The sequence below is a fragment of the Haliotis rubra genome, unplaced genomic scaffold, assembly GCF_003918875.1.
Source record: "Haliotis rubra isolate DU_JTF1 unplaced genomic scaffold, ASM391887v1 Scf266, whole genome shotgun sequence".
Taxonomy (NCBI): domain Eukaryota; kingdom Metazoa; phylum Mollusca; class Gastropoda; order Lepetellida; family Haliotidae; genus Haliotis; species Haliotis rubra.
In genome coordinates this window covers 156,631-300,809 of record NW_025766736.1, presented here as the reverse complement: position 1 = coordinate 300,809, position 144,179 = coordinate 156,631, and the positions used below count along the sequence as shown (strand labels likewise).

The window sequence follows — 144,179 nt, the reverse complement described above, 5'->3', positions numbered from 1 at the left end:
ATATTTTATTTAATTTTATTATGAACTGTTTTCTCTGTAAAATATGTTCATTTCAAATATTAGTTGTTAGTCTATGTAAAACCATACTCACTCATCTGCGTTGTCATGATCCCCATTGAATATATACTGGACAAAAATAGTTAGGGATATGTGCAAAGTTTAAAATTATGAATAATGATCTATTTATTCATTGTCACACTGATAAAATATCAATAATAAAAATACCAATATCCCTAACTTATTTTGCCCAGCATATAACCATAAATTCAACCTGGTTTATTCATACGGTGCCATTATTACAGAAGGAAATACACGTATCAGCACTTTTGTATGCATCTTATCGTACAGCAGTGTGTCGATAATAAAGAATCTGGGTGTTCGATAGAAATATACATATTTGTATTAATCAATCACAGATTCCTTATGAGTCTTATTGACAAGTCCACCTCGGCACACTGCCCTACTTCAGTCGACACAACGCTTTTGTTTGCTGGTGCTTGAAATAGACAAACACATAAAACAAATTAGTGCAAATAATACCTTCTGTTCCGAGTTTAGAACACAACGCTAAACAGTTATGAAAGGGTAGTGGACCGAAAATATGCAATCTGTAATCTTTTTCTGAAGCTGTAATCCACAACAGATATCTTTACCCTCAATTCATTATTATTCTATACACTACCAGATTATTAATCAAATTAATGTTTGCCAAAGTTAATTAGAAATAGTGTTGGGTTATGTTGAGAATTAAATATTGAACTGAATCAGATGGGATCGTTCTTAAAGAGGAGTTTACCTTCTTGTTTCCATTGCAAACTGACTCCATTATGTTTTGTTTGAAGCTGGTGGCGTGCATATTTCCCTTCCATGCTCAAAATGGATATACTGAGGTATGGGGTACAAGTTAAGGCATCACACTTGGAAGCAATATTCCAGCTATACGGCAGCGGTCTGTAAATAATCGAATCTGGACCAGACAATCCAGTGATCAACAGCATGGGCATACATCTACACAGCTTGGATACGATGACATGTGTCAACCAAGTCAGCGAGTCTGACCACCCGATCCCGTTAGTTGCCTCTTACGACAAGCATGGGGGTCTGGAGACCAATTATAACCCGGATCTTCACAGGTTAACTTTGTAGGGAAGAATGCCATATGTGTTAACTGGTTTTAACTTTGATATAGCTAACTGAAGTTTCTGACAAAGGATTAATACAGTTTCTCATGCAAGTTGGCCAATCTGCATATAAAGCACCAGTGTTAGATCTGAACAAGTGTGCAGTTATGTTGCATAAACGTCTACTCAGAGTAAGTAGTTCCTGGAATGTAGATATCAACTTGTGTGAATACGTTTCTTGTTTTGATAAAAAAAGCCTAGATGATTAATAAAATACAGAAACAAGATAACTTGATTTTGAAAGTGGAGATGTTATTTTGACAAACAGGCTGCCAGGCTTTAAGAAAACATACACTCGCGTGTGATGGTGGCTGAAAATAAGGTAAACAAAGGGGGGTATTCCATGGTGACGTATCATAGGTGATATTACGTGCATCATATGAATGAATGTTTCGCTCAGGTGACGTGGGCATGACGTCACAAGGACACTGGACCCACGTCACAGAACAGAAATATGTTTGGTAAAGTGTGAATTGTCACGTGTATACCTTCCTTGGCCTGGTAGTTTACACCAACTACCTCTATCGTAAGATTCATCATCATCATCAGAGTTGACGATATGTACATAAAAAGTTAAAAACAAGTGTCTCATATTTTTGTAGCCTAAAGGGTCAAAGACTGTTATTAAATAAATGCATGATAAAAACTGAATATGGTAAATACATCCCCGGTTTAGTCTGGAATCTACAATAGTCAACATTTAATATACTGGACAAAATAAGTTAGGGATATTGGTATTTTTATGATTGATATTTTATCAGTGTGTCAATGAATAAATAGATCATAATTCATAATTTCAAAATGTACATATATCCCTAACTATTTTTGTCCTGTATAAAATCTATGCTAGTCAACGTTTGAAAAAAAAATCTAGACTCCTCAACCTTTCATACAATATATACTAGTCAACTACTGATAATATCTATACTAGTCAATATTTGATAAAGTCTATACAAGTTAACGTTTAATATAATCTATACAAGTTAACGTTTGATACAATGTATTATAGTCAACTACTGATAAAGTCTATACTCGTCAACATTTTATACAATATTTACTAGTCAACTACTGACAGTATCTATACTAGTCAACGTTTAATATGCTCTAAACAAGTCAACGTTTGATACAATCTATACAGGTCTGCCTTTGATACAATCTATACTAATCAACTGCTGATTATATCGATCTACACTGGTCAACATTTTATTCAATCTAAACAGGTAAACGTTAAACATAATCTATATAAGTCAACGTTTAATATGCTCTATACAAGTCAACGTTTGATACAATCCATACTAATGTACCGCTGATTCAGTCCAGTCTATCAACTACTGACAATATATATATATCAGTCAACGTTTAATACTATTTAGCCTTTCTGGGACTGTTCTTCGAGATCAGGTTGTACATGTACATCGCTGAACAGTTAAAAACTACCAATCAATATTCAAATGAAATGGCATTTTGCAGAAAGACATGCGGTGGCTACAAACACCGAAATGTGATAATTAATGAACTAGTTTGTATATTGAACCGGACCGAGTCTTCAACTAAAAGCCCTGTATGCTTAATTACTTGCCACCTATTGTTCATGTGAGTTACCTGGCGTTGATTGAAACAATTCACCAACTTGCGTGTGAACCCTTCATCATTCTTGTGTTTCATGTAAGCAAGTTATTTAATTATCTCTGTCTGGGTTTTGCTAAATTCAATTATTTGGTGGACGGTCTTTATAAAATATTAACAAGGACACACAAATTGAAAAGAAGGTATTTTTCTTATAAGTATGCTGCGATGTTGAGTCTACACCGAAAGCAATGGTAAATTAAATAACAGATGATGTCAATGGATATCTTCTGACAGGCATAAATATTAATTTCTCCCCAGTGTGTAAACTAGCATTTACAAAGGTTCCAATTAAGCTTATTTTCGTAACAATGTTTTAACACAATGCATTCATGATCTTTAGGGAAGTGAGTGGTGTACTTGCCGAAAAGTATCTTTGCCGGGAAGAGGAAGCGGGTCCAGTTTCATTTAATTCTCCTTGGGCATCCTGTATTCCTCGCAAACGTTTTCTTCAATACTTATAACGCATTGAATGTATGTGAGTGAATGACTTTAGTTTTACGCCGAACTCAGCAATATTCCATATATATGGCGGCGGTCTGTAAATAATCCAGTCTGGACCAGACAATCCAGTGATCAACAGCACGAACATCGATCTACGCAACTTGGATACGATGACATGTCTCAACCAAGTCAGCGAACCTGACCATCCGATCCCGTTAGTCACCTCTTACGACAAGCATGGGTTGCTGAAGACCCATTCTAACCGGATCTTCACGGGTCTCATTGTATGTACCCCGTGATAGGTCCGGCTTATAATTGATAGCCAGCATCATATACTGTTTTTGAAAAGTAAAAACGAAAGCTTCAAGACTGCAAGACTAACGAGGATGTCGTTGATGCAGATGTTGCATCTGCGTCGTTACTAACCGTGAAGATCCTCATTAGAATTGGTCTTCAGCAACCCATGCCTGTCTCTCCCATGAAGATCCGGGTTAGAATTGGTCTTCAGCAACCAATGCTTGTCGTAAGAGGCGACTAACGGGATCGGATGGTCAGGCTCGCTGACTTCGTTGACACATATCATCGTATCCCAATAGCGTAGATCGATGCTCATGCTGTTGATCGCTGGATTGTCTGGTCCAGACTCGATTATGTACAGACTCGCCGCCATATAGCTGGAATATTGCTGAGTGCGGCGTAAAACAACAAACAAACTGAACCAAATTCATCGTTACAGTAGGTACAATGCAATTGAAACCTCCTGTGGTATATTCTTGTGATCAGGAGTGTATCTACCCATGGGGACACCGACAGAAACAGGTTGATCACATCACGCACTCTTGATCACATCACGAGATCATTCCGATTATTTGAACGGCATTCTAACAGTTTGTTTTTTTTATTTATATTTTCATTCATTTCAGATAGGTATACAAACACAGGGAGTGCACAACTCCATGTTAGGGCTGGTTACATATTGGCAACAAAGAGTTACAAATTTTCAAAGTAAGAAAATATAGTTACTAGTAAACAAAGTCAGGGAGTGCACGACTCCAGCAGCAAACTTCATGGGTTACAGGCATTCTCGAGCTAGTTATACCTCAGCAACAAAGATTTACCAATTTCAAAGTGTGGAAACATAGACCTGTACACAAAGAGTACCACACTTTGTGTGGGCATTCTAACACTGTTAGTGAGTCAAAAATGAAGCATGACACTTTATGGGTGACTTCTTGTTTATCATAATATGGATGACAACTTCTTGTTTATCATAATATGGATGACAACTTCTTGTTTATCATAATATGGATGACAACTTCTTGTTTATCATAATATGGATGACAACTTCTTGTTTATCATAATATGGATGACAACTTCTTGTTTATCATAATATGGATGACAACTTCTTGTTTATCATAATATGGATGACAACTTTTTGTTTATTATTGAATTTGTATGCTTCATTTTTGGCTCACTAGCTTCTAAAATGCCGTTTTGTCATCTATAAAGTTGTATGCTTCATTTTTAGACCTTTCCGTCAGTTCAGAGGAAAACTCTTCACATTATTCCAACAGGAGAGGTATGTAGCACACAAACCTTCACACGTGTATTATAAGAATATGATTTAATAACCTTTCATCCACTTGCAGTAACCCTGCATTAATGCCGGTTTTACAGTGCCGGTATACTAGGCCGCGACACCATACCGCGGATGCCCCCTTAGGAACAGTATACTGAGTCTTTGTTTTATCCCTTTAATGACGTACACCAGGCAGGGAAGCAACAAGAACCATCTTTTAACATTTTAGGCATGATGCCCACGGGATCGAACCATCGACCTTCCGTTTTCTGGTCAGACGCTCTATCCACTACACCAAAGGGGCGGTCCCAGGGAACTTTAGTTCCTAGTACCACTTTGACTCTTGCAGCTACTGAAACGGTAATCGAAAGGTCTTGAAGGTTACATGGAATTAGTATCTGAGAACCACTTAGGAACCTTTGCGCTCAGCTGTGACCTTATAATTAGTGCGCAATTGTCGTTGCTCACAATATCGATCACTAGTTTGTGTGGTCAGTCCTCGCCATGTGACATGACATTGGACTATTCAGTAATATGTTTACATAGTAAAGAAGACCTGGTTAAATGCAGTTTGTAGGTCGCCTTGTCCAAACACCACGCATGCAGACATAACAGCAGGGTTATAGACACATGCTTACATTCTTTCTCAAATACCTGTGTACGAAACGCTCGACAAACAATGATAAAGATCAGGTATTGGTCATACACTTAGAGTACCACTGTCAAATATCGACTCATCAGAAGAGTAAATACATGTACACTATTCAACACCTAGGTTAGGATTTATCGATAGGAGTGTTTGTTAATCCAACAACAGTGTAATTGCAAACACTTGACTCCTACGCAAACAATATCAGGGTTGGGCATTATTCACAAAGCGATATTACGGTGGTGTTTGACGATCGTAACAATCCCGTATTTTAGACAGGGTTACGACTGTTGTAGTGCTTAGTTCGCTTTGTGGATATGGACCATATCTGGACGAGTTGTAAAGAAGGATAACGATAGATGGATGAACAACTCCTTTATTACCGTGAGAGCGACATTTCGGTGTAGGCTGCTTACTATCGGTGTTAGAGCCTCTAGACGAGTTGTAAAGAAGGGTAACGATAGATGGATGAACAACTCCTTTATTACCGTGAGAGCGACATTTCGGTGTAGGCTGCTTACTATCGGTGTTAGAGCCTCTAGACGAGTTGTAAAGAAGGGTAACGATAGATGGATGAACAACTCCTTTATTACCGTGAGAGCGACATTTCGGTGTAGGCTGCTTACTATCGGTGTTAGAGCCTCTAGACGAGTTGTAAAGAAGGGTAACGATAGATGGATGAACAACTTCTTTATTACCGTGAGAGCGACATTTCGGTGTAGGCTGCTTACTATCGGTGTTAGAGCCTCTAGACGAGTTGTAAAGAAGGGTAACGATAGATGGATGAACAACTCCTTTATTACCGTGAGAGCGACATTTCGGTGTAGGCTGCTTACTATCGGTGTTAGAGCCTCTAGTCGAGTTGTAAAGAAGGATAACGATAGATGGATGAACAACTCCTTTATTACCGTGAGAGCGACATTTCGGTGTAGGCTGCTTACTATCGGTGTTAGAGCCTCTAGACGAGTTGTAAAGAAGGATAACGATAGATGGATGAACAACTCCTTTATTACCGTGAGAGCGACATTTCGGTGTAGGCTGCTTACTATCGGTGTTAGAGCCTCTAGACGAGTTGTAAAGAAGGGTAACGATAGGTGGATGAACAACTCCTTTATTACCGTGAGAGCGACATTTCGGTGTAGGCTGCTTACTATCGGTGTTAGAGCCTCTAGACGAGTTGTAAAGAAGGATAAACGATAGGTGGATGAACAACTCCTTTATTACCGTGAGAGCGACATTTCGGTGTAGGCTGCTTACTATCGGTGTTAGAGCCTCTAGACGAGTTGTAAAGAAGGGTAACGATAGGTGGATGAACAACTCCTTTATTACCGTGAGAGCGACATTTCGGTGTAGGCTGCTTACTATCGGTGTTAGAGCCTCTAGACGAGTTGTAAAGAAGGGTAACGATAGATGGATGAACAACTTCTTTATTACCGTGAGAGCGACATTTCGGTGTAGGCTGGTTACTATCGGTGTTAGGGCCTCTAGACGAGTTGTAAAGAAGGGTAACGATAGGTGGATGAACAACTCCTTTATTACCGTGAGAGCGACATTTCGGTGTAGGCTGCTTACTATCGGTGTTAGAGCCTCTAGACGAGTTGTAAAGAAGGGTAACGATAGGTGGATGAACAACTCCTTTATTACCGTGAGAGCGACATTTCGGTGTAGGCTGCTTACTATCGGTGTTAGAGCCTCTAGACGAGTTGTAAAGAAGGGTAACGATAGATGGATGAACAACTTCTTTATTACCGTGAGAGCGACATTTCGGTGTAGGCTGCTTACTATCGGTGTTAGAGCCTCTAGACGAGTTGTAAAGAAGGGTAACGATAGATGGATGAACAACTCCTTTATTAGCGTGAGAGCGCCATTTCGGTGTAGGCTGGTTACTATCGGTGTTAGAGCCTCTAGACGAGTTGTAAAGAAGGGTAACGATAGATGGATGAACAACTTCTTTATTACCGTGAGAGCGACATTTCGGTATAGGCTGCTTACTATCGGTGTTAGAGCCTCTAGACGAGTTGTAAAGAAGGATAACGATAGATGGATGAACAACTTCTTTATTAGCGTGAGAGCGCCGTTTCGGTGTAGGCTGCTTACTATCGGTGTTAGAGCCTCTAGACGAGTTGTAAGGAAGGGTAACGATAGATGGATGAACAACTTCTTTATTACCGTGAGAGCGACATTTCGGTGTAGGCTGCTTACTATCGGTGTTAGAGCCTCTAGACGAGTTGTAAAGAAGGGTAACGATAGATGGATGAACAACTTCTTTATTACCGTGAGAGCGACATTTCGGCGTAGGCTGCTTACTATCGGTGTTAGAGCCTCTAGACGAGTTGTAAAGAAGGATAACGATAGATGGATGAACAACTCCTTTATTAGCGTGAGAGCGACATTTCGGTGTAAGCTGCTTACTATCGGTGTTAGAGCCTCTAGACGAGTTGTAAAGAAGGGTAACGATAGATGGATGAACAACTCCTTTATTAGCGTGAGAGCGACATTTCGGTGTAGGCTGCTTACTATCGGTGTTAGAGCCTCTAGACGAGTTGTAAGGAAGGATAACAAAAGATGGATGAACAACTTCTATATTACCGTGAGAGCGACATTTCGGTGTAGCTTATCGGTGTTAGAGCCTCTAGACGAGTTATAGGAAGGATAACAAAAGATGGATGAACAACTTCTATATTACCGTGAGAGCGACATTTCGGTGTAGGCTGCTTACTATCGGTGTTAGAGCCTCTAGACGAGTTGTAAAGAAGGATAACAATAGATGGATGAACAACTTCTTTATTACCGTGAGAGCGACATTTCGGTGTAGGCTGCTTACTATCGGTGTTAGAGCCTCTAGACGAGTTGTAAAGAAGGATAACGATAGATGGATGAACAACTTCTTTATTACAAATGAAGGCGTGAGAGCGACATTTCGGTGTAGGCTTACTATCGGTGTTAGAGCCTCTAGACGAGTTGTTAAGAAGGATAACGATAGATGGATGAGAGAGACTTTGGTGTAGGATGCTTACTAACGGTGTTAGAGCCTCTAGACGAGTTGTAGAAGAAGGATAACGATAGATGGATGCACAACTTCTTTATTACCGCGAAAGAGACGTTGTAGGCTGTTTAGTAACGGTGTTAGAGCCTCCAGATCAGATTGTAAGGAAGGATAACAATCTATGGATGAACAACTTCTTTATTACCGTGAGAGCGACGTTTTGGTGTAGGCTGTTTAATAGCGGTGTTAGAGCCTCTAGTCGAGTTATAAAGAAGGATAACAAAATATGGATGAACAACTCCTTTATTACCGTGAGGGCGACATTTCGGTGTAGGCTGCTTAATAACAATGTTAGAGCCTACACCGAAACTCACACTCTCACTGTAATAAAGAAGTTGTCCGTACATATATTGTTATCCTTCCTTACTGTTCCAACTTCTAAATGCCTCTCAAAGGAGTTTTCTAGACGAATATACGTTTTAGACGTGTAAAGTTTTCAACCGTATGACACTTTTGCAATTCCAGGCTATTCAGGTATTAAGGCCCGTTTATAATCATCTACTATGCATGTATGTGCATGCATATAGCTTTCATTATGATTCATATGCAGTGATTATTAAATATTATATTTGCCTTGAATGGGGATTCACTGAGCGTATGCAGGCTATTGTGTCCGCATGATTTTAAATCGACATGTTTCGTTTTTCTGTCTGATAATTCACGTTTTCGATCGCACATTTTCTCCTTATCGACAGTTTAGGGTGACATGTACATACTGGCGGATTTGATATATGACAGTGTTTGGAATGAATTATAACAAATGTGTATTTACAGCTGCATCTTACTGCATAATCGATCAAAATGATCATCATTCAAACGATGATTGATTCCGCTCTGCTGCATCATTTACGAGCTTTGTCTGGGATGACAGATAATAAAACAAATTCACGACTATCCGGTCCTGGAAAGACATTAATATTGGCCAGCAGTAGAATGCGATATGTATAGGATGATGCTGAACGGTAGCTGCGAAATAATCTGACAAAGGTGATGCAAATAGCAAAGCTAACGATAATCGAAATTGATATAGCATAGTCCACTCTGCGATTAAGGTTTCAATATAAAAAGAAAAAAAGGAAAAAAAAGGTTTCAATATAAGCATTTGGTTTTGAATCACTGTTAAATAGTGATGATACGTGGTGCTCCCTAAATGGAGAACGTGTCCTGTACCACCGGCGACGCCAATCACAAACACTTGCAAAGGCATGTCAAGAAAAACGTGAAGTTATGGTACACATTCAAAGATGAATTGTATCGGATTCATTAACATCTGATGTCAAAATGTCAACTTTGAGAACCGTAAGTCATTCGCAGTTTAGACCGTCGGTTCTGATTAAGAAATTAATATTAATACATCTTAAAAGTGATTGTTTTGCGGAACGAATTTAAATTTTGCCTATACCAGTGTATGAAATAAGCCAAAAACCCAGCCAGACATCAGGGCTGGTAACTTCAAAATGTTACCATCCCAGATCTAGACACCAAGATAAGGTGAATTTACTCTATGTATGGAACATATAAAATTTGTACCATACCATCGGACTGGCTAGCTGTAAATCTAGACCGTCCGTAAGAAATTTAGCCCGTCTCGGACGGTCGGACGGGCCTTATTTCCTACACTGCTAATGGCCTATACCTTATTTGGAGGAGGCCAGGGTTGAAACAAAAATACTAAAATATTCTTTTGCAGCTTTTATCCAAACATTCGTGAAAGAATATTAAAGAATAAAACAAACTGGATAACCGCTGTAAGAAATAGTTTATGTTCTGACGGATTCATGTTCATATAGTTGAATAAGGGTGTTGAAAATAATGATTTATTTTTATACCAATTTTCACAAAGGATAAGAGATGTATTTATCTCAGAATCGTACGCAGGACTCGAATCGTCATCAAAACTTTCTACTTTAAAAACAATTTTTGAACCAGAGAGATATTTGAAAGCTGTGACTATTCCAAAATCAGGCATATACTGGCTAACTTTAGATGTGGTGTAGTACCACTGGAAATTGAAAAGGGAAGGGAATTAGGAATCTGTAGAGAAGACGGATATTGTAAGCTTTGTAAATATGGACGTGTTGAGGATGAATTTCATTTCATTTATAGATTTGAGGCAAACTTATACCCCCAAAAGTTCTTAGAAACCCATTGTTTCGTAATTTCATTCTGTTTACCACTAACAATGATGATATAATTCAGAACACAGCTCGGTATATTTATCATGCATCAATGCTTAGAGCATCTTGTTAAAATGACTCGTGTTACCTGCTCACTGTTATGTACACATATTTTCCTTACGTAATGTGTTGTTATAGGCCGGGGGCCTAAAGCAATGATAAATGATGGTGGTAAAAGAATATTATCATGTTATACGGCCTGTTATTATTCTTAAACACATGAGATACAGAAAAGCAAAATCTAATCTAAACACATTCGTGTATTTTTCCCGACTGACGAATCATTTAGCATGTGACAAAATATTTTCTGCGCATATTCCAGGATAACTAGCAATATTTGCTTAACGTTTTTGTGTGATGAAAACACATTTTCGACAACATAATTTTAAAAGGATATTACTTGATAAAGAGGTCATAACAATTGTGTACTTTGTGGTGCCAAATATCCCGTATTAGCAATACATGCTTAAAACAATTACTATTTCTGATATTTAGTTTAACTCAGCTGGACAGGGTGCATGCTGGTCACCAATCTCAGATAATTATCAACAATACCCACATTATTAAATCTATTATTAGGTGCTTCATTATATGAAAATATCACGTGCAAGCATATGTGTTCCTGCAGATAATCACATTACCTTCCGCAGATGGATCATTAACACCAATACAGATGAAAATAATCTGTAAATATGCTAAAGGCGTGACATGGAGATATTAAACCAGCTTTTGGCGCTGATTGTCAATAATATGCTACAAATTACGCTAGCCTAGCTATTCAAAACCCGATTTTTCATTATGAATTACATAACTGTTTGCATAAATACAACAGAACGTGTTCCGATTATTTAACCGCCTTTGGTATTTTGACCAAAGTCTGATCCTCACTAGTTCATTATTGCAAAACACTCGAGACGCATTTCCAAATTTCCTTTTAGCAAGTCGGATTTGAAACTATTCGTTCTGCGCAATACGGCTTAATGAGGGAAAGCTTGAATCGATAAGCAAGTCTATTTTAAACATATCCATTTTCATGATAAGGATTAAGGACAAGTTTTCACTTATGACTTAGAGCACTCTGTTCCTACAGCTCTACAAGAGGGTTATTTTCAATAATTTCATTGAGTGACAAAGAAAGAAATTCAACAGAAATAAAGAAACATAGACACAAGCATTGCTCACTCAATATATATTCTTTACATTCGGAAAAATGTTTTTGTTTATTTGATTAGGAAACTCTTCCTTGCCATCTAGGATCAAATCAGTATCAACATCACAGATCATCTTTCATTGGTAACCATAGAGGGTGCAGTTTGATACCAGCCAATTAGAACCATGGACATTAAATGAAAAATAATGTGACTTTTCACATGGGCTGCCTCATCGGTGTTATGGATACTCGTTTAAGCCATTTCTAAATAAACACTCCTTAGTGCACTATCATCATGGCACACTTTTGTTTGTATTATATTGATTTTTCTTGGGCCATATGGGAAACATGCTTGAACAGAATATTTACCTGTTCGTAACCTGTATCTAGATCAAGGGGAGGTTTCAATATCCCTGTGATGAATGGGTAATGTTTTCTATAACGTGATAGAGGGTATAAGTGAGGATTCAGACATCTTTGTACATAATCATGTCTTGATTTGGATAGAACTGCTCAATTAACAGGCTCAGTATATTAAGGCATAACGAATTCAAAGGGACAATGAATTTTAGTTCGTATTAACAGTAGTTCGTTATATGCATTTCGTCTAAAATATACAGTAACTGCGCGGAACCGGTTCGGTATATGTGTTAGTTCGTTAGTGTACATGCAAACAACCAAACAAGTACACACAGACAACAAACAGAAGATCCGGGTTAGAACTGGTCTTCAGTAACCCATGCTTGTCGTAAGACTAATGGGGTCGGGTGATCAGACTGATTTGGTTTACCGATGCTTATGCTGTTGATCCTTGGGTTGTCTGCGGGATTAAACAACAAACAAAAACAGAACATGTAGCAATCATACATACTAACATAACATATTTGTATAGCGCCGATATCCAGCTCAGCTCAGCTGCTCAAAAGCGCTTAGTTTTTCCCTCGTTCACTGGATGTCAACGGCACACCGTATTGTCAATCTCAACTCCCTGGGGATCATACAACTCTTGCAGCCAATAGGCGCACTGAGTTATTGTGGCATTCCCATCCTTACGAGGTATCCATTCACAGCAGGGTGGACTGGGACACATAGTCACAGTACTTTGTCCATGTTCACTGCACGTTGCTATACCCGCAACTAGGTGTTTGCACGTATTCATGTGGCCACCATCTGGTCATATACCAACGGATTCGTGGGTTCTTTTAAGTGCACAGGGTTGTGTACTGTACACTACACACGCTACATACACCATTATAATGTAGGTAATATTCCATTTTTGAGTACCTCCGTCAGTAGAACATAGCCATGGTTAACACTCAGTCCAGACAAATTGAACATTTTTGGGATATCCTTGGACGTCACAGTCAACAACTACCGACAATTCTCAACGAAGTTGACGCTGCCCCGCATGAATAATGGAATGGAATGAACCAAGTTAACATTGGATGTTTGATTAGGAGTATGCCTCGTCGAATCCAGGATTGTCTTGAGAGTACAGATTAAAGCGATAATACAGATTGAAGCGATAATGATGACTTTTCATGGACAGTTGGGTGCGTTGGTCAATCATCTAACAACATCTATGGTCATCTAACGTTCAGCAATTAATACAAAACTAATTGAAAATTATCTGTCTCGATGTTAAACTATCGATCTCAATATTGATAAAAATATCAATAGCTTAACACCTTTTTATTGAATATTTAGTTTGTATAGCAACCAAACGTGATACAACAGAACATACAAACGAGATGAACATGTAAGCACAACCTTGATAATGCATAGAAGCAAATTAGAAATCAGAGCATGCAGACATGATACATCAGTGTAAAGTACTGCTAAAGACGACCTACGTTGAGTACTAATGCTTTCATTCTGAAAACGGAAAGTGATCCTAACGTGTTCTATTTACCGACGTTATTGGTTGTCAGGCAGAATCTTCAACTGCCTCATACTCCTAACCCACTTAAACAATGTGACTGTACAGTTCTATTCCTGTGCGGTAGTTGGCAGGCAGGTTCATCCCTGCGGAAGACGTGATACAAATGCGAAGCTGGTGGCACAGATCTGTCACGGTTAAAGTAAGACTGTCTATTTGGTAACAAGGAACAGAGGGAATCATTTGTCATGGCCTATGCAAGAACTACTTCTGTCAGAGGATCATTTCTCATGACATCTGCTGGACCAGGTCTAGCTACTACTGACCAAGAACTGTCAGGATCTACGTCTGTTACGATCCATGGAAGACACAGATTTTGACCAGAATCTGTCAGAATAGAGAATAATTTGCCATGGCCTATGCAATGGTGGAACCACTTCTGTCAGAGAATTATTTTTCATGACATCTGCTGGACCAGGTCCAGCCACTACTGACCATGCAAGAACTGTCATGAGGTTGTCTGTTAAGATCTATTGAAGGAAGACATAGATTGTGACCAGAATCTGCCAGAATAGAGAGTCATTTGTCACGGTCGTATGCAAGACGAGAGGGAACAGTGACCAAAACCACGAATAGAACACGAGAACTATCAAAGGAACATTTTGAACATTTCGATGGAAGACAAAGATTATGACCAGAATCTGTCAGAACATAGAAATTCAATCATTTGTCACTGCATATGATAAATGAGAGCCCCCAAACCTGTCCAATCAGGAACTGTTTCTCACAACGAATAGAGGTTCGAGATATACTATTGATACAGAACTCTCAAGTCAAAGGATCACCTGTTACGATTTATGGAAGACAAGACATATGACCAGAATCTGTCAGAATAGAGAATCAGTTGTCATGGTCGTATTCTCAATGACAGGGACAAGTGATCAAAACCTGTTGAGGAACGATTTGTCACAAGGAATTGAAGACAAGATCTACTACTGACACAGAACTGTCGAGTCAAAGGATCACCTGTTACGATCTATAGAACACAAGTCATATGACCAGAATCCGAGTATAAAACATATTTCACGGTGCATTCAAGACGTGAGGTATGAGTGACCAAAATCAGATAAGAGAAATTATTGTTTTAAGTAAGCATGTGTCAGGATAGCTATTGTAACGCAGTCATGAATGAACCGCTGACTTTTTAATGCAAAGCAAGCGTGCACAGAGACCATTAAGACCTGTTTGCGATGGCCATGTACAAGGGCCACACGGGTCTACCATAAATGCGTTCAGAAACGCCAAAATGTAATTACGACACAGTAAAAGTATACACATTTTAAGTGGTGCTGCCAATGCTCATGTATAAAGACAAAAACTATCAAGAACGTGTTTCTGCAGGGGGTCAGTGGGTCACAACAACCGGTTCTCTTATCCAACACAGCGTTAAGTGGAAAATGTTGACCATCCTCTGAGCTGAGAGCCTTCCTGCCCTTCGGCCGCTGTAGCCACTCACCGACCTCCTACTTCAAAACAGCTCTGCTTCCAGTGTCATTCGACTTCTATAGCTCGATGTCATATCAATCGCCCAATTTTGCTAATTTGATGCCAAACTTTTGGTCTCTTATTGATCAAATGGTTTCACAATGAAATTCATCTGCCTTATAACTTGCAGATATCGAGCGTTTTGATTGATTGGTACATGCAGTCTGGGTCACGTGACCTCCATCGACCCCGCGTCCTTTCATGCCCTCCGTGTGTAATTAGTTCTACAAATTGTACAAACCTTGACTCGGCATTTTCGGGTCAGCAGAACTCCAGGAACCTCCTTCAGAAGGCATGACCCACATCAAGACGAATGGACTGACGTCCACGTGCTTCTATGTCTGGACGTCCTTGACCCTTAAATTTTGTGCAAATAGGGCAAGGCAACTCTTTCATCCAGATTACTCAGATGAAATTTGTATGTTTAAATGGGTTGCAGTTTCAAGGTGTGAGAACAGGAATTTCTTTGCTTCAAATTGAAAAATCAACAGTTCATCAGCAGACTGTAGTTATGTTTGGGTATACCCAAATGCAAAATCTCTGAACAGGTCGGTATAGAACCTACTCTGTTACATGAAAATGTAAGAATCTTTAAAAAGATTCAGACACGTTTCTCGTTCAGCTCCATTACAGCATTGTAATCCCAGGAACATCAAACCCTGCTTATTATTAGATCAAGCGTTTGATTGATTGTATTACCCTTTTGCTTGATATCAGTATCAAATCTAACCCGGTGTTTGACGAGGCAACACTTTGACCACTAGGTTACACCACCGACCCCGATTCATATATTCCACCTCCTGTCTGCTGATCAGAGCATTGGTTCGTCCAACTCTAGTGGCGTGTCTTTAATGCATCGAGCTAAATATGCATCTTAACACCAGAGTTATTACGCATCCAGCGTTTCCAATCTCTGAACCCAACTCCAACGAACTCTTTACTCACTTAACTTCTTCCCGACAAGGTGTAGGGTCCACGGTATCTTCATATCTATCTGGTTACGACGAAAAGGGTCGAAGACATGCATGGAAGCGTTGCCGATGATAAATACGTTCAAGTTTTCAGCATGACGTAGCATGTCAGGTGAAGCTCTAAAGCAATTATGAGCTCATATTTTTCTTCCTTCCGGGAATTTAAAAAGTTAGACGTGCATGCATTCCCTCCATCACTCACACCTGACATGGAACTGCGAATACGTAAAATGCAGGGGCCAAAATAATATGCTTGTACCTCAAGTTCTGACGTCTCAGGATTTATGACTCTTTTCACTGACAGACTGACAACGTAATAGGAGTTCTATGACTACTGTAGGCACGAGTGGCCCAGTCGTCTAAGTCGCCGCTTACCGCAGTGCCGTAACCTATGATTGTTGGTTCGATGCCGGTTCCTTCTTTGAATCGTAAGTTCGAATCCAAAACAAAAGATTGCTAGAATCTGCAGTTCACAGAGAAAATTGTAATCCCAAATGTAACATATGTAACAAATGTTACGATTCTTCCTGATTACATGTCTAGGCTTCTCAGGACCGTAACAATGATCATGTGTGTCAAGGGGTGTCTCATATTGTCAAACGTTCAAGACCTGTTTCATTTCCGGATTTCATCCAATATGAAATCACACGACGTGATATGACTTTAATATTTTAGTTAAAGTCGCGTCCTGCTAAACCACCTCACTAACTGCTACGTAATAGTGATATAATTTAAAATCCAGATTTGTCAGGTGTCGATGGACAATAATATAATTGCTCTAAATGTAACAGCATTCACAGATCGTTAACAACCATTGGCATACTGTTATCGCATGTGCCTGCAGAGCAAACTTTGACTTTAAATAGGCATAAAGATAAGAAGAAGCAATCTCCGTGTACTTGATGCCACACGCGTTTTTCTAGATCGTCTTTTGGAAGAAATGCGCATTTTCTTTGAAAGAGGCAAATGAAATTGGAATGGATTGTTCTCCTATTCCAATAGTGATTCAATGGCTAAACTCCCATCTCAGGCCGGCTTAACTGGTTCATTGTTTGTCCTCGCTCCCTCTTGGCCCGACTTCTTGGAATACGAAAGCACCGTGTAAAACGCCATTCACTCAATGCCGAGGAAACGAGCCGTGTGTTGTGCGAAAGAGTTCAAGGACTCGAGAATCCAGTATTTCTTTTACCATACCGCTGATGTTACCTTTTAAATTAAAGTGTTTGTGTGACAAAACGTCTGCAATGTGGATTGCACTTGTTGATTTATCCATCAACACAAACACGCTTTACAGAATCAAGCCAGGATGAAATGGGAAAGAAACCTATGAAATTTAATTGGAATGCTTCTCCAATTTTCAGATGGGATATCCAGAATCATAAATCAATGGATGTCACGTGATATGATTTCGAAATGCTCGTGCAACCTTTTGCGCAAATAATCTCCAGCAATGTACAAGACTCAGCGGGCGACCTCCTTATTCCTAATAGGTTCTCTAAATGTGGATTCGAAAGACGATGGTTGTAATTGTATGACTCTGCAGGCGGGAGTTCTGATACTCAACATAACACTGTTTCAACTACGGTTCCCCAAAACTATCACCTTTGGAATGTCAGACATGCAACCGCTAGGTTTAAATTACCTGCAGGAAAGTGCTATCCTATTGACGTGGGTTTGGGGAAAATCCTCGTTCTGTCTGTCGTGTTTAATGAAGACCCGTCGTTGTTGTGAAAATGTTCGCCTTCTGATAGCTTGCTCCTGAGAATGAATGTTATTTATAAATACACATAAGAATGGTACATTGGACATATGGTTCAAAAACAAAGATGTCGAACAAGAAATAGAAACCGCAACAGGGACAAAAATAGGTAGTCTGGCCAATTATATTTACGTTCAACAACAACGTTACAATCTATATGTTCAAGAACAACGGTTTCCAAAATCAGTAAGAGATGCCAGACACCAGAAACAAAATGAAAGTAGTTGTTGGTTTCTAAACCAAGATTACCCAGCAATCATGATTTTCAAATGACAGCAAAAAACAACTTTGGGTTTTCATTATTTCATTCTGTTTTCAAGTAATGACGAGAATAGTTAAGAAAATTACGAAACTTAGCAGAACAATGTTAAGCAAGATAGACAACCTTAAATGTGTTCACTTGTTGTTTAACGCCGCGCTGAGCAATATTTCAGCTATATGAGGGCGGTCTGTAAATAATCGAGCCTGGATCAGAGAATCCAGTGATCAACATCATGAACATCGTTTTATGCAATTGGGATACAATGGCATGTGTCAACCAAGTCAGTGAGTCTGACCACCCGATCCCGTTAGTCTCCTCTTACGACAAGCATGGGTTACTGAAGAATAACCCCCAAGAATGTTGTGCTTTACTTCATAACACCATCTGTGATAGATTAACTAGGATATTGCTGATAACAACGCAATAGGAAGCAGTTTCATAATTAGCGATAAAGCATCACCATGGTGTGAAACGGTGTCCATATGACAAAAGCAGTGCAACTGTTACTGTGCAAATCAGGATACTTATGACAAAGAACTCAACTGTGTCAATAAGTAAATAAACTCTAAATGAGCGACAAATGACCTTGCCATTCTTTCTGTGATTAAAGGTAAGAGGATCGTTCTGATAACATCCCCAGCGGTGAAGCAGAAGCACTGACAAATGGTGAAACATAACCGTTTACTCCCAGTACCAAACTGAGACAATCTGTTCACTGATCACAATCCGTAAATCTATAACCCCACCTAATGTTATCAACAGCTTGAACCTCCATCAGTTCTCACTTGAAACACTTAGCTGTATGTCAACACTTGACACCTTTCTGCACGGATGGAATTAATCGAGCACCTCAATTGCCAGTAATGTAATATTTGTTTTCCAACCTGTACTTTCGATAAGTTTTGTTAAATCGTTCAGCAAAGAGCCTCTTCTTTACCTGTGAGTGATTTCATGTACCTAATCAATGAAGAAGGTGTGTTGAAGTAGTTCTGGGCCATCTAATGTCCAAAAACGAAAGATGCAACCAATTTTAATACGTTCATACGTTCATAAACAAAGACAACAATGTACCGGGTAGATAGAGTAAATGCACATTTTAGTAAGGTAAATATACTGTGTATTGTCTAATCTAGAAAAAGCATCCGCATTGACACTTCTAAAAGCCTGACAAGTTCGATCTGTTTTTACTATCGAACCACGCACAAGGGTCAGATCAGAACAGAGCCGTGGCTGAAAAAAGGTTTAAAGCGATAATTAGACAGTTCAAGCACCTGTTTCATCACGGTGAACAATAATACCAACTTCGTGAGAGACATGGCAGGCTCTCCCCAAAGCAACTATCGTCTATTTTCAGATCAAGGGGAGGGACGGGGGAACCAATGATTTATTTAATGAAGGAAAACATGCGAGTTTTCTGGCATGTATCCTAGACGTTTTAGACATGTATCCTAGACGTTTTAGACATGTATCCTAGACGTTTTAGACATGTATCAACCACATTAGTATACCTTTCACGTGTATCTTATACCTCTGCTTCCAGGGTTAAGTAAATCTTCTGCAAATTGGGAATCATTCATTGTGTTGAAAACTGCAAAAGGAAACACTGCGTTAAATATTAGCTGATGAGTTGAATTATATTCATTCCGTGACAGACAAGATAGAAATGGTGTGATTTTAGAAATTGTATATCGGATTGACATGCATTCATTTAAAGGAAGCACGGGTCTGGTTTTGCTTCTTTTACCAGTTTATACCACAATCCACTGATTTGGTTTTCTTGTGTTCTTTACTCTTGGGTCCGCGCCATCAGATTCGGTCTATATCAGTGTGTCATCTTAATGAACACCATTGGGACCAATTTGACACTTTGTATTTGGCGCCGCTCCATCCTGATATCTGAATCAACGCGTCTGTGCACTGGATTTGACATTTTGCCACATATACACCTTTCTCCAGACTATTTCGACATTGGTTCCATACCATGCAAGAACCTGTCTCCATGCACTATTCAGCTGATTGGCAGGCCATGGCTCTAGTGTCCAGCCTATCGGTTTTAGCTTTCCATAAGTTTACCTATCGGTATTTTTTTTATGCTTTAGGCTCCAGACGTTTGACTCCATTTCAACATTGTAGGGATCCTGTTTGGAAATGGTCATACGTATCCTCTGGTTGTCGCAGTGAAGACTTAATATTTTGGTGGTAAGGTTTCGGTTGATGTTTGGTTGTGTGTCAATAAATAATAACCATTTACCTATCAGCCATTCAAGCACTAGATGGTATGATATTCAGGCAGATCAATATAATGTCACATAGTTATCTGACTCATAGTTCGGTGTGATCTGGTAGTCCGACTTAAGGTCAACGATGTGATTGCTTCATGGTCAGTGTCATCTCACCCACGCCATCCAGATAAACGTTTCGGTGTCACCCAGTCATCTGATCACGCCATCCAGATGGATGTTTCAGTGTCACCCAGTCATCTGACCCACGCATTGTACATCATTAGACTCCATGTTGTCCAAGCTGTTTGATGGATTTTACTGACCAGGCACATGACATTCACAATTCTTTATTTGACATGACACAGATAGTTTGCTTACACCATCCATCAGTAGACACATGATTTATCGCCATCGAGTTGGCTTCGTGAAATAGTAGATTCAGTGACATGTCAACCAGACGATGGTGACGATCACTCCTACTAATAGATCGACATTAAGCTGTCTATCACATGGCATTCACAAGGTGTAAGTCTTTCGGTTACGAATCACATCGCGACAACCTAACGTGGGAAAAAGCCTGAGGGAGCGAAGAACATACAAGTTTACAAATCTGTTGAATTTATTGAGCACGTGTATGATGTTAATTAACCAAGGGTCACAATCAGAGGGAAGCGGGATTCGAATCTATTCTCACGAGATCCTGAATCCACTAAGGGATACAACTCTGCGTGTTATTTGAAGTGTCCCTAACCATTATTGGGTAGGCAGGCATAATCAATGTGCTCCTTGTAAATGGAATTATGATAAAGGATATGATAAAGAATTCAGACTGGTTGATGATAATAATGATGATGATGATGAAGATGGTGATTGGTGGTGGTGGCGATGGTGGTGATAGTGGTGGTGGTGATGGTGATTGGTGGTCGTGGTGATAATGGTGATGGTGATTGGTGGTGATGCTGGTGATTGGTGGTGGTGGTCATAGTGGTGGTGATTGATGGTGGTGAGTGGTGGTGGTGGTGGTGGTGATGGTGGTGGTGGTGGTGATGGTGTGGTGGTGAAGGTGTTTGTGATTGGTGGTGATGGTGGTGAAGGTGGTAGTGATAGGTGGTGATGATGGTGGTGGTGGTTATGATGGTGGTGATAATGGTGGTCGTGGTGATAATGGTGGTGGTGGTGATTGGTGGCTTTATGATGGAGGTGGCTTTGGTGGTGGTGGTGGTGGTGATGGTGGTGATGGTGGTGAAGTGGAGCAGCTTGGGATGTAAGAGTTATTGGGCTATCACTGTCAACCACTGTCTCATTTAATACATCTCCTTTGTCAGTGCAAGATGGCGACACTTCCGTCCACCACCACATTGATCAGGTTTGTCTACATCTCAGCCAGTCTCAGCTCAACGTGACTGGTCGCTTCAAGGAATAATTAATCGCAGTGATATCGCAACCTTCCAGCCACCCATATTTGTGGTGCAGAACGGTTGTACCAGGACCATTTTGACAATATGATTAGACATTAGTATGGGTGGTCATTATCTCGCTTAGTGATAGAAGTACTATAAATATAATAGACATTTAGACATTTAACCACGCAGTCTGTACTTATGCACTGCAATTATATACACTGTTTCTCTCTTCTCCTAAAATGCCATACACAGCGAATGGAAAACCAGAACTAATAGTCGCCATCAACTAATGCAATCAGAAACATGTTTCCTGATTGGTGTTCTAGCATCAAGGTTTGGTGGTGGGGTAGCCAAGCGGTTTAAACCGTTCGCACGTCACGCGGAAGACCCGGGTTCGATTCCCCGCATAAGCATGTGTGAAGACCATTTCTGGTGCCCCCATCGTGATATTGCTGGAATATTGCTAAAAGCGGCGTAAAGCCATACTCACTCACTTGTATATCAAAAATGATTGTTAAACCTTAAAATCACCTTACGTACTTAACTTCGTTCATATATGGTGTGTATTATGCTTTTATGTATCATGGTATATGGACACAAACGATGGAGTCAAAATTTCCCCTTGGAATATACCATATTTTCTTATCTTGTGTCGTTTCAAAGAGGCCGGAACAAGCCGTACATTTACATACCAATTTATCTTTGGAAATAACCATCAGAGTTCTGTTAAATAAATAAAAGTTTAACAAGCAGTCCAAACTTCATCATACCTGTAGAGTGAGTGAGTGATATAAATTGTACGCCGCTTTCAGCCATATTCCTGCAATACCAGGGAGGGGGACACCAGAAATGGGCTTCACACATTGTACCCATGTGTGGAATTGAACCCGGATCGTCGGTGTGACGAGCGAACGCTGTACCCACTTGGCTACCCCACCGCCCCCATACTTGCAGAAGCATATAACTGTCCAATTATATACATTACAGAGTTTAACTCGATACCTTCTGTAAGGTCGACATTCTGAACAAGTTGGACCGCTGACTATTTTGTCCTAACATTCAAGTAATAGTCCGCATAGTGGAATTTACATGTACATCAGAGTAACGGTAATTTTAACCACGCCGTTATGTCTAATAATTTGCTTAAGTTCCACTCTCTAAGCGTCCACTCTCATATGATATTTGTACATCACCGCATCCCAACGAGTTCCAGTGTCACTGCAGGAATGCCACACACACTAACAGTGTATCGTCCAATTAGCAGCCCAGCCTCCCCAGGAATAACGGAATCCGGGCACCGTACAGCACCATTACAGGTAAAGCAAACCAGAGCTAAATTCAATCTCCCGACAAATATGTTTCAGCCTCCTGCAATCAGTGTTGTTATTAACAAATATTGTAACCATTCGTATGAAACGAATGACACTACAGGGAGCCACTCTGGGAGTACCAGCCCTGAAATTGATCATGCTCATTTCACAGAGGGATAGACCCTCCGCTTTGTACATTAGCGGAGCATCACTGGTGTTTGAATGCTACGAATGAACACATGTTTACTTAAGTAAAGGCCGAGAACGTTTACTCGCAAAAACGTTGATGTAATTGTCGTTACAACTGACGTTACATTACTTGTGATGTTCATAAACTTGAGCACAGAAATGCTTTAGAAAAAGGGTAAATTTAACATGTTATGTCGTTCTGCGATTGTATATGGTGCAGCAAAAATTATTACCGGAGATTTAGACATTGTATTAATGATTGTACAAAACCATTCGTGTAGGTTCTTTATACATATATAAGTTGATATCGACCACAAGTTCAATATTAAGATATAGTGGCTGATATTGAAGAGTTTCTAGGATTGGACATAGTTTTAAATTAAAATTAAAATTAAAATTAAAATTAAAATTAAAATTAAAATTAAAATTAAAATTAAAAATTAAAAAAATTAAAATTAAAATTAAAATTAAAATTAAAATTAGTATGTATGTATGTATGTATGTATGTATGTATGTATGTATGTATGTATGTATGTATGTATGATGTATGTATGTGTGTGTGTGTGTGTGTATTGTGTGTGTATGTATGTATGTATGTATGTATGTATGTATGTATGTATGTATGTATGTATGTATGTATGTATGTATGTATGTATGTATGTATGCATGCATGCATGCATGCATGTATATGTATGTGTGTGTGTGGATAGATAGATGGATGTGTGTGTCTGTGTGTGTGTCTGTGTGTGCAAGCATGCATGTATGCCAAAGTGTAACAGTCCGATATCAATTATACTGTGTTTATGTTGATTTTATGATTTTAAAGTTCTAGACGCAAAGAACTTTGCTTGTAAGGAATATTTTCAGCAATGCTGAACTGAAGTTTGAAGTGTAAGTCATTAGACGACTGTTCAAATTCAGTGAGTCTTGGTTCAACGGTCACATCATTGAACAAGACTTCACCCAAAGAAACACGATTTGGCCCTCACCTTATCCAATCATCGTGCATTACGGGTGACCCTTGACCAATGAGATACTATTTTGCCCTGACACCGACCAATCATGACGCATTACCTACTAACATAGTTACCCATGGCCCAATGAAGGACTATTCGCGTTCCTAATGGTCGCTTAAGTTCAACTTCGATAGCTTCCATTTATGTGAAAGACACATACACGTCATAGCCAACACTGTTATAGAAAAGATATCACGTGATTTGTTGTATAAATGATATCACGTGATCGGAGAAATATTTTACCGATAACATTGACTTGGAACACCGGAGTGAAATGACTCAATTATAACGGTTTGTAATTAGTTTTCATTGAGTGGATGATTCTCGGATCAGTGTTTTTGTGGGTGGAAGTCAGAGCTAGTTAGCACCAATTAAGCAAGTCTCTTGATATTGAATGCCGCCATCTCCACTGATATTGACCACGTGTCAAATATTATTCATAGTTTCAGATCACGAGAAGCATTCATTTCCTGGCGTTGAAAGAACGGTCTCAGATTCTTCGAATCGATGAACACTTAAAATACTAGTATTCATTTATCTGATCTAGCGAATGAGACGGTAGTCTCGATGAATTTATATAATATGTTTTGAATGCATGTTTCAAGATAATATACGCGGATGAGGGTTTTATACAAGAAGAGGTACTTGGACTGATAATAGATATTTCCGCATTAAACGTGTAAGACACATAATGACTCACTATATTATATTTGATAATAAGATTTAAATGAATATACTGAATATTTCATAATGGGGAATAAAACGAAAGAGCTTTACCAACCGAACTATCAGAGAACAGATTTCTATCAGGTAAATTTAACGAGGGATATATAGCAAAATATTTAAAATATATCAGCAGCATATTCCCAGAATTACATCAGAACGCATTATATTCATTTGTTTGTTGTTTAACGCTGCACTCAGCAATATTCCAGCCATATGGTTGCAGTCTGTGAATAACCGAGTCTGGAGAGAGAGAGAGAGAGAGAGAGAGAGAGAGAGAGAGAGAGAGAGAGAGACAGAGAGAGAGAGAGAGAGAGAGAGAGAGAGAGTGGTGTGTGTGTGTCTGTGTGTCTGTGTGTGTGTGTGTGTGTGGTTTGTGAGATTATATTTATGACTCCAGAGTTTGTACTTTTGAATTTAGATTGAGACGCATGCGTTTTCTTCCAAACCTGGAGAAACAAAAGTTATTCCTAACTGACAGAAATGTGCATTAGGGTAACTCATTCATTACCAATGAAGAGTGATTCTTCCCTGTTATAATCTGGTGTTAGTTCTCAGCGCAGGAAAAAAGATGATGTAGGTCACTATTTCTGTCTTCCTCGCACCCAATGATTGATGTCTCTGGGGGACTACACCAGCACGTCTTAAGTGTCCAACACTCCTCGCCTATCCTCTAAGGTGTAGCGCTCTTCGCGTGCTGGGAGTGTTGTTTCTCCTATCAGGAGGTATAGTGTTGAATGATATGTACGTAAAAACTTGTCAAATGATGAATGATATTTTGATGCGGAATTTTAAAATGCCTGGAAGAAGCTGAAGGATTTCAAGATAACCGTAAATGTGTATATACTATTACACGATAACCCGCGGGTGATCCTACACGTGTCTTTCACATTTCTCATGAGCATCCTTGATAACGTGGAGTCTCCCAGATGCATAACGACTTTATCTTATCCAAAGCACAGCGTAATTTATGGCTATAGTTGAAGGCGAACAACAATTTATTGTGTAACATTGAAACCGCTCAAGCACTTACGAGCTAACTATACCGTCGATGCATTAGCAGTACAGGCTTTGGCACGTTCAGCCTTTTGCCACAAATACAGGTCCCGTCTTGAGTTTGAAACAACAACCTTCTTTCACAGGCAGAAAGGCGAGGTAGAGTATATCGGAAACAAATAAAAAGACATAGAACATTCCTGCCTACGACCATCGCTTTAAGTTTCAAGAAACCGGAAGTAGAGGTCAAATGTCGTAAAATCTGAAATGTAAACTCTTTGTAATGAACACCGTTACCGGTTCCAGTTAGGGCATTATATAAACACTGCACTTACAGCGCATTTTAACAAAGATGTAGGTCGCGTGTGGAGTTTGAAACACTTAACACCTCTTGTATAAGCAGCTGTAGCGTATAGAGAGATCGGTTTACATTACCGAGTGGCAGGTTCTTAAAGGTAGACAACATTTGCTTACAATACAGACAAGTCAAGCCTCTGATCAAGAAATACTTATTTATATTAGTGAAGGGCAACCTGTGATAGAGACAGGTTTGCTCACATTACTCACGAGTAAGCGCTATCATAAAGACATATTTGTTTACATCCGTGAAGGGCAAGCCCGTAATACAGGGGTGGAATATTTGCCTACATTACTGGGTGGCTCAAATCAAGCCATTGATAAAGAAATATTTAAGTGTGTTACTGAAGGCTAAGCCTGTGACAGATAGGCGACGTAACTGATCACATCACAAACGCGTTATCCCTATGAGAAAGAAACGTTGCGAACATTCGTAAAACGCAGTTGTCTTGTTCAGAGGCAACATTTGCTTACATTACTCACGAGTCAAGCCCGAAATAAAAACACAAAACAAAAACGTTTGTTTAGATTAGTGAAGGGCAAGCCTGTGAATGAGAAACATTTGCTTGGGTTATAAACACGTCAACCCTACTCTGAAGACACATTTGCTTACATTAGTGAAGGGCAAGCCTTCAATAGTGAGACGGCACATTCGCATATTTTCTGGGAACATTGAGACTCCAGCCGCTGGTAAAGAAACACTTCCTTAAAATTATATTAGTGAAGAGGGTTTGTGAAAGAGTGGTTGCCTATTCGCTTACATTACAAACATATCGTCCCTGTGATAAAATAACATTTGTATACTTCCGTGCTGGGTATGCCTCTGATAATAGGCTTTATATTTGCATATTTTACTAGGTAGATCAAGTCAACCCTCTGATATAGAGAGAGTCACTTTCAATACGGACGAGTCAGGGAATTGACAAGTTTCCGATATTCAGCTTTCCATATAAACCTTTTCTTTACAATGTCGAGGAGCACAAGTGTTCCGAGATACATCGTTTAATTACAGCAGCGAAGGGCAGGACGTTTCTGAAATACAGCATTTGAGTACGATAGTGGAGTTGAGGGGCATGAGGTTCTGGCATGCATCATTTGATTACAATATTGAGGGGCAAGAAGTTTCTTTCATACAGTGAGTGAGTATGGTTTTACGCTGCTTTTAGCAATATTCCAGCAAGATCACAGCAATATTCCAGCAATATTCCAGCAATATCACGGTGAGGGACAACAGAAATCGGCTTCACACATTGTACACATGCAGGGAATCAAACCGGGTGTTCAGCGTGACGAGCGGACGCATTTAACCATTAGCCTACCCCACCGTCCTTCTTATATACAGGGGGCGATGGGGTAGTCTAGTGGTTAAAGCGTTGGCTCGTCACGCCGAAGACCCGGGTTCGAATCCCCACATGGGTACAATGAGTGAAGCCCATTTCTGGTGTCCCCCGCAGTGATATTGCTGGAATATTGCTAAAAGCGGCGTAAAACCAAACTCGGTCAGTCTTATATACAGCATCTGAGTTCGATAATGTGTTTAACAATGGAGGCAACACGTTTCTGAGATACATCATTTGGTTACAGTAGCTAAGGGCAAGACGTTTCGGATGAACAGGATTTAAGTACGATAGTGATGTTGAGGAGCAAGAGGTTTCGAGCATACATAATTTCATTACAGTGGTGAAGGTTAGAACTCTTTCTGATAAAAAACATTTCTGACAATGGTGAGGACATACATAGCTTCATTACAATACTGAGCCGCAAGACGTTTCCGTGATATAAAATGTACCTACGATAGAGAGGCACGTAGCTTCCGCTGGATATTATATGCTATAATAGTGAGGGACAGGGCGTTGTTGTTTCACAGCATTTGCTTTCGATCGTGAGAGGCGAGAATCTCTCATTGCTTTCGATTGTGATCGTTTATTTGTTGTTTAACATCTCACTCAGCAATATTCAATCTATAGGGCGGCAATCTGTAAATAAGCGCGTCTGGACCAGGCGATCCAGTGGTCAACATCATGAGCATCGATCCACGCAATTGGGATACGATTTGTGTCAACCAAGTCAGCGAGCCTGACCACCAGATCCCGTTAGTCGCCTCTTGCGAAAAGCATGGCTTTCGATTGTTAGAGGCAAAGTTTCTTAAAGACAAGATTTGCTGCTTGGATTAGTGATCGGAAGCTCCTGTTTGTTACTATATATTACCCATCTTCTTGGTATGGTGTTGCTCGTTCCAGAATTACCAGCCACATGTCAATTATGAAATCTCTGCACGATGTGATCAGCCATGGAATTCCGGCATTCGACTATCACACACCTGCAACATGTCAACTATGACATAACTGCAAAATGCCCACTATAAAAACACTAGAAAATGACATCTATGAACTCTTTGTCAGCTGTGAAATCTCTGCACAATATCAACGATGGAACTCTGGCGTGCTTTATCATGAAAAAACCCGGTATCTTTTGAGAAAAAAGTATCTTTCAGCCGTTGAAGTTGCCTTGCACCAGTACAGAATTTTGTGAACCAGTATTGCACTATGATATCAAAGCAGGGATCGATTTAAGACATGTTTACCTACTTGCACCAGGTGCAACCTAAGACAAAAACCTAGTTGCACCAGCCAAATTCCAATTGCAACATAGTGTGTTAAAACATCAAAGATTTCGGTGCACATAAACATATTTCCGTGATGTAGTAGGGTACCCATGAAACCTTAGTACCGCAGCCACACAGCTGATACCTGTTTACAAGAGCTGTCATGGCCGAGACGTGTCTGTAAATAGCAATGTTTCAGTGCCATAGGTATTCAAAGTTTAGAAGAAAAATGAGCTGATATATTTATGCTTATAATGTCAGATATATTGTTGATTTATTTTTCAAAAAATTACTTGCACCTGAGATGCAAGTTAGACTAATAACTAGGTTGCACTTTGTAATGTTAGGTTGCACCAGTGCATGTAACGAAGCACTAAATCGAGCCCTGCAAAATCATTGACAACTCATTGATGACCATGTTTGCCCTCAGCATTGGTATCGGGCGGTGGTGTAGCCTAATGTTTAAAACGTTGGCTCTTCACGCCGAAGACCTGGGTTCGAATCCCCACATGGGCACAATGTGTGAAGCCCATTTCTGGTGTCCCCCGCCGTGATGTTGCTGGAATATTGCTAAAAGCGGCGTAAAACCAAACTCAGTCAGTCAGTCAGTCAGCATTGGTATCATAAACAGGTGTGTCAGTGTATGAGTTGTCACGTTGTACTATTGGAACCGACTACAACACCGCCATCTTGGAACACAACACAACGCAATCTTTGTAAATAGTGCATTTATTTCATCGACTCGCATACTGCATATAATGCCAATACATTTATGATATGCAAATGTGTTGCCCCGACTTACACGGCAGATTCTCACTAAAACAGGTGCGTGATCACACAACAAAACACCATAACATCTGCTGACACAGACCGGCGTTGACCAGGTCTATATTTAGACGTTCGTAAACAAGCGGACATTTTGACTGCATCGTACAATATGGTAAATATATCCCATTTGTAGAAATATAATGGAACAGGTGTTACACTGACATGTCAATATCGTCACAGAAATGTATTAATTACAAATCATAAACATCCGTTGGAGACGTACGTACTATTACTTCTCCAACAGACTAAAGTACAGGTACATATTGAAGTGAAGGGCCGTTACGCAGTGAAAGTGCATATATATTGATGCAGTTGTCTACCATAATGTGATATTGCTTTGGTAACGCTAATTTTGTGACACACTTAGTCATGGGATGTAATTACACACAAATAACATTAGCACTTATATTCCAGGCGGTGATGATGTCTCCAAGAATACTTGCTCGTTGACGACAAACAAATATTATACAGTATGGAAGGTTCTGCAACCAGTTTGTAGATGTACATATATTGTCAGTACAAACATTGCATGTGTAGTATCGGTAGATCTGTTATCTCTACCTGTGATCTGAGTGTATTAATAAACAAACAATGAATATAATATATCGCCGAACACCTCGGCAGTACAAACGCGAACGGGTAATATCTAGGGGAAATCAAACACTAAATACCATCGCAAACGCATTGTATGCTATTAGGACATGAAAATATCAAAGAAATGTTTGATCTGCATAGGGAACAGTATGTAGCTTCTGGTAATGACTGGATAAGTCAGTGGTATCCTGCTACGGTACAACCAAGCCCGTCTTGGTATATTTAGAAGTATCTAAAGACAGAAAACCCCAGTCGATCCTGGTATATTTAGAAGTATCTTCCTACAGAAACCCCCAATTGATCTTGGTATATTTAGAAGTATCTAACGACTATAAACCCCAGTCGATCCTGGTATATTTAGAAGTATCTTCCTACAGAAACCCCCATTGATCTTGGTATATTTAGAAATATCTAACGACTATAAACAATCGATCCTGGTATATTAATCTTCCTACAGAAAACCCCAATTGATCTTGGTTTATGTGGACTTATCTAACGAAAGAAAACCCCAGTCGATCTTGGTATATTTAGAAGTATCTAACGACTATAAACCCCAGTCGATCCTGGTATATTTAGAAGTATCTAACGACTATCAACCCCAGTCGATCCTGGTATATTTAGAAGTATCTAACGACTATCAACCCCAGTCGATCCTGGTATATTTTGAAGTATCTAACGACTATAAACCCCAGTCGATCCTGGTATATTTAGAAGTATCTAACGGCTATAAACCCCAGTCGATCCTGGTATATTTAGAATTATCTAACGACTATAAACCCCAATCGATCCTGGTATATTTAGAAGTATCTAACGACTATAAACCCCAGTCGATCCTGGTATATTTAGAAGTATCTGCGACTATAAACCCCAGTCGATCCTGGTATATTTAGAATTATCTAACGACTATAAACCCCAATCGATCCTGGTATATTTAGAAGTATCTAACGACTATAAACCCCAGTCGATCCTGGTATATTTAGAAGTATCTGCGACTATAAACCCCAGTCGATCCTGGTATATTTAGAAGTATCTAACGACTATAAACCCCAGTCGATCCTGGTATATTTTGAAGTATCCACGACTACAAACCCAAGTCGATCCTGGTATATTTAGAAGTATCTAACGACTATAAACCCCAGTCGATCCTGGTATATTTAGAAGTATCTACGACAATAAACCCCAGTCGATCCTGGTATATTTAGAAGTATCTATCGACTGTAAACCCCAGTCGATCCTGGTATATTTAGAAGTATCTAACGACTATAAACCTCAGTCGATCCTGGTATATTTAGAAGTATCTACGACTATAAACCCAAGTCGATCCTGGTATATTTAGAAGTATCTAACGACTATAAACCCCAGTCGATCCTGGTATATTTAGAAGTATCTACGACTATAAACCCCAGTCGATCCTGGTATATTCAGAAGTATCTATCGACTGTAAACCCCAATCGATCCTGGTATATTTAGAAGTATCAAACGACCGAAAACCCAAATTGATCTTGGTATATGTAGAAATATCTAACGACTATGAAACCCGGTCGATCCAGGTGTGTACCACGGAAGACCCAAGTCAATCATTGTATATTTAGTATCTTAGTACAGTGAAAGTACAGTCAAGGGCCCTTATTCTCGAAACGTTCGTAGCCCTAACAATCCTTAACTTTGATCGCAGCCAATGTGTTGAGAATGGGCTTAAGAAGTTCGTAGGGCTATGAACGTTTCGAGAATTGCTAGCCTGGTAAATCCTGACGTATCCCACGACAAAAACCTAGAGGCAATTCTGATATGACTGGAAGTGTCTAAAACCACAACAATCATGAAGTATCATCCAAGTCCAACCCAAGTCCCGGTAAACGAATCCAAGGAGAATTGAAAATACCTTTATATTCCTAACACCCACCATATAGTAATCATCAAGTAAAGGATGTTTCAATATCAATGGTGTCTGGGTTTATGTTGTGTTACACTTGCTAAGATGTAAATACATAACTATTCATGAAAATACCTGTATCGTGTAACATTTGTTATCAGTTGACGATGTGTAACGAATTTTGAAATGATTAAATCTGTTTGGAGTGATTGATTTATACATATATCAATGTGCATTAACGAGTGGAGGGACATAGAAATGATTTGGGTAGACTTGTTCAGACAGGCATAAAGGTGTCAAAATCTTTGCGGACTATATAAAGGAATGAGAAGCTGTGCAAGATTTGCGATGGAGTAGTGAGGATCTGGATGATGCTCGGCACAGACATCCATGACGCCTGGTTGATCGGTGCACTGTGTATGTTATTCTTGATAATGGTGGAGTATCTAATGACAATTTGAGGGCATCTTTCACCGAAAATCTCAAAGAGATACATCTTACAGTGTGACACATGGCATATTGGTGATACTTCAAAACAAACAATCATATTTTTAGATCATATACAAGTACAATACGCATATTGTTGCATCTGTGAACATAAAGTGAACATAAATATATTTTCACATTACATGGTAGAAAACAAAACAAGTTGATGCTTAACAGAAAAATGTAGAACAAGAAATCTCGATCGTGTTTCCAGCAGAGACATAGGTGTGTCTGCCACGATGCAGACTGAGTTATTTGTTGAGATCTTGTAAATATTGTATTCATTCAAGGTGTTTTTTCTAACATTATTTTATATTTATCACGATTCGGCAGCTTAACATGAGAAGAGATGTTTTCATTTGGGTAACATTCATAAGTTCCGGTTTGGTGTTGACAAACCAAGAAATCGTAGTCAGTGCGAATCCGGCATTCCAACTCATGTTTAGCGTATCCTTGGGTGTCCAAAGGTCTCAACTCGCATCACGACTTCTGGTAAACCATCCCTGTAATTTTGACATAAACAAATACAATGCGCTTTTACAGAAGAGTCTGCGGAGCTCGTTATAAGGACACCACTGAACATGTACCAGAACCGAACAAATTCCTGTTTTCCAGGAATTGTATGGAACCCTCTTACATGCTGGTGTGGCAGATACAACTAATACTCAAATGACATTCACATTTTGAAAAATGAGGCGTTATTTCTTCTAGTAAAAAGGGAAACCGAAAATTGTTGCTTTGATCAGAAAATTCTTTATTGATTAAGAGGGAGTTGCTGAAAAAGTCCACGTCCTCGTAAAAATTTCATTTTCGTTCAATTTAAGGGATATCTGACGAATAAAAACATCAAAAGGAATCTCGACGAGTGGAGCATAGGAATTCCTCAGTCAAGGGTCCAGTGTCTGACGATGCATAAGGGTGAGCATTTAAAACGGTGGCGTTACTATCCTTCTAGCCAACGTAATTATATCAAACGCTAAGTAATTATTTTAAAAAACCAACAGTTAAAATGTTACTGAAACGTACAAAACGGAAGCATGTACCACTAAGTATTGGATCAGTCACAAAATAGACAACTCGTTCTAAGCCTATGTTCACATTTCAATAAATAATGCGATTTCTATTTATAATTACTATTTATGTCTGTTTAAAACACACACGTGTACTAAACCATTTCATATTTACCTCACCGTGACTATTTACGACAGTGTTACAGAATGATGTGTTGTTAATATTTGTAAATCTGAATGAGCAATGTCCATTGAACAGTGGTCTTTGAACAGTTGCCATGACATCTAGCTGATGAAGATTCATGAAGATGTGCAAATGAATCCCTGTTTGCGGAACAAATCGATTAAAAGTCGAATAACTTCAAAAGCTGATTTTTTCATATCTGTAATGTGGCAAGTGTCAAAACAGAAAATCAAATCTCCAAGATCAGTGACAGAATTTCTACTCTGTTTCTAGTTTCCGACAATAACTAACAAAATCCGAAAATAATGTCACCAACAATTTTTCAGACAATGCCCAATGTACACTGCAGATCCACATCTAGACGTGATCAGTCTGTGATTGATACACTGACTCCGTGTAGTTAGTGAACTAATTAAATTAACATACACTCAATAAAATAAAATTAATTTGACAGGCATCAGTAGGCTCCAAATGATTTGAATTAAACGTGTTAGGGCTACCAATTAGCCCGGTTCTCGTTCTCATTAAAATGCAACAACCAACTGATTTATGTGCTATTATATCGCACGGCATTCGAGCAGTGATGCCATGAATCTTCCTCTGCAGTCATGTTCTATTTGCTGAACACTTTAAAACACGTATACAGTAATACAGCGTATTAAATATCAAGTTGTCGTTGAGAGTTCTTGGCATTATCATATGTCCAATTAGTTTTTCCTTGTATTTTGGCTTGTATCATTTGCTCTTGAAACATAGTCTGGTTTTACCAGTTTGTGAAAACATATGTCAATCTACGCTCAGGTTTGTGGATTCTTTGGTAAGGAAAACATATAGTTAAATCAATGGTATAAATACAAAGAAATAAATAGGGACGAATAAAATTAAACATCAAGGATTCGATATCACAGACTTCAGTGCCAAATGTTAAGCGATTTGGTCACTATATCCTAACACTTGTCGACTCTCTGTCAAAACTTGCCTGACAATTTGAAACTACCAAACCCGTTTGACACACTTTACATATGTTCTGATGAGATGAACAGGGGGACTATTTTCTCTCTAGCGGACTTATACACCTCTAAAATGATGCATATAGTCTGCTGCAAATGTATCACAATTCGCTCTGATAATTAAAATTAAATAATCCTGATAAATACATGTAATGATCATCTCTCGGCCGACAGGTCGATATGTTCAAGGGCTAGAGCGATGTGGTCAGTTGTCTCGATTTCCGACTCTGGAACGCCCGGATGTGTGTAGCTCTCCAGAAATAGCGGTACGCCTTCAACGTTTTCCGGAAATCCAGGTGGAAGGTCTTCGCGCGTGCGCGGTGTGAAGTTGAACCCTGGGGTATCCCGCAGTAAGCTGAAAAGGACAAAAATACAATTCATGAGTATACTGAGTTGACGCACCTTGGTATAACTGAATACTGATAAAAGATGCCTTAAACTAGTTCCCTCTAGGATCCACATAACGCCTGTTCTTAAGTCTCTTCACTGGCTACCAATCAGAGCCAGAATTGAATTCAAGGTCCTGAGTCTTGCCTACCAGTGTTACCATCTTACGGCTCCAGACTACCTTGTTGGGCTAAGTCACCAAGCACAATCCTTCCAGAATGTTAAGATCGGTAGATAGACACCTTCTCACCATTCCCAGACAGAAACTCCGGGCATTCGGGTTTCGCTCCTTCAGCTATGGTGCTCCACAGTTGTGGACTCAACTCAAAATGTCTCCCTCCATTGACTCATTTAAAAGTTCCCTGAAAACCCATCTTTTCAGAAAATTTTACAATCTTTCCAAAAATTTCACCCTCGTTCTAGCATAACCTTTGCTTTGTAAATACTTGTAAATATGTAGCGCTTTGAGCATGCCTTATGTGTGGAATTCAGCGCATTATAAATACACATATTATTATTATTTTTAAACTACAGCGTTAACTATCAGTGACAGTAACAGTAAGCGACAGGATCAGGAGAGGCCTTCAGCAACCCATGTTTATCGAAAGAGGCGACTCAATGGGTCGGGTGGTCAGGCTTGCTGACTTGGTTGATGCATGCCATATTATTTCGATTGCGAATGTCAGTGCTCATGATGTCAATCACTAGATTACCTGGCCCAGACTGGACTTTGATACAGATCGAGTTCATATAGCTGTGAAACTGCTGGATGCGGTGTTAAACAACATGTAACAAAACAAGTACACTCCCTCACTCACTCACTGTTCCCGTTAAGGTTAACGGTAATTATTGCATTTCATATAATATACCCACCCCAACCTCAAACCATTGTTAAACACTCCCATCGCTCTAGGTATCACTAACCAGCATACTTCTTTGGAAACAGGTGCGACATAATGAGGATCGGTTGGCGCTTGCAGTAATTGATAATAGAGATCACGCAGATAGGTGACAACTTATGCAATTATCAGCTTATGCTGAATCTGCTTTTTGCAGACTCTTTAACATCCGCTTTACCATGTTACTAGTTCATTACGCTGTATGCTTTGCTTCGTCCTGAAGTCATATTCACTCTTACAAGCTATTTTCTGTGTCAACAATACAAAGTGATTATTATCCCCTCGTACTACGTTTTGTATAATTTCTGACCTGTCTGGTTTCATTCATAGAATAAGGTTAAATGTATCCATTGCCACATATCTTGCGATCTGACCTCGTATATATAAATGCCTGCGTGTAAATATAAATAGTCAAGTTAAGTGGGAAATACGATACCTCTAAATCAACTTCTATTTACAGATACAGCGAAACTTCGGAGTATTAGATAAACAATATCAGTCAAATCCTTCCGATTATTTAGCAATAAGCATGCAGACTCTTGAGGTGGTACGAAACTACGGCGAGAAACCTGACAGGTGTTCGCTTTACTCAGTCAGCCATCTTATCTGAAGACGTGATGCACTCAGTAAGATTATTTCTCTTGCGCTGTGATTGGACGCGCCGATAACGCGGAGACGACAACAACAGGATGAACTATAAATATCATCATAATTACACATAATATGATGAATGTCTTCCGATTGGAAGTGGTTGTTATCAGATTGTGTTCGCCAGATTTGCCGGTCCGCTTGTAAAGGGCACGGTAGAATTATCACACAGCATACGTCTAGTTATTAGGCCCACTCGATGGTTCCGGACATTTTTCATGAATGACTGGTATGCTCCAAGTTAATCACTTCTTTTCACTTAATTGATTACTGATTCGATAACCTGCAGCAATGTGTGCCATCAACAACCCTTGTTTAGACGGACAGGCTCACTTCGACAGTTATGGATGATGCAGCTACCATGTTTTCCGACTTACCATCGTAAATGTTTCACCGTTTTTTTATCAGTTATTATCTTGAGTTTAGGGCCATAAAACATGACATTAAGTGGGAGCCGGAAAGGAAACAGAATAAAACCTTATCAATTATCATCTTGAGTTTAATGCTATAAATATGACATTAAACAAGAGCCGGAAACGAGAGACAATATAATTAGGGATACTTGTATAAATGATGACTTTTATCAAAAATAAAGCCAAAGAAATAGAAAACATGATATGGTGATAAAGTAGATCTGAGTAGCATTTATTTTAGCTTAACCGCAAATAACCTGAAGAGGAACGCATTGTATGGATTGACAACTTCGTTATAGCAATAGATGCATCGTTTCGGTGAGGATACACCGTTAGGAAGGAAGTAAATAATGTCCTTACTTGTAACTGATCGGGCTGACGTTAATCTTCAGGGCAACGCTGCCGGATTCAAACTTGTTGGTGATGGTGACGTTATTTCCAAACAGACAATATCTAGGCATCTTGGTGCCGACAACCCCAGCCAACACCGATCCTGTATGGATACCGATCCGCATCTGTGAGATGAAACGTGATACATACATGAAATATACATGTAATGTACATGAAATATGCATATTTTTAAACTGATAGAACCATTTACGTGTGTACATATGTGACATTTCATATCGAGTTTGAGATAATTCTTAAAATAACTTTCTACAGTTGTGAACTACAGTTTGCCCGTATTTATACTTAGTATATACGTATTTATACCCAGTCGCTTGAATAGATCGGGAAATACTTCTCCAAATCACCTACAATATGGTATCAGAATGAATATGCATAAAGGAAACCTACTGAATAGGTCAAATTCAATTGTAATGTCATACTGCTTACGCAAACGACTTAAAACATTCCCAATAGCAAAGATATATATGTTTCATTTTAATACTTTTCCTAAACTGTCTTTGCAAATAGTTGTAACGAAACTTTAAATGCCAGTAGAAACAGTTGTTAATTCGATGATTCAACGGATCACGATTCTCTCTATGAAAGTTACATATGAATAGTTAAACATATCACAAAATGGCGGTTTAGTGGCCTTTCACGTGTATTTGTCAATGACGTTATAACCTTTAACAGTAGATTGAAAGTAGTGTAATGAATCTATCATTTGCGCAAATATTTAAAAGTATTGACATGTGGAAGAATTCATCCCCGTACATAGATATACCATCACAGCTAATTATGACCTTGAAGGAACTGTAGGTTTATTTTTAAAAATTACCTGCAGAAATGTTTACTGAATATCCTCGACTCCTATATCTCTTAGATTATGTTGAACAATAGCAATGTGTTTATTTGTTATTTAGCGCTACACTCAGCAGTATTTCAGCTATATGGCGTTGGTCTATAAATAATCGAGTCTGTGCCAGACAATCCAGTGATCAACATCATGAGCATAGATCTATGCAACTGGGATAAGATGATATGTGTAAGCTAAGTCAGCGAGCTGACCATGGGTTGCTGAAGGCTTTTTTTATTTTAAAAACAAACAAAAATAGTGAGTGACAATTGAGCTACATTAACAGGTTTGTATCATTACGGTCCATGGGAGATGAGGGTTAGAATAGTTGCCAAGGAATCTATGAAAGGTTTAACAAGGTGTACCAAGTGGATCGAACTGGTTAGACTCGGGGACGTAGTTTAATGCATTATTACCCCAACCACGAATCGTTTCTCACCATATAACTCACTGGATTGTCGGGTCCAAACTCAATTATTTACAGCCACCATCATAAAGCTTGAGTATTGTCATAGTTGTATATAACAATAAGCAAACAAACAGTGTATCATTACAGTCTCAATACATATAATTCCTAAGTCTGTACAATTGGCCCAATGGTCAATAGCACGAGCACCTACACACGCCGTGGGAACAAATTTTAACAGGTGATTGCAGCCATCCTAGGTGTAATCTGCTCTAACTGCATGCTTTGGGTATGGATACAATCTGCCCTGAAATTTCACAAGGTACCGAAAAGAACAAAACAATCCGTGTAACAGACTCAAACAGTTCACGACGTCAGAAAACCCACACAAGACAGAGCTGCCACCGATTTAGCCGTACTCTGTTGCCAGCGATTCAACTTTATCGTCTTCCATATACTTTTGTAACACTTTTTATGATGACACTCTCTGCGAAAAACACACAGTAAGTGGTGAGTGAACTGCTCCAGAAATAATCCTGTCGGAATAAACTTGCAACAGACACTACCATGAAAACAAACTAACCCTGAAAATACTTTATAGGATTGAAAAAGTAGCAGGTGCCCTGAAATTGGTGTCAGGCCAAAATTCGAAAGCAATTTGTTGAGAACCTAAACTTGGCTATTGTCGACCTGACAGAAGAAGATATCCACGCTTGGTAGTGTGCAGAGCGCGTGTAGATAGAGAAGGGCTGAACACTATCTATGTTGAAAAACACCAAACAGCCGGTGGAAGAAAAAATCTCGACTTGGGATCGGTAGCGAAGGAAAGCCAGTTAACGAGTTGAAATAGATTGTGTAACTTCAAAACGAGTTAAAAGAATAGCTAGCGCTCTTGTGTTTTGTTTAGATATATTAGGTTCAGGGGAGGAAGGGGTAATGCTAAATCCAGGTATGTTGGCAGAGATCTTTCCGATCTGAAGGAAGTATTTGCAGATATATGCACTTCGAAAATGTGTACAACTACATTAAACCTTTCGCAGGGATTCCATTACAGCATTAAGTGTAACCTTTGATAAAAACCGGTGTGTTATACACTGCGGGAGCCGACTGCATGGGGATGATTACAGACGTGACGTTACAGTGTTTGGCCAACACATGCAGAGAATGGAGAAGATACCGCCATCTTTGCAGCTGATGCTCGTATTCATCTGATACAGCTCATAATAAATGAGGGATACAAAATCCTATATCTGTGCTTCTAATTGGGAACCATTAAGCTAAGTTAAGCGTGTTGGACATTCCTATATATTTTTGCTAACTACAGAATTTCAGAGCTGAAACGTTTCTCGGTCCTTTAAATAACAAATAATGGAGCTAGCGTTCTTTTTTGAGTAACCCGCTCCTTGAGATATATCAGAGGGGTAAGCTGTAAAATATGAAGACGGATTCCATGGCTTTTGAAGCCGATTGCTTGTGAATGTGTTCTTATCAGTGGATATTCTGCGACGCTAGATGGAACGGCAATGTCATTCTGTCTATTTGGCTCCGTGTCTTTATAAAATATGGTTCTTAAAATAGCTGATGGACGAATTCTTATATGGAGTTTCCCTGTCGTACACAGTCTTCTTGTGTTAACTGGCATTGCCGCTCACGTAGGCAGGATGCAACTCCTACAAAATATCATACTTGCTCCTTTGGCGAACATCTGGCGTCACCGATGTAACTGTCTGTCAGATTTTCGTAAGAATGTGTTACTTATCATGAGCCGAAGACACGTTTATAAGTTTCACTGAAAGATGTATTATTGTTTTCAGAGTCTTCCTCTGTGTACCGCCGACCCGTGAACGTCAGGGTTTGAATATTGGTCTTCAGTAACCCATGCTTGTCGTAAGAGGCGACTAACGGGATCGGGTGGTCAGGCTCGCTGACTTGGTTGACACATGTCATCGGTTCCCAGTTGCGCAGATCGATGCTCATGCTGTTTGTCACTTGATTGTCTGGTCCAGACTCGATTATTTACAGACCGCCGCCATATGGCTGGAATATTGCTGAGTGCGGCATAAAACTCAGCTCACTCACTCACTCACTCTCTGTACCGCCACTTTACATTTGCTTTTTTGTTTAACGCTTCACTCTGCGGTTTTCCAGCTGTATGACGGCGGTCAGTATGTGCATTATCGTGTCTATTCCAGACAATCCAGTGATTGACATTATGAGCATATATCTACGTTAATGGGATGCGATGACATGCATGAACCAAGCCAGCAAGACTGACCATCCGGTCTTGTTAGTCGCCTCTTACGACAAGCATGGTTTGCTGGAGAACAGATCATCCTAACCTCGCCTCTAAACGTAATTTGTTCACTGCTGACATCATTTTACACTATATGTTGAAGTTGCACACGTCATCATCACCAAAGGTTCGAATCCATGTCCCTGTGTTAGTGGTATCAAGAAACCGGGGTTTATCGACCCAAACACCATGCTATAAGTGTGTGCAAGCGTCTAAAACCTGCCCTCTCATTAAGCCTCATTCTACGCATTCCTACCTTGATAGCCCCACCATCATGCGCTTTCTGGGATGCAGCTGCCTTCATCATCTTTATCGCCATCCAAGCGATCTGCAGGGCGTGGTACTTGCTGGCCCGGTGCAGCCCCCCTGCCACACAGTAGGCGTCTCCGATTGTTTCAATCTGTTGTAACAAAGACATTTTGATATCAGTGTGCATTTTCAGTTTTGTCATTTCATTATGAAGTTGGTTGGTTGTTTTCACCGCACTCAGCAATATTCCAGCTTAACGGCGGCGGTCTTTAAATAATCGAATCTGGACCAGACAATTCACTGATCAACAGCATTAACATCGATCTATGCATTTGACCAAGTCAGTGAGCCTGATCACCCGATCCCGTTAGTCGCCTCTTACGACAAACATGGGTTACTGGTTTTTCACCTAAACCGTATCTTCATGGGCGCCATTACGAAGTAACACATTAAAGGAATCAAAATTTGGTCTTGAGACTACACACGTCAGACCCAACGCTGTCTCTCCTTAAACCCGCTCCCTATGAAAACAAAATATATAACGTCAACGTCATCGACGCCAACGCCAACGCCAACGCAAGGGAACAACCACAGCCGATTATCCAACGAAACAGGCTCCGCTGCCGAAAAAATGCAAAGCAGTGTTGAAAGATCACTGGAAATCAGTCATGACACAAAGTGCTCGTTAAAAGGGAAAGAGGTCTTGCCCCACTTGCATAACACACAACCCACACAATAAGCCCCAAGAAACACCAGTCTGTTGCCTGACAGCGCTGAGCATCAGCACTCATGAACACTAAAACTATACACAAAATTCAGTTTAAGGAGGATAGTAATGATATTACTTTACTTAAAACTAAAAACTACTGCTTAAATGATACCATTCCACTTCATGTTTCCATTATATGTTCTTTCCTTGTAATTTCTATATCCTCATCTTCAGTTTATAGAGGTTGACCTGGAGACGTGTGATGGTAGCAGTTGCATCCCACTACGATCTGCAGCACTTGGAGAACATAAAACCAGAAATTGGGTCTTATCGAACAATTTGTTTCCACATCAAATCCATTATCAGCCAAACGAGACGATTTGTTTCAGTGATGGTAGGTGCAGTTCCACATTGCACCAACTGAGAAGGCAATCAAAGAGATGTTGATTGAGATTTTACCCAGTATATCGTCTAATTGCCGATGGTTTTGGGGCACGGACAGACACTTCTACTTAAAGGATATTTTTCTTTTCCTCATTAACGAAAATAGGATTACTGGAGAGCAGCACTCCGGGATTCAAGATACGAGTATCAATTCGAAATCAACATCCAATTTAAGGTCTAAATTGCAAATTAACAATTCAGTTGGTCATTCAGTTGATAAGTAGGCAATAGGGTAGCACAGTGGTTAAAGCGTTCACTCGTCCGGGGTATTATGGGTACAGTATTTGCACCTTCGGTATATTTCTTGAATATTGCTTTAAAAAAGACTGATATTTTCACTTTGTTCATGAAATGGGACAAGTGAAGTATTGATTGATTATAAATTAACGCAGCACTCAGCAATATTCCACCTATTTAGCGGCGGCCTGTTTTTAATCTGGTCTGGACCGGACAATCCAGTGATCAACATCATGAACATTAGCCAGCTCTTACGACAAACATGGGTTGCAGCAGACCAATTCTAACCAGGATCTTCACGGGTTGGCAAGTGAAGTAATTCCTAATGTCTCATATCCAGTTCGTATCGGATTTTCAATGAAATAATATGCCACCCTACTCTGTACTGTCCTTAGTGGGGAAATGAGTTATTCGATGACAAAAGGCATTTGTCTTTAGGAAATTCCAAATTTGTTTTCCACAATTTGTACCAGTGCCATTTGTCATCACTGCATCCATGTACGCCTAAGGCCAGAATCTCATTTGGCCTTTCGGCTACCCGTTTGGGACAATATAGATAACGTCAGTTACACTAGACGACATATTTAAAACGCTCTGAGACTGTCTCAGCACTAGAAAGACTAGTTACAATTTGCTAAATGCATGCATACTTCATCAACATATCGCCTTGTGAATCCGCTTGTTTTTATTACTTTTTTATGTTTTCGTTTTTGGGGGATGAAAGGGGAGGGGGTAGTGTGTGCCGCCAGCAAAAAATAATACTACAGACACTCTGTAAATGATTTGTCCAGACCAGACAAACCGGTGATTTATATCACGAGCATAGCGATTGAGGTCGGGTGAACGCCGCTTTTATGCCACCAATATCACGGCGGGGCTCACCAGAAATGGTCTTCATACATCGTACCTATGTTGGATTCAAACCTGGTTTTCGGCGTGACTAGCAAACGCTCTAACCACTAGGCTATCTCGCCGCATCACTTATAGAATGAGACACAACAGACTGAGAGCCACCGTTGTTCAGAGTCTTCACCAGCCTTTCACGCAATCTGATTATCTGTGAATGATCTTCACGGGGAGAATGCACCGTTAGTCACAGACAAAACAGGAACGTGTTATTTACAGAACACAGAAGAAATAATGGAAAGTAAACGAGTACTGAACACAAGGCGTAAGAAGGGCATACACAAGTCAGTATCTATTTTTGTGATGCAAACATAATCAGGAGCTTCACAGTTCCACTTTGGCGTACATCATCAGTAGGCAACAACTCAGATGCCGAAAGCATCATCTAGCTATAAAGAATGACATATCTTTATTATGAATTTACGGATCTCAGAACAGGCTCGGCAAGAATAGAAAGCGATTTGTTTTGGGGATATTATTTTAGGAAATATTGAAAGTGGTAAATCTGTTACAATGCATTGTTTGCACTTAAAATTGACAGGTGTGTGTTATTTTTATACATTACAAACGCATACACTGTTTCTTGCAGTTATTTGTTTTGATATTCGCGACATCTCGGATAACGAAGAGTTACGGTGTGCATTAACCTGTCATATTCCTCGTTGTCGTGAGCTAACACAGCAATAAAACTCAGTTTTGTGAAAATCACCGATGTTATTTGCTTGGGAAATGTAGTGCAAATGAAATGTCGAGATACGGAAGTAAACCATGTTTACTTCAGTTTATTCTCGACCAGGACGGGCAGTGTGACTATACACACTACTGTCTATACACACCACTACCATGTACACACTGTGCTGAGGCTACCGTAACTATCCTATGCAAGCCTAAACAATGCACACACATATCGCTGCCCAGTCTAATCATATATTCTTGAGGGGCGGTGGGGTAGCCTAGTGATTAAAGCGTTCGCTCGTCCCGCCGAAGACCCGGGTTCGACATGGGTACAATGTGTGATGCTCATTTCTGGTGTCCCACGCTGTGATATTGCTGGAATATTGCTAAAGGCGGCGTAAAACTAAACTCACTCACTCCTTGACTCAGTTCCTAAATCTGAGGATGTTTTATTGAAATCAGACATCACCAAAACATACATACACAAAAATGAATGCGTTGAAACAAATGACAATATCTGAATCAGTTTTGATCCTTTATAAAGATCGCTCAAAGTGTTTACCCTTTAAATGGATCAAAGTAAACGCAGCTCCATATTGAGGACTATTGTGTCTCAAGTCTCGCCGAACAATTCAAAACAAACGGGCGAGAAGCAGTATCAGAGCATTCAGATCCATTGTCCCATAAGTCGTGACTTGTAAAGTTAGACTACGTGACATGCTAAAAGATTTTCCGCTTTCCTTGGTAGTTGATGACCCACCACAACGCTGCTCTTTGTCCCTGCCAAAGCCATTTGTGACGTCTACTTTGCCATCATTCTCCAGAAATTTAACTTTACCTATTTACGTGCCGTCCGGCAGATCATTACTGTATCGTATTTTAAGTAAAGCTCCACCTTTGTGTCCAGCAACACGACCGGTAGTCCCTGATCGCTGGCAGCGCATGTTCTACGGGTAATTAAGCCCTCTCTTGTGTTGATGTAGGGTTGACGGTTGCTAGTTTTAGCAGCAGTTTTGTCTTGAACAACGGAACTCCGCGTGCAGCGTGGAGAGCGTTACAAGGAACCTCTGCCATACTCGTGCATAATTTAATAGAAACGTATAATTGGTTTGTGTTGTAGTTTAGTGGATAGTGGTAGAGAGGGTGTTCTCACAAAGCAATTGTGAAACTCTTCTGAGAAGCAACCATGTGATTTTCAGGGGTCGTTTGTTCATACAAAAATTATAAAGACCCTGTTCAGCTGAACGAAATTACGTATGCTCTGTATTGTAGAAATAACATGACCTTCAACCATACATGTCCAGAAAAAGCTGTTTGTTGATTAAAATTGGAACTTACCACCTGAGTATGTCAGACAAAAAGTTCAGCTCATCTCCATTAAAAAAAACGTTGATTTGAACCAAATACCTCCCCATCTCCCTTGACAATAAAACCATGACACCTTAACATCGACTGGAAGTAGTTGAAGGACCACAACAGTGTTGTGCAAGATGTACACGATTAAGTGATAATTCAATACAGTGAAACGAATTCTAGGGTAGACAGGATGAATAAATAAGTAATTAGTGACCAAAATAATGGCAGATGCAACTTCTAATTTTACTTGTGCCATATATACCCATTCTGAAAACTTGACCTGACTCTGCATGTGTTTGCGCCATCAGTGAGACAGTATGCTCTCACCACTTCGCGTATCAGTTCTATTTGACAGTGATTCAATAAAAATCAGAGTCGGAATCATACAATGAACTTCTTATGTTATGCAGGTTTTATTAAAAGATCTAAAAAGATCAATGTTCTGATACATCAGATACAGCTGTGATGATATCGTTCTGACATGAGGGGGCAAATTTTGATGTAGAGGTCAGATGTCGTGCAGGAGCATATTGCTTATGATTATGGAAATGTGTCCATTGAACTGGAATATCAGAAGTACCAGAAGTAGAAGGATCACTTTTAATGTTATAGTTTCATATCCCAATAACATGTTGTTCATTTTAGACTCTACATGGATCGTATCTCAACATCGTGTGTAGAATACACTATATGCATCGAAATCAGTCATATTGATATACTTTATTGGCGGCTAAGCGGTTAGTGCTTCTCTCATCACAAAGAATATGCAAGTTCGATTCCATCAAATCAGTGACGATATGGCAATTGTTAATTCCACCTTGAAACGGCTTACTTGCGGTCCCAAACGGCTTAATCGTATACATTCCATCACAAGGTTTTAATCACTGTAATATTACCTTGTACACGTCGAGCAAGCCGCAGTAGTTGTCGAAATGGGTGTAGAGGGAGTTGAGCATGTTGACGACCTGCATGGGCGTGGCCGTGGAGCAGATTGCGGTGAACCCAACAAGATCGCTGAACAACATGGTGACGTCATCAATCTTCATCGGTTCCACACTTTCACCTGGAAGAGATCACGTTATGGAATTGGTTAAATCGTCAATAACATAATATTTTCCTCACTCCATCTTACCGTTTTTTCCGACTTGTGGAAATGCTGAGGGACTCACGTAATAAGCAAGTAGAGACTTGGTGAATACTTCTCAACAGCTGCCACCTGAGGTCATAGATTAATACGCGCTCTTGGTGGTGAAATTAAAAAGTATAGCCTTAAGCCTTGAAACTCATCCAAGTGATTTTCATTTTGCTTCAGAGAGATGCAATCGCCTAAAAACTAAAATACTGTAAAAACATGATATCTGTGGAGAAACCTATTGCATTTTGGCATCCAAATACCAACTATCGACAAAAAATAAGGGAACTGATGAAACGGTAGGGACGTGTAATGACGATAAATGCTGCGAAATTAATTTCGGGAGTGTTGATCAATATCTGATGTGTCCACGATGTTGGGTGATACATGTACGACACCTCGATGGCATACTGCTGATTAAATTGCGGATCGGTTGTCCTTGGTATTGGCAGTCCATCTTGAAGAGTGCGCAAGCTGGAAGGGGATGGATCGCTGGCGTCCACTCTCCGACCGAGAACATCGAGTAGATGCTCAACTGGTGACATGTCAGAGAGACAGCGTGCCATTTCATTGTCTGTATGCCTTCGCAAAGGATATAATCCTTGACAATCTGGTTATGATGTGGTCTGGCATTGTGAGCTTGCAGTTCAAAATTTCTGTTGACAATTCCAGCGATTTCGACAACCAGAGCGCCAGCATGATGTCCACACAATGAAACATCGCCACTATATCATGGTGAATCACGAACTGTTCATCCATCAGATGTTGCGTTACGATGCAACACAGCAGTAACCTGAATGTACACCTATATATAGCAACATTCAAATCAGTGTTTTGTGTCTATATTATTATCATACATGAAGACCTATGGCCGAACGGTTTCGTGGTATATCTGTTTCAATTAAACAGATTTGCCAGATGTCATTTGTTGGTATATCCACCAAATTCAGTTTTACTGCTGTGTGGTTTAAGAGGAAAAGGTAAAACAAACGCACGCATTTTCCTTTATCCTGCACACAAGGTTTCCTCTCTTTATATAGCATTGCCGGTTTCGTTACAAAAATCCGGGTTTTCAATATTACCACCTTGAATAACGATAGACCTCTCTATGGCAATGAGCGCAACAATAACGAAAACTAGTGAGAGAGTGACTGATTATGGTTTTACGCCCGTTTTAGCAATATTCCAGCAACATCACGGCGGGGGACATCAGAAATGGACTTTACACATTGTACCCATGTGGGGAATCGAACTCGGGTCTTCGGCGTGACCAGCGAACGCATTAACCATTAGGTTACCCCACCGACCCAACTAGAACTAGCAAGCTGAGACATGAGAAAGGTGGATGGACGGTCGTGGCGACCAGTGCACCAAATACACCACATGTCCTTACTCTTCTGAAGTTCGAAAAAACGTTCAAAAGATGTTGCATTTATCTTCTTCACTACCGGCGACCCAGAGGTAATATTTCCTGGTCCCAGGAAATTACATTCATTAGCTGAGCCACCAGTTGTTTGTCAGTTTGTGACGTACTCGTCATAACAGGTAAATGAACAGTTTAAGCGCATGAATATGCAACTTATCACCTTCAGACTTGGCCCTTGAATGTAATTAAAAGACGAAATTACACTGTGTCTGTGCTCTAATGTAATTATCATTTTCAACGATCACAACTTTCTTTACTCTGAGTTGCTTCTGAACACCGTCACAACATGGTCAAACGTTGTCCATTGGTATGTATTGCCTATAAGTAACCAGAAGCAAACTTGTCAGAAGGTCAATTGTTCTTCTCGAAGGTCCTTCTTAACATACACATACTGCACTTTGCAAAAGAATTCGATTTGGTAAACGTTTTCCACGTCGATCAGTACTACAAATTTCCAAGGCGAGTGAATTTGTTGGAATCCTCAAAGTCCCAATATACAAACTGTCTATGTCCAATAAGTAATATATGCTGTCAGTGTATAGAATGTTTACGCCAAAGAATTTTGCATGTCAAAGTTTAATTCATTGATTGTTGCTTAAGTTATGGGTTGATGAAGACTAATTCTAACCGGATCTTCACGGGTGAAATATTTGAAGTAGAGTATCGGGCAGAGTTAGACTATATCATAACTATACCAGTGCACAGGTATGGTACATGAAGGTACAATGCGGTGATGGTACAAGTCAGGCAAGGATGGTATGCACGGACTGTGACAATGTTCAGCACACATGTTTCAAAATCAATCCGTACAATGCGTTCTGTGAACTTGAGGTCGTATGGTATGACAATGTCAGCTATACTAATTAGACGTTGACCTGTAAGACCCCTGAAGATCCGGGTTAGAATTGATCTTCAGCAACCCATGCTTGTCGTAAGAGGCGACTAACGTTATCGGGCAGTCCGTTTCGCTGACTTGGTTGACACATGTCATCGTATCCCAACTGCACACGATTATTGACAGACCGCCGCGATATAACTGGAATATTGCTGAATGCAGCTTTAAACAACAAACAGACACATCTTCTACAAATACACTGCATTTCTAAAAAACATAGTTCGAGACAAATGAGACAGATTAACTGAGATGATATGAAGGAATTGGCTGTTGTTTAATTTCTTTTAAAAAAACACAGACCACGTGTTGTTCCATATTGTCTGCGCATCAAGGTCAACACTCCGTCATGTGGTGAAACTGATATCACGACAAGAACAGGACACAAATCACGCGGGATATCAGCAGTGGAGGACGTTTAATCAAAACACACGCTAAAAGGGGAAATACTCGAAATAATACGATTACTTTGATTTATAAGCCTTCCAAGAAAGTTTAGCAAGATTTGCTGGAAGTGGCTGTAGCAATCGATGAAGTATCTTGTCCCGAACATTGGCGTGCCAGACAGCAGGTGGAAGGGCCTGCAGTCGCATCTACTAAACAGTTTAAGATATACAGATTTCACGAGCAGCTTCCACTAAGGCCTTTCTTTATGGGCTAAAATGCCCCTTGGGCTTAAAATAATACTGGCAGGAGCTTTGTCGAACATCAGATAACTAAAAACATGGTCTTAATTGACATAAATCTGAGAAGCCTGCTTTAGTAAAAGATGGAATCTGCAAGATAGACTTATGGTGCAAATCATTACATTGTGGGAGGCGCGTGGTACAGGGTTTCAGGAAAAGAAAGACGAATGCAAACTTAAAAGAATTAACGTTCATATTTTTGCAAGTAGTTTGTTTCCAGAGAAGTTAAATTGGTGAGCAATCCTAAACGAAGGAGCAAATGGAATCCTCAGAAGAAAAAGGCGAGACAGAGAGAGGGGAGAGAGGGAGAGGGAGAGGGAGAGAGAGAGAGAGATAGTGAGAGAGAGAGAGAGAGAGGGAGAAGAGTTGGAGGGAGGGAGGAGCGGGAGGGAGAGACAGAGAGAGGGAGAGAGAGGGAGAGAGGAGGAGAGAGAGAGAGGGAGGAAAGGAAGAGAGAGGGGGAAGAGAGGGGAGAGAGAGGGGGAGGGAGGAGGGAGGAGAGAGAGAGAGAGAGAGAGGGAGAGAGAGAGGGAGGGAGGAGGAGAGAGGAGGAGAGGGAGAGAGAGAGAGCAAGAGAGAGAGAGGGAAGGGAGAGGGAGAGAGAGGGGGGAGAGGAGGAGAGGGGAGGAGAGGGAGAGACAGAGAGGAGAGAGAGAGAGAGAGGGACAGAGAGGAGGGAAGAGAGGAGGAAGAGAGAGAGGGGAAGAGAGGGAGGGAGGGAGGGAGGAGAGGAGGGAGGAGAGAGAGAGAGAGAGAGAGATTTGCGAGAGTGATGTGGCGTCGAGAGGATGTATAGGATGGAGGGGGAGGGGCGCTTCTAGTTTGTTCAAGTCGACATGGTGCATGTTAAACCGAACACGATGCGACAATGTTGTTTCTGGCCAACAAATTTACGTTGCGCACCATATGGCATGACAGACTTCTGAAGTAACCCAGGCAGTAATCGGTTCTACAATTATTGCATTGACTCCTTCATGGCATCAGTATTTGATCGGGAAAAGAATAATAGTCTTTATCTGATGCGGAATTTCATTAGGTTCGTTGCCATTAATCATTAGTGTATTCAGGTTCTGTGGGGCCGTTCAACAGAAGACGTGTATTTGTCTCTAGAACGGTATTTTGGTGCCAGCAATAATACAGTTTAGAAATTCTAGATGATCGCAGTCTACAGCAAAAGGTATCGTCTGTCATCCGTTGCCTGTATTTCATTTTACATTAAATACAAAATTCATAACAGCTGAAATTTGTTAAAGAGGTTTGTTGTGGCAACAGATTTTCCTTATCTTTATGGGAGGGGAGGGTAAAAGAAAATGAATTGCAAAGCAGTTTCCAGTGAGTATGATATACAGCGTAGACCTGCAACTCAGGTTCTGGACAGCACTTGGCAGTAACACGTCCAGTAACTGATTGGGATGCCAACATAACAGAAAACATCCTACCTCGTTATAGTTTCTGGGCAACGCCTTGTTGTAATGTGTCTTGTAAGAGATCGGTGTTCCTTCATCTCATATAAAAAACTACCTTGGTACAGTGTCTGGGCATCACACGTCTAGTAAGAGATTGGTGTGCTGACACTACAGAAAATAACTTACCTCGCAACAGGGTCTGAACAAGACCTTATGCTAACGTGTCCAGTAGTGAGTGCTGACTGACTGACTGACTGAGTTTGGTTTTACGCCGCTTTCGGCAATATTCCAGCAATTTCACGACGGAGAACACCAGAAATGGGCTTCACACATTTTACCCATGTGGGGAATCGAACCCGGGTCTTCGGAGTGACGAGTGAACGCTTTAACCACTGGGCTATCCCACCGACCACGTGTCCAGTAAGAGACGGGAGCGCCCCCAACGTAGACAACATCCTACCTCGCCACAGTTTCTGGGCAACACCCTGTGACTTCTTTGACTGGCATTTTAGAAGTTGAGGAGATGAAGAACGAGGACAAGTTTTATGGACATACAACTTCATCATTCAGTACAGGCGACGTTTCGATTTGTTTCACAACGACGTTAGAATCTATGTCCAAACGTCGCCTATACAGAATAAAGTAGTTGTAAATGCATAAAACTTGTCCTCGTTCAACACCCTATGGTTAAATGTCCAGTGAGAATGGCTGCCTATAAACACAGACAGTAGCTTACCCCGAATCAGGTTCTGGGCAACACGTTGTGGTAACACGTCCAGTTAGAGATTGGTGTGTCTACATTACAAAGAAACATCTTACCTCTCCAGAGTATCTGGACAACATCTTATGGTAACATGTCCAGTGAGAACTTGGTGCCTGAATGCACAGGCAACAACTTACTTTGCCACATCTAATGGTTATATGTCCAGTAAGAGATATGTGTGCCTCCATAACAGGAAACAACATAAGGTTCTGAGCAACACCTTATGGTAACACGTCCAGTTAGAGATATGTGTGCCTCCATTACAGAAAACAACATAAGGTTCTGAGCAACACCTTATGGTAACACGTCCAGTAAGAGATATGTGTGCCTCCATTACAGAAACAACATAAGGTTCTGAGCAACACCTTATGGTAACACGTCCAGTAAGAGATATGTGTGCCTCCATTACAGAAAACAACATAAGGTTCTGAGCAACACCTTATGGTAACACGTCCAGTAAGAGATATGTGTGCCTCCATTACAGAAAACAACATAAGGTTCTGAGCAACACCTTATGGTAACACGTCCAGTAAGAGATATGTGTGTGAAACAACATAAGGTTCTGAGCAACCCTTATGGTAACACGTTCAGTAAAAAAATGTGTGTGCCTGCATTACAGAAACATCCTAAGGTTCTGTAAACACCTTATGGTAACACGTCCAGTAAGAGATATGTGTGCCTCCATTACAGAAAACAACATAAGGTTCTGAGCAACACCTTATGGTAACACGTCCAGTAAGAGATATGTGTGCCTCCATTACAGAAACAACATAAGGTTCTGAGCAACACCTTATGGTAACACGTCCAGTAAGAGATATGTGTGCCTCCATTACAGAAACAACATAAGGTTCTGAGCAACCCCTTATGGTAACACGTTCAGTAAGAAATGTGTGTGCCTCCATTACAGAAACATCCTAAGGTTCTGTAAACACCTTATGGTAACACGTCCAGTAAGAGATATGTGTGCCTCCATTACAGAAAACAACATAAGGTTCTGAGCAACACCTTATGATAACACGTCCAGTAAGAGATATGTGTGCCTCCATTACAGAAACAACATAAGGTTCTGAGCAACACCTTATGGTAACGCGTCCAGTAAGAGATATGTGTGCCTCCATTACAGAAACAACATAAGGTTCTGAGCAACACCTTATGGTAACACGTCCAGTAAGAGATATGTGTGCCTCCATTACAGAAAACAACATAAGGTTCTGAGAAACACCTTATGAAAACACGTCCAGTGTAAGACTGGCGTGTCTGTAACATAGAAAACAACCTACCTCGCCATAGATTTTGGGCAACTCCTTATGGACATTTCCATAGTAAGACCGGTGTGCAAGCAAAATGGACAACAACCTACCTCGCCACAGTTTCTGGGCAATCTCTGGTGGAAAAATGTCCTGTAACAGACTGACGTTCTTCTGCTTCTCCGTATCCACGGCCTTGCTCGCCTCCAAAATACTTTTCTGCAGTGTCTCCATACGCCTTTTGAGACCATCCTGTCAACATAACATTCCTTCATGAATTTCACAACTCCTGAGACTCGAGGTCGTATTTAGTCAAATACGAAAAACTTAGCGGAAAATACTATGAAAACAGGTTTTCTAGTCAACAAGAAGAAAAAAAGATATGCGAATAACGACTATATTAACTACGTCTTTGAACATAGCATCGATTTCCTTCTGAACGAATGAAACCCGCGAAGATCCGGGTTTCAGTAACCAATGCTTGTCGGGTGGTCAGGCTCGCTGACTGGGTTGACACATGTCATTGTATCCCAATTGCGTAGATCGATGATTATGCTGTTGATCCCTGGATTGTCTGGTCCAGACTCGATTATTTACAGACCGTCGCCATATAACTGGAATATTGCTAAGTGCGGCGTAAAACTCAACTCACTCACTCACTCACTCTGAACGGATGACGTCCATGTTGTGACCAAAACATTACTGAAATTACTGACTGTCTCCCGTCTCTTAAGTACACAGTGATGTTGAACAGCTCGCTAAAGTCTAACTAGAAAATAATAAGTTTCTCCTGAACAAGCCAACATGCAATATTATTTTTCTTCATCAGAATTTAAGTTGTATCAGCATTTTGATCTTGGCACTAGCTAGATTGATGGCTATGTCTTAGCAGTCTCTTTGGCTCCAAGGACACAATTATGCAAAGAATATTGAATGCTGTTCATGGGTGGCTATATTTACCCGAGAACTCATTTCCTCTGCTATAAAGATTTTATTAAAATTCGATATAGAATCGAAAATAAATAGAACGTACATATAAGCATATCAATCGAGCAAAACACTGAACTTGTATCCACGTCGAAATATCAGTAGCGTGTATTATTCATCTATTGCTCTCAATGGAAATGTCACCCACAGCTTATCTACTTCATTAACTTGCATCCTTTTCACATCGGTAGGAGGTAAGAATCGATTCTAACCCAACTGTTAGTTCACGGTAGGTGTACGAGAGACATGTTTTCACTTCATAAGACGCATTTGAGCTTTTACTCCCTACTGATATGTTCAAAATAGTTTGAAAGCTGAAACATGTTTGATACATTATCCATCTTTTTTCCCCAGATCGAAATCATACCATAGAAAAAAACCGAGTGTTTTAGGTATCGATGGTACCAGGCTTGGTGAGTTAGGAAGAAGGAAAGACGCTGATTTTTTAAGGACGTCAAGCGAAAGCGTTATTCACAGATGACAGCCCGCATCAAGTAAATTCAAACTGAATGCCACCACTGAAGTGCATGATATACTCTTAATCACACATCTCTGCAGCTACTCCGTGTAACCATTGAGCGGAAATAGGACAAAAACGCACACATATTCTCATCCATTAGTGCAGTGATGAGAAATACATGTGCTTCGAGTTAACTTTGTACAAATTGATTACAAGGTACAGTTTGCTAATGCCACAAGTAACAGGCATGTCAAAAGTAGAATAGTGTTTAGGTGAAGTGACAATTACTCTTTCGATTTGCCGAACCTGCCACTGTTGAGTGAGTGAATGAGTAGGTTTAACTCGTTTGTAGGACAATTTACATGCAATATCGTCGTGAGGAAAGTCAGCATTTTGACATGACCACTTTGAAGCGAGGTCAGGTGAGTGAGTGAGTGGAGTTTAGTTTCACGCCGCACTCAGCAATATTCCAGCTATATGGCGGCGGTCTGTAAATAATCTGGACCAGATAATCCAGTGACCAACAGCATGAGCATCGATCTGCGCAATTGGGAACCGATGACATGTGTCAACCAAGCTAGCGAGCCTGACCACCCGATCCCGTACGTCGCCTCTTACGACAAGCATGGGTTACAGAAGGTTCATTCTAACCCGGGAAGCGAGGTCAGGAATGAGATCTAGGTTTTCAAACGACGAGCGTACATCTCCAAGTGAGTGTAGGGCAATTTGCATACAATATCATCGTGAGGAAAGTCAGCATTTTGACATGACCACTTTGATGCGAGGTCAGGAATGAGATCTCGGTTTTCAAATGACGTGCGGACTAGTTAGTAGATGTGGTTTTACGTTGCTTTCAGTAGTAACGCTTTAACCACGAGGCCCACTGCCAATGTACAACTAGGGGCTGTCAAATTAAAATTCCTTGTATGAGGGTTAAGGGTGGGAATGAAATACTGTTCCTGAAAATACTGACAAGTAATGTCCTCAGCTTTTACCATCCAATTCCCAAGAGATAAATATAGCATAGAAGAAAACAGATTCTGAATATACAAATTAAACAAGGGACATACGTTATGCACTTCAGTCTAATATTCCAAATTTGTGTGTCACGGTTATATTGCGTGTGAACAGCTGTCTATATTGTAGCCCTGAACCAGAATACATTCAGGATACATTCTCCCACAATTTCTAAAGGGTCAGTTCTTTCCACCAGGATGCTACCCTACCGCAGCCCCCACAGCCATGACCGATCTTTAATCAGCTGTTAAATGTGAAGCTTCACCTAAGTAATAAATTCTTGTGTTTATTAAGACGATTTGGGGAGGAATGTAGAATGTGTTGATTGGTCGCGTCTCAGTGTGTTTTGTTTAGACTAAACTGTTCATTTACGAGCATACTTCCTGATTCTGGCACACAACTTGCAACAAACTGACTACTTTCTGGAAACATGCGGTTTAGCAACATTCTCAGTGTGAATAGAGACATAAATAATATGGGGCCGATTCTCAAGTGTCGGAAGAGAACCAAAATACACAGAATATTTATCTTACTTTCAGGACTTATCCAGAATGTATCGGTAAGATTAAACCCTTTGACTCTCCTCCACATCCGTAGTGCAAAACAACGTGAAACTCGAGTACAAGTATTTGAGAGAAGTGTCAACAAGCCTACCATGGGAGATAACGCCTATCCATTCTCCAAAGCTGACACAAGACTAGTACCAAACACTCTCCAGACCCCTCAACATGTCTATCTTTACCAAGCAAACACACTTTACATGTCACTGTGTGTTCAGACGCTGTAAGGTAGGCTCCAACTGTGCCATTCGTGAAGGATTGGTATCTAGCCGTGGTCGTAATTAGGAAACCTGTAGTTAACTTCGGGAAGACGTAAACAAACGCTGAACACTTACAGCTCTTGGCAGTGAAATAGTGGCTATGCTGGGAGGCGTATCAGTAAGAATGGTAGCCATTACAGGTTAAAAGTCAAAATAAGGACATATGCAACCCCAGAAAATCAGTATGTCCCATAATGCAATTAATGGAATATGACGACTAATTAAAGGTAAAGTAACTCACAAACAGCATGACTGGATATTGAACTTCTGATATTGTTAGATAATTTCAATAACTTCACGAAACTTTGAATTTTAAAGCAGTCAGTTTTTAGCAGCAGCAGGGTCCGTGTGGTTACGTCATGATTGGGACTATATTCAGACACGTATCACTACACGGGTACACATCACTCCTTTCCCTAAAGAAAATAATTCTGTTACACCCCCTCTACCAATGAAGTAACATTTTCGTAACTGTAAAATACATAAACTAGTATGGTCTAATCAGCTGTTACATATCCACTCTGGCTGGAGAGGTTTCTTCTTGATTGGGGAGCAACTGGTGTCTCCTTGGCTTGGCTCGTTTCTTGGTGGGTCTGTTCAACTTCCCTAATTCTCTCTCCGAAAGTTACTTTCTTTGGCTGAGCAAATTGGTGAGTTCTCTAATAGATTGTCTCTTGGACTTTCGACCGGGGCTAGGTTCCAGCCCCCAGTGTCTGGAACTCTGTCTGCGACGTTTTGGTCTCGGGAAAAGGGAAGGAGACCTTATGCAGACCAGTCGTGGAACTTTTTTTTCGTTTTGTCTTTGTTGTGGTTTCCTTGCATGCCCGTTGGTTCTGGGATATGGTGAACTTGTAATATGCCTAAAGTTACGAATGCATTCTTCTGCATATTGTTTGTATGCATAACAACTGCATGTAATCAACTATTTTCGGGGTCAAGTTCAAACGTGTCTCCGAAAACCCGTTTTAACCAATTAAGACATCACTGGCATCTCGATGAGCTGCGCCAGTGTCTCATGTCGGTTTGGCTTTTGTTCGTGGTATATCGGCCATTCTGTGCCGATGTTCTTGATGTAAGTATTGATTTTAGCCAGGAGAACAGATTTTTGGCTCCCAAATTATTTTTTCCTCCCTAAATGACCAGAATGGAGTTTGTTTCCATGTTCTCTCTCATCGGTTTTGGGATCATAAATCCTTTCCCTTTGAGGATCCTTCCATTTTCCACTGATAACTGGTTGAGGAAGCTAAAAACATTTTCTAAGGTCTGCTGGGTCTTCCATTAGATTGTGTTTCTATCAAAGGATGATGATTTTAGCGAGGGGGTAGGGATAGAGTCTGAGCTTCTTTCTGAAGTTCGTTATGTGGAATGCGCTTTGAGGTCGATCTGTGTTATGTTGCAGGGATTAGTTAGTATCCAGTAACAAGAGTAATGTGTGCCTTGGCGTACTAGCTTTGACGTCAACTCAGTAACATACATTGTTTACCTGTCGCCTTCGGGACCTACAGATGCACCTTAGCTACGGCGTGCTTGTGTGGATGTATACTCAACACACAATGTTTAGCCTGTCTCCTTCGGGACCGACAGAGGCACCTTAGAAACGGCGTGCTTCTGAGGATGTATACTCCGTGGCACACGACGTTTTGTCTGTCTCCGTCGGAACCGACAGAGGTGCTCTAACAGTAGCGTGCCGTGAGGATGTATGCTTAACAACATACAGTAGTTTGCTTGTCTCTTTCTACGCCTACAAAGATGAACGTGCATCCAGTGCATTACTCCACCTCCGCGCGACTCTCTTTGTGCTTGCGTGTTCAAACACGACACGGAATCCAGATATCGTGTCACCTATCAGGTGTTTCCATCTGTACTGAGTAGCGTATTGCGAGTGTCCTTGAACACGATGGAGCATGCATCCTCATACCTATCGCTGTTTACATCAACATCGACAGGGTAGCGTGAATCGTTGAAGAAGATGAAGATCGGCTGACATCTTTGTGGACGAGGAATGACGCTGATGTCCACACCCATTTACATTAGAGCAATAAACAGCGTCTCAACAAAACTGTATGAGCAGATTGCGTGATCCTGGACATCAGAATCGGAAGAGCATCAGCGTTCTCGAACTCAGCCCCTCCCAGAAACGGGTCATTCCAAACCGCAGGACACACAGCAGAGAGTAGTCTGTCTCACAGTCCCTGAACTACATTATTTTCCCTACTGCCAAGCCGTATCTGCAGTGCTAAAGCCCTAAATAAAGCAAGTCTAGGTTTCCTCAGGTTCTGAATCTCTGGTCTCCCTGGGGTTCCTTATCAATTTAAATGGGCTTGTTTGTTACTATCAAAATTATATATATTCAGAGATTAAGCATTAGTCTAAGCAGAACATTTGCAAGGACGCCCCAAGCAGTTGCAAGAGATTTGCAAGCGTAACTACTGCGGGAGGGTTATAATGGTTAGATCTACACGGCTTTCAGACATGACATCACATTAAGTCCAAGGCGTATAGGGTTACTCTTAAATGGAAATTAACGGCAATTTCCATTTAAATATGAGACATTATATAATCCGGTGGATGGATACATGAAACGTTTACAAAGCCTAGCTGTCAGCATCACTTAGACGTGATGTGATGAGGCGAGGAAGCTAACATGACGTTAACTGGAGCTCCCTAAACCACTTCAGCGTATGAATACAGACATTATTTATGTTCCTATCATCAAGCATATGTGTTTTGTGAAAAACAATTTTTATATACTTTTTAACGAAGTTACATTCTAACTGTCCTCTGGTATTTAGGGGCGATCAGGTAGCCTAGTAGTTAAATCGTTTGCTCGTCACGTCGAAGACCCGGGTTCGAATCCCCACATGGGCACAATGTGTGAAGCCCATTTCTGGTGTCCCCCGCCGTGCTATTGCTGGAATATTGCTAAAAGCGGCGTAAAACTAAACTCGCTCGCTCACTCCTCTGACATTTTGTCCATATATCACCGTGGAATCAGAGAGGCTTATTTGTATTGAAATCTACGAATGACGATCATGTCAGCAATGTTTAGCTATAATGTGCGTGAGTGTTTAAGTTATTATTGATGCTAATTGAACTCATTTCCGTTGTGACAAGATCTATGTCCATATGATATATCTATTCTGTCTCTGATGCCATGTGTTACAGGAAACACTAGCCGGTTTCTTATATTCGTAGACCTTCAATCTACAATGTATACTTTCACGGGCATTAAAACTAATACATTTATATATTATATGATATAGAATTATGTGATCTAACATAATTCTGCTTTCATATAACAGATGTCTAGATTGAATATTCACACTATTATATGTATGTGTCATAATAGTGATATATCGATCAGCTGTGGTTTTTCACCTTCCCATCCGAGATGTCTCTAAACATGCATATTGAGCAGAGCGTTATATTCATAGGTATTTCGTAATGATGAAATATGAGCTGTGTGCCTCTTAACACAGGTATTGTATGTATGAGATTACAAAAGGTAATGTATCCGTTTGAAGAAATGTATACAGGAGATTTGGCTTTTGTCAAACATTGTATATCGTGACCCGATAAAGATAAATTTTGAGGAAATTGGAACCGTCAGCAATGTCAGATCATGACATGAAACAAACATGCAATCTGACGAGGAAAGAAAATGTTTACACATTTTATGTTTGTTAATGTATGTATGTCTCCTAGGGCTGCGCAATATAACCGGTTTACTGGTATTTACCGGTTCAGACATGAAAACGATACGTATTGAGATACGCTGATCGAAAACCGGTATTTTGACATGCAATCGGAAAACTTCGTAACACTCGGAAATCTTCGGATATTTCCGTTTTTAAATTGTTCCTTTCCTTGTTTCATTTGTGCCAAACATTATTTACATTTTTATTTTGTCATGATTAAAAGTTTTTATTAAAGCCTAATCAAGCATTGTGATTTTGTTGTGTTTTTGCTTTGTAAATCAAGCATTAACTCGACTATAAGTAGTTTTTTGTTAAAAAAAACTTCTTGCAATATATTGCAATACATATCGCAATACATGCTTTCGTATCGCAATATATCGCAATATGAAAATTCCCTGCAATACCCACCCCTAATGTCTCCATCACCTTACTTTCAAAACCATATAGAAAGAGGGCCCGGCATATAGTGTTATTTGACTTACGTGTGTGTGGGCATCTTCAAGAAAGACATCAATAAAAAGTTAAGTTACCATCGATGTTCGAGATAGCCTGCATACGTGAGATATTGATTATATATTTCAAAGACAGTATTTCATCACAACAAACATGAAAGATGAGACTTGGCATTTCCGACAACAAAATATCACCACAACTAGTTATTGAGCGAACCAAAGTTATTACAATGAACGGTTTATAATTGGTGAACTATAAGCAGGTATTTGGCCTTCCCAACATCAGAATCTCTCTACACAGTAGACCGGAGCGTACATGATGTGCAATGGCAAAGCTTAGCCTTGCTCCAAGACGGTACTGAAGGTTAAGCTCATGGACGTATAGTAATTCTATCCTTTAACAAGGCAAGTCCAGATAAGTGGACAGTACATCTAAGAACTCAGTCAGTCATTGAGATATTTTTATTTAAAAGAACTTATCATTTAAACTATTAATTATTACCGTACAGACTTGTGCAAGTCTTGGCTTAGGAGTGCATATAGACGACCTGCGAGCACCTGCATGCATATGACTGTGCATATATATCTAACCGGTATAAAATTGGCATGAGAAACATGCCGTTGTCAATACATTTTCAAAAGGTCACATCACCCACCAAGAGTTCTGCATCCGGACCATTTTAGAACAATCATTTAAGTGAATCCGGGGCATTCAAGTGAGTGGGTAGTGTAAGGTAACTTTTAACCACCGACCTTACTGCTGGACTGGCGTTAACCCTTAGTAAACATTATCGGCAAAATGTGCACATACTGCGTGCTACGTGGGTGACTGAGATTGTGACTGCGCCTTAAAATACGGCTAATAGTTTATTGAACTGGACTGTGGTGAGAGAGCGAACATGTAAACCGCATTGTGACCAACACGCTCGGGCAAGATTATAGGAAACCTCGTTCAAGGATCAATACAATGCAATTGTACTCTCGCCAGTTCATTTTTATTCATTTTCGGCTAGACTGCAGGAAACCAACCATCGATATGTCAAGGTTGTAAAAAAATATTGAGTGTGCGACTTAATCAAAATTCCTAGCGCCAGATGTTAGTCAAGCAGTTATTATAACAGAAATCTACATGGAGCTTCCACGCTGTCTTGTGGACTTTGTAATGTGATATATCTTATATCGTATCGGAAGTTTACATACGGGCTAGTAGAAACAGTCATCAGCGTGTTTGATAACTAAGAATAACTCGCTAGTAAGGCAGAATGGCGTGGGTTATCACAACATATATTTCGTATCTGAACTAAAATATTTCATTCATTAATCGCTATTTCCTGTTTAAGATAACCAAAAGCTTTTATGTCAGTTTGCTTATAGTTGTGTAAGGTATTTGCGGAGAAGGATCAGGGGCTTATTGTTATATCTGAAGGATACTTACTCTTATTGTAACATGCTATGCTTGTTCCCTGCTATTGTCTGGAATCAATGAGACTTTGTCTTCGTGTAGTCCTAGGCTAAATACTTGAAAAGTCCCTATCTTTTTAGGATCTCTCAGCAACAGTAGAATTGTTGTCCAGTAAATACTATGACGAATACTTGTCAATGTGGAACTGGCCACAGAATGTATCAGGCTACTAAAATAGACAATTTTACCCCAATGTTGAAACAGTGTCCACATGTTCATAGACCAACTGTATGAGTAATACCCACATGATCTAATGGATGGTGACAAGCACTGATGTTCAACATGGTCAAGATATGCAGTATGGGCGATAAGGCTGGGTGTATCATGTTAACGTCTTTTAATGCTACCTCAACATCTGGCCAAGGATTAGGTGTATTAACTCACGTGTAATAATTCACATTGGGTACTGATAGTCTTTTTAGTGTATTCACTGTAGTTTAAATTCGAAATTACCAGGCATTTAAAAAAAAACATCTTTGAACCTGTTTAACACATAACTGCAAAAAAACCAAAACATATATACAACGTTGTTTTAGGCCACTTTCAATTTGCATCTCTCCAGGTGATGCCCCAAATGAGTCATACATCGCACGCTCTCACTACAACGATACATGTTACAGCAAGCGAGGCGTAGCACGTGTTTGCATTATTAACTCAAGTAGACTTCATGTATACTCGCTGTCTGCATCGATCTGTAAAACGCTTTGTAAAGACAGACTGGTGTGCCATCTGTGAGGGCAACCGTAGGTCAATACACATAGTGTTATCATACCGATGAGGGTTCTTTACTAGTAGGCTTATCTTTACGCACGTAACTCAAAATCAATTTAGGTATATACCCTTCTTATTTGGAGCAAAGCAAAATATTAAAATATTTAAGCGCATAATACATAATAATATGTAAATGGACAGTATCAATATAAATTATTAGTATAGAATGTTCGTTTAACCGAACTGGCTATCTCGAAGTAATAAATATATGTATGTGGAAGAGCTGTACAAGTCCCACATGTAAATTCCATCTCTAGGGGGACAGTCAACATTGTAAAACTATTATTTGTGTATCGTTAACCTTCCATAACTGTATACAAAAAGGAACAAATGGTTACTAACGGGACGGCATCATTAAATTTAAGGATTTAGATGTTTTGAGGCAATACATTTAATATAGAACACAAGAAGACTAACTGTTTTTCGGGAGATTAAGCTATTTAAAAAGAAATTTGTTCATTGTCATATGAGAAAACGTGGTTCATGGTCATTCTGCATTTTTTCGATATATTATATTGACTAACGCTTTTCAACTCGTTCTTGGTTGTACGGATTAAGTTTATTCTTTAGAACCAGCTACTTTATCGCACTAAGCCACAGATGTTTGCAATTTCAAATTCAACCGATCAATTATGAAATAGATTTTATTCTGCTTCATCACATCTAGGTCTTATGTCTGTTTCTGTGGCACATGATTAATGTAATTGGCATATGTAAATTTGAAATACTCAGGAAGAAGAAGTATGATGAATGTGATGTGTGTGTTAAAGGGCTGTGCCTATTAAGCACACGTTGATAAATCGTCTCTGTGTTGTCGATGACGCCGCTCGGTGCGGCCAACATCGAGCTCAGCTGTTAGCGTTCACCTTCGTAATCCCCTGAGCAGGACCCGCCTAGCGTTAGACACAGATCCAAACCAGACATACTCGCTGCTCAAATACAATCTCCATATGTTTTCAGTTCTTGAAGGAGATACCGTTGTATCTCGGATGGTTGGGAGTGATAGTAATCAGGTTGTATTGGACAGATTGGACAAGTTTTCAGGAAAGAGCTCGGCGTTAGTGGAGGTTCCGGACTATACATTAGTTCATTGTTTAGCGCCATATTCAGCAATATTGTAGCTGCATGATGCATGACGACCTGTGAACAATATACTCTGGACCAGAACCTTCAGAGACTGACTTCATGAGCATCGATCTAAGCAACTAGGATTTGATGGCATATGTCAACTAAGTCAGCGAGTCTGACCTCCCGATGGAGCTATAGTCGCCTCCTGGAACACGCATGGGTTGCTGAAAACCAATTCTTTGCAGTGGTGGACATTAAGCGGAATGGTAATTTGGCAACAATTCAACGAAAAACGGATGCAACTGGTTTTGTTATAGGGATTGGATCAAAACAGACACTAAGTGGGGATTGGATCTAAATCGAAACATATTGAAGAAGATGTAAGCAATAAACTGCTCCTTTGTCATTACCAAACTTCTAAAGATTCCCTTTAAACAACGTACTCCGACACAAGTACCCATGAACACAAAAAAAGCATTATAAACAGTTAGTGTTGGTAACCGAGCCTTGCAGCGATATCTGAAGACGTCCTATCTCTACAATCGCAAGAAGCTTCAACCCTAAAGTTTCTGAAGCGTTTTGGAAACCCCATGAAAAAAGTTTTTCAAACGGTTTTAGTTGGTTTTTAAGGTTTTTCGCCAACGTTTTGTCAAAACGTATTTAAAACTTGCTTTATTTTCTCCACAGAATTATGTTTTCAAAACATTTTTTGAAACATTTTTAAAACAACACGGAAACGTTTTCAAAACGTTTTAACAACGTTTCTGTGTTAGCTGGGTATACAGTGGTCAAATGTAACATGTCGTTATGTAACCCACTCAGCAACTGCGGTTTCCACAAAGCTAGACAACTGAAAGTTTATTGAAAATGACCAATGAAACTCGCGTAAAATGAAGTGTGCACCCCTCCTTTCTCAAAAGAGTGCACACACCCCACCCCCTTTCTCAAAAAGCTGTCTCCGCCCCTGTAAGTGCCAGCACATAAACTCACCCTGAATTCGAATCCCGATTGGACTCAACTCCAAAAACAAGTATTATCTGTACTCTTACTGAGAAAGTGCAATAACAAATATAACATACAAGTACCACGTATCACAGTTCCAAGTATCCCAGGAAACGGAATCATTTCAGGAAATTATAAACCAAAGGAAATTATGAAAAACGCATTACGACAGAACTGTGTGTGAGCTGGATGGATTGACCTGTCATATAGATAACCGTGACCTTAGAGCATTCACCTGGTTTGACTCAGGTTTCGCCATCATTAGTTGATTCTACGACGTCGTGTCCCGTAATGTCCATATTCACCTGGTCAGTGTAATTTGACGTGGTTTTGCCATTATACACGATTAATGATATAGTATCCCGACATTCCTGATTGAGCTAGTATTGGTTATCTCATATTACCCTATAACATTAATGATTGACCTTTATTGCTTGTAGATCTACCATGTCGCGGGTGTAATAACTTGTCACTGTGACGTCTTGTCTTGACGAAAGTATTTAACCACTGAGCAAAGACGACAATGCAATATTCATTTAATTATCGTTCGTTAAGTTTCGTATACTTTAGCTACACTCTCTCATTACACGAGAATTGCACTCTCCTTAGGTACAATAATAATCTTGAATAGATCACAAAGAAGAATATGTGACCGTTAGTTCTAAGGAAATAGTTTCTCATCAATGTTCGACATCGTCGGAGTACGACGTGACGCAGAACGACGAGACAATAGAATGACCTCGTCCAATCATTTGCGTGAAGCCACATTTTTCGACCAACTGTGGTTGCTGGCGACCATCCCCAACTCATCATCCCCACGATGTGAATTTTCTATCAGCGTTCACTCCCCATAGTAAGTTATGCTTCAATCGTTCCACAAGTACGTGAAGTACATGAGTGAGTGAGTGACTTTAGTTTTACGCCGCTTTTAGCAATATTTCAGCAATGTCACGGCGGGGGACACCACAAATGGGCTTCACACATTGTACCCATTTAAAACCCCGGGTCTTCGGCGTGACGAGCCAACGCTTTAACCACTAGGGTACCCCACCGCCCCAAGTACATAGAGGTACTAATAGACATTAAATGCATTCGAACACTATACATCAATGCATATTCACCTTTTTCAAATAGAATAAACATATATAAATTTGATGTAAATGTTGTAAATAGTATTTTTGGCAAGAGTTTCATCTCTTTAATGATGGATTTGTCACATTAAGTTAATCTGCAGAGCAATTTCGCTCCGGCGAAAGTTGACCTTGGAGAGTACTACCGCACTGACATGTGCTACTGGACACACTTCTGAACGGGATCGTTAGTCCTTCATTTTATATGGATATTGGGCACCCAATAGTGTATTTATCAATTTTCCATTAATGTATTTCTCAGTTTTACATTATAAAGTATTCCTCGATTGACTGCATAAAGTGGGACCTCATTAGATGGGTCAGATTGCAGCCACGTTTAATTACGGGATTTGCGGAACATCGGAATAAGGAATAATTTCTGGTTAATAACGTGGTCCCAATTGTGCCACTGGACTCTGTGAAATCTGTGTTGGAGAGCTGAAATCTGTATTGAGTGAGTATTGTTTTACGCCGTTTTTAGCAATATCCCAGCAATATCACGACGGGGGACACCAGAAATGGGCTTCACACGTTGTACCCATGGGGGGAATCGAACCCGGGTCTTCGGCGTGACGCGCGAACGCTCTAACCGCTAGGCTACCCCACCGTCACGAAACCTATATTGACGAGACTTTTCTTTATACAATTTTACGAGAAGCCACATAACGCGAGCGCACATGTATATTCGATATGTCTAGATACACCGCAACCCACTCAGAGTTCACAACATATATAAATATATTATTCAAATCATGAACGGGAGAATTGGCAATGTCACAAAGCTTGCCATGTTTTTTTAACAGCTATGATTACTTGGCGAAGCTGCCTTCTTCGCACAGCGATTTGTTGTCGTTCACAGCAATATAATTTGTGTTCCAGGCAAGAGTGGGACATAAGAGGTCGGGGTTAATTCTCCAAATAATAGGGAAAGAGATTGGTTGTAGGTTTACCAAAGCCCCCGACTATCACGAAGTGGACTGATCGTGGTTTCAGCTTGCGGACAATTCCACAGAGCTTAGTGCCACGAAGGAAGCGGTCGAGAAGTCAGCGAGAAGAGGATACACCTGACCGTAGAGCTGCATTAACGTTCTGAAATACGTTGACAGGCGCTTTGGGTGGGGATCGTTATAGTTAACATAGCCGTAGGCTAAAAACAATATGCTCCCCGAAATATTAGTGTTATTTTAGGTCACTGTGATAGTACAGTTCTTGGTGAAAATGGATATGTAGGGTGGTAGATAGGTAGATTTGAAAAATGGATATAGCCTGTATGTAAAGTTGTCGATGCTGTTGGGGAGATGGATTAGAAAGTACATTTTGTTGTGGTGTGGCATATATAGGTTGAGAGATGGGGACGGTGAGTGAGTTTAGTTTTACGCCGCACTCAGCAATATTCCAGCTATATGACGGCGGTCTGTAAATAATCGAGTCTGGACCAGACAATCCAGTGATCAACAGCATGAGCATCGATCTGCGCAATTGGGAACCGATGACATGTGTCAACGAAGTCAGCGAGCCTGCCCACCCGATACCGTTAGTCGCCTCTTACGACAAGCATGGGTTACTGAAAGCCAATATTCTTCTTACCCGGACCTTCACGGGTCAGATGGAGAAGGAGGGGTTTGGGGACTGGTATGAAAGTTGACGATGCTTTGGGGGAGGTGACTTAGAAATAGAACGGACATTGGGCTGTGGTGTGGCATGTATAGGTTGAGGGATGGGGGATGGTTGGGAAGATGGTGCACAGATGGCAGTTGGGTTTGTGGATGGTGGGCAGGTTAATACGGGCTTAGATGAATTGCCGTCCAGCGAGGAGATCGGTCGGCATAACCGGAGATCGGGGTGAGTGAGTGAGTTTTGGTTTTACGCCACTTTTAGCAATATTCCAGCAACATCACGGCGGGGGACACCAGAAAGGGGCTTCACACACTGTACCCATGTGGGGAATCGAACCCGAGTCTTCGGCGTGACAAGCGAACGCTTTAACCACTAGGCTACCCCACCGCCCCACCGGAGATTGGAGAGTAGATGATGAAATAAGATTATGTCAACAGATGCGTACATGTTGTGCATGCTTGGTACGGAACTCCACACATCGAAATCATCCCCAGACTATATTTCAAGAAGAACGATGAACATTGGAAAAAATGACATACTGATAAAGCACGTGTACTGTTGGTGTATCACGAGGAGGAGGCCAATGTTAACAACACGACTTAGAGATTTTACAGGAAAAAATAAATCAAAGTTTTTAGATTTATTATCCATGTAACTGGAACAAGCAGACGACGGACAGAAGTGTCTGTGAAGTGCCTATGAGACCAAGAAGGCTTTTTCCAAGATGTCAAGATGGGCTTCTGCTCAAAGGATAATATTTTACCTTTTCAACTAAAGCATCTATCTTTATAAGCCATGTTGTTCTTGTAAATTACACAATTCCCTCATATTATCGTCAGCAGGTGAATTATTCTGAACACATACAAACCCTAGGTCATTCGTACAAAGGGCGGTGGGGTAGCCTAGTGTTTAAAGCGTTAGCTTGTCACGCCGAAGACCGGGTTCGATTCCCCCGATGGGTACAATGTGTGAAGCCCATTTCCGGTGTCCCCCGCCGTGATATTGCTGGAATATTGCTAAAAGCGGCGTAAAACCATACTCTCACTCACTTACTCATTCGTACAAATGAAGAAACACATCCAGTGAAATGACATTTTCTACGTTCACGACGTTGTGTTCTTTCAGCCAGAAAGCTTACTACAAGAATGTTTTGCTACGATATATTCAACGAAGATTTAACGGGAATTTCGTTTTAGATATAGGTGTAACACGGATTCAGCAGACGTCATGGTGGTGGGGAGGTGGGGGTGGTTAGATGTGGTGTAGGGAAGATGATTAAGACAATCCTTCAAGGTGGCGATACTATTTCTAATATATTATCACGGGATGTGAGATTAATGCCCTAATGCAGGTCCCCACGTTCACACGAGGCCATGACCACAAACCCAGAACCGTAATCTCTGAATCCTGGATAAGAACCCATATTCAGAGGATTCCGTTGCACCCAGGGCATGCAACTCTGTACTGCAAAATGCGGCGCTTTACACGTCTGGGCTGCCAGTGCTTCCACGGGACGTGGTAACAGTAGTGAGCACGTTAATGTTTCCTTAAATTACACAGATCTATATTTACTATCATATACAACCGACTAATGCACCGCACAGGGCGCGTTGTTAAGGGTGCGAGTGTTCAGGAAGTGTCCATAGAACTAGGTTCCTTGTAGATGTATTAACATTTGCATGTACGCTGCATCTTTCTCCTAATGCTTTATTCCCGGCCATTAATACGTATATATACGAGTCTATCGACAGCCCGGCTCAGTTTGGGCAGTTCGATTAGTTTGAGATATTGAACGAAAACACAAGGTTGTGTAACCCCCATCACAGAATACTGAGTATATAGATGTAGACAGTAACTTCCTGGGATGTGTCGTGGCCGGCGTGCTAACCAGGCAACAGTCGTATTCTGTTGCAAGACAGCTTTACACGCCGGATTGGAACCGATGGAATTTCCATTAGTGAGATGCAGTTTGATAGAAATGCTCAATAGACGTTGCAATCCTTTTAACGAGACTCGGGCGGAACTGACAGGCTAGGGAACCATTGCCCTGTGTTACGCGTGGATCAACTGCGTTCCTGCAGAATTAGGTATCCATGAATAAAATAATAACAAATCAGTCAATAATTAAGATTTCTTTGAATTGATCAATAGAGCGTTGTGTCTAAAATACATAACATATTAGGGAATTATGTTAAAGATACGGTTTTTGCAGAAGGATACTTGAGAAATGAAGATGCTTTGGTCGCCGGATCGACCATTGCAGTGCAATAACGGGTGTTTGGTTGACAGGTGGGCATTTTGGTAGGGTGATGAGAAGGTTGACGTGTGGGTGAATATTGTTGAGTAAGTTGTGTTCATTATTAGAGTTTGGCAGCTGGGAAATCAAAACTAGATAGAATTGCATGTGGCAAACGTTAGTTAGGCATATTGCGATTCATTGGTGCTTAAGGATTGTAAAATTGCAGATCAGTTCTGAAAAGGTCAAGTGACGGATGGTGGGATGACAGATACAGAGAAGTAATCATGTCTGAAGATATGATTCCACAACATAACAGGTCCTCCTTACCTGAGCCTTGGTCTGCTCGCCAACAAGGATGACGTCTCTTGTAGCGTCGTGGATGGGAATGTCGGAGATGTAGATGCCCTTGCCTATGAGCTCATCCAGTTTCTCGACGCTGGGGGATCCAATGAACATGATGGCGTCTGATTCTGGCAGATAGATCATCTGTCCTTTTACCTCCATGCTCTGAGTGGGACAAAATGAAATTGAGACACCTTTAGATACATAGTCAAGATACATGGTTTCAGTTTTTATTGGTTTGCCATTAAAGTAATATTATATCCCGAGTTAATGAATTATGTACCTCTTCTGTTAACTAATCTTGCAGAATTATCTTGAGATTAATAATTTACCATAAGATGCTGCAAGTCCGAGTTTCAAATCTACTTAATTTTAAAAGGCAGAGTACAGAAACGTCAGAGATCTGAAAATGTACCTTTGTAGCTTTTATTACAAGTAAACGCACCATTGGTCTCTGAGCCAAACCTTCAACCATAATTCTAACACTAACCCGTACTTACCCCAACAACTACCCCAAACCATAAATCTACCCAATCCGATCGAACCCTAAACCTTATCCCGACCCTTCAATACGATACTCAACCCAACGCTGAATCTCTCCCAAGCCCCAGCCGGACTGAGATTAGCCCATGACATGCTGATGAATCCCTTATGGGCCATTATAAGTTTGCAATCTAAGGAATACTGGGAATGAATAGAAATCTACACTTAAATAATTGAGATGCTGGATTCTAGCTCCAGGGATGTAGCGGTACCGACAACCGAAAACTCATAATTTGGGCGAATCTTAGTTTCGAACCTACTATTACAGTGCAACAATGGTATGGAAAGAATGCGGGAGATCGTTTAGTGTAACGCCACGTTTATGAGTAGTTAATGTAAGTCAATTTAATGTGAGGATGTCATCAATACTCACCTTGGCGGTTTTTGTCAAAAGCAGGAAGCTGAAGTTTATACGTGATAGGAGCGCAGAAAAATTCATCTTGACTTCCGGTCTGAGGATTTCAAAATACGTTGATAGTTCTAATCCTTTGTGGCCATCTCGGGCGCTATTGTCTTCATGAAGGCGCTGCCAATCTGGGTGATCTGCAGTTGACGGTCAAAGACCACGTGGAAGGGGAAAGTGTGGCAGAAGGTGACCACGCCTATCTGAGAGTCGGACGGATTGGTGGAGACCGTGTCTTGGATAGCACCTAGTGTAATGTTACTGTCGTTGTTGTTGGTGATGGTGTTGATGATGAAGATCTGATGAGGAGATTCTGGCAAACGATGGGGAGACACTTTTATTTCCACCTCCAGCGAGAACCGAACCTTGGCTACGGCAGCAATTGTCCCCAGCATCATGTGCAGCAACTTACGTCGGCTAGAGTAGTAGTGAATTAACAACGTGTTGTGGTCATACTCACATCGAAACGAGGCAGGCGTGTCACCGTGAAACTTAGGTGTTTTTCGGATAGGTTCATTCAGTCCATCGACATTGCTGAAAAACTCAAACATACTGCTTCCAACCATGTGTAATTCCTTGCCGTATTCTTCAACACACAGCATGAAGTATTCCATGCCTAAACCAGCCATAAAACGGTTAACTTCCAGCCCTGAGGGAAAAGAAAGATAATTCAGTTTACTCCAATAACTCTCTTGAGTGCAAAAACGGGCACAAGGTCAAAAACAACACCATCAAGTACCATTCTCAAAAGAAAAAAGTGAAAGTTTAACCTCTCGTCCCCAATAACCTGTCCTCAAGCAGAGTATGCGTGATCGGGAATTACATATTTTTTTTCTTTCCATTACCAAAAAAAGGCAGGATTAAGAACGCACTCAATTACTTAATTATTCCCAACCGTGGTTAATATTACACCATGCGTCCAACAAATCTGATCCAGTGTTTCAGTTTTGTTTGGTTGTTGTTTAGCGCCGCACTCAGCAATATTCCAGCTATATGGGAGCGGTCTGTAAATAATCGAGTCTGGACCAGACAATTCAGTGATCAACAGCATGAGCATCGATCCACGCAAGTGGGATACGATGACATGTGTCAACCAAGTCAGTGAGCCTGACCACCCGATCCCGTAAGTCGCCTCTTACGACAAGCATGGGGGTCTGAAGGCCAATTCTAACCCCAATCTTCACGAGTGATCCAGTGTTTTAACACGACGCAGATAAATGTGTCCCGTATGCCCGAATGTATAGTATGAAAGCAGGAAGAGAACAATATCTCATCCAGAAGGATGTTCATAATATATTCCTTGCGCCCACTGCTTAACAAGCGTGATGTAATTGAAAAAAAACCTCAGCTCCTACACCACCTGATTTCATTGCCTTACAGGGCCCTTGAATGATACTTGTTGGTGTCATGTTCTCTTAGTGTTGTAGGTCAAGGTAAGATGAGGCTAAACTGATGATGTGCTAGTTTGGGCTGCAGTCTGAAAGGTTTTGCTTCAGTCATCAATTATACATATTACCTTCTGGTACAGGTTTTTGACAAGTTATAACAAGGATGTAATGTGTTTGTGTTGGAATAATCAACTAGTATATGTTTATTTATATTTCTACTTCGACCAAAGGACATGTTATGTTTGAACAACGAGAATATTCCAATACTAGTGAATAAGTTCGGTGTAAAAACGTTTTTAACAGTATTCCAGTTATTTCAAGGAGTGGCAGCGTGCTGACTAAGTCCCTGAAATGATGCAAGTCGGTGAAACCCATGAGTACGGGTATGTTGCGACAAACCAGGAATTTGTACCGACGATCACAGGCTACTGGTGTATCCAAGGGAAGCAACTATACACTGTGAATTGCAACACCTAGAACAACTGAGCCACCCCTGCTTCCTGCCTGCTATTCTTGTGATTACCACAGAAACTACCACTGGATCATACGGCATGTACCAATTTGACACTATTCAAATCCCCAGGACATAAACAGCTGAAACGTGAATGTGGCTTTGAATATTTATGTTCTCAATTACCTAAACCTGGTGTATTAGCAGGAACAGTTTCCCGACAACCCTATGGAACATTATTCTTTTTTCTGACAGACGACCTAAGGTGCTCACAATAAACCCCAGGGTGTACAGGTATCGTCAAACGTAAGTGCCAAGACAAAGTGTCGATCAGGCGTCTGTGAATGTAATTGTCCAGTGGCACTCTAACCATGCATTATGTATGTCGCCTTGTCCACAGCTTAAACACTAAAATTCACTTTCAGAAAGATACCATGGAACCAAACACGACCCCGATTGAATTGGATGGGTCTATATTTCTAATTTAACAGGGCTTAACAGGAATTCAGTCTAAGCTCACTGCCAAATCGTTCATCACTGAAAGGTCTCGACTCATTGGCCTTTTCAACAAGTAAATTACCCCCAGGAGATGAACGAAAGACAACAAAAATTGTCCAGGGATTTCTGTAACTGTTCATTTCTTCTACTCAGCGATATGTTCGCGTCAAAAGCTGTTACTGTTGTGAAGACGCCAGCAAGATTGCAATATTAACCGCGAATTGTCATGGTCAGAGTGTAAATTCTCCAGTGTCTTACTTTAGTAAGTTTTCTGTGTTTATTGATAACTAAAAGCTGTCTGGTCACTGGGGCCAACAGTACAAGGATGATATTTTGATTAGAATTTGTTGAGAATGTTGCGGATAGCCCTCACAGCCAAGGTGTCTTTTAAAGGTCAAATAGCTGATGAATTAGACTGTTTAAGCAGCGTACATTTTCTTTGATATAGGAATATGATCTGGTTACTTGTTTATTTCACATAGCTAATTATTTTGGTGTCACTTGTAACATGACCATATTGGAAGAACACTTAGACTCTTGTCTGGTCGTTTTGGTTCTAAGGTCAACTCTCCTTCTTATATTACTTAACACAGACAAAAAGCATTAACATACACCTGTATTGACACTGCTTGGATGGGGTTATTTAAGGCTCAGCGAACAAAACGATTAATTATTAGCATATCATCATTCATATTTTGTTTACATATCGCTTAAAGCCATGACAAAACTAGATCTACTCCACAGTGTAATATTGTCCCTGTGAATAGCAATAACAACTGAGAAAATACAATGGTAAGGAAGAATCTCATGAGGATATGTTGTAACAATTTACAGTCAAGGAAGATGGACATTTCACAAATGCTGCTGTCAGCATTGATGTTAAAAAATTCTGGAAATGCTAAAAACTGACACTTAAATCTGATGAAACAAAATATTATGTGACCTTAATGCGAAGCATGCAAGCGAACGTTTAGCTCTGGCGGTCTGATAATTCAGACAAGTGCACAGAGCCACGTAAAGGTCAATATTTAAAAAACACAACACGTGTAGTGCACAACTACTAATTACACATGCACCAAATTCAATTACATTTTAACGCTTTGGCAAATGCCAAAAATAGTTTGTTCAATATGCCCACACTGGCGAATTCGAACCTCTTCAACAAACTAAGATGTCACCGTTGGTGGGAAGAAGTATGTGAACTTTTAGCTTTAGCAGGGATTTCTTACGGATGTTGAAAGGGTTTTATTGCTTTCATTCAGTCCAGTGAAGATGAAGATGTTTTCGAAGGAAGAGCGCACGAAAAACCTGGTCATAATATAAGCTCCCTTGACTTCCAGTCATGTAGCTAAAATTCATTTAATGTATAATTCGTTAATGGTGTTTATCAGCACACGGTACCATGTCAGAATTGGTAATCTTAAAATCAGTATGTATTTCATAAAGTATATTTTCAGACTCCCCTGAAGGAAATTTGATTAAAAGTAAACACTCTTCTGTCAGCTTGTATGGAAACATGCGCTTCAGAAAAATGAGCCTTATAATAGGAAAGATCTTTCACACATAACAGGATTCCAACGGCACTGTTTTTGTTGTTATTTTGGGGGTTATTTTTGCTAGTATTTAAAACCATATCACAGTGTTTATCACAAAACAAATACTTCGATCATTTAGATAGATCAAATAAGCAAAACACCTTCCGTTTTATCTCCTTAATGTGCAGTTAGTAGAATCCATGGCTGGGCACAGATACATCCCTTTCATTATCGTTCCACTCAGTGGACACATAGTTTCGCTTAATGCATGTTGTCCTTGTTGGGACGCCTGTTATCACTACACGGCAGTGATTTGAAACCTAATCAAAAGTTGTTATCTACAAGATACTAATTCCCATACGGTATAAACATAGGTACCATCGACAACGTTCCATTGCAGTGATAATACGTGTAACTGCAGAATTTCTTTTCTCTACATCGTTAACCTTCAAAAGGAACTATTCACGTTGAAAATCACCAATTCCTTAAGCCTAATTACTTCTGGTTCATTTCAAAAGGCGTGTCACGGCTTTTCATCAACATAAACAGTAATAAACTGGCTTTAATATTCGGGTTTTTTTTCTTTTTACTGACTTTCATAATAATGACATCAGTCTATTGAAGACAGGAGTACTTCTAGCCCAGACGTACCTTCGTTGCAAGAACATTCAACCCGTAATAAATTCAGCATGTCAATTACCAGAGAGCGGAATAACTCTGTCACAACACACAATGTAAAACTACGAATTTTTCATTTTGCATTTGTGTCTGTTATAACTGACTTTATTGTGGACAGGAGGACTTCTAGCCCAGACGTACCTTCCCTGCGAGAACATTCAACCTCTAATAACGTAAGCATGTCAATTACAACAGAGCAGAATGACACTGCTACAATACACAATGTATAACTACTCGCTAACCCTGAATAAAATCTGGTCCCTCTGGGCTGGGTAAAGCAATTTATTCCAGATAATTGCAAAACACTGGTTTGTTTTTTTATTGTGACATGGCTTGTCCTATTTGTCTTCTTATTGCGCTAAAATCCAATTGCAGTCTTCATTTCTCCAGCAACCTGGTGCGAGCAACCATTTGAAAGGAATGAAGACAGAATGGTCGCCACATCGGCAGAAATGAACCAATTTACAATATCACTATCTGATTGCCGCCCCGAGCGCCAATACTGACAACTACCAACTTGATGGAAATTGAAACGTACAGAGCTGGCTCCTGACACAGAAGAAGTAAAGGTTTCAATGGAAAAAACGATATATCCAATGGCACTAAACGGCTACTCACTAGCACATTATTGCTGTCATGTCTATACAAACGTACCGCTAACAAGATAGGAAGGACAGTTCATAGGGCGAAATAACGCAATGGCTTTTTTTCTATACAAATAGGGCTTGGCCTTAATCATTCACGAACAGATGTTTGCTCTTTCAGAAAACCCTAGTGAATTTGAACATTACTGTATATTTGACCTTTCAATCTAGTGATTTGAAACATTTGTTGACAGTAGAAGTTACACTCAAAATGTTTTAGATTGTTTTTTCGGTGGGTCCAGTTTTGCAAGGTTAAAGGTTGAAGGTCATATGGTAAAAATTATAGCGACAAAATCTTTTCATATTCATCAACGATCTCTGCTCAATGAGAGTAAAATGTACGGTTCTGGCTATATAACGATCGTGTGTTAATGAAACCCTACCAAACAGAGATGATGTCAAGTGTTCAGTATCACATTCAACTTACCCAGATATTCACAACATACTTCCGCCATGCGCACAACCAGGTTGTCATCGACCTGACTATGACGTAATGTCAGGTCAGTGCACTGAAGATCAAAATCGGTAGGGAAGAAATCTTGGGACCTGCAAAAAGATGAAGTTTTTACAGATCTTAGTTCAGGCAGTGAAACTAGATTTATGGTATTTCACACATCTGCCTACGGTAAAAGAGTGATTGTGTGATGTGAATGTGTGATTGTGAGATGTGAATGTGTGGTTGTGTGATGTGATTGTGTGATGGGAATGTGTGATATGAAAGTGTGACACTATGATGTGGTTGTGTGACGTGAATGTGTGACTGTGTGGTGTGAATGTGTGATTGAATGCTACCCAAAGTCGCATTCAATTTTCCCACAAAATTTACACTAATTAGTGGTTTATATAATGAGCATGGGCGGGTGACGTCGACAACGCGCAATCCAAGTCCCTACCAGGCCCATTATGTGATAAACATATTCCGGTAACAGATCTACATTACTATGCAGCTGAATTTAACACACACACAAATTTCGCTTGCGTTAGATAACAGCGCGATGTGTTATCTAAAAGTGCACATGTTCCGCGTTTGTTAAAAGAGATAACCAGACAACGTGTGCCAGAGTTATTTTGAAACGTGTAGTTAAAACAACCAAACAAAGGAAGGAAGTGCAATATAACCCAAACACCATAACACGGAAGGAGGAGTGGAATACCACTTAACATCCATCCAAGTGTACATCAAAGTTTCAAATATAAAGGTCATCGTGAAGGAAGCAAACAAACGCGTCCAAATGATACCTCAGACATTTTACCTCAGATAAATGACACCTAAGGCCTATTTCCTCAGGCAATTGACACCTCAGACATATTTCCTCATACAAATGTCACCTCATACACATTTCCTCAGACAAATGACACTTCAGACATATTTCCTCAGATAAATGACACCTCAGACATTTTTCCTCAGTCAAATGACACATCGGACATTTTTCCTCAGACAAATGACACATCGGACATTTTTCCTCAGTCAAATGACACATCGGACATTTTTCCTCAGATAAATGACACATCGGACATTTTTCCTCAGACAAATGACACATCGGACATTTTTCCTCAGACAAATGACACCTCAGGCATATTTCCTCAGATAAATGACACCTCAGGCATATTTCAAAGTATTGATTATGATTCCACTCCTGTCTCAAGAAACAAAATACAAATGGTATCAAGCACACAAAGCCTCGAGTTCACATACGGATCATGTAATGTTATTGCTACATTTCGTGTGTCCACCAGGTCTAGGTTCGTCGTCAAAGGTACTTCGAATTCCCATTGTAAAAACATTCCAGTCGCTATTCTGACCGACTGATTTCAGTGTCAAGCCTCATTAAACCGATACTGGGTCCTTTCTGACTTAAAAGAAACGGTTTTAGATTCCAGATCAGTCAGCACGAATAACTGTGAATTGAGTTAATCAAATAATCATGTATTTTTTGGAATACGGTGGAATTCGTTGAGTTATATCTTTTCTTCAAATCCTGCCATTTTATAGCTAAAAACTGAAGAGAAAAGGAAAAAAACACCAAAAAAGTATTACGTTACCATGTCGAGACTGTAACTCTCTGATTAATGTTAAGTGGAAGCACGTTGCGTGAACCATTAAAGGATCTGGCATTACCAAACTCTTCTTCAACGTCTTTACAGAAGGTTAGATGCTAATAGACCATGCATTTCGTGTTACATGTTCACAGGAGCTGAACAAAAACACATCCGTGCACCATTTCACCACCACTACCTTTACACATTCAATATGTACCTGTATATACACTAGGGGCGGTGGGGTAGCCTAGTGGTTAAAGCGTTGGCTCGTCACGCCGAAGACCCGGGTTCGAATCCCCACATGGGTACAATGCGTGAAGCCCATTTCTGGTGTCCCCCGCCGTGATGTTGCTGGAATATTGCTAAAAGCGGCGTAAAACCAAACTCAGTCAGTCAGTCAGTGTATATACACTAAATACCAATTTGGAAGACCTCAGGGATGCTCGGGTAGCCTTGTGGCCAAAGTGTTCGCTCGTCACATCGAAGACTCTGGTTCGATTCCCAAAGGGGTACAATGTGTGACTCCCAGCGTGAAATCATGCCCGATCACCCACAAGTGTGACATAACCATGGACGTATGACTGACATATTGTCATAAAGATGTTGTCATTTCAGAGACATCAAATTCCTCGTGATGGTACGTACATCGACTATATGCCTATCGCAGCATATCTGACCATAACCCAACTGAAGGGTTTGAAGATAGGGCTGTAACGATGCATCGAACTATCGATGGATTGCAATTAATCAATGGTAGAAACGAAAAACTATCGATGAATCGATAGTATGTGTGACTATCGATAAATTAGTAATTGACTTCCGTTGATAAATGCGCAGCGCAAAATACAGGAAGTACCAGATTCGTTCACCTGAATTTAGAGTTATCCGCCCCTGTGACCTGTTAACTGTTTACTTGATCTGGATTTCAGGTTTCTTATCAGTTATTAAAAGGGACTGAAACTATTTGAACTTGTTTTTATTTCATATAAAATATACATTCATTCGGGAAATGACTTTCAAATGAGACAATTCAAGGAGAAAAATATTATTTCAACAGTATTGCAATAGTTGGTCGCAGTAAACTATCATTATCGCAATAGTATGTTGCAACAAACTATAACTATCGCAATTGTTGTTTCCCCTCAATAGTCACCCTAGTTGAAGGTTACCAATTATTTTGCTGGCAGTAGTTGCCGAAATTTTAGGTCCAACGCCACCACTATACCCGATACATCGCCATCGAGAATACATTACTTGTTTATTTTCATTTTTGGCCTCAATAAGACATTGGTGTACACTTTCTTGTGCAGTTTAATGATACAAACATGTATTTACAAAAGTACCTTCTGAACACGTACATTCCAGGCATTGGTAAACAAATGAATGCTCTAGTAAATGCTTCGATATGGAATTGGTTATAAATACACCGGAAGTTTTTATTCCTTCTGGGAAGGCTTAGGAAGTAGGATTTTCAGAGCATCTCTCCAGTTGACATCCTCTTACACGGTGGTATGGCTTGACACGCGGAGCTATTGGTTCTGGGGGGCAGAAAACAGATAAAGCGAGGGACATGCTAATCTGACCCCAGGTGGTACCTCATGCACCGCATCAAGCGCAATCAACGGTCATTACCTTGCCATGATGCACACTTTAGCCGTTATTAAAGCCGGATTTGTAGTAGCGTGTCCCTCCAATCACCCAAGGCTAAGTTATAGGTGCTGTATTATCAGATTATTCACTGATATGGTTAGGAGATGACGAGAGGGATTTCTCATGGTGTCCTAGGGGAATCCATGTAATATAACGTTGTCAACCACAAAGGTTTTATGGAAATGTAAACTAGCATAAAGGGCTGAATACAGATTCAACAATTCGTTACAAATTAGCTGGGATGCAATTAAACGTCAGGTAAGAATAGTGAATTGATAAATGTGGCTTACACGTTCTTTTCAAGGCGAACACGTTTACTTATGATTTAACGCGATTTCGTTATGGATTTTGTGTTGTTTGTTTGTTGTTTGACGTCGCACTATGAAATATTCTAGCTAAATGTCGGCATTCTGTAAATAATCGAGTCTGGGCAAGACAATCCAGTGATCAAAAGCATGAGCATCGATCTACGCAATTGGGATACGACGACATGTGTCAGGCGATGCTGACCACTAGATCCCGTGGCGTCTGAAGACCAATTCTAACCCTGTTCTTCACAAGTTCTCGCTTTGGAACAGACAATGGAATCTTTGAATTTCAACACTTATTTAAAAGATTTTTTATTAATATGCATTTCAATAACTGAGTGTAAATATGAAACGTCCAAGAAAGATTTACCATTCTACACTATCGGCGGAAGCAGAGACAAAGTAAGAGTGAAAAGTATTGAAAAACGTTTACTGGGTAATACGGAGGCCACGAAGTTTTCGTGGAAAGTTTATAGAGTGAGGTTAATCCTTGACATTGTACATGCATATAGTCAACGTGATCAAGGACATTTATCAACACTAAATCACAATAACAAGTAGAGAGAGTACCAGAAACATTAACAGAAGATTTGGAAATTAGACCTGTGTAAATGTCCTGGGGTTAACGTAACATGTTTATCCGATGCGAGTAACAAATGATCGCATATTTTATCGAATAAACGTTAGGGAGATAGAGAAGGAGTGAGTGAGTGAATTAGGTTTAACGCCATTTGAACACTGCTTCAGTTACGTCATGGAGTGTTGACTAGATGAGGAACTCCCAGAGCTCTGGGGGTTTCAGACATTTCCCAATTTGGTTGAAACCCGAGCATGGGCTTGGTGCTGACAATATGGAATCATAGTGTGGATGAGGATTCGACACCACTTCAATATGTATCTGCTTGCCTAAGGGACACATCTCTGTACATTATGTTTAATTTGTCTACGACAACTGGGCTATTCGTTTTCCAGCGTGAGCGAGTGAGTGAGTATGTGTGTGTATCAATCTAGATATATCTAAGTTAGTTTGACACTTAAAACATCATCTATTCAAGGCAGGCTTCACCTAACCATAATACGGATACCACATTTGCCATTGAGCAACACATCGCGAATGTTTCTTTACAGGAGCTGTCGTCAAGGTAACAGCACATCAATTAGTTTCTATTTCCGCTTAAGGTTTGCATAGAATACAGCAACTTCCCGTTTCACTCGATGGAGTAGGGAAGGTGGGCTTCGAAAAACTCGTTCACCCCAAGGAACTGTAATCATCGTGATTCCATAGCGTGTGTTTCTAACATGTGTTTTGGTAGCACCTTAAGTACCATTGAGGTTGACAAAACCAGTTAATTGCACCGAAATGCTACTTCAAATTCAAACACCTTTCTCCAAAACCTCGAAGATGCACAATTCTTCACGAAACCAATACGACGCGGCTGATTAAATGAAAAATGGCCTCTGAAAGTTTGAAACTATTTTAAAAGTTTCTTTTCAATTACAGAAAAAACTCTGAATGATTTGATGGGGTTGTGTAAGACACCCTGTTGGCTATGAAAGTGTCTCAACGGTTTCCTGAATTCTGCTGTGATTCAGATGCTAACTTGGAGCATATACCAACAACAGTAAGGTGTCTACCACAAAATACCGTCGTCTTGATAAACCACTGATAACCGTCAGCGCTGCTATAATGATGAAAAATGACACAATTATCGCTTTGAGATGAGGCTGGACGGAACTCTGTCTGACGGGGAATACAAAGAAAACCATCATATGTGTCGACGGCGATTATCGCAGAGCCGCTGGAATCGACCACGGAGCCGTTGAATGACATCCCGTCTAATGATGATGGAATGATCATCTACATTCTCTACATAGCGTCTTTGCCAACTATGGTTGTCTTATACATGTGACTATGGCTTGGGTAACCGTATTCAGTAATTGCTAAATATTTGTTAGGATTGCTGAATTAATCATATTTTTACTCATACTTATTATATGAGACTGTGACAACTTTTTTCAGAACATCTCAGATGAAGATATAAATTTATCCCGAGTATCAAAGAATCAACATGATACTGCTTCAAATCATGATCTTTCCGTGAATCAGATCATGCTTTGAAGTGCGCATTTAGAACATACCAGACACTGAAATCCCCTTGTGCATAATCAGTGAATGTTTTGATAACCTATGTAAGACCCAATTATAATGAACATATTGTTTCCAATGTACAAAAAGTTTACTGATTCGTTTTAAACATCACTCAACAGCAACCTGGACCAAATGACAGAAATACAGATACCACCGCTCGGAATCAATTATGAAACGTTGATAACGCCTCGCGAGGATGACTGAAAAACATCTCTCTTCATACCTTAGATTTAAAACTATCTTCAGATGTCTTAAAATGTAATTAATTGCAAAAGAGAAACTTAAAGCATTCTATTAATAATTTCTCTTCCCATCAGTCATTTTATTCATAATATAATACTTGTCAAGAGACGAAACAAAAGATGCAATGTGTTTCTCTAAAGAAGACCATCTTTGATGGTTGATTAGGAACATTCTAATCTTACAAAACCGTCCTATTGTTTTGTCGACAGAAAGGAGTCGATTTTTCCTTCGGTAGAAATCCAACTTTTAATCTTAACGAGTCGTTTTGTTGCTACACATGTGCTGCAAAAACACCGTCACATATCCAAAAATTCCCGAATGACATATTCGCTCGTATTTCGCCAAAGAAGAGCACTATGTGTAATATGCTCCCTTGATAATGGATTAAATAGTGACCTCAGCTGAGACTCTTAGCGGCCCCAGGCAAAGCTAAATCTGTAATGAAAATCTGATATGGAAAAACCCTTTCTTTTGATAACGCGCTGGAGTTTTTCAGCGGCCTTTTAAGTAGAAAGTTTGTTATTCTAGATCACGGCCCCGCTGGAAGCCAAAAGACAGCAGTAGCATTATTTCACAAACTCAGCCTCGTGATTAGGAAACACACCTTATATTGTGAAAACATCAAAGCGGTGCAAGAGGTGATCGATAGTAATCGACATGATGTCTGTATTTCTTTATTTAAGGCTTTCAAATCTTAGTTCCCATCAACAGTTTGCCACATCTCAAAGCGATAGTCACTTCAGAATTAACCGATTATATACTTTTTTAACTACACGCAAAATCCATTCAAATTAGTGCAATGTAAAATACTTCCAAAAATTCAAAAGCCTTTTGAATTATTAAAAACAGATTTTAAGAGTCATTCATTGGTAACTTTGATAGCGATCTTAAGGATCTGTTTAGTCGAAATTGAGGGTTGACAATTTGACGTTTATTAGAATAGTTATTAAAGACGTACTACAAAGTGCATTCAAGTTGAAGCGTAATTAGAATATTTTCTTAAAAAATAGCCATGATGAAAGCATCAAATACGCTGATATAATTTTCGGTTTAGGAATAACTCTTGAAATTAAGACTGAGGATATTTTTATTCTCATGAACTGTTTGATGCGTAACCTCACATTACCGCCAGGAACTCACAGGGGCCGGCATTATAATTCATGTAAATAAAGACCGACAATTCCTTTGCCTATCAGTGCCCTTTTATGGCTTCTCGTGAAGCAGAATGATGATATGTGCAGGGTGCTGTTGTACAAAACGATCTTAGGGTTACCTTAAAATAGACTTATGACTGTCGTAGCGGTAAGATTGTTTTGTAGAACGCCGACCTGAGGTTTAGTCTGTCACTCCTCTTCATAAGAATTGCATAATATACCAGCAAATTACCGGTTCATTGTGTGTAGTTGGAATACGTCCATTTTACATTTAACATATACTACTCAAAAACGTTTAAGAACATTTGTACAGTGGCGGGGCTATATTGGAAGAAGCAAGGCATCTGTAACAGCGGTGTTCTTTGGAAGGAGTAAGACATGTATGGCTGTGGTATACATTAGAAGGAGTAAGACATGTATGACTGTGGTATACCTTAGAAGGAGTAAGACATGTATGACTGTGGTATACCTTGGAAGTAGTAAGACATGTATGACTGTGGTATACCTTAGAAGGAGTAAGACATGTATGACTGTGGTATACCTTGGAAGTAGTAAGACATGTATGACTGTGGTATACCTTAGAAGGAGTAGGACATGTATGACTGTGGTATACCTTAGAAGGAGTAAGACATCTATGACTGTGGTATACCTTGGAAGTAGTAAGACATGTATGACTGTGGTATACATTAGAAGGAGTAAGACATGTATGACTGTGGTATACCTTTGAAGGAGTAAGACATGTATGACTGTGGTATACCTTAGAAGGAGTAAGACATGTATGACTGTGGTACACCTTGGAAGTAGTAAGATATATGTATGACTGTGGTATACCTTAGAAGGAGTAAGACATGTATGACTGTGGTATACCTTGGAAGTAGTAAGACATGTATGACTGTGGTATACCTTAGAAGGAGTAAGACATATGTGACTGTGGTATACCTTGGAAGGAGTAAGACATGTATAACTGTGGTATACCTTAGGAAGGAGTAAGACATGTATGACTGTGGTATACCTTAGAAGGAGTAAGACATGTATGACTGTGGTATACCTTGGAAGTAGTAAGACATGTATGACTGTGGTATACCTTACAAGGAGTAAGACATGTATGACTGTGGTATACCTTACAAGGAGTAAGACTTGTATGACTGTGGTATACCGTAGAAGGAGTAAGACATGTATGGCTGTGGCATACCTTGGAAGTAGTAAGACATGTATGACTGTGGTATACCTTAGAAGGAGTAAGACATGTATGACTGTGGTATACCTTAGAAGTAGTAAGAAATGTATGACTGTGGTATACCTTAGAAGGAGTAAGACATGTATGACTGTGGTATTACATTAGAAGGAGTAAGACATGTATGACTGTGGTATACCTTAGAAGGAGTAAGACATGTATGACTGTGGTATACCTTAGAGTGAGTGAGTTGAGTTTTACGCCGCACTCAGCAATATTCCAGCTACATGGCGGCGGTATACCTTAGAAGGAACAAGACATGTATATCTGTGGTATACCTTAGAAGGAGTAAGACATGTATGACTGTGGTATACCTTAGAAGGAGTAAGACATGTATGACTGTGGTATACCTTGGAAGTAGTAAGACATGTATGACTGTGGTATACCTTAGAAGTAGTAAGACATGTATGACTGTGGTATACCTTACAAGGAGTAAGACATGTATGACTGTGGTATACCTTGGAAGTAGTAAGACATGTATGACTGTGGTATACCTTGGAAGTAGTAAGACATGTATGACTGTGGTATACATTAGAAGGAGTAAGACATGTATGACTGTGGTATGCATTAGAAGGAGTAAGACATGTATGACTGTGGTATAGAAGTAGTAAGATATATGAAACTGTGGTACACCTTGGAAGTAGTAAAACATGTATGACTGTGGTATACCTTAGAAGGAGTAAGACATGTATGACTGTGGTATACCTTACAAGGAGTAAGACATGTATGACTGTGGTATACCTTGGAAGTAGTAAGACATGTATGACTGTGGTATACCTTAGAAGGAGTAAGACATGTATGACTGTGGTATACCTTAGAAGGAGTAAGACATGTATGACTGTGGTATACCTTGGAAGTAGTAAGACATGTATGACTGTGGTATAGAAGTAGTAAGATATATGAAACTGTGGTACACCTTGGAAGTAGTAAGACATGTATGACTGTGGTATACATTAGAAGGAGTAAGACATGTATGACTGTGGTATACCTTAGAAGTAGTAAGACATGTATGACTGTGGTATACCTTACAAGGAGTAAGACATGTATGACTGTGGTATACCTTACAAGGAGTAAGACATGTATGACTGTGGTATACCTTGGAAGTAGTAAGACATGTATGACTGTGGTATACCTTAGAAGGAGTAAGACATGTATGACTGTGGTATACCTTAGAAGTAGTAAGAAATGTATGACTGTGGTATACCTTAGAAGGAGTAAGACATGTATGACTGTGGTATTACCTTAGAAGGAGTAAGACATGTATGACTGTGGTATACCTTAGAAGGAGTAAGACATGTATGACTGTGGTATACCTTAGAGTGAGTGAGTTGAGTTTTACGCCGCCCTCAGCAATATTCCAGCTATATGGCGGCGGTATACCTTAGAAGGAATAAGACATGTATATCTGTGGTATACCTTAGAAGGAGTAAGACATGTATGACTGTGGTATACCTTGGAAGAGTAGTAAGACATGCATGACTGTGGTATACCTTGGAAGTAGTAAGACATGTATGACTGTGGTATACCTTAGAAGGAGTAAGACATGTATGACTGTGGTATACCTTAGAAGTAGTAAGACATGTATGACTGTGGTATACCTTGGAAGTAGTAAGACATGTATGACTGTGGTATAGAAGTAGTAAGATATATGAAACTGTGGTACACCTTGGAAGTAGTAAGACATGTATGACTGTGGTATACATTAGAAGGAGTAAGACATGTATGACTGTGGTATACCTTAGAAGTAGTAAGACATGTATGACTGTGGTATACCTTAGAAGGAGTAAGACATGTATGACTGTGGTATTACCTTAGAAGGAGTAAGACATGTATGACTGTGGTATACCTTAGAAGGAGTAAGACATGTATGACTGTGGTATACCTTAGAGTGAGTGAGTTGAGTTTTACGCCGCACTCAGCAATATTCCAGCTATATGGCGGCGGTATACCTTAGAAGGAATAAGACATGTATATCTGTGGTATACCTTAGAAGGAGTAAGACATGTATGACTGTGGTATACCTTAGGAGGAGTAAAACATGTATGACTGTGGTATACCTTGGAAGTAGTAAGACATGTATGACTGTGGTATACCTTAGAAGTAGTAAGACATGTATGACTGTGGTATACCTTACAAGGAGTAAGACATGTATGACTGTGGTATACCTTGGAAGTAGTAAGACATGTATGACTGTGGTATACATTAGAAGGAGTAAGACATGTATGACTGTGGTATACCTTAGAAGTAGTAAGACATGTATGACTGTGGTATACCTTGGAAGTAATAAGACATGTATGACTGTGGTATAGAAGTAGTAAGATATATGAAACTGTGGTACACCTTGGAAGTAGTAAGACATGTATGACTGTGGTATACATTAGAAGGAGTAAGACATGTATGACTGTGGTATAGAAGTAGTAAGATATATGAAACTGTGGTACACCTTGGAAGTAGTAAAACATGTATGACTGTGGTATACCTTAGAAGGAGTAAGACATGTATGACTGTGGTATACCTTTGAAGGAGTAAGACATGTATGACTGTGGTATACCTTAGAAGGAGTAAGACATGTATGACTGTGGTATACCTTAGAAGGAGTAAGACATGTATGACTGTGGTATACCTTGGAAGGAGTAAGACATATGTAACTGTGGTATACCTTACAAGGAGTAAGACATGTAACTGTGGTATACCTTACAAGGAGTAAGACATGTATGACTGTGGTGTACCTTGAAGGAGTAAGACATATATGACTGTGGTATACCTTAGAAGGAGTAAGACATGTATGACTGTGGTATACCTTGGAGAGTGAGTGAGTATGAGTTTGTGCCGCACTGGAAGCAATATTCCATATAATGGTGGTATACCTTGGAAGGAATAAGACATGTATAACTGTGGTATACCTTAGAAGGAGTAAGACATGTATGACTGTGGTATACCTTGGGAGGAGTAAGACATATATATGACTGTGGTACACCTTGGAAGTAGTAAGACATGTGTAACTGTGGTATACCTTAGAAGTAGTAAGACATGTATGACTGTGGTATACCTTATAAGGAGTAAGACATGTATGACTGTGGTATACCTTGGAAGTAGTAAGACATGTATGACTGTGGTATACATTAGAAGGAGTAAGACATGTATGACTGTGGTATACCTTAGAAGTAGTAAGACATGTATGACTGTGGTATACCTTGGAAGTAGTAAGACATGTATGACTGTGGTATAGAAGTAGTAAGATATATGAAACTGTGGTACACCTTGGAAGTAGTAAGACATGTATGACTGTGGTATACATTAGAAGGAGTAAGACATGTATGACTGTGGTATAGGAGTAGTAAGATATATGTAACTGTGGTGAACCTTGGAAGTAGTAAGACATATGTAACTGTGGTGAACCTTGGAAGTAGTAAGACGTATGTAACTTTGGTGTACCTTGGAAGAGAAAGACATGTATGACTGTGGTATACCTTAGAAGGAGTAAGGCATACATGACTGTGGTATACCTTAGAAGTAGTAAGATATATGCAACTGTGGTGAACCTTGGAAGTAGTAAGACGTATGTAACTTTGGTGTACCTTGGAAGAGAAAGACATGTATGACTGTGGTATACCTTAGAAGTAGTAAGACATGTATGACTGTGGTATACCTTGGAAGTAGTAAGACATGTATGACTGTGGTATAGAAGTAGTAAGATATATGAAACTGTGGTACACCTTGGAAGTAGTAAGACATGTATGACTGTGGTATACATTAGAAGGAGTAAGACATGTATGACTGTGGTATAGAAGTAGTAAGATATATGTAACTGTGGTGAACCTTGGAAGTAGTAAGACATATGTAACTGTGGTGAACCTTTGAAGTAGTAAGACGTATGTAACTTTGGTGTACCTTGGAAGAGAAAGACATGTATGACTGTGGTATACCTTAGAAGGAGTAAGGCATACATGACTGTGGTATACCTTAGAAGTAGTAAGATATATGTAACTGTGGTGAACCTTGGAAGTAGTAAGACGTATGTAACTTTGGTGTACCTTGGAAGAGAAAGACATGTATGACTGTGGTATACCTTAGAAGGAGTAAGGCATACATGACTGTGGTATACCTTAGAAGTAGTAAGACATATGTAACTGTGGTGAACCTTGGAAGCAGTAAGACGTATGTAACTTTGGTGTACCTTGGAAGAGAAAGACATGTATGACTGTGGTATACCTTAGAAGTAGTAAGACATATGTAACTGTGGTGAACCTTGGAAGTAGTAAGACGTATGTAACTTTGGTGTACCTTGGAAGAGAAAGACATGTATGACTGTGGTATACCTTAGAAGTAGTAAGACATATGTAACTGTGGTGAACCTTGGAAGTAGTAAGACATATGTAACTGTGGTGAACCTTGGAAGTAGTAAGATATATGTAACTGTGGTGTACCTTGGAAGTAGTAAGATATATGTAACTGTGGTGAACCTTGGAAGTAGTAAGATATATGTAACTGTGATGTTCCTTGGAAGTAGTAAGATATATGTAACTGTGGTGAACCTTGGAAGTAGTAAGATATATGTAACTGTGATGTACCTTGGAAGTAGTAAGATATATGTAACTGTGATGTTACCTTGGAAGTAGTAAGATATATGTAACTGTGATGTTCCTTGGAAGTAGTAAGATATATGTAACTGTGGTGTACCTTGGAAGGAGAAAGATATATAACTGTGATGTGCCTTGGAAGTAGTAAGATATATGTAACTGTGGTGTACCTTGGAAGTAGTAAGATATATGTAACTGTGGTGTACCTTGGAAGGAGTAAGACATATAATGTATGTTCCTTGAAGTAGTAACCTGTGTAACTGTGGAGTACCTTGGAAGGAGAAAGACATATATAGGTGTGGTGTACCTTGGATTGACAAAGACATGTATAAGTATGATGTGCCTTGGAAGTAGAAAGACACATGTAACTGTGATGTACCTTGGAAGGAGTAAGACATATATAACTGTGTTGTACCTTTGAAGGAGAAAGACACATGTAACTGTGGTGTAACTTGAAAGGAGAAAGACACATGTAACTGTGATGTACCTTGGAAGGAGTAAGACATATATAACTGTGTTGTACCTTGAAAGGAGTAAGACATATATAACTGTGTTGTACCTTGAAAGGAGAAAGACATATATAACTGTGTTGTACCTTGAAAGGAGAAAGACATATATAACTGTGTTGTCCCTTGAAAGGAGAAAGACATGTATATGTATGATGTGCCCTGGAAGGAGAAAGGCATATATAACCGTGGTGTGTCTTGGAAGGAACCAGACATATATAACTGTGGTGTACCTTGAAAGGAGAAAGACACATGTAACTGTGATATGCCTTGGACTGAGGAGAACGCCGCTTGTAAATATTGCAACATCACGGCGGGGAACCAGAAAGCTTCACATATATACCCATGTGGTGAACCTTGAAAGTGAGAGCCAACGCTTTAACCACTAGGCTGCAACTGAGGTGTGCCTTGGAAGGGGCCAAACATATATAACTGCATGTACCTTGGAAGTAGTAAAATATATATGCCTGCGGTGTACGTTGGAAAGAAGGAAACTACATGTGACTAAAAGTGTTGTTTTACATGGATGTAGCCAGACATATATATCAGCAAAACCCAACTGATAACCTGGTTGACGCAGCTATTCGCCCACTCACTCACTCACCAACTCAATCCTGACTCTCTCGGTTCAATAAGGTTGGCATCGTTCACCAGAGTGCCATCAGGTCAACACACGCTGCGTATTTGGTCGAACAGCTGACGTTAATGACAGTAATATGCTGTGTCTATCGCATCCCTGTTTGATAATGGCTTCTACCTGACTGTGCATTTGCTCAGCTGGAACTGGGCTCACGGCGAACACGATCACACGACACACAGATTGGGAACCATGTACATCTTCATCCAGGGCGCCAGCAGCTGCTAGTAAGGTCAAGGTCATAGGCCTATCCTAAATACGTTATGACGCCTCTGTGGACGTTGTACGCGGTTCCTTATCAGTGTGTGGTGTGGTAGCATAGTAACCTGATTGGTCAATATTGGGTGGAGCTCCTAGCACAAGTAGCAACATTGACATCCAATGTTCAAAAAGCATGGACTGGTTGTATGATTACATACAAATTGTATCTTATGCTTGTAGACGTTGATTATCCAGGTTCTTGGGCGGAGGTCACAGCAAAAGAATCACATTCGACATTCGTTATTGCCATTGCCGCTTTGTAACATTTTATGAAATTGTTTTTTGCCTGTAACACATTGATTGTCTAGCGTTTTTGATTGGACCAAAAGTATCAACATCCAGTGTTCGTTAAAATTTGGAACGCTTTCAATGAGTATATTAAATTGTTTCTAAACCTGTAACACGTTGTCCAGGTTCATATACGGTCGGAAACATATATACTGGACAAATAAGTTAGGGAAATTGGTAAAAAAATTATTTATATTTTATCAGTGTGTCAATGAATAAATAGATCACTATTCATAATTTCAAAATTTGCATATATCCATTACTATATTTGTCCAGTATATATTATTGTGTTAAACTGTGGTCAGCAAGGCTGCAAAGTCCATTTATTCTTACCTGAGGTGTTCCATAACACCTGGCTTCTTGCTGTTTGTAAGCAAATTCCGAAGTGCCGTAAACACAAAGCCATTCTGAAACAAAAGAAGGCCATTTACTACATTGCAAACACACATGATGGCATCATATCAGAAGTTGTTACAAAGAAAATATTTTAAAACAAGTTAACCATCTTGTTGATCGGGTCCAGCTTAATGTAATAGGCTAGTTTGACAGGTTGCATATACCCCATAATTATGTATGCATGGGAAACAAAACGACAGTGCAAAAGAACACCTAGTCTTGACTAGCCTCAGAAACATTCAATTTAGTTTACATGGCACGACGGCTCTGAAAGGAAAACTGGAAATTAGTGACAGTGACGATACCAGGTGTTCATGAAACAGGCAAGCATGTCCTGCCCCTCATGTAGGAACCGACAACCAAACGATTTGCCTATCTAAATAAGTATTTATGTGCATTTGGAAAATTATCTTTTAAAAAGATACGTTTTGGCCTCCTCCTATTATAATGACCTGATGTCCTGCATACAGTTATGTCCGCACATATGGTTTAACAATTACAATGAAACTGATTCGATTGTCAGAGGCTTTAAAATCAATATTGTTGTGCATGTACATGCCTATTAATGATGTCATAAAGTGGTTCAAGCTTCAATATCACGAATTGTATGCATCCGCTTTTGGTTATATGATTGTCCACAATATAATTTATAAACAGGAATAGGATCCAACAGTACCTTGAAAGAAATGTACCCATTCTCGCTGAATACACAAATAATAATACCTTAAAATTCCCTTCGTGAACAAACCTAATGGACTAATCGATAAGAAATAAGGAAGTGAGTTTTTATCGCAAAGGAACAGTCCAAAACACAAATACGTACATACACTGAATAAAATCAATGTCAATCCCATCTTTTTCCCAAGAGCAATTGGCCTTGAGTAAAACGCATTACGGGCTCGGTCCATTATTAATTTAATTGACTTTAACCTGAGTGTACTGACAGGTTCCACAGAAGGTTTGCATGAGCCTTGGAAATGATATTGGCGTTCGCTTAGCCTGCTGAGGAGATAACAGTATTTAGGATTTGTATAATTCCAGTGTTTGCCTGTCCATGTCTGTAAATATCGTCATCACTGCTGATAATGCCTTCGTATTATACTGATTTGGGGTTAATGGAGAACATTTGGTCTGATGGGATCTGAATATACAACTTAAGACTGGAACTCTACTCAATTAAGGATTTGAAGTTTCGATTGCTCTCAATTAGTAGTTATTCTTATTCCAATAATGAGTACTACATGCCTGTGAAGACCGTCAAGAGAAACATAACCAATAGGTAATCTACGGTAAATTGAAACGTCAAGATATAACTTTGAGACTATCAGTAATTACCGAATTTTGGAAGTAGACATGAATGGCATTTAAGATAATAGGGTATTGTTGTTAATATGATTGGAAACATGGGCATTCATTAAGCAGCGTGGATCCGGCAATAACATAGGGTATATGTTTCACTAATGCTTAGTCTCTGAATATGTATAATTTTGATGGAAACAAATGATTTCTTTTAAATTGAAACGGAGCCCCAGTGAGATGGGCTGAAGAAATCTGGACCTGCTTTGTTTATAATTATAAAATTGCAGAAAGGTCTGGGAGGAAGGGAAAGTAATATTTCTCTTGGACAGTGAGAGAGTGAGTTTAGTTTTGCGCCACGTTTAGCACTATAAGAGGAATATTACGGCGGGTGACACTAGAAATAGAGTCCACACATTGTACAAACGTGGGGAATCGAACCTGGGTCTTCGGCGTAACGGGCGAACGTTTTAACCTCTGGGCTGCCCCACCGCCCCTTCAGGGACTGACTGACTGACTGACTGACTGACTGAGTTTGGTTTTACGCCGCTTTTAGCAATATTCCAGCAACATCACGGCGGGGAACACCAGAAATGGGCTTCACACATTGTACCCATGTTGGGATTCGAACCCGGGTCTTCGGCGTGACGAGCGAACGCTTTAACCACTAGGCTACCCCACCGCCCCTTCAGGGACAGTGAGAGAGACTAGTAACATGTGATCATGATCAGTATTTCTGGGAAATGGTCTCCCGGTAACGAAGCAGAGACTACCTCCTGGCGGTAGAACATTTGGATATATGAATCTTCGATAAAGGAAAATACCACGAGGCACGGGAATCTGACTATATTGCACTGAATGTAGAGATTCGTTAGGAGCAACGCAGCATCTGCCAGTGTTATCACAACTACTTACATCAAGCAGTACACCTACAACAGCAACATAACACCGTAGTAGAAGTCGTTACGTTCGTGGCAGGAACACGTTGTAAATAACGTTCATGGTCTCTCACATTTATTCTGGATTGTGTATGTCAGTTGGTTGAAGATAATGCAGAGTGAATATGAAAGTGCTACAGAGTACATCCGAACACTGTGTGATGTGTGTGTTCTGTCTGTAATTGACTTCAAGAAAATCATTATCAAAAAGATAAACAATACACCGAAAAAATGAGAGGAAGAAGGATTTCAATCAGTTCGCTCTGCGACGTTTGTTTTTATAGAAAGCAGTTCTCAAACACCAGGTGCACTTCGAAAATGTTTACAGAAATACAGATTAGTAAATAAGTAAATAAAAATATAACATCTAACATTTCTTCCTTTGAAGTATTCTACTTTTGATTTGTGATTTGTAAGGTGTAAATTGAACCACACTTCCCCATCCCGTCCGACGTCTATAAGTAAGTCGGTTAGGTAATTGTGGCTAAACAAGTACATACAGAGAGAGAGAGTAAACTATGGTTATACCGAACTCAAAGGGACCGCTAATTTTAGTTCGTTACAACCGTAGTTCACTAAACGTGTTTCGACTAAAATTATACAAGTGGATGGGAGAAAAAATACCGGTTCGTTATTTCCGTCAGTTCGTTATAAAGCATGTTCGTCATAAACGTAGTTAACAATATACTGTTTCCCTTTGGTGAACTGGGGCGTGGGGTAGCCTAGTGGTTAAAGCGTCCGCTCATCACGCCGAAGACCCGGGTTCGATTGCCTCACATGGGTACAATGTGTGAAGCCCATTTATGGTGTCCCCAAACCATGATATTGCTGGAATATTGCTAAAAGCGACGTAAAACCATACTCACTCACTTTAAACAGTGAATTAGTTTCATATAATGTTATCATGTAGCGATTAAGTATATTTTCATCGCTTTAAGCATTCTAGGTTTTATCAAAATATTATTCTTATTTCTACGATTTCTTTATTTTAGAACATACATTCATTCGTCATACCACCATACCATGGAATTTGCTGAGTCAGTCTCACAGTCATGAACGTCATAATAAATATAGCATTTCAGCCGAGACAATGACAATAAAGCGTGACATTTTAGTTTGGTAGGGAGAATGGTGTATTGTGTTACAATAATCTACGCTTCAGCTATGTCGGACGTGAACATGTCTGTGCCCAGCCACTCATGAAACCATCAAGCAACTCGGCTCTATGTACAATGTGTAAAACGTGTATTGTTATCAACAGTGAGACGTGGACGAGTTCAAACTGTTATTAACAACTTGGCCGGGCCGAGGGCACAAAAGTGTTAATCTTTATTAGCCACCAATACAAACCTTTATCTCGGTATGTCATTCGACTGATCCAATAAAGAGTCGTGTTCGTTTCCTCCTCAACCTCCCGTCACATCGGTCAATTACTGGAGTTGTTCTTGACAAGATGAATAGACGGTTTATCTTTTTACAGCATGGTTTTCATGCAGGTTTCCAATTGAACCAAAGCTCCTCGATCGCAGCAATAGCTGTGATCCATTGGTTTAATGGTAATCCTTAAAGCACCTTTATCAATGCTTTGAAAATAGGTAGTTTACGTCCTACGAACACATGCTCCGTTAACTTAATGCAAATCCTCATTGAACATATATCAATTGTTTGGCTCAAATGCAATTTGTACCAAATGCGCATATGCACACACCAATAGTTTAACGCTGATCCTCAATCTGCGTATATCATTTTTTAGGAAAAAAGCGCAGTCTGCATCCGATGTATGCGTGCACTTGTTTGTTCTGTTCAAAGTGAATGATGAATTTACAACTCAGCGTTAGCTTCCAATGTAACATGCAATAAATTCCCACTTACCCTAATGGGCTGGTGACCTGTGTTCGAGTGCAATGGAGATTGAAAACTCCAGCTACATTTAAAAAAAAGATTGATCTGTAATTTTAAATAAGATGAATTGCAGATACTTTTCTAAGAAGTTGAGCTAGGTATTTCAGGAGATCGCAGGTTTAAACGACTTAGGGCAGTATCAGGTCTCCTTTCACTTGCTTTTGAAATGTCTTCATCAACAAGCTGAAGGAAACAAGTGTGAATGATTTACTTGTTGGTATTAAAAATATAACACCATGCTTGTCAACCGCAGACAGAAGAACGACTGAACCAGGTGACGAAGAGAAGATTAAAGGTTTTGTTAAGGAGGACAACGTCAATTTCATAGTCTGTTTCACAATCCGGCCGTTCTGTTCCTTCAAAGGAAATGCAACCTTTGTTATACGCAGATTATTGATGATGGAATCGCGAATTGCAAAACTGTTCTGTTACTAGGTACAACGATAAATAACATTATTTTGTCGTCATACAATTATAGCTGTTGTTGTTTCATCAAGGTTAAAACATTCAATGTCTGTGTAGCGCTTTCAAAATGTTGCATAGACACGTGGAAGACATTTTTTTCTATTTGGAGCATAAGTTACAACATAATTTAATGTCCGATGCAATTTAGCATTTAGTGAGTGAGTTGAGTTTTGCGCTGCACTCAGCAATATTCCAGCTTTAAGGCGGCGGTCTGTAAATAATCGAATCTGGACCAGACAATCCAGTGATCAACATCATGAGCATCGGTCTACGCAATTGGGATACGATGACATGAGTCAACCAAGTCAGCGAGCCTGACCACCCGATCCCATTAGACGCCTCTTATATTACGACAAGCAAGGGTGACTGAAGATCAATTCTAACCTGGATCTTCACGGGTCCAGCATTTAGACTTGTACCATATGTACACGTTTCTTCAGGTGATAATTGACTTGCCTTTGCATGTGTTTATGACAGGAGAGACTTCTTTGTCAGGACAAGCTCATCTATTTGCCCTATGTATCATCACTAAACACGTCACAATTTAGTTCTGGACTCATAAAAATCCAGAAACTCTCCGCACTGTGGGCACTTTCTGACAAGGGATTTGACCAAATTAAACATGCAGTTGTTCTGAATATATGCCAAGGATGAAAAAATTAAAAAAAAGATTTTCAAAAACTTTAAATTTAAACTCGCTCGCCCATAGGCCGGCCCATGGGCGAACAGTGGCTCATGGGCGAGAACGTTTAATTTTGCTCAGAATTCATGTTTTGGAGGTTGTAAATGAATGAGTGTATGTTTATAAGCATCATGACACAAATTTCAGCTCATTTTGACTTAATTCGACTAACTTAGAACGATATTAAAAAATCTCGCCCATGGGCGAAAAATATGTTGGCCCATGGGCGAGAATGTATAATTTCGCTCAAAATTCATGTTTCGGAGGTTGTAAATGAATGAGTGTATGTTTATAAGCATCATGTCACAAATTTCAACTCATTTTGACTTAATTCGACTAACGTCTATTATTTATTCATAAACATATGTTCCTGGGTCCCGATCCACAAAACGTTCGTAGCGCTAGGACATTCGTAAACTATAGCGTTATACGATAGGTCGTAACGTTACGAACGCTTTGTGGATCGGGACCCAGGTAGTCGGAATCTTGCAGCGACTCAGCTTTCAGTATTAAATTTTCATGAAAATAGACCGAGTTTGTCGGTTGAATTTGCAAATAACTTTAACTACTGTTGAAACGGTACTCATAGTACCCCGCCTACTGTGCGTGGCACCCGTGAAGATCCGGGTTGGAACTGATCTTCATTAACCCATGCTTGTCGTAAGAGGCGACTAACGGGATCAGGTGGTCAGGCTCGCTGACTTGGTTGACACATGTCATCGGTTTTTAATTGAGCAGATCGATGCTCATGCTGTTGATCACTGGATTGTCTGGTCCAGACTCGATTATTTACAGACCGCCGCCATAAAGCTGGAATATTGCTGAGTGCGGCGTAAAACTAAACTCACTCACTCACTCACTCATTCACTGTGCGTGGCAAAGACCTGATTATATTTACACACAGACATGACGTAGCAGGAATATTGCTGACAGTCGCTTTAAACTGCATTCACTAAATACTATTCTCAAAACTCTGATTGAACTATATAAAGACGGCACTTCTAAAAGACCTCTTTATAGCTGGTTATTGGACAAAACGTGTCTGTCTTAACCAACAATGCCGATTGGGATCACAGAGGACATCAATTGAACCCCGAGCCCAGCCCAGCGTGAGAGTAAATAAACTTTGACGACCCATAAATGCGCCCGAGTGACAGTATCAGTCTATGAGACACAATCCCGAGGTGTCTCACATTGCCAAGGCCATGAAACTCAATCGGGCATGAGGCGCTATTGATCGCCGTTCATGTGTGTGTCGGCATCCATTGCAGTGGCGGGTTTTAATGATTACCGTTTTACCGGTCACAGGCAGCGCGCTGTGTTACTGTTTATGAGCCGTACCATATATAAATGACAAAAACGTGGATATTCTGTGTCTCATAACGCCTACAGGTCGTGGAAACGGATTCAAGTCGAAGCATTACGTTCAGACCGAACGCCCTCGTCACACTTAGCGCCTTGTCGGCGTGTTGGCGCTCGAGATGTGCACGGTTTATGGGACACTAAAGTCCGTCATCCGAAGATAATGCCTATAATTATTTAAAAGACACGTCAAATGACAAAGCTGGGTCTATATATCACATCTGATATATTTTTGTCATTTGTAAAATAATCCTTTCTGTAAACTGTAAAGATATACAATCTTTTGTGTTGTGATAGTTTCATTGCAAAGAATCTAAAAATCGATACTTTGTATGGCTCCTGTATGTACATGTTTGCAATTATCTATCCCATAAAACGTCAGTTGAATCCGTCATTTTCAAATGGATAAATATAGCATATATATTATTATTCTAAAGCTGAAGATTTAGCAAAAGGAAACATTTAGATAAATAAATAATGACTTCCGTTAGATCAAGATTTCTCGAACTCGAAGAAATTCTACGTTCGAGTTATAGTCATAATAATGTACGTGTGGTTCATTGCTGACGTTTTTCAATGTCCGACGAGGTGATAAGTGACGTTTTGCAATTACAGACACCGTGAATATAAAATACGTTCCTCAGTATTAAACAACGTTCCTATCCGTATTTAGCAGCGTGAAACAAAGTGACGTCATAGACGTTTCGAAATCATGAAACAACACTGCATTAATTTTGAACACTTGCAATATGAAACAATACGAATATCATGGACGTTTTATAGTATTCAAAAAACGGTATTATCGATGATTTTCAACGAAACATGTTAGGATTGACATTAATCAGTATGCAGTCATTTTCTGACCACTTTATTTCCCAACAACGTCATTGTGACGTTTTGCAGTTTGAAATAACGTCATCATGTCGATGCTTCGCGTCATCCTACGTAGTTTAACGTTGCATTATGGGACATGATCAGAGTAGATGCACACGTATTGGACGTCCACGTGGTACTTCACGTCCTGCGTTATTCGATGACATGGCAATGACGCATTTTCAGATTATTTTAAAGACCAATATCCGCACTCTCTGACTTCTTCAAATCGACGTTCCACTTTATCCGGCAACGTTAAAGGTCACGTTAAGATTCACCGACGGCCCTACGTCCAAATCTGGAATTACTGCTGACGAGCATCTTTTGTGCATGGCTCTCCTGCCTTCAAGTACCAACTGCTTTCATACAAATGTAATTAAATGAAACCAATAACCATTTTGTTTTCGCCTACGTACACCGATGCTGCATTTACCGGAGTAGGGAGAAGGCAGGTGGCGGAGGGGAGAGACGGAATGGCGCTGGTCCCACGTTGTGACACAACACATGGGTCTTTCTCTCCGTTCCCATACAGCACTGGACTCTAATCACTTGTTCAACCTGCCAATTAGTTCTTGATCGATCACCACATCTCACTTTTATACACTCTAGTGCTATTGTTACAGGCGACCTAGGGTATTTTAGGACGTGCTTTGCCATTGTGCATTATGAGAAGTAAAACCTTTGGGACGCTAGGCGCTAAAATTGCAATTTCTGTCATCGGTAATTTCACAACAGGTTTCTCGGTTTTAAAAAAGTTTTATGTAAAAAATGCACCAATATATATTCTAAACAGATGTACAGAAAAAAGGTTTTGTACTATTCCGTTATTTCTCTAAATATCTGACCTTAAGACACTTCAATACGTTTATTAAGTATTAATAGTTTAAAGTTCATGATTATTTTGCATTGGTGCAATTGCATCATATCATTATAAGATTAAGTTCTTTTTGAGATTTAAATAACACGAACACATAATGTTTCAAATGTTGTAATTGATAAACAAACAGCAAACATTGGTGTATAGTAAACTGACTCCTAACAGTCTCACGCTGATCTGTACGGAAAGAAGATATGTTGTTTATAAGCTTCGTTTAAGGAGTCTAAGTATTTCCAATCAGAATAATGTAGTGGTATTATTAGAACCAACACCATCCTATATCTACATCACACATCATACTGTAACGATGAAATATGTATTTTTAGAAACTCCTTTAAACTTTGACTTAAAACGGACTTTTCATACGTGCAGATTTGGTTTCGTTGCTATATGGCAGAAATAATGCCGATGCTACGAAACCTTTTAACTCACTCACTCATCACACTTACACGCTTCCCCATCACAACCACCCCGACATCAATCTTCCATTCTACCCCTTTCCTACACACACGCCCAAACACATTTCCCTTTCTTTGACCTTCAGGGCGGTGGGGTACATGGGCACAATGTGTGAAGCCCATTTCTGGTGTCCCCCGCCGTGATATTGCTGGGATATTGCTAAAAGCGGTGTAAAACCATACTCACTCACTCTTTGACCTTCAAGAGTCAACGTCGTGTAATAAACATATAATCCCCACTTATTACAAAATCAAACAACATCAACTTGAATTGAAAGCTGCATACTTCAGAGCTCCGCGGACCCGAATGTAAGTGCATGTTGATATCTCCTTGATACACTTATAATTAACTCGAAGCAAGAGTGCTCATACACTAAGAACGGGGATAATAAACGATCAAGAGGGAGTAATTAATAGAAGCATTGAGATCAACGTATGGGAGGCCGGTTAAGACATCTGTGCCAGCTATGGTCCCAGAACACCTTTACAGCAAGCAATGGCAAACAGACTCTCAGGGATATTGTATTATCAAATCAATTTGTTGGCGAAATTGAAAGAATCTTGATGGCGGTAGAGCCATTGTCGACATCAGGTCTTCAATCTTGCTCAGTGACTCCAGCAATGATTTTTCGATATCTGTTTAAGTTGGTCTGTGGTGACTACTGTGCAACAGCGACGAAGGTGATATAATTGACTTAGCCGGTGTTCACCAATGTCTTGATTTACCGTCTAATGTCACAACGGCGGGATCAGTATTGCTGTAATCAATAGCTATGTTTTACCCTACAGCAAACCGACACCATCGTCCTCGTTATGACAAATCTATGAATAATATTAGAATGCACTATTTCTGTAAGGCCAAAACAAGGCATGTATCCCTAGGCTTGAACCTAACCTCGCCTCCACCTTATGGGGGTTCACGCTGGGGGACCCACCGATGCGATGAAATTACATTACATCAGAACATACTCTTTCAGCGTTGTCACAACCCCTAGTGTACAGTACTCAACCCTGTGCACTTAAAAGAACCCACGAATCCGTTGGTAAATGACCAGACGGTGGCCATAGTTATGCGTGCAAACACCTAGTTGCGGGTACAGCAACGTGCAGTAAACTTGGACAAAGAACTGTGACTATGTGTCCCAGTCCACCCAGCAGTAAATGGGTACCTCGTAAGGATGGGAAAGCCACATTAATAGCTACAAGAGTTGTATGATCTCCAGGGAATTGAGTTTGAAAATACGATGCACCGTTGAGATTGACACCCAATGATCGAGGGAAAACAAAGCGCTTTTGAGCAGCTGAGCTGGATATTGGCGCTATACAAATGTTAGTATGTATATGTATGTATAACATATAAAGTTCAAACTATATGTCTCATTCGTGTGTTGTATAGGATCCTAATATCAAACCTACATAATTGATTCGTGTCCTGAAAATAACCTATAAACATCCATATCGAAGGTCATGGAAATATGAATAATATTGCCAAGCATTTATTGTAAAAGAGTTAAAAACAATTTTTAAATAATATTCATTTTTATCGCGTGTGTCGCATAAATCAATCATATTTCGTTTGCCCTACTATATTCCAAGACACGTAAATCATCATACTCTGATATTTAACCGCATAGGTAATCTCATGTGTTGTCCTAATTTTAATCTTAAAAATTTGAAAAATCCATATTTTCAGCAAAATGAATATTTATAACAATATCAGATATCTTGACTGAATATTATGCGAAAACCCCCGGGTCTGGCTTGCCCTGGATCTGTTACACAATGAGGGACCATTGGCTTGTATAGTTGTTGAAACGTTAGATCGTCGATCACTATGAAGGCGCGGGTTCGATTCAGACATTGGTATAGATGTAACGCCTTTTTCTGGTGACTTCGCAGCGATATTGCTTGAATATTGTTAAAAGCAGCGAATGATCATACTCACCCGTGTAAAACAATACATATGATAAGATGGGCTATAGGTTGGCGTGGTTAAAACGTTCGCTCGTCGCACCGAAGACCCCGGTTCGAATCCCCACATGACTACAATGTATGAAACATATTTCAGGTGTCCCCTGCTGTGATATTGCTGGAATCTTGCTAAAGGCGGCGTAAAACCCAACTCACCCACTCATGCACATATTATAGGAATTAAGGCAATAGGCAAGGATTACAATGGGTTTGTATTCAGTAAGGGCCAGTATGACTTAAGATATGTTACAAGGTATTACATTTTAGCAAAACCCGTGAAGATCCGGGTTAGAATTAGATCTTCAGTAACCCATGCTTGTCGTAAGAGGCGACTAATGGGATCGGGTGGTCAGGCTTGCTGACTTGGTTGACACATGTCATCGGTTCCCAAATGCGTAGATCGATGCTCATGATGTTGATCACCGGATTGTCTGGTCCCGACTCGATTATTTACAGACCGCAGCCATATAGCTGGAATGTTGATGAGTGCGGCGTAAAACTAAACTAAAACTAACATTTTGAAAGCGTTACCCAGACATTGAATGTTTTAACTTTGATCAAAAACTCACTCACTTTTAGCAAATGTGCGGCTCTAGTAATGCCTCTCACTATCTACAATACATCCTTCTGTCTACACACATACCGACACGTATGACAACAATTAATATAGTAGGCCCCCATAGAGAGCCTCAACAATGACACCGAATAACGAGGTAGACAGGCTCTGTGTGGAATCCGGATATTGGTGAGATCAAGCAAGTTCGGTCAACACATAGGCAATACCGTCCCCATCACACACACTTACATAAGGCTATAGCGTTGAGGCGTCCTCGCTGGTGAGACATGTAATTCATTTTAGATAGAATCTGTGGGATAAGCGATGATGATGTACCAAATGGACCATATAGGATTCTGACAGCGGGGATAAACAACCGTTATGTATACCTCCGGAGCCACATGTGTTTCCTCTCTTCAAACACCCATTAACTTCTCTTTACGAAAAAACAGCCATCTAATATATATTTTATCATACCTTAACACTACAAAGAGCATTTGTATAAGCATTATCAAATTATATGAAATCGATATTGTGTGATCAAAGTTTCATATTCCGGTAACACATTTGATCAAATGATATTAAAGAATAAGGATATTACGTAAGCCCTGTTGAACGATTTAATTCGAAACACTTCACTTCAAAGAGGACGTAAGACTCACTGGTTTGGGAAGGATGAGCCCGCTGTACACATTACTGAAGAATCGCAGGACCTCGCTGCTGATCAATGAACCGAGTAATATCATCTCGGAGTATCAGAATATCATACTTATCCAGTTAAAGCCTGCTTCTATTACATTATGGGGAAGTAAAGCGAGGACGATTTGATTATTGGGAGCCAGAGATTTTGATATTATGTACGTGGTGTTGTGATCGAGACCAGAGAGCCGATGGAGTTACCGTTGTTGCTGAGTCGGATTACAGGAAAGATATTGATGGACTCCCTCTCATATAATCCTGGTTGTATCCTCGTAATATCTTGCAGACATTCGGGAAATCAAATAAATATGAACTTAAATAACTCTCTTGAGGTTAATAATATCAGCATTCTGCAGGCACGGCGCATGAGATATCGTGATTTAGCCAAAGTGTCTGGTCAGTGGTTGTCCAAATCATTAATACTATATGGAATTTTGGCTTAATATCTGGCTGTCATGTTTTTATTTCCCTTCAAACAAACAGCATCATAATAACAAGCAGTGTAACCTAATAAGTTTAATATCATATGACTACGCTGTTTTTAGGCATATGTGACTTAATTTACATAAATGTAGTATTTAGTGGAATCAAATATTCATATGAAATCATTTAGCAATAATGTTTCCCATAATGATCATACAACGTACCGGAATTTCTAAACTGAACTTGAACTTAAGTTCTTCTTCACATCAAATCATATCCAAAAAGAGCGATCAGAAAAATACCTTTAATGCATATTTTATTGACGATAGTTTAGTTGAATGCAGTCAGGGAAGGGCCAAAATTACAGATGGAAGACGTCCGCAGTTTTAATGAAAGCCGAAGTTTTAGACAAAAGACGTTTACATCTCAAGTGACCACCCTGAGTACAGGCACAGATTGTGCATGTGAGATTTGAATCCACGGTTGTGGATCTTGTCACAACTAAGGGGCGCAACTCTGTACAATGGAAGGAAGATCCTTTGACCAAGGACACTTGTCAGTGTGATTACATTCTGATCGAATACACAGACAAGTTTGACTGTTACTTTGTCTCAACACGTTTATAAATCAGCTTATAGTAAATATCCTCCTTCGTATAAAGTAAATACACTCTTCACTCTAGGTCTTCATGACAGACATATTTCAGGACTCGACAATCAAACGGGGAGGTCATAAATGTCGGAGGTCAATACAGGAATATGCGTTGATCTTAACAATTCGGCCATCTTGTTTTATCTGTGATATGAATAGGAGGCCATTGAACCGTCGTATACAGACGATCCCGGTACACATTCGTCGGTGCCATTGTGGGTTCGTCAATGGACAGTAGTACACTGGTAAAGCAAGTATATGGAGGCTGGAACCTCACCTATAAATAACACTGAAAGTGATTGCAAGTACTGTGCTATGTAACACCCGTCACGCATGACGAGTTCGTGGACTACTTGTATGAATTATTCGACAAATACTGAAGAAATACGACAACTTCTTGCACGGATGAGGTCTTAACTGCAGGGACAGAACGATGACAAAAGGGGTTGAGGAAATGATTACCTTTGACCGTACATGTCTTATGGGAAATGGGGGATAGAGGATGAGCTGATGTGAAATTGCCTTTAACGTTAAAAAGTATTACATTAGTATAGCATGCACGTGTATGTGTGCATAGCTGCAAGTAACACTTTTGTTGTAACACTGCTGAGACACCTTTTTCCGTTGAAAAGGAGAGAGAGGGGCAATGAGAAAAAGAAAGAAAGAAAGAGTATTAGGCAGGAGTGAGAATGAAAGAAAGAAGGGGAAATCATGAGAAGGCTATGGGGAGTGAGAGATTGCACAAGTCAGGATTGAGAGAGAGAGAGGGGGAGAGACAGATAGACAGACGGAGATGGTTAGAGCCGGAGAGAGACAGAGGGGGAGTCGGAGAAAGGGAAGGAAAAAGATGATTAGATTAGATGATGTGGATAATGAGAGGTTAAAAAGACGTATAAATTTCCGTCTCACAAAAAGACTTCAAAAGAATGATTATACTTCTCCTTGTACGATTAAACCTAAAGACATCTTATGCGGAACGGATTCAGGCCTTGCATCTCCTCTAAACAGATGCACATGAGGCCCATCTGATAACCTCAATATCAGACCTCCAGCTAATATGACGCTCCATGAAGATACCATCTTAATGTTGAACAAATAAATTTAGACGGGTTATAATTGACATCCACAGGCGAAATACTATCATTGTGCACATTTGCAATAGAAAATGGGTCCACATATATACATTCATCTCACACAAGATTGTGTTCAGATGTCAGGAACGAAATAATGAGATATTAAACCAGGGACCAAACGATCATCGCGTAAACGTCAATACAATGGAGTAACCAGTCTTGCATATCCACCAAAACAATAACTAGCTGTGAAAACTATTATAGTTAAAACATTGTGATGGCACCAGGTGTTCACGAACAGAGTAAGCACGCCCTGGCTTCCCTATACATGTTTATATTCCATGACGCTACTCACAAAGACTAAAATATTGAAAATATGAATATATATTATATATCAAAAACATAATATTATCGCATGCAATATCAAACAATAATATTATTACTGAATACAACTGTCACTGTTTGCCTAATCTCTGGTTATTCTTTCGGAGAACTCAGCAACAGGCCCCAACCTTGTAAAATGCCTCCAGCGAATGTAATAATGCAGATAAAATTTTCGAGTACCGAAAACAGACTGTTTAATGCGAAGGATAATTTGTTCCCTCTCATAAACCCAAACGGTCGTCCTGGCAACAGCGCAGAAATAATGTAAGAGGTACACAGCTTTTAAAACAAATATTACATCAGGTTGAAGTTTTATCTATTTGTTCCCCCTTAGCCATGCTAGTGGCCGCCACGCTGTGGTGTACTGCACTTCATTTCGTAACGGAGGCAATCATGTATATCTCCGGGAAAACGGGCCTGTAGTATAACCTGTACGAGATATGTTGAGAAGGTGTGTGATGTGTCCTTAATAAGTTGCAACACCTTGTGGTGTGCTTGATGTAATTGTGCCAATTTATGCCTTGTGCTTGATGTGATTAATAAGTGGCAAACGTTTGTTTGGCATTTGGCATTTTTTCTGTCTAGTGCTTGATGGCCAAAGTTGTTTTGTGTCTTCTGTGAAAGAAATGTGGAAATAGTTTCTCCGTTATGCTTGATGTGAAAGATATGTAGCAGTATTGTGTCTATATCTAATGTGAAAGGAAGATGTGTGGAAATCTGTTTTATGCTTGATGTGCTTGATATGTGGCAAAGCTGCAGTAGCGTGTTTATTGTGGAAGGAAGATGTTTTTGGTGTTTTTCTTGAATTGCTTTATATCTGGCAAGGATGTGTATGGTTAAATGTTGAAGATATGTGTAAACGCTTTCTGTTTTATGTTTGATGTGCTTGATATGTGCAAAGCTGTGTTGTGTCACCTGATGAAGATACGTGGAAACGCTCCCTGTGTTATGCTTGATGTCCTTGACATTTGACAAAGTTGTGTTGCGTCAACTGTTGGAGATATGTGGAAATGCTCTGTGTGTTATGTACGGGTTATGTGGCAATAATGTCGTCACATGCACACATTATAGACATTTATTTGTGAGAAGTACCTAAGAGACATTCTGTGTGATATAAATGTGTCTAATCTTGTCTGACAAGATTTTACTATTTGTTTATTTGCTTTATGTGTCAATAATAAACGCCATGTTGGATGATATATGTTCTGTGCGTGAATAAGTAAAATTCAGCATTGTTTGTTTTGTTTGTTTGCAAGATTTGTTTAAATAACAAACATATCGGAGATATAAAGTCTCATCATGTTCTGTGTGACTACGTGGTAAACATTCAACACACATGTACATTCCGTGATATATCAACAAATACACGAGGGAAATGCCAAAGGTGGCATGCCTTGGGTATGTTCATTACAAATAACCATTTTTGGAAATAGGCATTCTGAATAGTATTACATAAAGTAACACCCTCATATTATTTGAATACAAAATTAAACCCGATTATCTAATGATATGCTTTGTTTCAGCTAAGAGCCAGTTATTATCTAACCAAGACTTCATTGGTTTCATTGCTTCTTGGCATAACGTGATCAAACGAAATGTTTACCATTTCCCTACATAATTTGTTTTGTAACGACTATTTGGTGGTATCACGGACATGTATCAAACTTCGATCTATGCCACATGTAGACTTTTAAGATCGATATACAAAAGTTAAGAGTATATAAATATCATAAATACAAACGATAAAGCCTTTCCATGTTTAAACGAAATCTCTTATGAAGAGAATGGGGTGCTGCTTAACTTGTTATATTGCATACATTCGTGCATTAGCGTGTTTTACTCCTTGAGTAATTGGGTTATTCATGCTCAACCATAATTGATTTACTGCTGCAATTCTCCGGTTCTAAATCACATCTGAATAGGTCATCTTCACATGTCACTCTCTCGCTGACCTGATTCAGTGATCTGATATACATCGTTGATTGGCAGTAATAGACAACTCCTTGATTGAAGATTATCAGTTAATTCCCCGGAGAACTGTGTGCATTTCTTGACCGAGACAATCACACACAACCATTCACACAATCACACAACCACACTTACAGTAAAGTGTGGCCATTAGGGAGAAAGTACAGCTTTTATCGCAGACATGTAGGTGGAATTCCTTCATCTGAAATATCAATATACACGCCGAGGTGAAATAATATACCCCTTCTAATGCTTGTAGACAAGTTGCTTATGTTAACAGCACTTGTCGTAACCAGACCGTGGTGGTGATAAATAAACAGCCGATGATATTGGGACTAAGCAAGGTTCTCTCTTTGTGTGTAAACGTTGAAACTATATATGATATGACTGTACTAGACAACAACATCGACAGGAAGAATTGTAATTTGAGAAATATTATTCAGAATACAAAGAAAACCATTAGGCTGTATAACATTAGACAGGGGCCCAGATTCAGGGCGATAGTTGTTGGGTATTGCTTACTTACATATATATATATAAGAGGAACAGGTCCTTGGAAACCAAGATTTGTTAATCTGGACATTTCTTGACTCTAATCTGGACTCATCTTTCACAAGTGCCAACTGGACTGGCGTGGTTAACCAGTACTGTATGACATGCTTTCTCTTTCCACGAACACCTGGTGTTCTCACTGCTTTCCAACAATACATTGATAGCACTTCCATTCCCATATTCCCTTTTCACCTCATGTAGTCTCTTGCATCAAAGGGGCGGTGAGGTAGGCTTGTGGTTAAAGCTTTCGCTCGTCACGCCGAAGACCCGTGTTCGATTCCCCACAAGGGTACAATGTGTGAAGCCCATTTCTGGTGTCCCCGCCGTGATATTGCTGGAATATTGCTAAAAACGCCGTAAAAAAACATACTCACTCTGTCATACTGCTCTTGCTTCAAATAACTGGGACTGATTATACTTTTGCGGTGACGCCATTTATTTCACGTTACTTAAGTTGTATTTCTATTGTAACAAAGCAAACAATTACATGAGTTAGAAACAAAAGTCGATTAAGACTTAATATGTAGTGCTCAAAGTCAAAAAACGAGCAGGCCATATGTCAAGTAAACTCTTAAATCGATAAATGGTATTTCCAAACAAATGAAACCCGTTACAATCCTGGTCTTCAGTAACCCATGCTTGTCGTGAGAGGCGACTAACGGGATCGGGATGACACATGTCATCGTATCCCAGTTGCGTAGATCGATGCTCATGCTGTTAATCCCTGGATTGTCTGGACTCGATTGTTCATAGACACAAATTATAATGTACATAATAAGTCTATTTACAGTACAACAGTATTCGTAATAACTATATATTTAGAAAGTTATTTCAGCTGTCTCAATTTGATTTGATATCGATTATCTTTAACGTAACTCGCTTACTAACTAAAGTTATTCCAAACGGCTAGAAAGCAAAACAAAGCAACTGATAGACGAGAACAGTTTAAACCCCTATTTAGCAAACTGATCTATACGTACATCCTGCTAGTGGTAGCTTTCTTCACGGTACATATGATCAACATGGTCTTTAATGGACAGCTGTGTTTTCGATTTGTTATCATTAGGCCACAACGATTTAATTACATGTTTAACCTGCCGTGGTATATTTACACGGAAGACTGTGATTACCATCCGTCTTGGCTGATTGGCATAGCTATAGAGACTAAGTTAAGCACATCAATTCATCTACCACCTTCGCCTTGTACCAATCACGTATATGACATAGCCCAGGGCTTATTTGAGAGGCATACATGCCAAGAATCACGCGCTTGGGAAAGTGTTTTGTCCAAATGTTGGAACGGTAATGCTTCTGAAGCGAAACAATAACTCCTGCTCTGGCACCGAATGGCGGCACCAAGATCCCTCGGTCGAAGATTGGTAGGAGCCTCTAGCTATTTGTGCTTAGTTGCACATTCTAAAAGGCTTCTGTCTACGCCTCTTTTATATTCATTAGACCAGTTCAAAGTCGGTCAAAATACATTGAAAGATCAGAGACTTTCATCTGCTTTCATTGACACATTTACACGATAACGTAAAGCGCACTGATGGCGGGCCGTGTTGGTAACCTTGTTTCTGGAACTTGTGCTTTCATTAGTTTCTGGTGTATTGTGTTTTGCCGGGGAGAATGTATGCAATCCTGGTGCTTCACACTTCCGCCGTAGTATGACCCATGGCCTTAGTGATGTTGAAGTAAGTGTGAACATTGCTCGGTAACAGAATGTGAGTGAGTGAGTTTAGTTTTACGCCGCACTCAGCAATATTCCAGCTATATGGCGGCGGTCTGTAAATAATCGAGTCTGGACCAGACAGTCCAGTGATCAACAGCATGAGCATCGATCTGCGCAATTGGGAACCGATGACATGTGTCAACCAAGTCTGCGAGCCTGACCACCCGATCCCGTTAGTCGCCTCTTACGACAAGCATGGGTTACTGAAGGTTCATTCTAACCCGGACCTTCACGGGTCGCTCGGTAACAGAATGACAGTGAGTGAGTGAACTCAGTGATGTCATGTCTATGACGTATGAACTTAATTATACCATTTAGAGATAATGATGTCATTTTTACGTCATAATGATACATTTGGAATTGATGATGTCATTTCCGCGTCATAGTGAGGCATGTGAATAATGATGTCATTTATACGTCATAGTGAGACTTAATGATGTCATATCATAGTTCATTATGTCAGTTTTGGGTCTTGGTAAAATATGTGAACACAATGATGAATCTGAAGACGTTAGTTCTCAATCACAATCCGACATGTGAAGCTAACTGAGATCTACTTGATTTATGAGCCCTAGATGCCTTTAATTTAGAGAAAAAGCAGAAACTATCATCAAAAGACTGAACCACAGTCTCAGCGCGTTGAACGCCACCTCACTCAATACATTACACAACCCAGTGAGAGGGTTGTGGATGCTTGCTCACACTATCACCCACCCGTTTATTCAGTGCAGACTATATCTACTGGCCGCGGTCCCACAGTTGGAATATTGTTGAATATATACGTGTATAACAACCCAAACCCAGCGTATATGTCAATACTTTACTAATGTCTAAGTGTCATATATCATCTATAACATGGAGCTCACACTTTGAAAATCACCATATACACCATCATGCAATTACTAAACAACAAGGTTTAAGGTTGGCTAAAAGAAAAGGTTCCAATAGAAATTCATTTTAATAAAAAAGGTTACTCATTGGTTTCCCAGAGAGAACAATGACCCACTAAATATAATCATCTTGATTTTCAAAAAGTGTCTACCTTTGACCATAAACAGAAACGATTGCCAACCTTCCAGTCCGTGATTGTTATAATGTTACTAAATGCGCAGCTTAAATGTCAAATAGAGTTGATATGTTTCACAAATTCTGGTCTTGTCCTTTTCTGTTCAAGTAAATATATTGTGTGATTGATACCTGTGTTTTACTTTGAAATTAAAGTTTGAATAAAGCAAAATAATAAACAACAGCAGGCTCAAAGTCAGTTTGACGGCGGGGTAACCCGGTGATTTAAGCTCGTGTTACAGAACGGATTTAGTTTCCTAAACTGTAAACATATGACAATGTGGCAGAAATACTCACATTCTATCTTAAAAGCAAATCTATCACAACATATGATTAGATCTTCATTTCTAAGCTGGGATATTGGCTCAAATGACCATCAGTATACCATGACACAAATGTCAAACGCATACCAGATGCGGAAATAAGCTGGTGTGTTAATTCCCACGAGATCCGCATGCCGCAGATAATCCTTGTCCTCTGAATTAGATGCAATCATACTCAACCCAGTACTGTGCAACATTCCGAGACAACACCTTCATAAATGGCTCCAGCACACCTATCTTTCATTATTCAACAAATAAGCTGATAAAAGTAACATAAGTAATAACATATTTAAAGATATCTAAATTTAGAAATGTCGTATAATAAACAGTGAACATAATCAATGCTTCAGTACATGAACTCTTACACAGTCCCGTGAGACAAAGATCCAAACTCGACACTGAGGGAGAAATAAACATACCCCAGGTCACTCAGCCATGGAATTTGCTTACCAATAATCATGCCATGTGGAATCGGAAATGACCATTGCGGTGGCTAATGGAGCTTTAGCATTCTCATAATTACTTTGCACCAGGAAGCGACCTAATTAAACACGTATGCAAACTGGTGTTTCTCCTGATGCAACCAGAACTGACCAATCGCATCTCCAATACTAAGTACCGCTGAAAATCATGTAGTACATTATTTAAGAACTCTGAACATTTTCCCCTTCTGCCTGAGTAGTCAGGGTTAATCCAGGCAGCAACAAATTGCATTGATTTATTGGTCCATTTCAGAATTCCCCTTGCTTGATGAACTGGACATTATGTCCCGTCTACACCATCTTCATCCCGCCCCCGATTAGGGCAATGGTCAGCAGTCAGCGATAAGTAGCTTATTATTTTCAATTTGTATGGATACAGAAGAACATCGATATATCCGTTGTTGGAACCATCCAAGACTTTCTACGTGGGTAGTCTTTTACAGTCCATCAACTATCTGATATTATCAGATCACAGCGTAATAGTGTCTGCAGCCATTCGTCAGTACTCTTGTTAATACTTTGTGGTAAATTTATAGACGACAAAAATACCAATTATCTATATTTACCGTGATTCGTTTATAGTGCTGTATATTGTAAAGATCACTTGTCTATATCTAACGTGATTCGTTAAACGCATTATATGATTGTAAATATTAGGCATCGGTATACTGTCATTCCTTTAATGCACTATATAATTGCAAATATCAGTTATCAATATTTACTGTAATTCGTTTATAGTATTGCATAATTGTAAATATTTTTTGTCAATATTTACTGTGATTCGTTTAACACATTGTATATAATTGTAAATATTAGGCATCGATATACTGTGATGCCTTTAATGCATTACATAATTGTAAATATCAGTTATCAATATTTACTGTGATTCATTTAATGCATTGTATAATTGTAAATATCAGTCATCAATGTTTATAGTATTCGTTCATAGTATTGTATAATTGTAATATCAGTTATCTATATTAACTGTAAGTCGTTTCATTGATTCTATAATTGTCAATCAGTCACCCACCGTTAGCTTCTGGTAAACAGTACTAAACACACAGTAAAAGCTTGTCCCATGTTTGCCGAAGAAGCAGATTGTAGACTAGAAAACAATGTCTGCCTCTCTGTGTGAAAATCTCTCTTCTGATGTCAACGCATTGATGTCCTGATGATCGGTCATGTGTTCCTCGGTAGCTGTGATCCGAATTCGTAAATTGATTGTACAGTTGTCAAACACCGAGTTACACACTGGTAGTTTCTGGTAACACCCAACCCCGATGGTTTGGTCAGTTTGTCAAAGAAGCAACATGTAAACTATTTTGAAACAAATTCTGCCTCTGTTTGTAAATTTCTGCTCTGATTGAATCCCATTAGGACGGGATACGGATCAATCAGTCCATTAGTGTTTTGTAGGAGAAAATGAGAATGAGTTTCATCAGAAGTGAATCGGTATACATCACATTACTGATGTAGTCGTTAATAATACCGCCTCATCAGTGTTTTAGAGGAGGAAATCAGAAGCAGTTTCATCATTTGTAAGAGGAGTTTCTGAATACATCACTTGATTGATGCGGTAGTTAATAATACAGACTCACAGTTGGAATGACTTGCCCCAGTGAAGGTCCGAATAATCAGTTACGGTTGTTTGAGGATTGTGTCAATCACACTTAAATCGTCTCACATATCTAAGTCAAACATATTGAAGGTTATCCTGGATTTTACTCATTGTCACCAAATCAAAATGTTTTATAATTATAGGGGTATTAACGATTCCATGGAATGAAGGGTGCTGGAAATGCTTAAGCCAGGTCTTTGCTATCGATGTGGTTTTGCTTAAGGACTTTTTTCAATGAGAGTCAGGTTTCGCAATATTGATACAGGCATACACGACGGTTCGAGTAGCGTTTTCGGAATTAAAACACGATGAGGGTCGTGACAAGACTTGGACGAACTGTTACAAATGCATTTATCTTTGAGAATATGCCAAAAATTAACATATCTATCCCGGTGTAACGGACTCTAAGCATTACAATGAGCAGATCTGTGGTAATACCGAAAAACTATTCAAAATTGCATTCAATAAAACTCACTGACTCGTTAAAGCAGCTCACTGAAAGACTCACACAAAGAAAATCAGTTATTCACCGACGCCCTCACTAACTCACTCACACACTCTCTGACTAACTGACTCACTCACTGACTAACCCAAACAGTTATGCATTGATTCACAAACCGACTGAGTGAGTTCGTGAGTGGCTGACTGACTGAATCCATCACACACTCACACGCTCTCTGACTCACCTGCCCACTCACTGACTCACAAACACACACACACGCACACACTCACTCACCCAAACACTTATTCATTGACTCACTGACAGACTCACTGACTGAGTGACTCACTCACTGATTCAACTCAACCCACTGCCTCCAACACATAAACCAACGGTACATCTGTGAATGTAACACAACTCAAGTTCCGTGTAACCTTATCCAAGTATCTAACGCGAGACCCATGCTTTATCTATTCCTTATCACAGCAAAACGTTTTAGGTAGATCTCGATCGCGAATTCTTCAATAAAAAGCACTTCTTTTGCCTAGATTTCCTCGGTATCTACGTGTAAAACAAACATCTCCCTGGTGATGTGTTTGGATGTTTACCGGTCGTTAAAACGTGGATAAAGGCCCTTATTCAAGAAACTCTGGAGTCTGGGGCGAAACATCAGCATCATCACCCCAGTCTATCATAAACAATGCCTATCGCGGATGATAAACCTCTTATTTACATGCTACTGGAGACACTTCATTACTCTGATGATATAAAACCAAGGCACCCCCTCATTCCATGTGATAGCTCAAAAACGTTACCGATATTTTCCTCGTACATCACATCTCGTGTGTGCTATGGTATTTGCATAGCATGCCATGGTATTTGATTAGGGCTCGAGCTGTGATTTCGTATGGTCAAGTGTAAACATTGTCGGAATCGGCCTAAATACAAAGTTCCGTGACCTATTTATGTGTGACCTGGACGGTTCCTGTATCTCTTCAGATAATGATGTTTCGTGGGCGAGCAAGTTATTTTAACCCCTCCGTGAACGATATTTCAGATATGTCACTACGTGCCAGTGTGGCGTAGGTCTTCTAGTACCTTGGGAGTAATTTTAGAGTGTGGTTTCGAATCCTGGATGGGATTCAATCAAACAAAAGTATTAGAATCTGTACTTTACTGAGAAAGTGTAATCCAAACTTTATTATACATGAGTTGCATTTGACCACTCTCTAAATGGCATTGTGTATTCGTAGGTCTTTTATTTGGTGAAACCAACGAGCATGGTATGGTGCAGACAAACCTACAAGCAAAGTCTCCACTAATCCGGGATTCGAAAACAATCACAGGTTCCTTAAACGCCTAAGGGGCACAACTCCCAGTCCCTTCGTTTCTCGAAGTAGTTAAGAAAGCAAACACTCATCACGACAAAAAGAACCAAGGTTCGATTCTATGGAAATACGCCAATTTCAAGTGTACTCGTTGTGATGGTGCATCGTTGCTGAAACTACGGTAAACTCCACTCTTTCATTCTTCATCAATTCTTTTTAATAATAATAATAATAATGTTCATAGTTTACGGATACTGGTTCAGAATAAGATTCTGTATGCAATAGTGCAACGATGGCACAATGTACTAAGTAGTACACCTACTAGTACGGAAGAGAATATATGAAAGAGAAGTGATATCGAAAATTGTCCTGTCGTATATAACGGTATACCTTTAAACTTTAAGTTATTCGTATTTGTCTTTGTGTGTGAACTGACTGCCTGACTGACTGAGTTTGGTTTTACGCCGCTTTTAGCAATATTCCAGCAACATCACGGCGGGGGACACCACAAATGGGCTTCACACATTGTACCCATGTGGGGATTCGAACCCGGGTCTTCGGCGTGACGAGCCAACGCTTTAACCACTAGGCTACCCCACCGCCCTTGTGTGTGAACAATGTGGACCACACATTAAATGACATTTGTAGGATACACTTGAATATATTATCTGTCAGGATGCTATGACATTTCGGCCATCACATAAGATCCTGTATCTAGCATATGCGACACACAATGCTTGGAGTGTTCTGTACTCTCGGTTCTCGGAACTCCTCAACGATTGTAACAAAATATATTGAAAATTAACCAGGAAACACGCGCTTAAACCAAATTAAGAATACATCGAGTGTTAACATAACAACACTATTTGCACGGTCACTGTCACTGAATTCATGACGAGACATGCCGCATGACGATTGTGCACTTACATCAATCCTTGTAATGATGGTGATGATGGTAATGATGATGATGATGACAATAACACATTATTCATAACAATAATAATATATTTGTAACGATCTAGATTACCAGTGCATGCCGAAAGCTTCTCATTAATATTACCCTTGGGTTTCATTTATCAGAGCACTGAAATATCGTTCTCATCTCCCTGAGGAGCATACAGATCTTTCAGCTGTATGGCCTGTCGTAGTCTGGCTGGTCTGCTTAATTGGTGATCCTAGGGAAGTTTAAATTGCCCAAAACCAATTCCATTTCACAAACAGCAGAGAGGGAGCAATGTTATATAAGGACATATGCGACCCTATACGACCCTATGAAACCAAACTACAAGGATCTGCTGACCGTGTGTGTTCGAATCCTGCACAAAGCCGATTAATAGCTTTGGTATGTCAGCATTTCCGGGTTTTATCAGTGTGACAAACATCTACAACACGAGCCTCTTTGTTTTTTTCCTCCAAAATGTGACTGTTTCGATGTTTTACAATTAATGTTCAATAATTACAATACTGTTCACGGAGATGAAGGGATGGGCTAGTCGTTTTTAGTCGTTTAGGCAGCAACAGTTTGCTGTCTACAGTTGCCTCCCTTTAGCAGGCCAAGGACGCATGTGTCGGTGGTTCGAATCCCTTTTTGTCAGCAAAATGACCTTGCTCGTGGGTGTCATGAAGGTGAGTGTGAGTGAGTTTTGTTTTAAACCGTTTGTGAAATGAAACCGTTCTTGAACAATTCAAGCTTCAGTAGTATCACAATGCAGCTGCATGATTTGTATGTACCCCAGGGAGCTGAGAACTATATTTCAGTGCACTGATAAAAACAGGGCAATACTAATGTAGAAACTTTCATCATGCACTGTTAATCTAGCACTATGAATATATTGTTATGAATTGTTATGAATAATATGTTATTGTCGTCATCATCATCATCACCATCATGAGTACAATTACTAGGTGAGTGAGTGAGTATGGTTTTACGCCGCTTTTAGCAATATTTCAGCAATATCGCGGTGCGGGACACCAGATATAGGCTTCTCACATTGTTTCCATTTGGCAATCGAGTCCGGGTCTTCGGCGTGACGAGCGAACGCTTTAACCGCTTGGCTACCTTTCACGAAAGGGGTAAACATTTAAGGCCTGAATCACTTCAGACTTTCCTTCAACATCAAGCTTATACTTCGTGATATAGTGAGTGAGTTTAGTTTTACGCCGCACTCAGCAATATTTCAGCTATATGGCGGCGGTCTGTAAATTATCGAGTCTCAACCAGACAATCCAGTGATCAACAACATGAGCATCGATCTACGCAATTGGGATACGATGACATGTGTCAACCAAGTCAGCGAGCCTGACCACCCGATCCCGGGTTACTGAAGATCAATTCCAACCGGGATTCTAACTCTGACACGGGTCACTTCCTGATATAACAGGAATAGTGTTCAAAGGGGCGTTACCGTTATCTCTCGCTCCGAGAGAATCTACATGGCATGACAAACCAACAAACGAACACTTTAGTATATAAATAATGCATCAATGCTTACTGCTGACTATAACTAAAAATGTATGTCTATTTCAGTCTGTAAGGATGCTATTACGGTATACGCCGGGCGAATCATATGTACATTTCAGGACAGAAATAACTTCTTCTTCTGTCATGCAGATACACGCGGCCATAGCCTTAATTGATAGTGCTGAAAGCCAAGGATGTGTTTGCCCCATCAAACACATTAAACACGTGGGCAAGCTCCGGCCTACATTCAATTAAGGGTGAATGAAGTCGTCCCATTACTGCAATATCCGCTAAATATGGGTGAAAACACTTAAACCAGCCTATATTAAACAGAGTAAAGGTACAGACATGTTTGGCCACCACAGCACATGCAGATCACATCGATCGAACCCCTGATCGATAATTCGTCTACCAAAGCTATTATACTGGGTGGACGCCATTCCAACGACAACTGCATGGCGATATAGTATTATTACGAAAATATACGAGATGATAGCGGAAATATACGAGCACGGTCGGAGATGGCCGAGATCCCGGAGCAGGCCCGCGTGTGTAGGTCCTGTTTGTTCAGTGATATGGGGATGGTTTATGATTGGGGTTTCTGAGATAATGAAGTGAAATCTCTAGGCAGACCATCATGGCACCTTGACACGAGACAGGTGCCCGTGATTGGATAACCCATTTCTATTGTCTGTCCCACAATAATTCTCACGTTGCAAGAACAGATTAGAGCCCGAACGGTTGTCGTAAACGAGTTTTATCGTCTCACAAAGTTCCCTGATTTATTGTGTTTGTGATAAAGAAATAACACTTCCCACATATAGATCTGTCCAGTGGAAGAAGTTAACCTTTCGGAAATATGTGAGTTCTGGGAATACCTGAAGTCGTTCATTTATTAGGACGCAATCAAACGGATGTGATCGAGACACTTACAACCCTGTCAGGACTGGTTGCAAACAATAGCTATATATAATAATCCTAAACCTCGTTATTCCACAAAGATTACTATAATCGGATCACCAGGACCTTTGCTAATCCAAGATCACTGGATTGTCTGGTCCAGACCGCCGCCATATATTGCTGGAATATTGCTGAGTGCGGCGTAAAACCACTCACTCACTCGCTAATCCAAACGAAGTATACCGTCCGTATTATCGAGGTTTCACTTTAACATGACCCCAGCTGTATTGTCATGATTGTGGAATGTTTGGATTACTAAGATAGATGTTAACTGTTTTTATAATTACTAAGGATGCACATGCTGAATGGCTAGAGAACATGTATCCTTTTACACTACGCTCTTTTTTAAACATATATAATAGTCAAACATGGTTTGAAATATGCATGAGCCACAAAAAATATTGGCATCTACTTAAACGTATGTATACAAAGCCGTACCATCAGTATTCATCATTGTTCATTACGAGTAATCTGACACCGAGTTAAATAAAACAAATATTGATCCTTATGTCTATTTATATCATTATCTGAATTATTGATAGCACTTATGACTGTGTAGACAGACGCGGGGCTGAAATGACAGCGTAGCAAATCTGGGACAGGACTTCAAACAGCGCCATGCTCAGCCAGGATAATCATCATGATATACATACAGGGAGACTGGTTAATGATGAAGGATGAATCCCCTCCTTATGTCAGCGTCCTAGCCTCTCTCCTTATGTCAGCCTCCAAGCCTCTCTCCTTATGTCAGCCTCCAAGCCTCTCTCCTTATGTCAGCCTCCTTGCCTACTTTCCATCCCCGTTTATGCACCCTTCATGTTTCTGATAAAAGTACAGTTTCGACCAATTCAGATCACTTATGCATATTTGACAACTTTGTCTAGGATACCTGGCAAGCGGTTTGATATAATCACTCTCATGACTACAATATTCTGGTATATGCTTTGGTATTGAGAATTCTGTCGATAATCAGTTAGGTAGGCACTCTTATTGATTCTTGGAGAGAATAAACCGTAATGGCTTACGACGGATTATGTCAGTAGAGTTGGGGGAGATTTTGTAGTAAATTGGAATCAAGCAATTTTCTCCTTTTGTATATTTGTGTTACAGTGATCTTGTTCATTTTATCTAACAACAAAGAGGATTTATTTCCCCGTCATTACATACAAGAGCTTTTCATTTCAATTATCGATCCAAATATAGATAGCTATGACTGAAGTCTGAGTGTAACTGTATATTTTAATGGTTAACGAAATGCAGAAAAACAGATAATGGAAGTAAGTATTAAATATTAGCATGACCATTTGGAGTTGTGCCACAAAATCACAGAAGGGATGCGTGCATTCGTACAATGGCGGTTGTGTGCCACCATTACTCACTATATGTGAAATTAACAGCTGTAAAATTTTAAATTAACTCAAATATAAATGTTAATAAAATCATTGCATGATTACCACTTTACATGTTACAACCAATAGTGTTCGTTTCCACCACCGAGCGGTGGGGAGTTGGGATAGCTGAGGTGAGGTGAAATTGGGTTTTACGCCGTGAGAATATTTCGCTCATATGGACGTGCGTGTATGTGTGGTGCGGCTCTGACTTGTACTAGCCACTGAGATATTGCTAACTCGATCCGACCGGCTGTTGTACCCATTAATGCCGAGCGCGTGGACCAACAAGTAAAAACTCATTTACTTACTCACTCACCCCACCACCAATGTTAGGCCCCAAATACATTATTCAGCGTTTCAAAAACGTCATCGGAAATGAATGATTCTTACCTCCAAAACAAAAGTTAACCTAAAACATTAAGATACCTATTGACAATTATACATACAAAATGGCAATCTATTAATACTCAAAACAGGGAATGAATTTCCATATTTGTCATTATTAACATGGCATTCATGTCTTTCAAACCAAGAGTTGACTCGCTCATGAATGAACATCTTAAATCATGCAAAATGGACGTCATATTAATATAGCAATGTCACCGCACGCCATTTAAATGCATGTTCATGTCGGCATAAGGACATATATTTCGTTATATCCCGTCTCAGTCATGCTATCATATTCACTTCTGATCTAAATATTTAAATATATGGTGTATCACTGGAAAGAACTGATAGTCTCTGTTCATGAAAACTTGATAGCCTTCCGAATAAATCTATAACGTTGTATAGGTTTAACTTTTAAAGCAGTTAATACACAGTTCATGTTATACTTTCAAGGATATGACCTTTCTATGTTACGGGTTCCCATATACACCAATCTAGGAGAGTGTGTGTGCGTGTGTGCGTGCGTGAGTGCGTGCGTGCGTGTGTGAGTAGTGTGTGTGTGTGGGGGGGGGGGGATTCCAGTTACATCAGGGAGTGGCAATTTGGTGTGAGAGAGGGCTCGAAGTTGATACAAGTGTTAGACGTTGACCACTTCTGAGAACTCCCTTGAAATGTTATCTGGACGAGCTGTAATCCGAAGCAGCGATCAATGGTGCCTGGCACTTATAAGGGGGATAACTCTGCAAATCCAATCAGCGACTTGGTCTCCTGCACACTTCTTACGGGACGGATGGGATAACGTTTAACTTCAAATTCGATATTGTATACCTTTTCTTGAATGACATCATGTACATATGTGTGGCTGTCTATACGAGTCTGGTTTTTTAGAATATGGATACAGAGATATTATGTCGCAGTATATACATTTGAACTAGTAAAAAGACATAAACTAGATTCTAAGCCAGCCAGATCACACAAACTTTCAGTTTCCAACTGTGTCCAACATTTCAATTCTGAAATCCACTCCATCTTTAGACGATTAGACGAATGTTATCAGAGAAACTATACCATGCAATTAACAACCTTGAGTGCAGTCGACCTGACAACATGTCCTGAGATAATCATTAGATTGGACTGTTATACACCAATGCCGTATGAGTGCAAGGAACTACACGACACTGGCATCAACAAGCTGAAAACATCAAAGTACCGAGTCCCGAAGATGCCAGAGCACATGGTCACAAGAGAGGACGAGGCCAAACGATACCATTGCCTTGGAAGATTTGTTGACTCTCCTTCGGGAACCATTGGGACTTCACAAAGTACGAACAAAGCTATTACGCTTTCCATGTCGTTGGAGGAAATCAAGGGACTTAAGCAAGGTCTGTTGATGGAAGAGTCTACAAACAATAAAAGCCCACAGTATCGCCAAGAGTACAGTTCTTGATATTGCTTTGAAACGTTACGCGAAGGGGGAGACTCCGTCCAATGAGATTTATACCGAACGTTCCAGAAAATTGTTAAGAAGGGAATTGATGTTTTAAACTTAAGTAACATTCTCAGACAGAAATGAGTTTCATGAATATTCCACAATGTTTTACTTTTCAAGAACCACTAACATGTTCATTTTCTTCTTTATGAATACCATCTCATCCAAGCTGTTCAACTTTGAGGACTTGTTGCGGGAATTTGGCAGCTCATGGTGTTAATTCCACTTCTTGTGCAGCCCTGACTCATCACACTGTTCCCGAGCAACCTGTTGGTCATATAATCCCTGCTCTATTTGTGACAGTTATAACTTTCGTCAGTTTTAAATCATAAATGCCTCTCAAACTCGCGAACAGTGTGCCATCAATTCCGACCACAGCATTTAAATCATCATGGACGTTGTGGAAGCGAATGCCAAGACATGGGCAATTAGACAAGATAAACCTGCTGGATGTCTTTCAGAGTGGGTGAACCAGTACGTTATGTTGTTATTGGTAGAATGCACGAAATGAAAAAGAGGAAACAGAATTGGAATGAACTCATTTTGTACCCAGCCAGATGTCATTCAAAGTCTGGCAGCAATTAAAGAAACGTTTGTAGTTGTTTTCACTGACAATGCTTCAAATAGCATAATCAGTGCATGTAAGCATCATTACATCATTTAACGTCAAATAACTTGGTTTAAGTTACATATCATTTAGTCACATATCACGCCCGTTGTTTGTTAACTGATGATCAACTCTACCGAAACCATGGATCACTTCTGTCAACGTTTGCCTTGTCTCTAAAGCCAAGTGGCATGTCCAGTCCTCTTTTGTACCTCAATACAAAGTTCCGCAAAATCGAAATCAACGAGAGAGAGAGAAAGAGAGAGGGAGAAAGAATGAGGGGAGAGAGAGGGGGAGGGAGACCGAGAGGGAGAGGGAGGGAGGGAGAGGGAGAGAGAAAGAGGAGAGAGAGGGAGGGAGAGAGAGGGAGAGAGAGAGTAAATGGTAGGGATCGAACCAAGACGTCCAAGTCGAGAGAGAGAGAGAGAGAGGGAGTGAGTGAGAGAGAGAGACCATATATCAACACACACATATACGTTCTATGGTCTATGTTTTACCTACATAGCGATAACGGGTTCATATGATCATATATGAAAGGATGCTACTCTCTTGGAGACACTGTTCCTAAAGTTCTCAGACTTCGATCGCTCAGAGGCACCGAACGCAAATTCAAACCCACTTTCATCCAAACCAATACTGACAAACAAATAATCATTTTAAACACCTTATGCAAATAAATAGATCATATTAGTAAATTATTTGATAAAACAGTGGACGAATAATTGTATATGTGCACACAGTATTCTATATCTAATATCTTAATTTTGTGTTTTAAAATAAGTATATCCCATCACCCTTCAGGCCAGATATTGCGCATATATCCTGCCATAGTAAACCGTCTCATTCTGACAAGCAATATGAGACATTGTGATAAACACATTTATCTGTGTAATCGTCTTCTCTGAGACTAGGACTCTCTTATATACACGCATTCACTTTCATGACCCGAGGACATTTTCAGAAATACGTATGTAAATTACGCAGAATATTGTCAACAAGACAGAAATACAATCATAGCAATCAATAATTAAATCTTTGTTCAAATACACATACAGGTTTTGTCAGATTTAGCCGATGTCCTTCGCAAACTGTGCGATGTCTGTTTGGGACTAATTTAACACTGTATTGGCGTTTTTTGGGTCGTAAATCCACGGAAATAGCAGGAAACGCCAGTGGGAAAAAATCAGATATTCAGTGTCACAATATATTTCCAATTATGTGAGGAATGTCTCAATCGATATGTCTACAAGTAAATGACTCGCGGTTTCCATAAAGGTATATATACCGATGTAAACGTTCAGTTGTACTTTTAGTGCAGGGAACGCGGATTGCATGACAGTTCGCTGTGAAGTAGTGCGACACGTTGGCGTCCCAGGAACCGATGCTCGTGGGTTCGAATCCCGCATCGTCCCGATGAAATTTAGGGTTACATACACGTGTAGGTGGTTTCATCCAAGAGCCGCATCACTTCGGAGTATCCCCCTAAACCAAGGGGGCGGTGGAGTAGTCTAGTGGTTAAAGTGTTCGCTCGTCACGCCGAAGACCCGGGTTCGATTCCCACATGGGTACAATGTGTGAAACCCATTTCTTGTGTCCCCGCCGTGAATTTTGCTGGAATATTGCTAAAAGCGGCGTAAACCCATACTAAATCACACACTCACTCACTCCTAAACCAAGCTGAAACGCCAGAATGCAACTGCAACTCGTTAAAGCTCGTTAAACCTCGTTAAACCAAACTCTCATCTATTCTATTCTATTGAGATATGCGTTTCGGGAATGCAATAAATTTCTAGCCAGTTAAAACGATAAAATATTGTCTCCTTCAGATTCAATTTTTAATCACAGTATGTTATCGCACACAAATCATTCAAGGTTTCGCTTTTCAAAATGAATATTGATGTATGTAGTATACAGGCCATGACCCTATGGACACCGAGTGCATAATGAGATCAGCAGTATCTCTGAGTGACTCATCGAACAAAATGCCTGCTTGGGAAAGTTCCACCCGAGGTAGAATATCATTTTGCGAAATGCACTACAGGAATAACTTTGTATTGTGTACAAGAGGGGAGTGTTGTGTACTACTGACAGTGCCTCTCAGGACTCTCGGTGAAGGTCAGCTTGAGACCAACAAGCAAGCAGGCACATGTCCCTCACGGTCTCAACGTTGTCACCTCCACACATGCCCCTGGGGGTAAGCTGGATATGCACAGGCTCGATCGGGGCCTCAGACAAAATAGTATCTCGATCCTGACTGATTATCAGCCTTTAGTCTTTGATGTTAAGTGAAGACATTCGTTTTATCTGGAATTGAGCATGTGCACTCGTCAGTCTATGAGCTCTCTTAGTGGAAAACGATCTAGTTTGTTGCTAATTTATAGGTGTTGCATTTCGATAATGTGATAATAATGTGATAATGCTTGGAAAGGCCTCGTTAGTATGATGACAGATGGACCATCAAAAGTCGTCTAGTTAACCGATTTTTTACAGACTGCATAAGTCGGCGCAGTGCATAGAAGATTTTAGCAACAAGAACGTCATCGTTTTAAGCAAGATAGCGAGTTAATGGGTTTCGAGGTTTCATTATGACATATTTCAAAGAATCTCACGAACCAAATCACCTAGCGTAGTGCAGTTATGACGAGATATTACATTATATTCTGTAAGAATTGGGGATACCTTGTAATATCGGATATACTACATTCTATGTTATTTAAAGAGGATGATGACCCGTGAAAATCCGGGTTAGAATTGGTCTTCAGTAACCCATGCTTGTCGTAAGAGGCGACTAACGGGATCGGGTGGTCAAGCTCGCTGACTTGGTTGACACATGTCATCGGTTTCCAATTGCGGAGATCGATGCTCATGCTGTTGATCACTGGATTGTCTGGTCCAGACTCGATTATTTACAGACCGCCGTCATATAGCTGGAATAATGCTGTGTTTAACAACAAACCAACTAAAGTTGATGATTATATGGACTGGTGGGTTGGTGACGAAATGATGCGTGTCAAGCGCACCCTCATGCCGTGACCTGATGCTCATAATAGCAATCACTGGTTTGTCCGGTGCTTTATAGCCCGCCTCAAACAAACGGAATATTTCTAAAAGCAACTTAAAACAACAAACACACTCATAAACCAACATACATTAATGCCGTATCACCATATTGCTTCCCTAGTATCAAGTTCATTGTTAGTGAGGATGCAGCATAACATTATCTAAAACAAACTTTTGAAATGTTATCTTATTTACTTAATCGTGTCATACATTTAACAGATCATGCCACTATTACCATAAACTGTCAAACATTAACAGTTAGTATTTTCACTGTAAACGCTAATGCTAAATAACTGCTCAAATTTCAATGTTACCAGCCACGTATTCCAAATGGCAACAGTCGATGTTTCCTAAAGCCACACCGTTAATGCATATGAGACATTGACAGAGGAGGTCGGGTATTTAAGCACATTTGTATTGTACTTTTTACTAATGCATGTGTTAGAGCTCTTTTTCAGAGAACGTGAGATCAGGAATTGAATTAAGTGACTAAATGTATTATCCTAACATTTACAACACAATTTGTTTCAGCTGTCACCGGTGAAGATCCAGATAACCATGAGGTATTACCTTTAACATAAACAAGTTTGATACATTGTAAGGTGAGTTACATTACAAGGGTTTCCTACAAATACAGCGTTGGCTCGTCACGCCAAAGATCCGGGTTCGATTCCCCACATGGGTACAATGTGTGAAGCCCATTTCTGGTGTCCCCCGCCGTGATATTGCTGGACTATTACTAAAAGCGGCGTAAAACCACTCACTCACTCACTCACATATAGATGTATACTAACATGCTCATATGACCACATACGCACACACGCGCACATCCATCAATCTATCCATCCATTCATCCTTCCCCACCTCCCTCCTTCTAACCATCCATTCAGACAGACAGACAGACATAAGTGTGTGTGTGTCGAATACGAGACAACAAATCCTTGACAATGCTATGTTTTATCCCCTTAATGCAACAACAACAACATCTTTTGGTTTGAGTGAGTGTGTTTAGCTTTACGCCGCTTTTAGCACTATTCCAGCAATATCACGGAAATGGGCTTCACACATTGTACCCATGTGGAGAATCGAACCTGGCTCTTCCGCATGACTAGTGAACGATTTAACCACTAGGCTACCCCGCCGAGCCCTCTTTTTTGTTGGAAGCGGCCGGGTATCGTTTTGGGAAGAGTAAATCAATAGCAATTTAACACCGCTTGGAACAGTGAACACTGGCGAAAAACACAAACCGACGAAGGTATGAGACAATCGAGAACGGATATACTCCCCGGTTAGACTCGTGGCTTTGTAACAGGACTGACGGTAATTTATGGAGTTGTCTTTCGTCATAAAAGGGGACATCAAAGTGGAACACATTCACTCAAACCCATACATGCTGACATGTTTTATTAGAGGTGAGGTGTTGAGGTGATACAGGGATTAAAGTCGCGTTGACTGTTTTTGCAGATAATGACAGTTTTCTCTGAGCTGGTCCACTGAGACACCTTGACAACGTTTAACATGAATACCCCGCTCAGACACAATATACTGACTGCGAACAGACCAGTCCTTTCTAATCACCTTGATGCTGAATGTCAGGCAGGGTACCAGTAACATCTTTTAATGTCTTCTTGTATGACTGAGTCGGGGATCAATCCACCGACCTTTGCTTTTGCTGCAAACGATCTCCTCGATCTGTTTTTGGAGATGTGCAATTATAGCAACCAATGCTTGTAAGAGGCGACTAACGGGGTCGGGTAGTCAGGCTGGCTGACTTGGTTGACACATGTCATCGTATCCCTATTGCGTAGATGTTCATGCTGTTTGATCATTGGATTGTCAGGTCCAGACGGGATTATTTACAGAACGTCGCTATATGGCTGGAATATTGCTGAGTGCAGCGTTAAACAACAAACACATTGAACACTGGCGTACACATTCATAGTTGACTATATTGAGAACATTGCACACAATGCAAATTCCTAAAAGTTTTATACATATATGGTTTCGCATAAACGCTTCCAATGAGCTCTCCCTAGACTAACAACTAGACCCTGAAATGAACATATTTTACTGAAAAAACGTTCATAGTAAAAAAAAAATAAATATATATAATGAAAAGGAGCCCTGAGACTTTCTTCATTTTCAGCTGAGGAAATCTAGACCTGCCACATTTTCTAGACTTGTGTGGGCTTTCTTGGATATATTTGCTTCAGGGTCTGTACCACAGACTAAGCTCTCCCGTAATGTTGGGTTACTGGATTAACAGGGTACGAACTGGAAAGGTTTTACTGTGTCGTGCAGTGCTAACCCACATGTGCCGCATACAAGTCCCGTTTAGTAACACCCGTGAAGATCCGGGTTAGAATTGATCTTCAGCAACCCATGCTTGTCGCAAAAGGCGACTAACGGGATCGGGTGGTGGTCACATGTCATCGTATCCAAATTGCGTAGATCGATGTTCATGCTGTTGATCACTGGATTGCCTTGACCAGACTCGATTATTTACAGACCGCAGCCAATTCAGAATATTGCTGAGTGCGGCGTTAAACAACAACCAACCAACAACCCGTTTCGTAACGGTAATCTCTAGGGCTGCGCAATATAACCGGTTTACCGGTATTTACCGGTTCAGACATGAAAACGATACGTATTGCGATACGCTGATCGAAAACCGGTATTTTGACATGCATTCGGAAAACTTCGTAACACTCGGAAATCTTCGGATATTTCCGTTTTTTTAATTGTTCTTTTCCCTGTTTCATTAGTGCCAAATGTTACTTACATTTTTATTTTATCATGATTAAAAGTTTTTATAAAAGGTTAATCAATCATAGTGATTTTGTTGTGTTTTTGCTTTATAATCAAGCATTAACTCGATTATAAGATAGTTTTTGTTAAAAAAATAATCCTTGCAATATATTGCAATACATATCGCAATATATGCTTCCGTATCGCAATATATCGCAATATGAAAATTCTCTGCAATACCCACCCCTAGTAATCTCCAAACACTGTAGTACGATACCGTTAGTCATTGTCCCCTCCATATGTAAATACATATATGTATGAAGTGTTTAGAGCTTTTGCAAATACTCTTAACTGGCTTAGCCCGGGGAAACACTCCGGGTGGGAGTTTAAACACTATGACAGGAGAAGATAGCGACTGAGCCTTGCATATTCTCTTATAATATTCGCCACCAAACACAACCGTTTGCATTGTCGACCATAAAGCAGCTGTAGCTAACAATAAAGCGGACGTGAAATAGATATGTCACGGTTTCATTGTGGATATTGTTTTCGTCAATATTGACGCAGTGTTTTTATATCTGCACTAATATTAACAGTGAGTGTCTCCTCTGATCCAGCGATACTGTGTGGGAAAAACAGGGCCTTGGGATCCGTGTTACCCAATAACTGTCTGTCACCGACAACAGGGCCCCGAAGACTTGATAGAATGCCCCCACCCCTACCCATAACCCCTCACGTATATCACCCCACTCCTATGTCATCACGCTCCCACCCCGTAGGGAATGTGGGTGACATAGGTTTAGTGAGTGAGTGAGTGAGTTTAATTTTACGCCGCACTCAGCAATATTCCAGATATATGGCAGCGGTCTGTAAATACGCGAGTCTGGACCTGACAGTCCAGTGATCAACAGCATGAGCATCGATCTGCGCAATTGGGAACCGATGACATGTGTCAACCCAGCAAGCCTGAAACCCGATCCCGTTAGTCGCCTCCTACGACACGCATGGGTTACTGAAGGTTCATTCTAACCCGGACCTTCACAGGATGACATAGGTTTAGAGCAACCGAGGTTGATAGGAAAAGGTGACTTAGTGGATGTAATCAGATTCGTTGACTGGGTAGACTGAGTGTCACCGTACCCAGCCTTGTCGGTCCTCATAACATCGATCACTGGGTTAGATGCGTCCACCATATCATAGAATATTGTTAACTGCTAGGCGTAAACCCCAAATAGAGAATCCCGAATGAAATTCATCCCACCAAATTATTAGTATTCGTACTTAACTAAGAAAGTGTAATTCCAAATGTAACATTTGTTACATCTTAAATGTAATGTGTATTCAAACAGATAGTAATCATTCGATTAACTCGTATTAAAACCGAGTATCCTTCTCTAACTTCACACCAAGGAACCATGCAACCATATATGTTTGTGAGTCAGAGTCAGAGTCAGAGTCACGGTTAGAATAGGAGTCACAAAGCCAGAGACGGTATGGCTCACTCTCCCGAAGTCCATTAATGATAAGATGCTGGTAGAAGTCTCAACATATATATTTTATACAAATACAAACATTATATCACATCATACCCTTTGATTTGAACTGACACTATGGCGGTGGGGTAGCCTAGTGGTTAAAGCGTTCGCTCATCACACCGAGGGTTCAACTCCCGACAGGGGTACATAGTGTGACGCCCATTCGTGGTGCCCCCTACCGTGATATTGCTGGAAACTGACTTATCTTGTTAAATTCATAATGCCAATCTACTTCAAACTGAATAGTAAAGGTAAGTACAGAATGGCATGTATTCCGTTTGATAAAAATACATTAAAGAGACGTAATCTTCACGTAACTATGCTACCACTTAAAGACTTGACTCAAGAATTATGTTCTGTCGGCTACGCCTACTTGTCTAATCCATGTAATGATATCATATCGTCATGTGTACAAAATCACTTTACAAATGTAATCCAAGCTTCTGCATCATCAATAGATATGTATATGAAGATAAATGTACGTTAAATACATGAGAACTGTCCGCTTATAATGAATGAATATCATATAATGTCACAGAATATGTTCTATCTGTGGAGTACTTTCTGTGAGTGATCCTTTGAGTTAATTGTATGCCCTTTAGCAATATTTCAACAATATTTCACCAAATGGGGAACAGAACCCGGGTCTTCGACATGGCGAGTGAACTATTTAACCACAGCGCAATCTTCCCTCCGAGTTGTGACTCTTAGAGATTATGTCCCTTGTTATAACTGTATCTCCATTCAAGAACCTGAATTAGGTGCACGTGCACTGAGAAGAAGTCATCCATGATAATGGCCTAAATACATAACTGACTGACTGACTGAGTTTAGTTTTACGCCGCTTTTAGCAATATTCCAGCAATATCACGGCGGGGGACACCAGAAATGGGCTTAACACATTGTGCCCATGTGGGGAATCGAACCCGGGTCTTCGGCGTGACGAGCCAACGCTTTAACCACTAGGCTACCCCACCGCCCCCCTAAATACATAAAGGCATAATTATTGTATAACACGCTGACAAAACAAAGTTGTAACAAGACCTGTCACACATCTGTCAAGATTGCTGTTGCTGACGTTGCTGTTAATGCAGATACTGAAATTCGGCAATACATAACAGATTTTAAAATTTCCTTTTATATTAAGCTCAAGTTTGTCCAGATTTAACTTCAGTAATGTGTTTCTAGCTGAACGTAAATATCTGCTTTCGATAATATCCAAGGTCGGAATATCGATTTTTTTCTGGCTTGAACATCTCGTGTTTGTGACATTCAAAACCAATAACACCCATGTGGCTGTAAGAGAGCGAGTCTTACAATATACATTAAAGTTTTGTTCATTTACAGGCGTGGTGGGCAAGCAGATTAGCCTACATGTATGCACAAATACGAAGTACGTGCAGGAACGTTTCAGTTTTTTAACGTGCCCTTCATTAAACGCTACCAGCATAAACATCACAGTTCTATTTCTTCCTTAACATTCAAGTTTACGTGTATGTTAGATAGGAAGAAAAATCAGTCTTCAGAAAAGCTGATAACAGTAAAATGTTTGTTGCCAATAAAAAACGAATAGGAAATACATAACGGTGTGTTGAAATGAATTTATACAAAACAAATCCCAGCTGTGGCAAAAGAAATATAAATTTAAGTAGAATTCAGTCCCGTTTTTGAGTCGAGCGAGTACGTTATATTAACGTGAACAAACTCCTGAGCACTACAAACAGCCACACATGAAAGAAGGTGAGTAGGGCCCGGATATAAATGGGCTTAAGGCACGGCTCTCGGGGAACTATTTCAAACTACCATTACACCATTGTTGTGCCAAGGCCTGTATTGCAGAATCCAAAATGTCACGCTCTGCAAAAAGTTGAGGTTATCAGAGACAGACCATTAATATTGACACTCATAATTATTTCTCAAGTGTCACAGGTCACATGATTAAACAATAAAGAGTGCACTTGTTTACTCTTTGTCTCATGCAACGTAATACCCCCGTGAGAACGACACCGTGCAGGTATGGACACATTTAGGAAGTCATTTCAGGTGTTCGTTTACAGAGGTTCTTACTGCGACAACGGATCCAGGGCAAGGTCGCTGTGACCTTCACACACATCCATTTCCACATCTCTACCTCCGAAGTATGACAAACATGCTGTTTTCGCACATGTGACATTGTCACCAATGTCTCTTAGAGGACATTGGACTTCTCGAACATGTCAATTTAAAACCAAAACCGAAAATTGATCTTTTGTTGATTAAGTTTTAACCCTAAAAATGACTAAATATATTTATTTATTCATTTCCTGTGAACGCTATCATTGCATAGCTGTTAACATTCTGTGCTGAAATAAATACTCTACAAGCTCATGTTCATCAATAATAAAAGGGACTCTTCAGCACTGTGGTGGATAGAATGGTGAAGTTCTACCTGTAGTGATGACTGTTTGGTTGCAGCAGTTGAATGTGTTCAAGATGGCGCCCACGGTGTTTTGCGATTTATACTTATTCTTCAAGCTTTCTCTATAAAAATATAACTCACAAAATGGAGTGTCCGCATATTGTTACGAGGATGTACAGACTATACCAAGAAAGCTCTATTCAGTGGAGTCGTTCTTTGTTAAACTTAATACTGCTGGAATATTTGCTAAAAGCGGCGTGAAACAAACTCATTCACTTACATAAACATCAATATATCGAAATCACGAGAGATAAAATAGATGGAGATATCAGAGATTTAAGACAGTCCAATATCTCTACTTCGTCTCATACGACATGTGACTGACTGACTGAGTTTGGTTTTACGCCGCTTTTAGCAATATTCCAGCAATATCACGGCGGGGGACACCAGAAATGGGCTTCACTCATTGTACCCATGTGGGGATTCGAACCCGGGTCTTCGGCGTGACGAGCCAACGCTTTAACCACTAGACTACCCCACCTCCCCCATACGACATATGACCAAAAGGAGTTCGAGTCAATGAAGTTACATTGACAGTAACAGTATGTTTCCTTTCTACATTGTATATACGTTATTAATAGCGTAAATTACTACAGACATTTGCCCCATGTCGGTTGTCTCTTGACTTGAATATATGCTTACAATGAGCCCGCGTCTGAGACGAAAATGGGGATCTCGTGTAAAGGCCTGTGACTTTGTGTTTCATTTTATGCCGGGGCTGCTCATGCTATCAATCACTGGGTTGCTGTCCAGATTACAGCTGAAGGTTGCTAAGCTACACTCACTCGAAACAGTAGATGGTGTAACAGAAGACGAACATTTCTCATTTACCGACATCTCATTGTTCTTCACAACCACAATTTCCTATGAAGCATTTTTTTCTGTTTTAATTAAACCAGCCAACAAGATATTCTTTCCAAGCATGTACGGGAACAGATTTCTTTTGCCCCAAGGGTTTGTTGCCTATTTGCTGTAAAGGTATAAAATCGATATTGTTTTCGTTTTCTTTTGCGGACGGTGACATTTTTCAGCGTATATATACCATTAACAGTAGAGACCTCCGGTCTCGATTATTAGTTGAAACAGATTGCAATGTGAGTGAGTGAATTTAGTTTTACGCCGCAGTCGGCAATATTAAAGCTATATATGGCGGTGGTCTGTAAATGACCAGACCAGACAAGACAATCCAGTGATCAACAACATGAGCATCGATCTACGCAATGAAATGTGTGACCAAGTCAGCGAGCCTCTTACGACAAGCATGTCTCACTGAAGATCAAGTCTAACCCGGATCTTCACGGGTAGATTGCATTGTCGGAAACGGGGTCTTTATATGAAAGGATAACTGAAAATAAGCCATATTGTCAAGTGTTCATGAAAACGGTAAATACATCCCTATCGGTAACAAACACCACTCACACAGTTTATATAGAAAGTCTGTATTGTTTAAATAACGATACGTACTGGCATACTGTTGCAAATCGTACCAATTTAATAAGCACACACCATTTTCAAAGTCTTACATCAAATGTTACGGGACTGCCAATTTGTTTCTGAAATAATGACACTCACTGTTTTAGTACACACCATTTTAATAAGCACACACCATTTTCAAAGTCTTACATCAAATGTTACGGGACTGCCAATTTGTTTCTGAAATAATGACACTCACTGTTTTACTACATACCATTTTAATAAGCACACACCATTTTCAAAGTCTTACATCAAATGTTACGGGACTGCCAATTTGTTTCTGAAATAATGACACTCACTTTTTTACTACATAGCGAATGATAGCATTTCAATAAGCACACAACATTTTCAAGGGCTGACATCAAATTTGACGGGACTGCCAAATTGCCAGAGCGGAGTCCACCTTTAACTTAACATGTTACATACCATGTGCACCACGTAGGGCTTGTAAAACGGGTACAGCCTGCCAATGTGTGATATCACTACATCATATTAGCAGCATGTGGGGCACGTATCATCACGATGTGAAATATGTACACCATATGTCGACACCACGAGACAGAGGGAAGTTCAATGTTTGTTTAATCATGGTAATGGACTGGGGATCTTATAAACAAATCAGAAGCTAACGCTAGCAAAAGGCAAAGGGCTACTTTGGCATTTTAACTCAAGCGCATGATACAAACAGGACGCCAGAGATGCACGGCAATCAGCATCGCGTTTTTAACACACATGACAACGGTTTCATGTTATCGCACTTTGGTAAAAAGCAATATGTAATAATAATGGCCGCACGTTATGTGGCGTTTAATCTAAAATAACATGCCCAGTCATCTGCAGCAAGCGAACGTTAATACATTTTATTGTGTTTATATACAAAATATGGAAATGGAAATGTTTAATGGGGAACAGCTTTCTACAAAGCTTACATCACATCGCATGTTGGGTCCGGTTGTTATTGACATTTATAGCAAACGTCGCCGAAAGGAAGGCTTTATTCATGTAATGACATGCGCCACCAGAGTAGAGTACATTAGGATTACTAAGAGGATGGAAACATATATTAATGACAGTTTGCAGACGCTCAATGCTTTTATATACATAGGAAAATGATAATGTAAGCCAGTCTTTCTAATTTTATGGAGTCATGATAGGGCCTAGATAGAGGAAAGCATAACAGAGAAACCTCCAGTCCTACCCGTTATTTCGAGTGAGTGTAGTTTAGCAACCTTCGTCTCATTGTCTGTCACGGGATCATATTCTCCACGTCTCATTGTCTGTCACGGGATCATATTCTCAACGTCTTTCTGCCGTCACAAGATCATACTCCCTACACGTCTTAGTTGCGTTGCAGGATCATATTCTGAACGTCTAACTTCCGTCACGGGATCATATTCTCCACGTCTCTCTGCCGTCGCAAGATCATATTCCCTACACGTCTTACTTCCGTCACGGGATCATATTCTCCACGTCTCTCTGCCGTCACAAGATCATATTCCCTACACGTCTTACTTCCGTCACGGGATCATATTCTCAACGTCACCCTGCGGTCACGGGATCACATTCCCTACACGTCTTACTTCCGTTACAAGATCATATGCACGTATCCCAGCCGTCACAAGATCATATTCTCAACTTCTCTCCCTGCCGTCACAAGATCATGTTCCCTACACGTCTTACTTCTGTCACGGGATCATATTCTCAACGCCTTCCTGCCGTCACAAGATCATATTCCCTACAAGTCTTTCTTCCGTTACAAGATCATATGCACGTATCCCAGCCGTCACAAGATCATATTCTCAACTTCTCTCTCTGCCGTCACAAGATCATGTTCCCTACACGTCTTACTTCTGTCACGGGATCATATTCTCAGCGCCTCCCTGCCGTCACAAGATCATATTTTCCACATCTTCCTGCCGTCACAAGATCATATTCCCTACACGTCTTACTTCCGTTACAAGATCATATTCTCCACGTCTCCCAGCCGTCATAAGATCATATTCTCAACGCCTCCCTTCCGTCGCGAGATCATATTCCCTACACGTCTTACTTCCGTTACAAGATCATATTCTCACACGCCTCCCTTTCGTCATAAGATCATATTTTCCACGTCTCCCTGTCGTCACAAGATCATATTCCCTACACGTCTTACTTCCGTTACAAGATCATATTCTCCACGACTCCCAGCCGTCACAAGATCATATTCTCAACGTCTCCTTGCTGTCACAAGCTCATATTCTCAACGTCTCCCCTCGTTACGGGATCATATTCTCAACGTCTGCAGCGGCGGATATTTTCGTCACGTCATCTCAACGCTCACCAGGTGTCCGACCAGCTCAGGCCCACAGCTTGAAGAGTCTCCCACACCAAGCTAATCAATGGACATGTCTTGTGGCAACATCTCCAGTTTCATCTCGCAGTGCGCTACTCCAAACGCAATGTTTGAGCCAAACAGTTCCCAACTGAGGCGTAAAGGCACATCTCGTGTTGAGATTACTTCCACAGCCTTGTAAGAACTACAAATGAAGAGTTCACACGGACAGAATGGACTTTTATTACCCTGTACCACTTGGTTTCAATAGTCTGGGTTAACGCGTTCGCTTTTTCACGAAACAAGGAGGCAGACGAGTATGATATCTATTTGTGATCAACTTCAACCCCGGAAGGTAATGTATCCAGAGAATCGACTGTCTGAAGTGTTAGTCAAGCTGAAACTTTCCTTCATACTTTCCAATCAGGGTCCGTCTTGAAACAGAACGGCAACACAATGACACCCATTGATAGTCAAGGGACTGATAGTCTGAGGACCATGGGTTTTTGACTGACTGAGTTTGGTTTTACGCCGCTTTTAGCAATATTCCATCAGTATCACGGCGGGGACACCAGAAATGGGCTTCACTTATTGTGCCCATGTGGGGATTCGAACCCGGGTCTTCGGCGTGATGAGCCAACGCTTTAACCACTAGACTACCCCACCGCCCCTGGGTTTTTATGAGAAAAAATGATGTGATTACAATGTTCAACACTATTTTCACTATACTTGGCAGTCACCGTAAACAATATCGGCATTAGGAAATATCCTAGACCGCGTCCCAAGAATATTTAAAATAGGCCCCTCAGTCACCGTTGATGAAACATATACATCGATGATGTAATCGATTACGTGTTGTTCTGTCGCCCTATCGTCACTTTCATCAGCCAAGACAAGCGCACCTCTATGGAAGCAATGGCGCATAAGCCATTAGCTTCTTTGACCCTTTCACGATTCCAATAAAAACAGCATCTCTTAACGAAAGTCAATACAGTTCGAGCCAAAGTGATGTGAGCGTTTATTGACGATGTCGTGCGACTGCATCGACGTGATTTTCTGTCGCAATCATTAGACACTGATCCCAGTCACTGTGGTCGGACATGGACAAAGAAATAAACAAGAGCAATATATGGCCTCGTTTCGGCATTTATCGGCAGAGCACCCGTGTAAGGAGCTACGACTGGTAAGATACAAGAAGACCCTGATTAGGAGCTCGTGAAGTAATCGGACAGCAGGTTTGATAAGAAGAAGATTACGTAAATTGTTATAGGTTAAAGATGGGATCACCTCTTGCACAATGGATGGGCAATGGGGTAGCCCGGTGGTTAAAGCGTTCGCTCGTCACGCCGAAGACCTGGGTTCGATTCCCCACATGGGTACAATATGTGAAGACCATTTCTGGTGTCCCCCGCCGTGATATTGCTGGAACATTTCTAAAAGCGGCGTAAAATCATTTTCACTCACTTTAACGATGGAAACAATCGGATCTCCACAAGGAAGAACATAGACGACCAGGGACTTTTCACAAACACCATCAAGGAAATAGCGGTTATTTGAAATATCACACAATCCCTGAACACATAATCCATGACTGAATGCTTGAAGTTGATTGTCTAGTCAAAAATCCAGACTCATCTATCTAAAGATATATTGCTGTCATATTGCTGTCATGTTGCTGAATGCGGCGTTAAACAACATGCACACTGATTGGAGTGAATGGGTTTTACCCCGCATGTATAAATATCTCGAACATATATGACTGGGGGATACAAAAATGGGATTATCACGTTGTATCAATGTTAAGAATCGAACCCGGTTTCCGGCGACATGAGCGAGCTCTTTAACCACTTGACCACCTCAAGACCCTTGTCACTAACTGATAAATGTGGTTATTGCAATTTGACTGGCACCTGGATAAAATTAAAGCAACTGGATATATATGTATCTCATAGATCGATGTCATGACGGTTCAAGGGACGGTGAGGTAGCGTAGTGGTTAAAGCGTTCGCTCGTCACGCCGAAGACCCGGGTTCGATTCCCCACATGGGTACAATAATGTGAAGCCCATTTCTGGTGTTCCCCGCCGTGATATTGCTGGAATATTACTAAAAGCGGCGTAAAACCAAATTCACTCACTCACTCATGACAGTTCAACGGCCTTTCACCTCGTAGTGATACTGGAGAACGTATCCAGTTGTTATTTTTAGCCGATAGGGCTGTTCAGAGAGTGTAACTTGTGCATCTTTGCGCCTCATTGTCGTAAACTGTTGCTCTTGTTATCATTCACTTGCTTGTCTTATAGGTAATGGTTTCTTCAGAATTAGTAATGGTAACCGTGGCATAGAGCACATTCACGCTGGTGTAAACCGATGACCTGTAATACTTACCTAAAGGCCCAAATCAAGAAAACAAACTGTTTTGTAGGGGGGTTTATAAGTTGTAAGAACTTGTCCCCAATCCTTATCAAATATGTTTAAACTAACGTATTTTTTACAGCTATGTCAAATCATGAATAGACGCCTCCCCTATGTGATATGTGACATCATAGAATGGCACGTTAGTTTCTAACCCCGTTTAAACCGACCTCGTGTATCCGGACACCCAACTTTCCGATTTAGAACTTCTACATACAAAGGACTATATTCCGTGAGAATCTTTCTATAATCCGGACGATTTCACGGGTAAAGGTTCCGTTCGGATTAACGAGGTTCATTCTATATTACGGACAGGTGTTTTTTTCAAGTTATTATCCAAGAAGGAAGATGCCGTTAAACAACAAAATTGTGTCTTCGGGAACACGAATTACGAATATGACGTAGAATATGAAGTACCATCTGTTTTGTCCAAGGTCTCGGTACCAGGACGTTCCCGTGGGCAATGGGATCTAATCACTACTAGTATTGTATCAGTCGATATCATTGATCTGCTGCCCCCGCGGAAGAGGAAAAGTAGCCGTAGTGTTGGAAGCATGTGTAGTGTAGCAGGCTGAATCGTTTTTCTCTACACGGACTATTCCTGAAGTATACCATGCCTCTCAGAATCAATAGGTAACCCAGGTGCATTTGAACATATCAGACGCTAAAGAATGTATCAGTAAATATACCCACATGACAATGATATGATCATATTAGCTCGAATGTGAATAAATAATGAGTACGTTTACATGATGTGTTTACTTAATGATAAAAATCTGTCACAGGTAAAAGCAAAGTTTTTAAACGAGAAAAATGTCCATTTAAACCTATCGCCATTATTGTGTATATAATATATTCATTTTTATTCATAAATATACACACCAATACAAAAGAGTGAGTGAGTGAGTGAGTATGGTTTTACGCCGATTTTAGCAATATTCCAGCAATATCACGGCGGGGGACACCAGAAATGGGCTTCACACATTGTACCCATGTGGGGATTCGAACCCGGGTCGAAAGCTTTCACCACTACGCTACCCACCGTCCCTCAACGAAAAAGAACAACCAGTTTCCATTATTTGCCAAGACAGATACCACTAGTTGTAAAAGTCAAAACAGCGGCGAAAGTTACACAAATTGACGACGAGTTGTGTAAGAATCACTGAGATGTAGAGCGTCATACTGGCAGGTGTAATTACCGTTAGCCTCACGTGGTTCGGTACAAAGACGATGGCCATTGTTTGAGTCCATCCACGACAAAACATAACAAGGAGTTATGCAGATGTCGTGCTGTGTTTACGACAGTTGAACACGACGTTGCATGACCTCAAACAGGTTGCCATAAATCTAAACCAAACACTGACTTTGTTAACTCAAGCAGCTAGTTACATAAGAACAAGCGTCGTTGACCTATCAAGTATGTAACCTTAGCTGAAATGTTAAAGTCTCTCGAGATAGGAAAAATATTTCCTCTCGAGAGGTATACACTTCAAGGGCCAATAAATGTTCTCCCATTTTATACTGCCAACGAAAGGGTCTATATTTCATGTTGAATGAATGTGGTGTGTGTTTGAAAATTTGCTATTGTAAACATGTGACGATAAATCAACAATAACAAAAATAACATTTTCTTCTATAACTGCATGTGCCAACCCTGGTTAAGCGACATTTTGTCATCTATTATTAAACAACAACAAGCTAATTATCTGCATCGTCTCGTTACATCATCATCATCCGATAATCCACACATCTACCGACCATAATGCCATAGATAAGAGCCAGTATAGGAAAGTGTAATGTCCGACATGCACAGTGTTACAGACACCTGTTAAACCGATTACCTCGAGTAAGAGACCTGCTCCAGCTGACAATAAAGAGCGTTTCGTTTACGCTATCTGCCCGCTTTATGGAGTTATTGGTGAATAGAAAGGTTTAAGTGACTTACCGCTGGGATGACGAGCGTTCCAACGCCCTCAATAAGTCCAGTTAAGCTGATTATCCGGTCCACTGACCCGTCCGCTGTTTCGTCCGACCCTCCAGAGGAAGCAGTAGAGATGTTACTTATTTTCCTGGATCTCGGGGACTCGTCCGAGGAACTAGTCTGGTTACTAGTCCGTCGCTCAGGTTGTCCATCTTCAATTTTTTGTCCACTGTGAGAGCGTTGTAAGAGCTTAGCCCTGTCGCGTTCTAATCCCTCTTTGAAAGGACAGGTGGCCATGTTCAGAATTTGATGATTATCCAAATACTCACATAAGCGATTCTACACAAAGACTCCTTGGGGTAAACTTGTAAATGCTATATTTACAAAGTTAAGGTATATTCCGGACGCTTGATAAGCATTCTAAGGCATCCACACTATCTGTACTATAAGACTTGTGTATTCGCAGTCGCGGTCGTCTAGTCGCAGCCGATTGCAGTCAACGATGCAGTAACATAACGCAGCTTGATCCTACAGTCCAGGTGAGTTGCGTCTTAAGCCAGTGAGAAGAGACTATGTTAAATTACATAGAATCACAGACGCTCAAATCAGGGTTGTCTCTCTACCGTATCCTCGCCAGTTCATACACACACACATCTCACCGCACACTCTCCACAGCTCGTGGGTCAATTACAACCAGTCGCCGCGCGCTGGATGTCGGGTAAGCTTATGAACGACTCGGCTGTCAATGAATGAATCTGACACGAGAGACGCACATATACTCTCACCAAATCAATTCATATCGCAACCAACCCTCATCGATAATCACCGTTAATTAGCAAGCTTGCTAAACGCAACAAACTTGCGCTTTCCTTGATGAAATCGTCCCGTGGATAACGGTACGCATAGCAATGCAGCCACACAGAGAAAGGGGATTATACCGTTATTACTCGAGACGTGAGGAACACGGTCTCTGATCGCTTCTCGCACCGCTTCCAGGGTACGGGTTTGGCGTTCACCTATTCAATGGCTTCATAATAAAGCTAACTGTATATGCGGGGCATTCTCCAGTGAAAGTACTATAGGCATTGCTATTCACACTGGGGTATAAATAAGAACTGTCACGCTCTCTGTGAACGGTACCGGCGATCCCCAGCCCACCGTGTGTTAAGGTAGACGTGCATTATAGAAGGGCTATTATTCCCATGAATGCCTTTATTCCTGGCTTTCAAGACAAAATGGTTCAATTGTTACCCTCACTGCAAACGTATCTATAGTACAGGGTAAAATAGCCTTCAAATGAGCACAGCTATTTCTGAGCTTAGTGCATACCAGCGTGAACTATGGTCTGGGGATTGTAAGGGAAATGATCGTGAATTTTCTTTTGATCACTTAGGTGTATTTAACATGAAAAAATGTGACATTTTGTAAACAACTTACATTTTTTCTGCTTGATCTACAACAAGCTATCCGCATATTTGAAAACGAAAATAGACAAAAAGGGCACATTTGTATTCATACAATTAATATACCCCTGTATGTTAGATTTTTTTCCATGTCATATGTCATGTAACTTTATTAATCATTTTAATAATATATTGTATTGAAATCGTACTTTATGAATTACATTGTAGATATGTTAAAAATGCGATCTACAGGTGGAGAGAAATCCGTTCAGCAAGCATATGCTATACGCGCGGACCGGTGTTCGCTCTCATAGTAAACGAGTTTATCGGTAGAGCGCACGGCTTAGCCTTAGCCCAGAGTGTACATAGCGGTATGTGTTAGATTTCATTAGAGAAGAAAACACCATTCTCCAGATGCCCATAGACTGCCAAAACTCGTATATAACCGCTTCTTTTATTATTTATGGGATTGATAATATACCTTTGTTTCCCTTAACAGCGACTGTTTGTCTGTGTGGATGATACTGTCTTGTTTCATCCAGGGAATCTCGTGTGGAGCCCAAACACATGTATGATCTGTAAAATACTTCAGCTATGTATGATATAAAAATATACTGAAAAGAGGCAAAAACCGTTCTGCATATTAATATCAATGTATATTATATATTATTCAAGACATATCCATCATGTAACTAGGATCTATTGTATATATCTGAGTGAGTATGGTTTTACGCCGCTTCAAGTTTAGCAATATTCCAGCAATGTCACGGCGGGGCACCAGAAATAGGCTTCACACAATGCACCCATGTGAGGAATTGAACCCGCGTCCTCGGCGTGACGAGCGAACGCTTTAACCACCAGGCTACACCACCGCCCCCTAAAGGGAAGAAAAATCTAAAACTGACACAGATTGTTTATACGCCACCGCCCCTTTTGATTTTAAATATAGTTTAGTTCTTACATGTTGGTCAGGGTAAGTGATTATGCATGTTTGCGTAGCCTGGATGCTGACTCATAATATTTCTGTCTGACTGACTGACTGAGTTTGGTTTTACGCCGCTTTTAGCAATATTCCAGCAACATCACGGCGGGGGACACCAGAAATGGGTTTCACACATTGTACCCATGTGGGGATTCGAACCCGGGTCTTCGGCGTGACGAGCCAACGCTTTAACCATTAGGCTACCCCACCGCCCCTATTTCTGTCTGAAGTAGCCTATAGTGAATTATTCAGCTAAATTCAGAATACAGGCTAACGTATTTTCTGTATTTGTTTTTCTCAGATTATTGTTTAACGCTGCA

The 144,179-nt window shown here is 40.2% G+C and overlaps 1 protein-coding gene across 1 annotated transcript; it reads right to left on the bottom strand.

The window, feature by feature from the left end:
• Positions 1 to 29,802: 29,802 nt before the first annotated feature.
• LOC124280375 (guanylate cyclase soluble subunit alpha-2-like) lies at positions 29,803 to 142,233 on the bottom strand. The gene is given in 11 exon segments (XM_046716283.1): positions 29,803 to 35,429; positions 37,782 to 37,936; positions 41,623 to 41,766; positions 46,839 to 47,005; positions 53,608 to 53,746; positions 70,545 to 70,724; positions 71,476 to 71,594; positions 71,597 to 72,154; positions 77,127 to 77,245; positions 92,083 to 92,156; positions 141,499 to 142,233. Coding segments are annotated over 11 exon segments (2,127 nt in total). The 5' UTR covers positions 141,772 to 142,233; the 3' UTR covers positions 29,803 to 35,230.
• Positions 142,234 to 144,179: the final 1,946 nt, after the last annotated feature.